General features: G+C 48.1%; 1 protein-coding gene and 1 long non-coding RNA gene across 7 annotated transcripts; one reads left to right on the top strand and one right to left on the bottom strand.

Moving 5' to 3' along the window:
- Nucleotides 1-1,894: 1,894 nt before the first annotated feature.
- Nucleotides 1,895-68,630, bottom strand: LOC139060748 (transforming growth factor-beta-induced protein ig-h3-like). The gene is made up of 11 exons (XM_070539824.1): nt 68,388-68,630; nt 37,715-37,855; nt 29,405-29,533; nt 19,707-19,804; nt 18,861-19,015; nt 17,228-17,383; nt 12,120-12,411; nt 6,961-7,310; nt 3,929-4,198; nt 3,066-3,300; nt 1,895-2,337 (listed from the first exon to the last, which is right to left on the bottom strand). Exons 1-11 carry the CDS (start codon nt 68,615-68,617, stop codon nt 2,075-2,077), a joined length of 2,319 nt encoding a protein of 772 aa, XP_070395925.1. The 5' UTR covers nt 68,618-68,630; the 3' UTR covers nt 1,895-2,074.
- A 2,688-nt stretch (nt 68,631-71,318) lies between these two features.
- On the top strand, nt 71,319-107,126 carry LOC139060749 (uncharacterized). Of its 6 annotated transcripts, none has more exons than XR_011515016.1 (11): nt 71,319-71,615; nt 77,556-77,724; nt 90,831-90,961; nt 91,603-91,650; nt 92,634-92,811; nt 92,887-93,092; nt 93,458-93,519; nt 94,572-94,692; nt 99,034-103,592; nt 104,617-104,676; nt 106,467-107,126. It is a non-coding gene; the product is annotated as an uncharacterized lncRNA (long non-coding RNA). The 6 variants fall into 6 exon arrangements; XR_011515015.1 differs by lacking the exon at nt 92,634-92,811 and adding an exon at nt 94,000-94,059; XR_011515013.1 differs by lacking the exon at nt 92,634-92,811 and having other exon boundaries at nt 99,034-99,435; nt 103,443-103,592.
- The last annotated feature ends 1,050 nt before the right edge of the window (nt 107,127-108,176 follow it).

Consider the following 108,176-nt stretch of genomic DNA (forward strand, 5'->3'; position numbering starts at 1 on the left):
GTTCTCAGTGCGTAACAGCTAATGGCCATGACTCAACTCATAGGCACGTTCAGTCCGGTGTTCCACAAGGCTCCGTCCTGCGGCCTTTATTATTCGTTATCTATATTAATGACTTACCTTCGTACATTTACTTGCAGACGACTGTGTAAAGGCCCTGAGGGTAAATAAATAAATAAATATGTCGGCCCAGCTTTTTCCCTTCTGGTTTGTCCAACGTGGAGTCTTTATCAATTGAAAGCGTTCCGAAGGCTCTGCAGGCAAAATCTGAACAAGCTGAACCAGTAGCTGTAGCTTCTATAGCTGAACCTGTAACTTCGGCAGCGCGCTCATTCAACGCTTTACGCCGAATGAAAACTGATTTGCGGAACCGCATCTTCTCGCTTTGCACGTTCACAAAGAAAGGACTGCCACGCTCAACTTAGAATACGTGATCCAAGAATTTGTCACGAGGACGGCTGAGCGAATGGCCATTTTTGGTCTTTGAGGCGATGAGTAAGGTGCGCATCTGTCACCGTACCTTTGAAATACGGAACTGGCTGCGTGCACTAAGTATGCGTGCGGCCATCTCTCTCTGCTCGTTACCTCTGCCTCGAATTATAGGACACGAGTCCATAAGCAGGCCGTTTAGAACCGTGTGGTGAAGCAACACAGCCTTGAATAAGCTTGAGCGCATCATTCCCTTGCGAGCAATGCATACCACGCTTCGAGCACTGTTTCACAGAGGCGATCGGATTGCGGGTTGTCAGCGCACTCTCGAGCAGAAAATAGACTTTCATCGAGCTTTGCGTGACAAGGAGGACTGATAACCCAAAGTTTTCGCTTGTAAGCCGATGCGCTACTCCATCATTACTTGTATACAGGGTGTTTCACGTAACTTGAACCAAGGATTTTAAACAAGTGGTTAACCGCAGCCATGTGAAATCAACATATGGTTTGTCGTCGTGAAGCACTTCTCAAAATTTTATTTTTTTCATATTCCGCTTAATTAGGTAACAAACGGAGATCAATTCAATTTTTTTAAATATTCGCTCCAGGTCGAGTGCGTTTCCTTACATTGTACAGGGGGCTCAGGAACGACCGATCCAATTCTTTGTGACAACTTACATGCTGCGTGGCGATTCTTTTTCGGAGTTGAAAGAAAGTCTGCGAAACACGAAATCAAAGCGCGCTCATACGCTGTCGTTTACGCTGTCGCATACTGCAGCGCCCTCAAGGCGCTGCGTGGGGCCGATGCCTAGAGCCGCGTCCGCTCGCTTCGCCACGGTCACTGGGCAGATGGCCAGCGATACGAAATGGGGTGCATCAGGTTCATTGAAGAGCCGCACATAAGCTCTGGCACATGTATCGACAGTGACAAGTTGATGCGATGAATGGTTTAACTTTTGTTGAGTGGCGCATATCCAATCGCAGTTGGCCCGATGATTGGTTTCGAATGCAGCTCCCTCATCACAGCATCTGCTCTCGCCTTCAGACCACGGACTACCGAAGGACACGAGATCGCGGGAAAACGGTTACAGAAAGACACCAATAGACGGACGGGCAGCTCAGCAATGGCAATCGCATTAAAATACTTCGACATCCGTGACGTCATAGAGACGAGCCAGCACCGCGGGTTCGGCGCGAAGTGTGCCGGCTCTGCTGTGTGCCCGTAGTGGAACGCTGGCCTTCGGAAGCATCGGTGAGATCGCGAAATTATGTGCCAATCCGTGTCTAATGAGATTCTTACACGTGCGCGTGTAGACCGGGCATGGTGCGAGTTCATACAAGGTTCCAGACTAGAGCGACGCCCTGACGCCCAGACTCGAGTAAGAACGTCGTCTAAACGCGGTACTGCTACCACAGTGCAGTGTTCCAGAATACCTGCAGAGGTAGAGAAAACACAGTAAACCGTGTGTATGACAACAGTAACAAAAAAGGACTTTATTCATAGAAGAAAAAAAAAAGCTACACTCGGTGGGAACATCACACTGAGACCAGAAGATAAATAATGTGCGACAGTGCGCGCCGTCACACGGAGATTATCTGCGCTGCCAGCGCCCAGATTATCGAGCCACACAACTCCGTCCATCCACGCCTAGAGCGAGCGGAAGAACGGGTGCAAGTCGAAGCCAAAGTTGAAGCCGGCGTCCTCGTCGGCGGTGCGCATGCTCAGCACGCGCTCGACGTGGTGCACGAGGCCGTTGCGAGCGGCGCGGTCGGCGCGCGACACGCGGGCGCCGCCGAAGTAGACGTTGCCGCGCAGGCTGCGCTGGGTGGGCACCGCGGTGCCGTCCAGGTTGCGGTACTCGAGCCGGCTCAGGAACCCGCTGTGGCCGACGCCGCTCGTGCACGCCATCTCTGCGGGGATGCGCCACTGTTGGTCAAGCAGCGTTTCTCTTATCGTTTGGTTGTGGGTGGGAATGGTCGCGATGCGCAATGTGCCTGTGCTTGCAAGTAGCCATCCGACCGCGTGCAGCAGCCGTAAATTCGTATAGAGATGTGTCAGTGCCATGCAGATCGTCGTGACTGACATCAAAACTCCGATATACACCCGTACCGCTATACACGTGTCGAGCATGGATTCGACTTTCTGGTGTTTGTGTAGAGGACACATTTATACCGTCCTTGGTCTTTAGTTTCGCCTGTTCATCAACTCAACTTTAATCTTCGTGTAAGTTATCATGTTCGCAATCTTTGGGGTCAGTCTTGGAAACTGCTTCTCCTCTACAGTCCCTCCCCGAATCTCCATTACTGAGGAAACCCTCCCTGTGCGTGGTCGTCGTCATACTAGCGCCCACAGCACCAACTAACCCACCCACTTCTTCCTCATGCGCTTGTTTCATGGAATTTCTTCCGTCCGCTGTATTCAGCTTTAGCTACGATTGTATAACCATTAACAAATTCGGTTGGGGAGAAACTAATGTACTCGCGATGAAACAGTAATGTCAGCTTACGTAATCTTTTTATGGGTTCTTCTGTTCCTACACATATCGGTTCCTAATGTGCCTACGACAACCAAACTGATAGGCATCAGATATATTAACGTGCGTGCAACAAGTTGGAGTATCCGAGCCCGCATATCTCACCGGGCAGGACGTGCTGCTTGACTAAGGCCTGGACCTGTTCGGGCTGCAGAGAATCCAGGGTTCCCCGTGGCAGCCGGGCGAATGCACTGTCCGTCGGCGCCAACACCGTGAAGGGACCAGCGTTGGACCGGAGCTGCTCGGACAGGCCGGACTCGCGGACAAGCCGCGCGAATGTGCTCAGCTCACGGTCAGACTCGATCACCTCCAGCACGTTGCCGGCGGGCGGAGTCAACACCTGAGGTCGGCACAGATGAGGAAAGCGAGGAGGTCAAAATTATTTGATGACGACACCGAAAGAATGTGCTTTACTGTTGCGCGACCGCATCGCGTGGCTGTGATTGCGTGTGAATTGCGTTAATGCATTGTTCGTGACATTTCGGCCGAAGTAGACGAGTGCCGATCGTGCGGGTACAACGAGCAAGAAAAAAAAAATATTGGTTGCGAGAATTGTCGCTTCGGCGCCCTGCTATGCAGACGCATCTCGAAGATGGAAAAGAGAGGAGGGGCTGTCACAAGTGCCAACTCATACGCGCGCGCACAAAAGCGGAAATGGGAAGAAAGAGAAGAACGGGGAAAGGCAGGGAGGTTAACCAGATGGGAAATCCGGTTTGCTACCGTACGCTGTGGAGAGAAAGGGGGAGGGCCGCAACCGGGCGCCAATTTGGCGCCGACGAAAAGGTTTCTTCCGCAAGCTCTAAGCCTCGTAAAAGCAACTCACAGTTTCACTTCTTACAATTTTAAACACTTTCAGCCACTTGAATGTGCACACGTCGCCCAACCCTTGGTAGAACGTGCGCAGTCTACCAAAGGAAACCGCAGCCGGAACCAACGGTGGAGGCAGAATGCACTTAGCGCCAGCAGACCTTGTCGATGACGTAGACGGCTCCCCCGCAGACTGGGCTAGAGGCGCTGAGCAAGCGCGCACACTGCGCCGTCACGGTGGGCCGCTCGAAGGAGAAGAGGCGCGGGAAGATGTTGACGCGGATGGGGCGCTCTTCGCCCAGCGCAGTGCCCACGAGCAGGTTGTTGAAGAAGCCCCGAGGAGACAGCATCTGGCCCGGCACGGTGTGGTAGCGCAGAGTCTCGGCCAGCCGCTCGCTCTTCTTCAGGTCCTCCCACTCGGACAGCGAGATCTGCAGCACGACAACGTTTGGCTCAGCACGGTACGAGCGCCGTCGCTCGACGTGCAGGAGGTGCGCGTCGCATTCAATGCAACCCCGACGGACTGGTTGCATGGCACCGAAGCAGAGTTTGCACGCTCCACGTAAAAAAAAAATGTTGCACCTAACCAAGGGACAAGCAGCAAATGACACCATTTCATTTGCTCTCGCCGAGCACATTTACCCATCCTGCATGCGCTCATTACTCAGTTTACCACTTGGAATCATTTATTTTTATTTTTCTGTTAGCCTATGCGTCTGAGCATTTGTTTCAGTTAATACCTTCCTTTTCGTTTCTCGCCTGCCTGCTGTAGAAATACACCGAATTCCGCCCTAATGCGGTGTAATGAACGGTTGCGTCAAGAGCGTTTAGCAGTTTGAAAACTGGATCTGGTAGCATTCCTATATTATCGTAGACTGGAAGCTCCGGACATCATAATCATCATCATCAGCCTGGATACGCCCACTGCAGGACAAAGGCCTATCCCATACTTCTCCAACTACCACGGTCATGTGCTAATTGTGGTCGTGTTATCCCTGCAAACTTCTTAATCTCATCCGCCCACCTAACTTTCTGCTACCCCTTGCTACGCTTCCCCTCTCTTGGAATCCAGTCCGTAACCCTTAATGACCTAAGCTGCTTATGTGCCATTAACCCCAACTCAACTCAACTCAACCCTTAATGACCCTCGGTTATACTCCCTCCTCATTTCATGCCCTGCCCACGCCCATTTCTTTTTCTTCATTTCAACTAAGATGTCATTAACTCGCATTTGTTCCCTCACCCAATCTGCTCTTTTCTTATCCCTTAACGTTACACCTATCATTCTTTCCATAGCTCGTTGCGTCGTCCTCAATTTAAGCAGAACCCTTTTCGTAAGCCGTCAGGTTTCTGCCCCGTACGTGAGTGTTGGTAAGACACAGCTGTTATACACTTTTTTCTTGAGGGATAATGGCAACTTGCTGTTCATGATCTGAGAATGCCTGCCAAACGCACCCCAGCCCATTCTTATTATTCTAATTATTTCAGTCATGATCCGGATCCGCGGTCACTAACTGCCCTAAGTAAATATATTCCCTTACCCCTTCCAGTGCCTCGCTACCTATCGTAAACTGCTGTTCTCTTCCGAGACTGTTAAACAGTACTTTAGTTTTCTGCAGATTCATTTTTAGACCCACCCTTCTGCTTTGCCTGTTCAGGTCAGCGAGCATTCCAATTGGTCCCCTCAGTTACTAAGCAAGGCAATATCATCGGCGAATCACAAATTATTAAGGCATTCTCCATTAACTCTCATCCCTAATTGTTCCCGATCCAGGTCTCTGAGTATCTCCTGTAAACACGCTGTGAACAGCATTGAAGAGATCGTATCTCCCTGCCTGACGCCCTTCTTTATTAGGATTTTACTTCTGGTTTGCTCGAGCGACTTTAACTGAAGTGCTGTCCGTACGCGTACCTACACCTTCTCTCTCCCTTCTTTCTCTTCCCCTTCTCCCTTCCCCCAGTGTAGGGTAGCCAACCAGACTATTGACTGGTTAACATCCCTGCCTTCCTGTATTCTTCTCTCTCTCTCTCTCTCTCTCTTGTTGCTTTCTTTTTGGAGGACTATGGTGGCTGTGGAGCCGCTATAGATATCTTTCAGTATTTTTACATACGGCTCGTCTACACCCTGATTCCGTAATGCCTGCATGACTGGCGAGGTTTCGACCGAATCAAACGCTTTTTCGTTATCAATGAAAGCTATATACAAGGGTTGGTTATATTCCGCACATTTCTCTATCACCTGATTGATAGTGTGAATATGGTCTATTGTTGAGTAGCCTTTACGGAATCCTGCCTGGTCCTTTGCTTGACAGAAGTCTAAGGGGTTCCTGATTCTATTTGCGATTACCTTAGTAAATAGTTTGTAGGCAACTGACAGTAAGCTGATCGGTCTATAATTTTTCAAGTCCTTGGCGTCCCCTTTCTTATGGATTAGGGTTATGTTAGCGTTCTTCCAAGATTCCGGTATGCTCGAGGTCATCAGGCATTGCGTACACAGGGTGGCCAGTTTTTCTAGAACAATGTGCCCACCATTCTTCAACAAATCTGCTGTTACCTGGTCCTCCCCAGCTGCCTTCCCCCTTTGCATAGCTCCCGAGGCTTTCTTTACTTCTTCTGGCGTTACTTCTGGGATGTGAAATTCCTCTAGACTATTCTCTCTTCCATTATCGTCGTGGGTGCCACTGGTACTGTATGAATCTTCATAGAACTCCTCACACACTTGAACTATCTCATCCATATTGGTAATGATACTGCCGGCTTTGTCTCTTAACGCATACATCTGATTCTTGCCTATTCCTAGTTTCTTCACTGCATTTAGGCTTCCTCCGTTCCTGGGAGCATGCTCAATTCTATCCATATTATACTTGCTTATGTCAACTATCTTAGGCTTGTTGATTAACTTGTAAAGTTGCATCAGAGTTATTCTAGCTGTAGCGTTAGAGGCTTTCAAAATCACAGGCACACATTTATAGTTAAGAGTTATTACAGACAGGCACACATTTATAGTTAAGAAGTGGTACGGAATATAACTTTTCAGGTCGACACCATTCCATCTCATGACAGCAATAGTCCAACAGTAGCACAAGTGGACTGTGCTAAAGCTGAAGGAAAAGAAGATAATCGGAAGAACAACGGATGGCGGGGGCATCATTTATTATGCGCGGGCACGTGACATATTTCGACACCTGCTTACCTCCTTCAGGGCCTCCTCAGATGGCGCGAAGAAGGTGAAGTTATCGAGCGCCTCGAACGACTCGGTCAGGTTGGCCGCCTCGATGAGGTGGACGAGGTCATTCATCTTGGCGTCTCGCAGCGTCTGCACCAGCGGCTTGCTGTCCTGAGACATGAGGATGTGGTCAAGCACGTGCAGCACTCCATTGGTGGCCATCAGGTCGCGCGCGGACAGCGGGCTGCCGTCGGCCAGCAGGCGGTCGCCGTCGCGGGTCAGCGTCACCGGGTCGCCGTTCGCGTTGCGCACCCGCGCCGATCCGGGCACGGCGGTGGTGCAGATCACGTGGTTCAGCAGGTGGCCTCGAAGCAGCTCTGCACGGCGGAAGGCATCGGTGCACAATGTGATCGTAATGCGAGAAACTGCAAACAAATTACTGAGCGCGCGATGTGTCGGAACCTTGCCTCACAAAACTATACTGGTCAATGAGGAAAGAATACTTCACGCCCCCCTACGTCTTCACATCTACACTTCACGTCTCCCACTATAGCGTGCCTCATAATCGGATCGTGGTTTTAGCACGAAAAACCGCGGAACTGAATACCGAACTGCGTTCAATTCTTCGTGCCGTGCACTCAACAAGTTAGTGACAGCACCGAGAAACTAAAATTGGAGGACGCATAGGTTTCACCTTCACGAGTATAAAGCGATGCCATTCAAAGATCCCAGAGTGCTTCTCGCGCTGCCCGGCAACTGCAGCTTATCTGACCCTAATGTTACCGGGAAACCCTGGCGGCGAACGCTATGCACGAAGGCGTGGCAGTTTGGGCGAGTTGGTATGTCATGACTCTTTAGGCTTGTAGCGCAGCTCGGAACGAGCGAACAAGGAAGGTGGAAGGGGTAATGAATAGGAACGGAGAACAAGGTGAGCGCTAACTTCCAACTGATAGCTTATTTCGCGACTCAGAAGGCTATACTTATACACTCAGCGAATCATGTGAGTGTATAAGTATAGCCTTCTGAGTCACGAAATAAACCATCAATTGGAAGTTAACGCTCACCCTGTCCTCCGTTCCTATTTATTACGCCTTCCACCTTCTTTTTACTCATTCTGAGCTGCGCTACAAGCCTAAAAAATGCTATGCACGAAGGCGAACTTTCTGGTAGAAACGCCGCTTCTAGCGTGGGCCGCGATAGATGGATGGATGTTAGGAGCATCCCCTTTGGAACGGGGCGGTGAGTCACGTCACCAAGCTCTTGTTAATCTATTGCCGACTGTCCCACTTATGTCAAAAAAGAAAAAAAGAAAAGGAAGAAAGAAAAGTAAACAAAAAACCACACTGAATTTCCATGACCAGAGTTTACGCCTCCGTTGTTTGTCGTTTCCCTACTTTTCGTTCACCAATCTTCCAGTCACCTCTTACTAATCTCTATTGCTGACATGTTTACTTACCCCTTGCTCTCGCTGAACGTAAGGGCTTCAATGAGGCCAGTGGTGCCTAAATCGATCGCTGTGCAGATATCTTCACATTCTAATAAAACATTATCCACCATTTCCCTAGCGTTACCGCAGCAAGCACACGCTTCTTCCTTCTCATATCTCGCTTTATAAGTGCGTGTTCTACAGCATCCCGATCTCGCTTCTAAGAGCAATGAGCTTCCCTTTCAGTTTTCACAATTTCTTTTCTTTCCTGATTTCATTTCTTCCTCTTGAGTAGTTAGCTACTCATGGCAGGTTTCCTTTCTATTGCCGCCACCCATGAGATTATTTCAGCCTCCCTGACTTTCCGCTTGACGTTCTTTGTTGCTGAGTTGCCCATCCTACAGACCGCATACTTGCTGGTAAGCTTCCTAGTTCTTTTCCTCCACTGTGAATCAATGTTTTTCCTGTTCATATACCTGAACACTCCCACACCCCATTTACTTTCTTCCATATTCCTAAGCCGTTCTTCATACTCAATTTTACTGCGATCATCCCTCACTTGAAAATTAGACCAGCCCATATCACCCTGCGCAGCTTCATTTGTGGTCTTCGTGTGAGCGCCCAATGCGAGGCGACCCACTGACCTTTGGTACCCCGTCGAGTCCTTGTTGTACCCCTGATTTAAAGCAAACAACCTCATTTCCAAAAGTAAGTCCTGGAACCATTAGACCTTTCCACATACCCCGGAGCACCTCCTACCTATTGTATACCCACAGCGCTCTGTGCTTCATTATGGCTGAATTTCTCTTCCCCTTTATTATTGTTTTTTCCTGTGATTGCATACATCTATTGCCTTCGTTTTTCCATATACCAAGGTATCTATATTCTTTTACCCGAGGTATTTCCTGGCCCTGTATTGCCACTCTCTCCACTGTTTTCATTGAACACCTGATTTTTAACGCTAAATTTAAAACCTACATCCTCGCCTTCCTGTCCACAGATATTGTTCACAAAAAGCCAGAAGTTGTACATCCCTTTGCTTTTTAGTTAGCAACACAATTTCGTCCCCATACACTAATCCTGGATGCTGCTGCTCTACTACTGTACCGGCCTGTTTCTATGAGAGATTAAACCCGATATTACTTCCTTCCAGCGCCCTCTCCATCCTCACCATGTACATCACAAACAGCAGTGGGGATAAAGGGCACCCCTTCCTGAGCCCCTTGTTGATATTAACTTTCTCCTCGCCCTTCATCCCCACCCATTCAACGCAAACGGTATTTTGTAGGTAAATCTCTCTCAAAAGCTGTAGACAATCGTTACCTAAGCCTTCCCCTTCCAGAATATCCCACAGAACGTTGCGGTTTACGTTGTCATACGCCCCTGTAATGTCTAAAAAGGCCAAATATAACGGTCTGCTTCCTACTCTGGATATTTCAATACACTGAGTAGGAACAAATAAGTTATCATCCAGACGCCTGCCTATTCTGAAGTTCTCCCAAATTCCATTATACTCTGCTTATGCTTGCAGCTTTAATTTGGTTGCCTGCATTGCTGGCCTGTATATTATCGATGGTCAACGGTCTATACGAGTGAATTCTATCTTTCTTTCTCTTACCTTTAGAAATTAAATTCATTATACTTTGTCGCCAACTGCCTGGTATTCGTCTATCTTTTAAAGTTTTTTCTACTGTTTTCTCCAGAGCTACCTTACTTTTCGGTCTTAGTTTATTAATCAGCCAAACGGGAACCTCGTCTAGCCCTGAGGTTGTGCGCTTAGGAATTTTCTCTTCGGCTTTCTTCCAGTTGAAATTTGTCAAGCACGAGCTCCTTTTCCATCTCGTTCTCTTTCATGCTCTTTCGTTCTTCAAATACAACCTCGTCATTGCTTTGGAAAGATTCGGCTGTTATTTTTCGAATGCAATTTAATGCCCCTTTCCCTTCCAATTTGTTTCCATCTTCGTCTAGGATATATTGTTGTATTGTTTTGCTTCCTGCCTAATAATTTGATGTGGTTCCAAAATACTCTAGGTGCGCCATTCTTTTTCTCACGTATTTCTGACAACCAACGTTCACTTTCACCTTTTATCTTTGCTTGCATCAGTATTTGAACCATATACTTTTTCTGCCGGTATATTTCCCATTTACTGGCTACTTCATCCTGCAGCAACTGCGCCTTCTTTGCCTACCTGTGCTCTCCCGATGCTTTCTGTCGTTCGCCGATCGCTTCTCGTATCTCCTTGTCCCACCAGCTTTTCGGTTTCTTTTTTCCTTTCCAACGAACATGTTTCTCTTTTCGTATTTCTGTCGTTATTACACTTAGAAGCTCACTATATTCCCACTCTTTATTTGGCCATTTGCCAAGTTCTTGCTCGACTCTAGAGACTACCTTTGCTATTTCTTCAGCGTTCAAATTTGGACTGGCCATTTTGCGCTCCTTGCTCTCTTTCCCAACTACATATCCAATTTTCAAAATGATGCGTTTATCGTCACTCCCTATGCTGCTACGCCCTTTATCACCAATGACCATTTCTCTCCACTAATCATAAATTCCTTATGTCATCAGATAGTAATCAATGGTCGATTGCCAGTTTCCCACTTCCCACGTGATCTGCCCTTCACACTTAGGCCCTGTGTTCACGATAACGAGCTTATGTTGCTCACAAAGGTCTAGCATTGACTTCCCGTTGTTGTCGGTATAGTCATCCAGATCCTGCATGTGGATATTCATGTCACCTAATAGGATAATTTCGGCATCATTTCCGGAACCCTTAATACCAGCACTTAGGCATTCCATTAACTCTGGATTCTTCTCTGTACAATTATTTCCGACAAATACGTTACGCCCAGCCAAGTTTTCTTTTCACTCATTGTACTGGATAACCTAAGAGGCTCTCGACATATTGAATTTACTCTTTTCCATTTGGCTTCCTAATGGATGAGCATTCCGACTCCCCCTCCCTTTCTTTCCGACTTAGTTTTGTTGCACCATTCCCAAACATAACTTTCAATCACTGGCGGCTTTTCCTAGTCTCCAAGGTGCGTTTCTGTAACCGCATACACCCCTGTTTGTTCTCTATTTAACTGCTCCTCAATGCGGCGTAGGCGATGCGGCGGAGACGAGCGCCATGTGGAAGTGTTGCAAGGGACCGGGCGCACCTCTTTAGGGCCTTTGGGATTTGCGCGCACCGACACGAGCAAATCTCAGAGGCCATGGCCACTCTAAGAATTTTAGAAACGCTGGAAGGTGCGTTTGTGTTTGAGTTTCCGCGTAACAGAGTCACGTGTTCTCGTATATTCAAATTACAATCCAACTCTATCATGTCTGTAGGTTGTGTGCACGTCGTACTTTGCGATTTGTCTGACGTATTTTGAGAAATTCAATTAGACCGGTAACTCCTTTGCGCTACATAGAGGGCCTGCATGGCTGGGTATGGGCGGTTCGGAATGATTTTTAGCCGAAACGACGGTCGACCAGCAGAATAACAGGAGCAGCAGTCGCAGTGAGGTTGCGACTGTGTTGTGGTAAATCTGCGAACCTTCCGAGGTCACAGCACCGATGCGTGCGTGCGCACCTGGGTCCAGGCACAACTGCGCTTGGGTGCACGCACAGGCCGAGACCTCTGTGAATATCGACAGCCGACAACAACTGTCGAATGGCGGGGGATACCATAACAGTCACCGAGAATTGCGCGCGACTAGAGCGCGTACACTGATCGTCTCTGGTCAACAGAGCAGATGGACGAAGGTGTCGACTCACTGCCGATGCAGGCGTCGCCACTCTTCCACTTGGCAAGCGTGTCCCTGTGCACTTTGGCGAAGGCTTCGTCGCTGGGCGCCAGCAGGGTGTAGTGGCCGCGCGTGTCCTTCAGGGTCTCCTCGAGATCGGCCACGGGCAGCAGGGAGCGCAGCGTGCTGAAGCGAGGGTCCTCGGCCACCACCTGGTAGAGGGTCTGGTTGGGCGAGGGCAGCGTCTCGTCCACCACGTGCACCACGCCGTTGGTCGCCGGGTTGTTCGCGGACACGATGGGCACGCAGTTGGCCGTCAGCAGCTGCGCAGTGCAGCGGGGGATAAGCAGCGCGCCTAAGCATGCGCGCCGGCCCTGGAGTACGCCGGCCGCTCTAAAGACGGTCTCGACCAGCGTCGCCGCGTTCTTTCCTCCGACAACGAGTATATTCTGCAGCGGTCAAGCCAACTCCGTACGTCACAACGCGTGTGGAAGCGTCAAATCCCGATGAATCATGCAGCTAAACCTGAAGGCTGTAGTCACGGTTACTAAGCGCGTTTCTCGATGCTGTATGTATATCAGCCCGTGCACAAGAAGTTTCGTAAAGCGCAAAGAGAAATACCTCGAGCGTTTCTTGTCACAAGCATGCTAAGTCTGCAAATAAGGGGTGCATCCTTGTACGACTACAGCGACTTGTGGGCACATGCGACAAGACCGGGCAGAAAGTAAAACGGTTCTTTGGTGTACAGCGCAGCATGTGACATTTATCTGCCAGTAACATCTTAATGTTTTATCTGCCAGTAACAAAAAATGGCGCCTGCCAATTTCGAGAACGCCGGAATGCCGCGCTGAAATATAGCGCATATTTCTGAAGACAATCACATCGACGAGCGCGCTACAAAACACTTCCACCGACTGGCTACAGCGCAAACAAAAGATGTCCTCAGGGCTGCAGCAGCCAGCACGCTGGCAGACAGTTTATGCATGAAAGACGGCCTGGCTTGGCACATTTCTACATCAAAGACACATAAGGCATGCGGGCGTTCGATCAGTAGGAAAATTGCGGCACAACCCATCTCATGATTAATGTCGACGATAATGTGTTTAGCATTGAACCAATATAGCAACAGCGTATTGTCACCATCGAAGTGAGTCACGTAGGAGGCGTGTACTCCAGCAGGATTCTCTTTCGTGCTCCGACAATGCTGATTATTGGCTTCCCCTTTGACACGGGGCGGCGAGAAATGCTCACCCAGCCTGGTTGGGTTGCTCAGGTATGCTATACGTGTTTTCCAGTGTAGCATGTTAGTATACGCACTTTTTAATCTTTTTTCTTTTCTTCCTCAAAACTGCTCTATCTACTTTGTACCGCTACATATGCCTGTAACAGATCCGATTGTATCAACCTCTTCCCTGCTTTTTTTCTTTTTTCACCAATCCTCAAACGTCTTGCGCTTATCTCTTCTACTGTTTCGTTTTACGCTTCCGTCCACTTTAAATCCAAGCGCTTCTGGGAAAGTGCACGTTAGCTACGGGCCCCACTGGGCGAATCCCTTCGCATTCCATTGTAGGGTGTGCCGAGTGGCCTCCGGATGTTTGCTGCAGCATGCACATGCCTCATCTTGTTGCGAATACTTGCTCCGACATGGATTTGTCCTTAGACAACCAGCTCGATCCTCACATTGCAAGGCATTGCTCTTTGTGTTATCATACGAACATTTTTCTTCTAATTTCTTTCTTTCCATTCTTGTAGTTCTCCGTGGTATTTTTTTTTCATTCTTCCCATCCACTTAACTGTCTCCGTTTCTCTCATTTCTTTTCGATGCCTCCTGGCTTTCAATTCACCCGTTCAAGTACCCTGTACTTTGTTGACAACTTTATTGACCTCTTCCTCCGTTCCGTGTCCGCACCTTTGAGGCACATATTTATGCATTTTAGTCGCCTATTTACTTCGATCCTTGCTCCTGGGTCTTTATTTCGAAACTAATTTTCCTCTGCGCTCCTCTGACTTCAAACGAGGCCTAACCCATGTCACATTGCACTGCCTAATTTGGGGTTTTTCCGTGGGAAACCAACCGACCAACGGATCTTTGGTTAACTAGCGACCCCGGCAATATATCCGATTTTAAGCCCAAAATGGTATTTGCGAGCGTTAGCGTTGGCATCATTAATCCTTTCCAGATTCCACGCACCACCTCAACTTTATTGTGGCTCCAAAGTACTCTATGTTTAATTATTGCTGCACTCCGCTTCCCCTTTATTTTAAGATAATATTCATGGGTTCTTGAGTTATTCTTTCCTTCGTTTATGCATACGCCGAGGTATATAAATTGCTTGATTATGGATATGAATGGCTGTTGAAATAACACCATGTAATTACTCGTCTTTCATAGATTTTTCCCAGGCATTCGACCTTGTTACACACTCAAAAGCTTCTCCATAAATTTCGCGCTATACTTAACAACTCGATCGCTAGCTTCTTGCATAACCGTTGCCAGTATGTTTCGTGTGGTTCCTCAAACTCGTCTGTAGTAAATGAGTCATCCGGAGTTGCCCGGGTTAAAGTGCTGGGGCCACTTTTGTTCTCATTGTACACAAATTATTTTCCGAACCATGTGTCCGCAAAAATCCGCCTTCGTGCAGACGATTGATTGTGTGCTGTATAACGTAACACGAATGTTGACCACCTTTCACTTAACGATCTTTTGCATTATTTTGCAGGTGGTGCGACAAATCGCAAATGAATATAAACTTTGTAGAAACAGTCACTTTATCTTTCAGTAAGCGCATTTCCATTTCTTTGTTTAATTACTCGTTTAATGGCTCTTCCCTTGAATGGGCGTCCGAATACAAGAACGTTGGCCTCAGCTCCACGCTTAACATGTCGTGGTCAAGGCATATTGAACACACATGCAATAAAGCACTAAAGAAAATAGGATATCTAAATCACACATTGCGAAAAGCTCCACGTGAAACAAAATTGTCAACATGTAAATCGCTCATCCGACCCATTCTCGAACCCTTATGAAGTATCTGACATTAAGGCCCTCGAATCAGTTCAAAAGAAAGCAATCCGTTTCATATACCACCGCTATGACTGGAACTTCTCACCCTCACCTCGCCATGTTGCACTAGGTTCTACAACCTCTGTCCGAGCGGCGCGATCGTGAATGCCTTAAACTGTTGCTTAATCTCATTAACACCCCACGCTACTCATTAAAGAATAGCTTTCTGTCTCCTGATAAATTGAAAGCTACTAGGAATAGCCACAAATTCAACCTCGCACAATTTCAACCGCGTACTAACACATTTAAGTATAGCTTCTTTCCTTGTGCAGTTGAAAAATGGAACCTACTATCAGGTGAAACTAGGTCGTTGCCTCTAGAGGAATTTTCGTATAAGTTAGCTTGATTCATGCTGTCTATTATTAGTCGTATCTTATTTTGAAGAAAAAATCACGGGTCCTACAATGTAGAAGTTGATTTGTGCGGGAGAAATGTTTTGATGTCCTGTAGCCAGTGCACAAAACCCCCTCCTGCAATAGCCCAACTTAAAGGGACACTAAAGCGAAACAATAAATCAGTTTAGACTAATGAAGCATTGTTTCAGAACCCTACAGGCAGTCATTTCAAAAAGATAGTTTGATTATTACATGAGAAAATGAAGGTCCAAGTATCAGTATTTGAATTTCGCGCCGAAACCCCACCGCTTCTACGTCAGCGTGACGTCAGGGATTCCAAAATATGTTTTCGCATTTGGGCAGCGTTGGCTGAGTAAAGGTTCCAGAAACTTGCCATGTTCAATATTTGGTTCCTTTAGAACACAATGTAGTCAATCTGTACCGCTATATATAATTAGCAGGCCCTAAAAGGTGCCATAAAAATTGATGACGTCACAGCCACCAGGTGCGGGAACTTCAGTAGACGTCGCCACCCCTATTTCGTTCTTGCGCTTTTTCTGGCTTACCAAACGTGTTATCGTTGTAAGAGGGGTATTGTAGAAAGGTAATTTACTGATGCAGAAGGAATCATTTTTCCCTTTAGTGTCCCTTTAAAGCCCCTCCATCCACGCGCCACCGCCGCTTTCCTAAGTAGCGACAACCTTTATTGTGCGCCGCCTTTTCCCCTCACACCAAATCCGGTTCCGGCATTTCCGGTTCCGGCGTTTCCGCTTCCTGGAGTTGCGCTGCGGGAATTTCTGCTTTGACTGCCGACGGCGAGACGCCAGCATGTGGTTAGCAGAACTGTGGCAGTCACCATGAGGTGAATGAAAAGGCGACAAGCTGTATGGAGGGACTTTAGCCCAACTGGGCTGCAGCATGTACAAACACATAAATTACGGTTGCAGTTAAGCTGCAGTTGCCGGGACGCTGCAACTGTGTGACCAGCCTATACAGTACAGCGCCGGTGCGAAGCTTCAATATATCGCGAAATGAAAACAGTTATAGAGCTGCGATCAAATTTCGCATTAGGGAGTATCGTAATCGCCGATTATTTTTTTTACATATCTGTTATCACTACCTGCCCATAGGTAAGCTACTACAAGCCAGGTCTTATTGCCTTGCCATGTGCCGCTAATTCATGATTGCTCCTTACGCGCCTATGTTTACCTTTTGCCACTTCACACGTCGCCCGGTTAGCGCGCCCCCGCCTTGACCCCGAAGCGCACAACGGTGCCGACTGTCGCTACGACGCCTGCTTGCGGCTCCCAACTGCATGGCGAGCCGGTGCGTGCCAACGCTGAGAAACGCGTCACGCGGACTCTCGCACTTCTTTCCGGACACGCTGCGCCATCTGGTGGCGCTGACGAGTAGTCGGCGCGCGCGGCCTCCGAGAAGCGCGGTGCGTCGGTCCCTTCGAACGCCGAGAATTGTTTCCTCGCTTGCTGCACACTCAGCGGCACATACTCAGCGACCCAAACTGGTCCAACCGCTGCTTTCGAGCCTGTTCCTTCAGCACAGCAGCGCGATGTGCTACCCAGTCACGGACTACACGGTGATCCTGTGTAGGCGGGAAAACGGTTTACACACATAGAGAGAAAGGGACAAACAGACAGACCCCCGAAAAGTGCGTCAAGTACTCTAAGAATGCTAAAGCATTGACGCATGTCCACAGCAGCCACGCATAAGCAATGTGCGCACCTTGGCCGGGTTGTAGAACTCGTTGACGCGAATGCTCGATCGCCCGTCGACGGTCTGCAGAACCATTTCGTCGGCGAGGTCTCCCGTGCGCAGTACACCTTCCACAGTGTGAGCCCGAATGGCAGCCTGCCCATCGTGGGGACTGGACACCTCGTTCTGCAAAGAGAAGAGCGACGTCAAACTTCCCGCAGTCGCCCACATGCGCCTGTAAATCTTGACTTTCCCTCAATTTGTGCGTTGCAGTAGACACGAACCGTGAGGAGCGCATCGTCTTGACACCACAAGATTGAGAAAGTATACAGCCACGACAGAAGCATTCGTATGCTTGAAAATCAAGCCACGGCTACGAAAAGACGCCGCTAGCCGTGGAAGACTAATTTATACCACTCAAGACTTAGTTTGCACCGAAATATGAATGCATTTTCGCGTTTACATTGTCAACATTGTGGGGATTGAGGCGTGAGCCGACGCCATTACGCGGGCATTCAGCTGTTCTTTCGTGCCTACGCCGCTCCCCTCCCGTCGGGACGGTTCCCGGCGGTGGCGCTCCACTCGCGATTGCTTCCTATCCCAATATCTGTGGGCAGGAAGGCAAGAATTTAGGTTGTAAATTTAGTGTCAGGAAATCAGGTGTTATGGTATTCAATGAAAACAGTGAACAGACAGTGGCAATAGAGGGCCAGGAAATACCTGGGGCTAAATGAGATAGATACTTCGGTATATGGAAAAACGAAGGCAATAGATATATGCAAACACAGGAAAAAACAATAATAAAGGGGAAGAGAAATTCAGCCATAATGACGCACAGAGCGCTATGGGTATACAATAGGTAGGAGGTGCTCCGGGGTATGTGGAAAGGTCTAATGGTTCAAGGACTTACTTTTGGAAATGCGGTTGTTTGCTTTAAATCAGGGGTACAATAAGGACTCGACGGGGTACCAAAGGTCAGTGGGTCGCCTCGCATTGGGCGCTCACACGAAGACCACAAATGAAGCTGCGCAGGGTGATATGGGCTGGTCTAATTTTGAAGTGAGGGAAGTTCGCAGTAAAATTGAGTATGAAGAACGGCTGAGGAATATGGAAGAAAGTAAATGGGGTGTGAGAGTGTTCAGGTATCTGCACAGGAAAAACATTGATTCACAGTGGAGGAAAAGAACTAGGAAGCTTACCAGCAAGTACGCGGCCTGTAGGATGAGCAACACAGCAACAACGAACGTAAAGCGGAAAGTCAGAGAGGCTGAAATAATCTCATGGGTGGCGGCAATAGAAAGGAAACCTGCCATGAGTAACTAACTGCTCCTACGAGACGCCACAACATACGTCCGAAGAAGTATGTGTTCCCTGGGCAGCGAGCTATACATGAGCGCCGTACAACTGCGTACGTCGGTATCTGTTAATACTTTCGAGTTTGACTCGAATTTAGTGCAAAAATGTGTAAATGATTCTAGTGAAAGGCGAGAGCTTCTGCATCGGTAAGCGTAAGAAAGGGCAAGTCATAGTGGCGACCACTTTAGGGCAACAGTCTCCCTTCTGTTGTCGCGGCGGTGAGAGTGCATCGACGACACGCACGCTTTCGGCATATTGGCGGTGCGACTTTATCCCTACGTCAGATCGCTCTAGTCGAAGCACTCACAGTGTGTTCGAAGTCCTTGACAGCGATGTTGGTGGGCACGAATACAGTGATGTTGGCCTTGTTCAGCTCATCGGTCATCTTAGACTCCTCGACAAGGTCAACAAACTTCGAGGCGCCGAGGTCCTTCATTGTCGTCACCAGGTCCTTGAGATTCACTGCGGCAAAAAAGTTGCAACGTCATAACACGTATGCATCACCACTATGATGTATTCATCAGCTGCACTAAACATTTCTGCTCGTACTACCACTATAGGCTACATTATTCAAAAGCATTTCTGCGGCTTTATTTCCGGTGTTCAGTGTCTTTTCGTGGTGCAATACATTGTGCATCTTTGACAAGGTTGGTTGTGAATTACCCAGCTTTTCACAAGCGAAAACCGGCTACAGAGGAGATAGCGGACGATCAAAAAGATGCATCCAGGGCCTCGACCACGCAGTTTCGTATACGTCTTGGTGGAGACACCGAGAACCATGGAGCAAGGAAAAAGTTAGGAGAGAGCATTACGTCACGCACAGAGAGGTCACGCAGCCAGCCTAGGCTAGCGAACGCTCCGTGAAGCCCATACACTTATTCAGTGGTGGCCCAACACGTGACCTCTTCTTGCGTCATGATCACGAAGCAAGAATCGAGATTTTCTGAGACGTTTGGTTCCCGGTAGCTATGCCAGTAGTTTTATTCGGTGCGCGCTTATTCAGTTGCCGTTGATCATGTGCCTGCGGAGCGGGAGCACTTTGACGTGCGGTCACGTGCTGGGCCACCAGGTTCAATCGCGTTGCTCCCTCCTAGCGTTTTCCTTCCTCCGTGCCGAGAACAGCCGCGTCGCGAGATTCGTGGACAGCGCGCACCTTGGACGCAGCCCGCGCGTCCATTGCGGCCCCGAGCGAACCCGTGGCAGCAAACGTATTTGTCCGTGATTGTCTTGCTCTCGTTCATCGTTCGAATCCTGCAGGGAAAAAAGAAAAAAAGGCACTCAGCTTAAGTGAACAACTGCGAGTGATTTATTGCGATGACATGGGAAATGTCGCGTCACAGGCTTCTCCGCAAACGACAGATTCTTCAACGAGCAAAGGATGATAACATGAGGTGATATGAACGCACAAACAATCCGGCAATAAAGTACATTGCGTAAACATGCCTAAACAACAGTCAATATAGAAAAAAACAGCACAACAATCAATGTGTAACCCACATAGTATGCTGCGACATAACAATAACGCACAACACAATGCCAGTTTCAGTAAACGGAAGGTTATTAAAGCTTTAAAAGCTAAACGCTGTAATGATGAGATATCCCATGGCGCAAGCAACCTTTCTGCGTTCAAAAGACGATTATCGAGGGTCATCAACATTGCCCTCAACATCGTTGCTGTTCAATCGTAAAACAGCTTCATAGAATATGTTCTGCACTCCCCCACGAAAGGCCACACGTGCGACAAGGCATATACGATTCAAAAAGCTATACACCTGCACTGTGTGTGTGCGCCACTCATGGCCAGCCAGCAGAGATCGGAAACAACTCCACATACGTATTACTGAATGGCCTTTATGTATACTAGTACATTTGAGACGGCTGTACTAGCACATGACGGGAATGGGGCGTTGACGAAATTTATTCGTCAACGTTTTTTTCATTCTGCTGCCATCACTTTTTGTTTTGTTTTTAGCGTTTTCAGGATACCGCGCTAAAGGGCGCAGACGGCAGCCTGCGATCGCTATCAAGAGGACTGAGTGCGATCCACCGATCGCAATTGTCCGGATCCGGATCTTGCAAAACCGCGATGGCAAATGACTGTGCAGCAACACTCGATCTGGATCAATCTCTATTCGGATCGGCCCCAATCGCGATCAGAAGTGTACGTGTGACACCGGCATTACACTGCTACATACTTACACTACCCGCCGTCGTGGGGTAGTTGGCTTTGGCGTTGCGCTACTATGCACAAAGGTCGTGGGATCAAATCCCTGCCACGGCGGCCGCACTTCGATGGGGCGAAGAAGTGCAGACAACGCCCGCGCATTGGGTGCACGTTAAATAACCCCAGGTGGCCAAAATCCCGCTACGGTGTGCCTGATGATCATATCATGGTTTTAACACTTAAAACCTTAAACTTTATATTTTTTCACTTATATTTGGTGGGCCTTATACTGGAGTTGGTGGACCGGGCCAGGGTGGCAGTGAGAGACCACGGATTCCTGGAATGAGGAAGCCGCCCAACGGAGGGCAATGACAAATCTATCTCCCTCTCTCTATAGCTAGTTCATAAATATACGTTCATCTCTCTCTCTCTCTCTTATGCCGTCCATAAGGTGATGAAAGCTGTGTCAGTGTGCCTTCGTTGACTCGAACAATCAAGGACATGTCGTCGCATGTCCTTAATTGTTTGTTTTTTCTTTTACTGATTGTACTTGCAGTATATTTTGACGTCGACACGAAAAGAAAAATAGTAGTTGTTGGTCATCGCCATGTTCGTCATCGTCCTGTCTTTAACGGTGTGACCGTCAATTTCCGATGTGTACCAACAGGCACAATTCAACATAGCACTGTGGCTCCTATACTCTTGGACAAATGTACATCCTTTGGGGTGTATATTTGCCACACAATGATAATCGTCATCTGTCTTGCTTGCGTTTCCTTTCTTGGAAACGCTGTGTTCGCTACGTTCCTGTCCAGAATGCTCTGTCGCGCTGATAGCGCGCATGCCGTTTGTGACTTGAAAGTATGCGTACCGGGCTCGCAGCGTTAAAGAAATGAAATGCGGGCGAGACTGATGACGATTATTGTGTGGCAAGATACGGCCCAGAGGGTGTAATTTTGCTTAGGAGTGTAGCCATACACTGAAACTTCGCTTGTGGAAGCCGCCACCTGGTTATAGACGCACTCCGCCGGGAACAAGTATGTACTTTTTTTTATGCGAAGCATATTACGAGAGCTCAACCCAGCTCCTCAGGCGCGGCGGTGTCGCCTTGAATACCACGTGACACCATGACGTCACGACAGAGGAGAAGTGGCTTTGGCTCAACTCTTGCAAGGTGGGCTGGGTGGGAACCGAACCAGGGTCTCCGGAGTGTGAGACGGAGACGCTACCACTGAGCCACGAGTACGATGCTTCAAAGCGGTACAAAAGCGCCTCTAGTGAATGCGGTGTTGCCTTAGAAACGAGCTGTTTCTAAGGCTCAGGCGTGCGTCGCTTGCTCAGGCGCACATTTCGTTGCCGCGCCGAACGCTGCGTTGCTCGACGCTCACCGCGTCCAATGCGGGGCGTCCAAGGCGAAGCAGAGTAACGCATGGGTTGTTTCTTCGTCTAGCCGAACCAAATATAGCCAAGCAACAGCAGTTCACCAAGCTAAACAGTGGTTCAACAACTAAAATAAAGGCTAGTATGCTTCGCATCCTGGGCTTAACCTTACCTAAGCCACAGCCATTTTTTTCTTCCCGGTGAAAAACGGCCACCGGTGAGCTCGTGGCAACGTGTTTGTGTACGTGGTTGCAGCGTCCTTCGTCAAGCTACGCGAGGCGAAACCTGTACTGGAGCCGGAAAAATAGTCGCAGAGAAATGGGACGCCCGTCGTGCGTACGACACACGTAGCACTGCAAGGTAATTCACGCCCACAGATACGGCGTATAAAATGAACAATCGTGTAAATTACTTCCCCGGGCCCTTTGTTACCGCACGGGGCAAGAATTGCATCTTCAGCGGAATTTTTCGAGCTATGCCGTCTCCAATTTCAGCTCCGTTTCGCAAGAAGCTGGCCGGCTGTTCACAACGCAAGTTGCAATATTTGGCTATTTTCGAATGTAAAAGAGCAAGAAAGTAAGAAATCTAACATTCTTGAGCTGTATACGTCTAGGAAACAAGTAAGTATATACTAAACTTACAGCGCAAGTGAAAATGCTGTAAGTGGGATATCTTATTCATATTATGGTCGTAACTGAAACCCACGTTCGTAAAAACCGTGCATCTTTAGCTTCTTAATGGGAAATTAATTTTTTTTAAGTTCACATATTCATTAGTATGTCACATATATATATTTAGAATCTTCAAGAACTAAGCTTTTCAATGATGTATGCGGCAAATCGAAACAATAAGAGAGCCGCCGCTCAAAAAAGTGCTGACGCCACCTGAAACGTGCCTCGCCACGAAACAGCGCGTCCGACGAGAATCGCCGTCCCGGGATCGAATTGAAGATTTTTGGAAAGTGGAGTGCATCGCTCCGCTATTTATAGATGCGATGACAGACTGGCGAGAGAGATTATTGAGGCTGGCCAGGTATACGCGCCATCTGCCATGCGCGTCACGTCAGTTGCTTGGACGGATAAAGAAATCGGGTATTAGCATTTTCACAATTTCTGCACGTGACTGTGCACGAGCTCTGCCTTCTCACTGCGCGTGTGCAGCCCTCCGCTCCCTGGAGAACCTTTCCTTAAACTCCGCAGCAGTAAGCGAGCGTCTGTCCCGTCCACTGCGTTTCTTCCCGCCCGTATTTCCGCTCACCGGCACTGCGTGATGCGCTTCTAAACCCTACTACTATACGACAGCGGTTGCGGGCAAACTGGATAAGCCTAAATTCAAGGTACGGTACAGTACGTTGCTGCTATAACTGAAAAATAAACACCGTACAAATATGTCAAGCGGACAACTTACGCAGGAAGTGCAGAAGCAGAGCCGCATTAACTAAGGCGCACCGCAGAGTCCAGGCGACACCACGGAAGCGGTCGACCGTCAAGTCAACACCTCTGTGCCCGCCACGATAACTTTGCGGATATATATGGCTTTGCTAGAGGTCGCCGATTTGATCCCGACAGCGGCAGCCGCATTTCGAAGGGGGCAAAATAGAAAACGCACGTGCACTTAGATTTTGGGGCACGTTGAAGGACATCACGGTGTCAAAATTAATCCGGAGTCCGCCACTACGGCCTGCCTCATAATCCGAGTGTAGTTTTGGCACGTACAGCCCCATAACCCAATTCAAGTTTATTACTTCTGCCACAAATGCGATGTGCCATGCGAGTCAACGACAATGCTCAACCCTCTCAGAGATTATGAAATATGACGCACAGCAGCGCCTCAAGTAACACCTCTGTGGGTGTTCTGTGCACTATGCAGACAAACAGCAGTGATGCACGCTAGGTAACGTTTAACATCAACTCGCCGCTCTCGTGTTAGCCTAAACGTTGAAGAAATTAAGCTTTAGCCGTCAACATCACGGCTAATTATCATCAACCAAAGCATACAGCACGGAAAGCTTCCCTTACATCAATTTCCACAGTGCGTGGGATCTGCATTTCTTTTTTTGTGTGTGTACATTTGCTTCTGATGTTTGGCCTAGCGTTTTAAGCTGTGCTTTCGGCAAGTACCCAAGTGCGGCCGTCGTGTCAAGTCTTGTACGCTCCAGAGGTAACTGCCAAAGCTGGCATGCCCTTGTCTAACGGATGACAGCACTTGTTTTCCGGTTGAAGAGCGAGTATTCCTGGATCTCGTTTCAGTCGGCAATTGCAAATTGATGAGCATGCTCATTAGGCTTCTTCGGGCTGCAGAACTAACAAGCGCTTAGGAGAAAGTGTTTCTGGCAGGGAGGTTTGCAGAACGCTTCAAGTGCTCATCTAAGAAAAAGAGTCTTCTCACGGAATATTCGCTATAACAGAGTTGCCAAAGATCTGTCTTTGATGACGATACCGTGTATTCGTAAAGTGGCTGACGTGAAGTGAACGACATATAACGTGGCGGTTCAATATAATGGAACATGTAGTTTATATTTTAACAAAGATTGCTGCAGGACTAGTTCGCTGACTGCAAATTTTCCTTCATAAATAGTAATATTTGCCAGCTCTCTTGAGGCTTGAAGTAAATGCGTCGCGCCCTTTCTCGATTTCAGCACTAGAAGAAACGGCACTTGATCACCTTCGGCGGGCATCTGCAGGTTTCCAATGGATATCAGTCCTCCCTGCGCGTTAACGGAAGATATCAGAACGTGTCTCCTTGCAGTTTGCAAAGTCGAATGGTGTGATCACCGTCGAGCACCAAGCAGCGAATGTCTGCGATCGAACCGAGGTGAAGTGTGAAAAACATCAACGCGGAAACCGTCCCCTCCTCCGAGGCGGATGCACACGAGCCTCCACCAATGGGCGCGCACTCTAGTGTCACGAGCCGGACCGGCCGGTGACAACGCGGATGGCGAAGCTGGCTTCGAACTGGGCCGAACCGCGTCAGTCTGCCCCTCGCCAGAGTGAACTCGCAAACTGTTTGCGGTGGTCTACCATGCCTGGATTATTACTGCGCTCTTACGATGAACCACTCGTGCCGCGTGCGTTCATTCTGAGCCGTGATCTTGCGACGAAGGATTGCAGTGAGCATCGCTGACGCTACGGGACCTGGCGAGACTGCAGTCTTGCAAAAAAAAAAAAAAAAAATCTTGAATGTAAGTGTGAAAGCACAAAACCAAAAAGATATAGCTCTTATACTACTTAAAAAGAAGAGTATTTATTCAAAACGATGAATGAAGCATTTTTTTTTAACTTTCCTGCCTCGATCGTCATCTCGCCCCAGCAGGTTTGCAAGAGTTTTGATAAATGCATAGTTTTTTTTAAGTACTTGTTAAATGGCAACTGACTCATTTTGAGCTCGGGAAACGAGTATTAATTAAATGTGCCGTGTACATGTAAACCAGCGCAAAAGCCGTGCAGAACTCTTCATTTTTTGTCCCTTGCAATGAAGCTAAAAAGCAGACGACGCGCAGCGTGCATTGTATAATGCACGGTTGTTCCTTCTTTTTCGCGATCCGGCATGTACTGTAGCATTCCAATCACGAGAGATCTACAAAACCAGCCATCAAAATACAAAATACTTTAGTTATACCGAGTATTACGCGTTTTGGAAGCACGGTTTTTTGAGCGGGACTATTTCCGCCGCGAAGGCAACCGGCTGTCGCGCTTCGGTCATCTGGGCGGGCCCTCCCCTTTTTTTCTAAACTTGTACCCGACTATAGCCGAAAACCTTGGCACGTTCATTGCGCCTCGGCGACCGTGTTCGGGCGTCAACGCGCGAACAGAGCTCGCACGGCCTCGACACCCAAGGACTCGGCCGGACGCGCTTTCGCACATCTACACCCGTGTCTGAGCTGCGACTGTTCAACTTTCTTGTTGTCGATTTCACAGACGCTCGGGTCGTGCTCAGTCAGAACAGTCACCGGCCGAGTACGCCAGGTCGCGCCCACCCGTGGCACATCTTAAAGAAAGCTGAAACGGTTTTCAATTTCCATGAATTGCTGGGATTGGGAAGAAGAGACCTAATAATTTACGGTTCCGAAATTTTTTTCTTCGTTTTGTTAATATAAGGGGCGGAAATCGCTTTCTAAATCACCCCCGCGGACACGCCCCCATCGCTTCCCGGAGCGCCGGGTGAGGTGGTTGCCAGAGGAGAGAACCGGCGAGAGTGACGTCACTCGCGGGGACCGAGCTGCCGGACCGGCGTGCTGGCATGTGCTGGCATGCCTCTTTCCGTCCTGCGCTTTACTGAACGACGCTACGAGAGATTTGCCGCCGCCCCGCCGCTCACTTTTGTTTTCTTTTGCGATTTTCGTAAACTGTTCTTTCCTTCTGTGCTGCGTGAGTGCCTACAGACAAAGGCGCCCAACATGCCCTCGTTCTGCGCAGCATTCGGCTGCGCGAACACAGGCGGGCGAGACGATGTGGTGTTTCACAGGTTCCCGAAGGACAAGAAGCTTGCAGCGCAGTGCGGTGAGGAGAGATAAGTTCATGCAGACGAAATCAACTGCGCTGTGCTCGGACCATTTCCGCGATAGCCGGATAGCCTTACGACAAATGCGGAGACGCGTTGTTGCTAGCGTTGCTATACTCCGTTTCATACATCAGGTGCAACGTTGTGGAGGCTTGAGATACTTCTTGCAGTGGCTGCGTTCGCACTTTGAAAAAGTTCGGTGTTTCTTGACCTGATTTTTGAGAAAATTTTTCATATATAAGCTCAGTTCTGAATGAAAAAAAAAAATGGCCAGGCTTAGCTTGGTTAAGCCAAGAATGCGTTGCATATTGCGCGAGTTGGGGCCCAGCTTTTCCTCCGGCTGTCGTGACGTCACGTCACGTGGTTGCGCTTAAGGTCAGTGGTGGCTGCCCGGCCGCGCCCAAGGGCTGAACTGAGTGATTGCAATATGCAACGCATAAAAAGAATTTACCCATAGAAACAATCCGTCTACTTATACTAACACTTCTTTTAAATGAATTTTCTTTTCAGCATTTTTTAATTGCAGCCCGTCGCGGCAGCTTCACGTGCAAGCTCGCGCGAGCAAACGCCGCTGGCACGCTGCGAAGCATAGTCGGAAACGCGCGCAGTAATAAATTTTGGTGACCGGACTTCGTGCGTAGCTTCCACAGCGTTGGACCTGAGGTATGAAATGGAGTATAGGCTTGCCTAGTGACATTCGACGTACGGTTGCAGTTATCGTGTTTACCACACGGCGGTGCTAAAACTGCCTAACTGTCAACACTAGCATGGAGCACGCATACCGATTCTTCATTGAGCCACAATCGCAAAGTCGTCGAACCATAGTATGAATATTGCACATATAATACCTCTGGCCAACTCTGGATGTGTATGATAAACAACTTCCATGACTGTACCTCGCAGCACTGCATGTGCGCGCTTTGAAACGCAGCACTTATGTTCGCGATCGTGTATCAACACTCAAAAAACCACGGGACTTTAGACAAGCAGCGGCAAGGTGCTTGACATCGCGGAATTGCACCCGTGTTTACAAACTAATGAGAAGTTAGTGCTTCGGCATTCTTCCAGCAGCAAGTTCCCAGTGACACTTTAGCGCATTTTTTCTCCCGTCAATTGGAACGTGCAGCTACATGAAAAAAAAAAAAACATGCGTACCAGCTAAGATTTCCAACGCGCGAGAAAGTGCTCACATCGCTCTCGCTTTTGGCGCACTCAACATCGTCGTTGCCGCCGTTGCCGCCATCGTTTTCCGTATCGGCTGTCGGTTCGAACATGTACGGCGAAAATACAAGCTGTCCGAGACAGCGAGAACGTTCCATAATGCTTACAACTCAGCTATGAAGCCAAAACAGAACAGCGTGCTACGCTCTGAAACGGCAGCGCCGACCGGCGACTGAAGCGAATGACGTCACAGCGGCCCCGACCAATCGCGGGCAACAGCGGCGTTCGCGCGATACCCTGAGGTGCTGGTGCGCGTTTTCATGAAGAACAGCCGCTTGCGCTTGTTTCCGCCCTTTTTGAACCAGATATTCGTGTTCAGGGGACTCAAAACTGTAGAATGCCGCAGAGAACTCCTTTTTTTCGAAAAGTGTTTCAGCTTCCCTTTAAGTTACGATACAGGCTGTGTTAATAAACGCAGATGAACAGAACTTGTCGCCGCGTTTGGGACTTTGATATAACGGTGGCGGCCAAATGTCTTGCTCGGGCAAAGTCGGATAACTTGTTCCACTGTTTTCTTTCGGCACGACTTGACGTTCCACTCGACGACCTTAGCCGTATATGAGCACGGTGTGTCTTGCATATCGCAGGCAGCGCACTTGTCACGAGCACACCTTCGCAGAGCTTCGCTATCGACGAGGTTCGATAACTGCAGCGTACAATTTTCTCCGGGGTCTCCCAGGCGGCGTTGGATATATGCGCTTGTATGACGGTGGCGCAACGTCTGGCCTGCTCGCGCAGTTCAATATGCACGCGTGCATCGGGAGATCTCGCGCCGCACGATGCCGTGAAAAATATGCGCATATGCAATGTGTCTAAAAGTGTGGCTCTCATGCGGAGCTCGCAGCCTGAATGTCTCGGAGGGCGGAACATCCTGGGAGCCTCTGCGAAGCAAGACACCCAAGAAGAAAACACCTGCGCGCGTTACGGTTGAGGTCCTCGCTAGAAGAGAAAGAAAAGCTGCGTCGGTGCACGCATACTCATCGAGTGCAGCGGAGCGCCTTTTCGCGAACAGTTCTGACGACGCCACCGCGCATCGGTCAAACACGTGGACGAGCTCGCAGTGGCACGTACGGTATATGGCCTACGGAGAGCACAAAGTCAACCCGCCTATCGGTCTGAGAACCACTAAGCAGAGGTCAAAACTACGACGCATTGCGTGGGCGCATATGGGGACGAACAGTGAAGCAGCGCCTTGCTGGTTTACTTTTCGTACCAGCGGCAAGGACGGTACGCATCGGGACGACTTTGTTTGGTACGGACGCATGTTCCATTTCAATCTGCCGATAATAAACTGAACGTGTAGACAACGTCGCTCACAGTACAGAGGGCGCGCTTTGTTCTTCGCTAAATTGTACCGGCATCGCCGCCAACGTTTTCGAGTAATCGCGCAGAATACAAAACACTTACTGAAGCCATGTGCCACGGCCCAGTTGAACAGAAAGAAAACAGCTGCGATATATATAGCATCGCTGAACGCGCGTCCTTTCAAATAGCTACTCGCCGTATACAGCGGAGCACTCAAAACAAACACGAAATTCGTGCGAAGAAATGAGTTTGCTAAGATCTCCTGAGGCGGGAACACTCACTTGGTGGTGCAGATGAAGGCGTCCTCGGTGTCCTGGCACTGCTTGGACTGGAAGTTGAAGGCGAACGGAACCGTGGTATTACCGTCCTTGGAGTCGTCCACCTCCTGTCGGAAGTTGCACACGTTCGGTCTGCACAGGGAGAGAGGACGCCACGGTCAAGGGCCCCGGGGTTATCGGACCAAGCGTCCAACAACGTGATCGGAAATGAGCACAAATTAAGATACGTTGGCACTGAGTCACTTTGCTTGGAAACGAGAGCACGTTGAAGGGGCGAGGCACCAAACGCACGAGAAAAGAAGGGTGGTTAGTAGCCAAAACAGCATCGGGCAGTCAAACGAGATGGTCGGAACAGAGACGTCGCCGCCAGCATCGTTTGTGCAGGCCTCTCCCGGCAGCAGTGGCTGGCGTCAGCTGCCTCCATCACATGTCTGCAAACCTTCCTGCGCTCTTATCTGCCAAAATGCGAAAGAGAGTGCAACTGCCGATACGTCACACAAAGACATCTGTCGAATGTCGAACAGCGTGCCAGAAAGCTCCCATCCGGCAAGTATAGTTGTGACATTCCTGCTCATCGAGCACCGGACCCGAAAGCCGAGCGGTGGTCATCTGATTCGCCGATACAGTATACCGCCATTTGACCACCAGTTGCCTCTAGTGATCACAGCGCATTCCCGAGACTGAAGAAGGCAACAAAAATTAAGAAGGGACACACATTTGATGCTGCGACACGATAGAAAAAAAGAATACAGAAAGCGATATAACTGCGCAATTCACGCATACCATGTTCCAGCAACTATACAAGCGCCATTATAGGCACCGAGCTGCACTCAGTGAATGGAGTTGCAAACTATTGGCGAGCACGGGGAATAGTTTAGCACCCATCCAATTGTGCTGCAAGCGCTCAGTGCCACCGGAAAGTGGCCGCGGGGGCCAGTCTGCCAACCACCACCACAGGCGCGCACCGAGAGGTCGACGGAGCACGCGCGCCAAGGAATTCGCCGTTCTTCGCGGCGAGGGGCCGCTGGCACGCGTGCTTCTTCGGCGTGGCTGCATTCGAGAATGCACCGTTTGCACTTGACGCCGGCTCGGCGAGGCCGTTTCAGTTGCAGACACCACGGTGTCTCCTGCTGGTGTTTCGGCTTTGGCGACGGGCAATTAGTTGCTAACCGCGTAATCAAGTGACCCGACAAGAGAGCCGACAGAATGTTTAGCTGCAACACCGCGCTGCACCGAGAGAGTTGGAAAGCACGTGCAACGTACACTCTTCGGATTCGTCTACACTGTACGACACCTCCTCATTTATATTCGGATCGCCTACGCTTAGCACTAAAGGCCGACAAAAATAAATTACTAGTCTCCGTCAAAAGTGTCGCCTGCCAAAACAGCAGACCAAATCGACCGTGTATACAGCATTCGAGTTTGCAATGGATGCATACTCCAACTATGAACTGAAAATCTATTATCCGCCATATTGCAGCAATGCTTCGACGAAAGACCCATGGGGATTTTTTTAAAAGAGCGGAAACTTGGACTCATTGGTGGATGTTCCTACTTGACGTATACAGTTATATCGCTAACACCGACGAGGAAGAAAAGGGGTGTTTTGAACGCGCTCGCGTTGGGAACTTTTTTTTTTTTTGTCGATATTACCGGGATAATTGTATACGTCAAGGAACCGCACTTTTGAGGTAAAACTCTCCGCAATACGTGAAGCACTGAAACCACCGGTAAAGCATGTAATGCTCTTTTTTTTTCTATCCATGCCGTCCGCTTTCATCTTACCAATTTACACGGTCCTCTTCGCTAAGCTCTAACAAGTTCGCAGATTTCCGCGTAATTGTTTCGGTTCAGCTCGTATAAATTTATTCGGACAAAGCATGCAGCAGCAGTGCGGCAAATGTGCCTACCAGCGATTGCCTAACGAAGCTTGTGTACACGTATATAGCAGGCGGACTCGCAATAAGCGCGTGCTCGTTAAGCGCTGCTACGAGATATTTGACAGCGTAAGTTTTCATCAGGTGCCGTGCTGTAGGCAAAACATCGTTGACTGCTCGGAGTCCCGCTCACGAGCTGGTCATTTGCCGCGGGACGTATCCGTTCGAGAAAAGGAGCCGGTTTACAGCGGCAGCCAGTGGTTGAACGGTTCAACTGTTGGGACATCCACAATGGCCGGACTCACGCGCCCCTTAGTTGCCAAGGTCGCGTCGGACCCGCGCGTGTTGGTCCCACCGGACATCCGCGTTAAAGCCGCGACTGCCATGAAAGGCCGGCGCGTCAGCCTGGCTCCATTCGACGCCAGGACAGCGTGCATGCTGCCGCTCTACACATGGCGGACACGAAAGGCGAAATTAATACCCAACAATCACGCAGGTCGCGCGCATGATGGGCAATAGTAACGTCACTTAGAACGCGAAGGAACTAAAACAAAAGCACCGCCATCCCTTCCAGAACTGGCCCAACAATCTACCCAACAAGGCTGCGAACCTAAATATGTAATATTCAACTATGGCAAAACGCCACACACATTCAATATTCTATCAGACCAATATACCACTTTTTTTATTGCGATAGCAGCTATATGCACACTCCAGGCGCCGTCGCCATCGGCGTTGCCGCGAGGTTCCGTATGAAATCCAAGGGCGATAAAATCGTCGCCGAGCGCTGTACGCTCTATGTGCGAGTGAAAGCGCGCAAGGGTGAGCCAGCGATCGCGGCTCAATCGCGCACGCAAGCAGAGATAGCAAGCAGGAAGCGCGCCGTCTTCCGTCGCGCGCAAGGCTCCGGAGGCAGGGTAAGGAGGAGGGGAGGGGGTTCTACTCTGGGCCGCTGTATCTTGAAAGCCATCTGCGAGGGGGATAGAGTCTGGCCGTACCAGCCGGTACGCTGTGTTTTCGCGGCTTAGTTCGCGTTGATGCGAGACGCAGCACGAAGGTCAATTCGCTCGCTGCTGCTGCCGCGCTTCCCCCCTCCAGCGTTTTGACAGCGAGTTTGCGCGGTCATCGAGTGAGACGTGTACATGTTTCCTTGTGCGCGCGTGACACTATGCTTCTTCATGTAGTTAGTACTACTATGTTTACAAGTTTACACGGCCGATAAAACTACTATCCTTTCTTCGTATACCTGTCCACTAATTGGCTATCGCAATCAATCATCCGGTTTCGGGCGAATCAGACCTTTTTTTTGTGAAATATCCAAAGCAAAGGTAGACATAATTCGCGGGATCATTAATATATTTAATGGTGCTATGGCCGACCTGTCAAGTGTGAGAAAAATTCAGACGTGAGTTCCCATGAAGAGATGATTTGCCTCGTCCCGGAAAAGGATGTTAGGGTAAGCCTGGACTTCGACCTGTCAAGCGTGGGAAAGATTCCAGCGGGCGTTCCCATATCGACACAATTATCCGATTCTCCGGTTCTCCTCTCCCTCAAAAAATCGTCACCTCTTTATGCCCTGAGCAGACACAAAGGAAAGGACGAAGAGGAGAAGTCACGAAGGAGAAGAGCTCGTCGACTTCAAAACCTGACAAAGGCACTGACACTTCCACAAGTTCGCCCAGTTTTTCAAGAAGACATCGACGACCACAAGACCGCGAGGGGTTATATAAGGCCGTCCTGGCCCCCTGTTAATCAGAACCACTCGAGACTCAGATACAATCGCTACCATGTACCAATGAAGTAAATACATATTTTTCTACTTCATTTTTCACCACCACGATGCCCGCCTTCGTCGTCGTTTCCTGATTCTTGCGGTGAAGGCCCACCTCACCCGGTCGAGGTCGTATCAATGGTCATGAACTAAACAGCATTGCTTTAAAGTAGGGGCGGGCGAATACTCGGAGTTTCGAATACTACACACTAAGTAATCGCGCGCGAAAAGGTACAATTCGGTATTTTCGAATATTCGCAAAGAACCAAATGTTTCGCAACAACCGAATAAGTCTGGTTACTGTTCTTCGCCTTCTAAGTCGCGAATTATCGCAAGTCAGGCACCGACAAGACCAATGCACAAACAACAAAGTGGGCAGTGTTCTCGGTCTACGTGACAAAATCTGACTTTGGCTTGTAACGTGTCTTTGGCAGTCTAGCTAGGTATCAGTTTTATCTTTTTAAGATACAACCTGCACCGTTTTTGTCGCAATAGGCTATTTTATGTTTATTTCATTTCCATTTTATTACCTTAAAGACGCTATCGGGGTATTACATAAGCGGCGGTTAACAAGTGGACACAAGAAAAGGCAGTTGTTACATTGAAATACAAGTTTGAACAGTAACTAGAAATTGTGAATGGCATGTGATGGCAGCGACATTGAAGGGTAGGTCATTTCAACCTTTGGCAGCTTGAGGAAAAAATGGAGCTTGAAAAGTTACAGTTCGAGGACGAGAAACTTGAAGTTGATCGCTGGTGCGCTGTGACATGCGTGAAGGTGTTGGCATGACGTAAGGTGGGTGGCATAGCGATTTGTAAAAAAAAATTGTGATAAAGAGAGCGTGGCGATACGACGACGAAAAGCAAGAGATGTCAAGCTATAGATTCTGCCTTTAAGAGGGAAATGCTGATGTTATATAAGTATGAAGAATGGATGAATCTAGTCGCACGATTCTGAACTGACTCCAGTGCATTGATGATATATGTTTCATGAGGGTTCCAGATGGCGGCGGCGTATTCCAGTTGTAGTCTGACAAATTATTTGTATGCGAGTAGTTTGACGTGCTGTGGAGCATTACGAAGAGAGAGAGAGAGACAAAAGGGAAGGAAAGACAGGGAGGTAAGCCAGTGTAAATACCGGCTGGCTACCCTGTGCTGGGAAAAGGGGTAAGGGGAATAAAAGGAGAAGCAAGAGAGCAAAAAAAACCTAGAAAAATGCACACAGTAACGCGATGTTACGCGCAAGAATAGTCAAAGGCGTTCGCACAATTTACATGTCCTTAAGAACTTGAGCAAAGCCCTTAAGGCCTTGAGTGCCGAAACCCATCTGGACCAGCGTCCTAGAACTTTCTCTTCTGTGAAGGGGCGATTGTCCAGTTTTTCGAGCACGGTCACGAGCACTTTTCTTGGCACATTGTAACGTGGACAGTCACAGAGGAGGTGCGCGGTCGCCTCTTCGCAGCCGCAGGTGTCGCAAGCAGGTCTGTCGGCCATTACAATGCGGAAGGAATAGGAGTTCGTGAATGCCACGCCGAGCCATAGGCGGCACAGATGTGTTGCTTACGCTCATGGCAACCCTGGTGGAAGACGGAGCTGCAAAATTGGAATTAATCTGTGAAGACGTGTGTTCGTGAATTCACTGGTGTTCCACAGAGTTAGCGTAAGCTCGCGTGCGAGGGAGCGAAGACTTGTGGCTGCAACTGTTCTTGACAGCGGTATGGGTACAATCTGGGCACCGTCATGGGCCGACCGGGCAGCGTCATCCGCACTGTCATTTCCCGAAATTCCGCAGTGACCCGGTATCCACTGGTAGATGTGTCCCTTGTCGATTGCGTAATGGTGGAGTAGTCGGATGTCTGCGACTAATTGCACATTTGGTCCGTGGTTGAAAGGGGACAGCAGACACTGGAGAGCTGCCTTTGAATCACAAAAGATGGACCATGAATGTGGTGACTTGGGACCTGTAAACTGCAGAGCAGCACGGATAGCTGCGAGTTCTGCAGCCATGGATGATGTAACGTGAGACGTCTTGAATTTGATAGTGACAGAGTGAGCGGGAAGTACCACTGCTCCAGCTGAACATTTAGAGGAGACAGAACCGTCCGTGTAAACGTGGGTGCGTTCGCTGTGTTTTTCATGTAAGAATGAAAGGACGGTTTGTTTGAGGGCGAAAGATGACATCTCCGTTTTAGTTTGATGCCAGGAATAACAAGAAGGGCCTGGAGTGGATGCAGGCACCACAGCGGTAGAGATGGTCGTGCTGCAGGTGTGAAGTTTGACGGTAAACTTCTGTGGTTGGCAGCAATAATTCTGTTAAACGCTGAACGAGGTCGAGCGGCAGGAAGGGAGGCGAGATGATGCGATGGAAGTCGGGCGAAGTGCCTGATGTGCACCCTTAAGGAGTCGACATGAATATACGTATTGATAGGGTGGTCATGCGCGATGGCTATTGTTGCTGCCGTTGATGCACACCTGGGAAGGCCAAGACAAAATCGCAAAGCTTGAGCTTGTATAGATTGGAGGGCCCGGAGGTTGGTCTTGCCGATCCCACCAAGCACAGGTAAGCTGTAGCGTAGGAGACCCAAGAACAGTGCGTTATAGAGTTGGAGCATTGCACTCACAGACGCACCCCGTGACTTTCCTGCAAGAAATCTGAGCACGTCTGTTATCATCACTAGTTTCCTTTTTAGGTAAGAGACGTGAGTACTCCAGGAGAGGTCTCCTAGAAAATTATTACTCCTAGAAAATTATTACTCCTAGAAAACGGTGCGTCTTCTCGTAGGCAATAGGCTGTCCATTAATTCTAACAACGTATTGTCTCATTGTTTTGCGCGTGAAAGCGACCATAGAGCACTTCTGGGAGGACACCTACAAACCTCGTGCTCGAAGATAGCTGGATGTTAGTGTGGCCGCTTTTTGCAGTCTGGCGCGCACCTGTGGACGCATCGCTCTTGATGACCAAATGCATATATCGTCAGCATAGATCGACACATGGACGGATTGTGGAAGGGTATGAGCCAGGTCAATGAGCACGAGGCTAGATAGAGTGGGGCTCAAGACTCCGCCTTGTGGTACTCCGCGGTAGGTGTTGTGCTGTGATGATGCACCATCCTCTGTTTGCAAGGAGCATGACGAAGGTGACGCCTCAGGAACCCTAGGATCTTGTTCGCTGACGAAATTATGTTAGTCGCATGCGCATTCCAGGAAAGGTCGTAGGACAGGGTTACGCCTAAGTACTTATAGGCTAGAACTGATTCCACTGGGACGTTTGCAATTGTGTAGAGAAATAGGATTACGACGGGAGGAAACCGAAATAAATTTGCACTTTTTAGGGTTCAAGGCCATTTGCCAACGGTTGCACCAGTCCTGCACGTTATTAAGGTCATTCTGGAGAGATGCTTGGCCAGAGAAGTTAGTCAAAGTACGATAAATCACACAGTCGTCAGCGAACTTGCGAATAGGACAAGATACATGCAGCGGAAGATCGTTATGTATATTAGGAAAAGAAGCGGTCCTAAGATGGAGCCTTGAGGGACACCTGAAGTGACAGGGAGGCGTTCGGAGGAGAAGTTATTGACAAGGACGAACTGAGAACGATTAGTAAGGAATTCTTTTATCCATCATACTATGTGAGGATCCAAGTTCAATCTGGATAATTTTATTAGCAAGCAGTTATGAAGCACTGTGTCAAAATCTTCAGAGTAGTCTAAAAAGATGGCATCGGTTTGAACGTTGTTATCAAGATTAACGTGCAGATCATAAAGGTAGTTAGCTAGTTGCGTTTCACATGAAAGCCCTTTAGGAAAACCATGTTGAGAAGGGTGAAAGAAGTCTACCGAGTCTAAAAAGCTCGTGATATGCGAGCATATGAAATGTTCCATGATTTTGCAAGGGACACTAGTTAATGAAATGGGGCCGTACTTTAAGGGGGAGTCTTTGTTACTCGTTTTGAATACTGGAATGACCTTTCCCACTTTCCTATCATCGGGTAAGGCACCTGTAGACAATGATTGCGAGGAGAACAGAGTGAAACATGTGCCTATGGCACACAAAGTCCTTCAACAGCATTTTTTTCCTGCTTTTACGAATGTTTGCCCTTTTTTTTCTTTGGCATCCATTTTTTTAAAAGCTAGAAGCCGAGCATTCACTCTTTGTTGAAAAGCTTGTCTGCAACCACGCTCTAAAGTTGTAGAGGGGATATTCGCTTTTTTTTTTTATTAACCATTACTGATGTGTTTGAAACTGATGCTTTGACCCGGATAGTTTTTTTTTCTTTTTTTGCCCTAGTCAGTATACAGGCGTACCTAATTATACCGAAATAAATATGTCTGCTGTAGACATATGCGCCTGCGTTCCATATTTGGATTCGATTCGTATTCGCTAGTATATATTTGCCACCCCTTGGAGATAAATTTTGAGGTCTACGCCGTATTTGCGGAATTGAAGCAGGTTTTCCGAAGTCCTCCAGCGCTATGAATCTTGGATAGCAGACCTTTAGTTTGCCTCAAATCCCCTTTCTCTAATAACCGGTGAGAATCGCCTTCAAAATAACCCGAATCGATATTAAGTAGTATATAGGATGTCAACAACCCTGCAGTTGAGTTATAGAAGCACAGTTAATTCCGCACAGAATGATTGTGCTTCCTTCGACAAAGCACTGCTCACCCTTTCCACCAGGGCTGTCGTGCGGGGAAGCCGAAGAAGCCGTCATCCCTCCACGGCCGCGTCTCCACGATCACGGCGGTGGGCGTCTCTTCGGCGCTACCGCTGCTGCTGTCTGCAGCCGCCGGTGCTCCCTGCCCAATCCTGCACAGTGATAAAAAAAATGTCGAGCAATTTATTCAGCAGTAGCAATCGCAAAATCAGGCGGCAACTTGCCCTCCTCCGCACTCTTAGACAGCTAGATGTAATAACCATCTGCTGAAAGAAAGAAGTTGGGCCTCGAACATCGCAGCAGACAGCCGCAATAACGCTGCGGCGGTTATTGAAGTCCACCGGATTGAATTCAGTCTGCGTGCGTCTCCCTGAACCTGCATTCTGCTCGCCCCACCCATGAACCAAGCAATTTTTTGCTATATATATATATATATATATATATATATATATATATATATGTTCTGTCTAAGAGGGGTAGCGAACCGGTCACTCGGTCTTTGTTAAGACTGCGCGCGCATGGTGAATAGGGCGCAAGCTAGGAAAACAGCACACATACGAAAGACAAGGAAGACGGTGATCGGCAACCATCCTGTACACTTGTCTATGCAGTGCAAGCTTCTTGTTCCGCAAATTTTTACACTGCAGATAAAGAGTGACGTGGATGATGGACGCTTTTTCTCCTCTGCCTCATTTCCGTCCCCATAACTTGTCTTTCTCTGGAAGTATATATATGAAGGCTATGGCGTGGTGGAATTCCATCAGAGGAGCTAACTTCTCCATAATTAAATGCACGCTCTTTTTGCGAACTTCGGGTTTTCATTAGCTCCAGTACAATTGGCAAGAAGTGTGAAATGAGCGGACGATTTAGCCAGAGTAGGCTAGAGCATAATTTCACTACAAACCACCTATATAAATTTAGAGACGGGAAACTACACCTTCCATAGTGCAATGGAAATAAGAGTAGCGGTGGCATTGTGAACTAAAGGTTGCGACCGAAAGATGACGCTGACAAAATCAAAACCAACATCATCATCATCATTACGTAGTGAGCAATATGGCCGCTGCGGTAGCGGGGCTTGTCGCGCTGCTCGCTCGCTGGTTTTGGGCCTCTTGTTACCGCTTTCAGGGCGGTAATCGTGTGTATATATTATTATGTCGCCAGGTGACCGAGAGGCTTCAAATGGCAAAAAAAAAAGAACACTTCAAACAAGTAAGCTTATATTGTTTATTGTCAATGGTGAATGAATCAGTACATGCTCACCACTTTCGCACAGGCCAGGTGGACTTCATGCTGGCAGCCACTGAGCTTACAATATACAGAAACACGGATAGTCATATGTTTAATCCAATTGTACGCTGAAATCGGGTGAAGTTTCCTCATGGTGTTCGGCACGCCGCTAAAGTAGGTAGAACGACGCTTTAGAGAACGATACTTATGCTGAGCTACCCTCGTACTTGAAGTTGCGTACAGTGTAGCTTGACGTGTTTCATCCTACACGTATATTGTCTGCGCTCGACGATTTCAGCTAGATTAAAAAAGAAACTTAAAAAGTGGTCCGCAACGATGTACTGTCAGCAAGATAGGCTGGAGCTGCCATGTCACATCGCTCTCAGAATACATTGGCGAAAGGCACGTAGCGTAGGGGAAAAAAACGTTGTGCTAAATTTTGCAGCATGTGTTGTCTGCTCTCGGCAATTCTGCTGCACATTTAGCGTTCAGGTACGGCAATAAAGGTGGAGAATAACGAAGTGGAGTGCTCGAAGGAAAGCAAGGAACATTATGGAGACAACAGTGCTTACAAGGGCTTCTGCAAATATTGTGTCAATAAACAAGGACACTAAATAAACATTTAAGTAAGCCCAATTTATGCTCACGTATCCTTGTAATATGCAATTTATGGTTTCATGTAGAAAAAACACCTTGGTTTGTGTATTCAAACAAGGCAAAGAGGTTGCAAGGAGATGAACACTTCAACTGAGCAGCAGGGATGAGCAAGGGACACCTGGATCCAACGTTTCAACAAGCAGACATATTTGTGAGGGCCCTGACGAAGACAGGTTCCCACGCTGAGGCTTCCCTTGCTCGTCCACTATACATAGGCTGAATGTTAAATCAAACTTACTCCGAGCATATTTCAAAAACAGTTTTGGGAAAACAGTTTTGGGAAAGTGTTCGGGTTTGTCACCTGCTGTTTGAAGAGACGGAAAAATTGTTTTCAGTTTTAGAAGCGCGGAATAGGCCGAGTGCGTGAACATACCTTTTCTAGCAACCTCTTACGGTGCAGGGCTAGCCTAGCTATTGATCTTATGCAAGCTGTACATGAACCATTTGCAATTAACAAATGTACAATAATGCGCGTATTCATATAATTCTAATCCTAGCACTTGCCATCTCAACAACATTCCCTCAGATTTCATCATGTCATGTAAATATCTTGCTATACACATTACCGGTAACTTCAAGTGGGCCATTTATATAAAGCGCGTCATTAATATTGCTAATAATATGCTCCATTACATACGGCGCAACTTTTCCAAAGCCCCATCTACGTCAAAAGTACTGCTTTACAAGACTAATACGTTCGAAACATTAATATGCATCTGCAATATGGGATCCCAGTCGCGTTAATCTTACCTCAGTAGAACGTAGTAAAAGATAACTCTACTCGTTTCATTCTCTCTAATTATAACCGCACTGCAAGTCTAAAATCGAACCTACCAGTTATTCCACTAGCTAACCGCCGTAAAGTCGCCCGTCTATCACCATTTGTCAAAAATTTTCCATCACACCACACTTCACGACGACTCCGTACTGTAGCCTCAGTACACTTCAAACCGTGTCGATCATTACAGTTACGTAGGAATTGATTCGTGTTACCCGAAGTGCTTCTTTCCATCTTTCATTCCCCATGCATTTAAGGAATGGGGCTACCCTCGCCCAAGTATCGTAGCCATCACCGATAACAAACTTTATTGAAAACATTAGCTAACATTGTATAATCAGGGTAATTATATTAACAGAACTCACTGCACTTGTTTGTTTGCTTAACTCTACTACTTTGTAACCACTTCCCTCTTTAATTCTATATGACTCTGAGGGTATTTTAAATAAAAAGATAAAATTATAAAATGAGGAGTGACCGCCACAGTTGCATTCATCACGAAGTATAATTTCCTGAATATTGAGTTGAGCGCGTTTGATCGTTCTAAAATTCTTTGCATTTCCATCTAACAAATTATTCAACAATAATTATTCAATAACAAATTATTCTATTCATTGTTATGAGGAAGCATGTGGTACCTGGCGGTAATGCCCACCTGATTTCCAAAGAGCAGATGACAGAGTTTCTGCATTAGCAAGCCTATTACATTGTTTCTGTTCTGGCCGTCATGGCTACAATGACTAGAAAGGAAACAACTCGGGACTCAACATGTTACTTCTCTGTTTGTCATAAAACGCGCTTAAGTGCAAATAAGCTCGCGTGTAAAATTTTAGCATTCCCGGTATGATACAAAACTGTAGACTTGCTTTCCTGATAGGGCTCATCCCCGTCTATCTGGTAAACTTGCAAACATTTCATAGTTCAAGAGAAATTGTTGTCATTATGGTGACCGTTGAGCTTCTTATGGCTTGGCGTGGCCAGCTTGCAGACCAATAATGTCTCTTTTGTCACTCTTCCTGAAAAGAGAAATGATGAAGCCATGTCGAACATGCAAACAAAAAATGGTGAAACAAAAGTTACTCCAATAAATGAACAAATCATGGTTCTAGTTGGTGTTCAGAAACATACCTTGCGAGTATTTTGGCCCTTGATGTTACTGCAACTGATGACACATTCACTGTTGGCTTGTGCGCCCAGAGACAATAGAGTCCAAACAAGCGTGAGCAGCGTTTTGGAGGCTGGAGTCGAAAGAAGGAAGACCCTCAGTTACTATGGCGGAAGCGTGAGCGAGCTTGTGATCCATGTATGGCTAAAAACAGTGCACAAAACGCTCCATTTCTTTCAATAGTGTCTTTGTGTGGACTGTGCTTAATGAAGCCTCGATTAGATTACAGTTTCTTCTGCCAGATACTAAGTAATAAACAAAGTCATTTTACTATGTCTTAAGTGCTATTAATCTAACTGTATCACCGGAAGTACATTTGCCACTAATGTGCAGTGAGGTTATCGCAGTTTATAATTTATGCAGAAACAGCCGAACTATTTATCATTTATACTGTGCCCCGTGTTGGGAATTTTAGCAGTGTGACAAAATAACAAGAGCCTCGTTCGAATTGTCTCTGAAGAGCAATAACTTCTTTTGCTTTTCTACTTTTAAGAAATGACAACAGGAATCTGTTTTATCGGCCTCACACGCAAAGAAATTCGAAGTTGAGAATGCGAAGCAATGAATTTTTACTCACCGGTACACACACCCAGAGGCTGCAAGGTTAATCCGCTTTGGCGGGTAGTCTCCAAGTAGGTTGTGCTTGGTTCCAGTGATGAATTTTCGCACTAGCTAGCACGTTTTTTTTTTTAATATCTAGCACACGTAATTACGCGGTCAGACGCGGAAGATCACTAATGACGGAAGCCGTGCAGCCGTTAAATCAGTGAAACGCCACAGCTGATAAATTCACCGTATATAAACACGTTCCATTGGTGGCGGCTATCGAATGTGGAACGAATAAACAGGCTCAGATATTATTATTATGTAATTAAAACGAACTTGCGTTATGCTGCTCAAAGGAAACTTCCACCCCGTTCACAAATATTACCGCCGTACAATTCTAATCGATAAACGCCACGGACTGCAATCGATGCCACTGGGCTGCTGCGTATCACACGTCAGTGAGGTCTCAAAAGCTTTATTCAATAAAAGCACCTATGTTAATAACGTGAGTCCAATAAAACAATGATCTGCTTATTCTGAAAAACAATCGCAAGTGAAGCATGTTTGTCGGTTATTATATGTACATTTACAGACCAAATATTATAGGGTGGACGGATGGATCAATGTTATGAGCGTCCCCTTTGGAACGGGGAAGTGGGTTGCGCCACCAAGCCCTTTTTATTATATTGCCTAATGTCCTACCTATATTATAGAAGAGAAAAAAAGAAAAAGCCCACGATGAATTCCCAAAACCAATCTTTCTGAGCCCCTATTGTGAAGTTTGTTTTTGTACGCCTCCGTTGTCTGTCGTTTCCCTACTTTTCTTGCACCAATCGCCTCTTACTAATCTCTATTGCGGACATGTTTACTTTCGCCCTGCTCTAGCTGAATCTAAGGGCTTCAAGGAGGCCAATAATTCCTAAATCGACAGCTTAGCAGATATCTTCACATTCTAATACAACATGCTCCATCGTTTCCCTGGCTTTACCGCAGCAAGCACACGCTTCTTTCTGTATTTCGCTTTATAAGCGTGTGTTCTAAGGCATCCCGGTCTCGCTTCGAAAAGTAATGAGCTTCTCTTGAGTTATTGTATGTTGTTTCTTTGCCGATTTCGTTTTTTTTTTTCCTCGCGGCAGGTTCATTTTCCATTGCCATCACCCATGACGGCATGCTACTCTGGCGCTACTTCGTAGCGGTCGTCGCCGCAGAGCGGCACTACGCTCCTCACGCTTTCGCCTACCCTCCTCCTCCGCTTCTCTCCTCACGCTCCCTTGGCTAATGCAGTCTTTCATTCGCCGCTGCGCTCCGCGTTCGCTTTTTCCTCCTTCGCTCGGTTACGCGGAGGGCCGACGCGAAACGCAGGAAGCTTCGCTCTAAAGTTTTGCACCCTTTGGGGCGTATCTCGTCCCACAACAACAATCGTCATCTCTCTTAGTAGGATCTTGATGAGGGCTAGCTAGTTCATATTTATAACTCAGGTTAAACAGCGCGAATAAAACAAGGACACGAGGAAACATCTGTCCCATTTGTTTTTTTCTTGGAAACTCTGTGCTCGCTACTTGCTTGTTGAGAATGCTACGTCACGCTGTTAACGCGCATGCTGTTCATGACCTGGAAGTACCGGGCGCACAGTGTTAACGAAAGACAAGCCCCAAGTGATGCAAACCTTTTTGAAGAGTGCATTTAAGGGCGTTTTTCGCAATGTGTTGGAACGGAACGAACAAAAAACGAAAAATAAAAGAAACTATTTTCGACCGGAACAAGACCGTAACCGAAATGTTATTATTTTGTTTCAGAGTGAAGCCAAAATAATTTATCGGTTTTCGGTTCTAGGGGAAAGTAGGCGACCCGAAACAACCGACGTCAGACAACGTCAACATTAGCGCGTATCTCAGGCAGGGATAGCGCGAGCGATAGCCGGTCGAACGCTCCACTAACGTAAGCCTGTAGCTCGGTTGTACTAGTAGATCGGCAACGTAGCAAAACCAAGTGTTTGCGCGCAGCAGAGCTTATCGTTTCGTTATCTACGGGTACAACGCTCTGTTACCAAAGTTTCGTGGTTCGTTTATGTTCGTTTAAGTTGGTTCTATCCGAACAGCGGTCTCGCAGTAGACTCGATGACATGCTGGTTCTTGCAGCACGTCATCGATCACGCTTGTTGCCTAGATTCAAGGCACTGAGCACGATCTCATAATTCACTTATTGAGAAAAAACAATACTATGTTTTTATTATTACTTTGCTTCAAAAGTTTTTGTATGCAAACAAAAACCGCTAGAAGCCGTTACGAATCTTTTTTTTTTTTCTTTTATCGTTCCGGAGCAGAACCGGAACGAAACAAACAATAGCGAAAAACATTTCATTCCGACGGCCTGGTTCTTGGGTGTAAGGGTATGGGTCGGGCCAATTTACAACCTTATTCCCCTGTAAGCGTGTAAATATCTTGCAGTGTTCAAGGAACCGAAAGTGACGTCCCGACCTAAAGACGCTCTTGACGGGCCGCCGCCGCCGGGAAGCGGCAATCAAGCGCTTCCTGGACTGCAAGGACGGCGGGGCGATAGTTTGCGACGCCCCCTCCGGTGCGGGGTGAACAGCGCACGCGTTCGCTGCTTTTGACTCGCGTGCGAACAGTTAAGAGCCAATTTGCCTCGCCCGCCTGGAGTAAGTGGTTCATCTGCGGTGTCGCCATTATGGCGCGCTTGTCGGGTTGATACCAATAAACGACGCCTCAACTGCCAACGTGGACACGAAAACGGGACGTTATACAAGGGTCGGCTTGAGCTAGGGAGTGAGTACTGTCTCGCCGATCAACTGCAAGCGACGACTGCGTGAACTGCATGGTAGAGTACGTGCGTTGTCGCTCTCATTTCAAATTCATTAATCTCAAACCCCACTTTTATTTGAATTCTGTACCGCCAGCAGTACTCACCGCGCCTTTACAGGCTCACAGAGGTGAAAGAGCCAGTGCAGCGTTCAAATCATGTATTGCGCGAATGTAAACGTAAATGCAAGCAGCTATTCCGCCTCACGAGTCCTACGCACACTATAGTCGAACTCGTACCAGGCAAGAGTGCTCGTCGATAGAAAGCAGGCGTGACCCAAAGGTTGGGAAACCAATTGAGTTTCGGGTACAGCAGAGTGCAAATCTGCATGCGCGACATCGCCGACCAGGTAACGTCGGCCGCACGTGAGAGTGAAGTCACGTACACGAGCTACGATGTACGTAAGCAGCGCTCACGAAAGGAATGGCGCAGCGCAATAGAGCAAGCGCGAGACTGGCGACTGCAGCGGTCGTCGTCAGCCCCGCCCCTTTCGCAGATCATTGTTTCAGGGCCCTGCACAATACGGTGTTCAAAGTTTGCAGCTCTCAGCTGACACTAGAAGAGCTCTCAAGAAAAAAAGAAAGGAACGCCAACTCGACGCCGGTGGTCGCGGAACGAACACGGCACTCGTGCATGCAAAACCGCGCCTGCTGTTTTATGCCTGTGCTGACGCACTTCATTCGTTGCTTTACTTAGATCTTTGTGGCCTGACATCTAGCTGCTGCTTTGCTCTTACTGTACCCTTCTTCCCGAAGAGGAAGCAATGACTGAAAGTTGCCCGTCTGCTCCAACACCTCTGTCCAGACTACAGGCGTGATTTTACATCGATGGGTTCCACTGCACAAGCAGCGTGATGGCCGGACGCCCTAGCGCAGCCACCGGTATACGCCGCTACACAGCCTTGGGCGCTGACAGAACAGGCATCGCGCTGTATACCTTACCTGTCAGCCTTGCGCGTGCTTGACGATGGCGCTGATTAGGTATTGTACTAGAATACTGGTATTGGCCTCGAGGACATACCGTGGCGCCATCTGTTGAAATGTCCGTGACGTAGAAAGCGGCATCACATGAAAAGTGTTCCGCATCTCCATCGGTTCAAGTAAGGTTACTTCCGAGTATTTGCATACCTTAAGCGTTGTACGTGTGGTGTCTTGGCTGCAGAATAACCTTCTCTGCAATTCTCTCTCCTTTCATTTGTTATTTCAGAAGCTTAACGCTGTGGCCAAAAGTAGAACCACCGTAAGTATACCTGGTAGCGAAGCTACAGTGTACTAGAATAGGGTGTACTAGAATTGAACTCTTCTAGTACACTGTAAGCGAAGCTTCCATAGAAGCCCATACGTTCCAAACATGGTGGTTCATCGGCGGTTCATGGAGCTTAGCGCCTTCTGTGTGATGAGGGAACACTTCCGGCGGAAAAAAAAATAATGTGACGTCATATCAGTTACAATACACAAGTGACGTCATTTTGTTCTCGAAGGCGTGAAATTTGTTTTCGCGGCCTGCCATTAGAGCTGTATATTCACATGCCCCGCCGTTCGACTTGAGCGTTTCGAGCTTTCAGCGCGGGAACGATGCAGGAAAAGGCCAGCCATATGGGTTGTCGAAATCGCACCCCTGCCCACAACATTCTTTTGAGGCCGACGAAAGCTTTAGGTGTAGAGTGCTGGTCCTATCGTCGGATGCCAAGCCCGTCGGCCAGCGCAGTCGCACAAAAACAACTAAAGTAAACAATTATCTGGCGGTCCCAACACTACTTTTGACTGAACAGATTAAGAACCCGTGTCACCAGATGCAGACAAACATGGACAAGCAAAACAGCACAACGTGTTATCGGGGGTGTATTGTAACAGGTAAACTTTAGGAGCGCGCCTTTGTGCACACTTCAACCAAGAGCTGCATTGCACGGCAAGCGATAGCGGCGTCCACGCCCCCTCTTGCGATGGGCGCTGAAGAAATGTATTTATTGATAATAATTAAATGAAATAAACTTGCATTTACTTGTCACGCGTATATAAAATTGACCAGGAATTTTTTTTTTCTTTGAATGAATCTAACTGCATCTCGCTTTAATTTTTCAATAACGCTTTCTTAATTTCCCAGTCTTTGTTCCCTCCAAACATAGTCACGCTTCAATCGCTGCTCCCATAACCACCCTTGTTGATGTCGGTGACAATTCGTTCTGAATTGCTTTTCGCCCGAAGCTTCGCGACCTATTTGGATCGACCATGGCAGAACTGCATACAAGTGTGCATGTTATTAAGCCTGGCGAGCGAATTGCGAACACGAGCTCTTTGCACCGTCTTGCCAATCGCCACAGTAGAAAGCGGCGGTTGAGTCATGCGCAGGCTCGTCTCTATGGAAGCTTGCTGCTCAGGTGACGCCATCATCTGTTTTTCTAGCAAGACATGTCTCTCGGCCACCACTCTTGACTAGTCGGGAAGAACAAGCCCAATAACAAGTCATCGGTCAAACGCGCAAGACAAAGATCTGCGACTTCCAGTGTGCTGCCTGCGGCGCCGTCGTTTTTGGAGTGCTGCCCGACAGTACACATCAACTAGTCAACAGTGGCGGCTGAGAGACATGTCTTCCTAGAAAAACGTATGATGGCGTCACCTAGCCAGCAAGCTTCCATAGCTTGCTGGTCAGGTGTTCGGTCAAGCCCAGGCCGCCGCCGGAAGCCAGCTAATTCCAGCCGACGGCTAGGGGGGAGGTAGATGGTGAAATGGGGAGCTCCCTCTCACCCTGATCACCCATACTCCCTGACGGGTGCAAATAAAGTGATTTCTCTCTCTATCGGTCTTGCGCGCTAGAACGACCTGCCACGGAGTGCGCAAGCCTTAGGCACCGCTGCACTTAGCCAGTGTTAGGATCGACCTGCGAGGGTAGTGCTACGCAAAACTATCTCAGCCCGCTGCAGGTGCTTCGATCGATCCGCGGTGGTGGCACCCTTCAGAGAACGAGCGAGGATGACAGCGCTGGCCGACCATGAACTTCCTTCGGAGAACTGCGAACTACGGCAGCGTTAATCCACCGCGCGCCTCGTTCGGAGAACCGTCGACGGCAGCAGGGCGGGCCACGTTTGGCGCCCCGTCTATGTTGGTTGATTTGCCGGGTCTTCATGATCTCTCTGCAGTAAGAAGAGCTTCCCTAACAAAAGGTTGCTTTGCGGTACGTGGGCCCCAGGATTCGTCACCGTCTGCTGACACTCGTGGCGGCTACAGGAGCAAGCCAGCTCTGGAATTTAGAGGCGCCGGCTGGGGTCAGGCGGGACCACCTGGCTACGAGGACGCGCTCAACTCGGGTTCTGGGAATCCAAAGTACGTACGTTGTGTGTGAGCCCTCCTCCTCCAAAAAGGCGGGTCAACTTCGATGACGTTTGACGCTACGAATTGGCGGTGAACTGCCGTTTCCCTCACCTAGAGATCTAGAGAGAACGGAGTATTTATAAGCGGCAGTTTCTCGGCTGCAGGGTGTGCTCGTCAGTGTGCGCTGTGATCGTGCTCGTGAGCTGCGTGCTCGTCAGAGTGTTTGGAGCTTGGCGCTCGTATGTTGTATGCTTCGTCTTGCGTGCTCCACGTGGGAGTCACGCTAGACTGTCGAATGTCTCTCCTGTTTAAAATGTAAATATGTAAATAAACTCTGTACGCCTAGTTCCTCCCAAGTTCCTCCCTACGACCTACAACACTCCTACAACTGTATGCCAGCGGCGGGATCGACCTCTCTAACCCTTACACCAAATACACACACGGAAGACAGCCCGACGTTTAGTCTTTAGATGGCGATTCTTACTAACCGTAATGTTCGCCTCGTCTGAAGGTCCCTTTCACACAACCGCTCAGTTCTCAAGACTGAGCTGTCTCCCGTCGGCCCGTGATCTACAATGCGCGGCAAATTCATACATTAAATGCATGAATATACGCGGCTGACGTTTGTCAGACTTCTTAAGACAGGCCTGCCTTCTCATAAGCTTGTCGTTTTGGCTACACGTTTACAGACCAAAAATCGTTAAGTATTTCTGTTGGTCTGTAGAATTCCAGACGGGTTGCTTACAAGCGTTAGTTGGCAAGAAGACACGATCATACGTCCAGGCCGCGTAGAAACAATCTATAGCTTAACATAAAGCGACTGTAGACTTTCTATATATAGATTAAACAGATTGTCTAGAATTACTCGCGCCACCTTGTGCTTCTTTTTCTATAGCGCGTCTCGTATGCTGATTTCGATTAATAAACAAACATGGTGGCAATATAGCAACCAAGATGTCTACTGATTGATGCCTCTGCACTTCCCCATAAATTTCATGCTCGCTTTCTTGATGTTTCAGGTCAGGGAGGCTGCGGTTGTACTACGGGGGGGGGGGGGGGGGGGGGGGGGGGGGGGGGAACGAAAGAAAACAGTGCACAGACAAGTCGGGACAAAGCAGACGGCCAACTTCAGTCGAGCTGTGTCAAACGAACTAGTTTGTAAGCTACGACGCATGTCGTAGCTTATATATGTAGCTTTGTGTCGTTTTGCCGGCGCCCACGTAGGCACAGCGACACAAAAGGCGAGTACAAGAGCCGTAACTGACACCACAGTAATCGGAAGGCCCGTGGATAACCAAACTAAAAGCATTATCGAAGTAGCGGCTATTGTTAAGGAAGCCGATGTTACCAAGGTGCGAGACCGGGCTACTTGGTATTCCATGCTGAAATGACTAGCGCAAGAGGCGACACGGGACACTAAAAAGGCGACAAGGGCAAGCGCAATCCTTGTCACCTTTTTAGTGTCCCGTGTCCGCTCTTGGGCTAGTCACTTCAGGATGTTATCAAGCCTTCCGTCGCTCTCCCGAAAATAAAAACATACAGTCGCAGTATCGCTCGAAAGCCGAAGCATCGATAGCGATAGCAAATTAGTAGACAGTTACGAAGTAAGGAATACTAACTAAATTAGGAAACACGGTGTCAGGCGCGTACAGGCAACAATGAACACATCTCACTCAATAACCGCGGAAACTGTCAAAACGCTGAAGTGAGGAAGCGCGGCAGCAGCACCAAGCGAATTGACCTTCGTGCTGCGCCTCGCATTAATGGGAACGAAGCCGCGATAACACAGCGCACTGGCGGACTCTGTCCCCGTCGCAGATGGCTTTCGAGATACAGTGGCACGGGCGGGCGGGCGCGGCCCCCCGGGCCGCCCGGAGTTAAAGGCGCACGCTACTCCCTACCCTCCCCCCTAAGCCTTGCGCGCGACGGAAGACGGCGCGCTTCCTTCCCGCTTACCTCGCGGGCGCTCCTGTCCACGAGGCTTCAGCGACTTGGTTCGCAGCTAAGTACTCTTTTATCTTTATTAGCTTGCGTTTTGAAGCGTTTTCTTTTGCATGGAGTAGGGGGGTAATTTTTGAGTTCTTCGTGAGAATAGTAAACGTACCGGCTTTGTCTAGGTCTGGCAGCTCCCCCGTTGGGCCTAGGTGGTAGGAGGGACCTATTTGATAGGCTTATTTAATTTTTTCAGCTAGCCCTTCGGATTCTTACATGGGGTAGGGTGTGATAATTCTCTATTTTTGTTTGGGATATCAGTCGAGGTCGGCTTTGCTTGAGTGATTTAGCGAACTTGCTCGTTGACCTTAGGGACGTAGGCCTAGCGATGAAATCAAAGAACGTGAAGGCCGCGGGGGACGGCGAGCAAGTGCAATGCTACGAGTGCCTGCGATGGTGCTTCCTGGGCAAGACTAAATTCCTAAATTTAGCAGACGCGGAAGGGCCTAGCTTCACGTGCAGGTCGTGCGAGGGTGTCCGGGAAGCCGTCCAAAACTGGAAGGGAGTTGGGCGGCTAAGTTCGAAGAGCTTAAGGCTGACCTGAGGGAGGAGCAGGAGAAGCGGGTAGCACTGCAGGCGAAAGTTGACAATTTCATCAAGGTGGAGGCAGCCCAGGCCGCGCAGTTAGTAAGGACCGGGGCCGAGCTTGAGGAAGAGAAAGAAAGGAGCGCCGAACTGGAAAGGCGGCTGATGCGCTTGAGACGCGGGCAGCGGAGAATGTCGGGTCGGGACATCAAGCCGGTGGCAAAAGCCCAGAAAGAAGGGTAGACCCTACAGGCGAAGTGGGATGCAGGCAGGCAGTGCAAGCGGTCGTCGGCTCGCCGCCGGGAAATCGGCTTAGTTATAGTGAAGCAGCGCCACACGCCCCGAGTGAGGCGACGCTGCAGCCACAGGGGTGCCAACGAGCGCGAGGAGAGGAGAGAGAGATTCTTATTGGAAGGAAAAAATTGGGGTAAAGTGCAGCGCAGTAACTGTCTCTCAGATGAGGACACCTCAACCGCGCTGCGCAAGGGGGGGGGGGGGGGAGGGTATTGAAAAGTAGGGTGAAAGATGCGGCGGCGGCCTCCCGAAATGAGCGCGTGGGCAAGTTGGCGGCCTTCGCTTATGTGGCGCGGTGACGCGCCTAGTCGTGGTGAAGCAGAGCTTCCTGTGCGGCGAGAGCCGCGTCGCACATCTGTCGCACGTTGCCGTCGATGGATGGGCACTGGACGAGCAGGGCACGGAGTGCAGCCGCGAGAGCGGCTATGAGCGCGTCCCTGGAGTCGCTACTCGGAGCGGTTTGTGGACCGCGTAACGGCTGAGGAGCGGCCGTCTGCGTGTTGCGGCCTCGCAGGGCGTCACTGTAGGATCGGCCCTGCGGGGTGCGAGATGCGGACGGAGAGGCCGTAAGCGCGGCCGATGTGGCGCCAGCCAGCTCTAACGCTTTCTTGCGCGAAAGGGGCCGCTCGGAAGATGATAGCAACACGGCCGCCTTTCCCTCGCGCTGCCACTCAGGGCAGCTCGGCTCAGTTGTCGAGTGACGGCCGCCGCAATTAATGCACCGTGGCTTCTCTGCGGGGCAGTCTCCAGTGGTATGCGACTCACCGCAGCGGAAGCAGCGGGCGTCGCGGAAACAGGTGGCGCCGACATGGCCGAAAACGCCGCAGCGGTCGCATTGGAGTGGCCGGGGCAGACGAGCACGAACGGCACGCAGCTGTTCGAATAGCCGCACGTTAGCTGGCACAACGTTCCCGGCGAAGGTTACGGTGACGCTTGTGCCACTCCGTGTGGAAGAAAGCACCGCGACGGGCGCCTCAAGGTTGTCTCGGACTGTGCGGGCGTCGAAACAAGAGTCGACCCCATGAATGATGCCTACTCAGGAGTTGTTGTGTAGCGCCTTGGGGCGCACCGCGACGTCACCGATGTCGCACACCTCGAGGAGGGGCGCCAAGTCGGCACCGCGCGTCACGTCAGCAGCCACCACATTTCGGCGGAAATTGACGCGGACGCGCCTCACGCCGGGTACGGCGGACAGCTGGGCGGCGATACGGTCCCGCGAGAGGGCCAGAAAAGTGGCCCTGCGTTCGATGGGTACGTACAGAACCGTCACGTTCGTATCCGGAGTGACACGGCCGTCGACGGGTGGGGCGTGCGGCTCGAAGTCGACGAACCGTCGGTAACGGCGTCTCCTTCGTGCGGCTTGTTTTTGCTGTACCGCTGCCGGCTTGCAGGCTTGGGCATCCTCGGCGGCCGCGAGCAGCAGCGGAGGATTTTTCTGGTTGAGCTCCCTTGATCCCCCAGCAGCTGGGGCAGGGGTGGGCGCTCTCGGCCGGCTCTCGTTGGGCGAGGGGCCGTCAGCTGGGTCGTCGTCCTCGACGGTGGCAGGCACCGCCGCCGAGCGCGAGCCCTCCCCCGCCGCAGGAGCGGTGGGCTCGATGTTGGTGAGTGGGGGCGACGCGCAGGCCGCCGGCGACGACAGTGATGGGGAATCAAGCCGGACAGGACTTGCCTCGGGCGAGGTGGTCGCGTCCGTAAGGGAGGACGTAGTGTCGGCACCAATCATGCTTGCGGTTGGCAAGAAGAAGCTGCCGGCACTCTCGTCGGTGTCGCCGATCGACGGGCAGCTGGCACCGTCGTCGGTGGAGGCAGCCGAAGTGGGGGCCTCTGCGGTGGTGTCCGTTGAAGCGGACGGTGCGGCGTCGTGGCCACTGGAAGTCGTCTTCGGCGCATCAAAAGGAAATGCGCGGAAGGGAGTGTCCAAGAATGATGGGGCGCGCGCGGACGGCGTCGCACTCTCTTGCGAAAGCGGGCATGACGGCGTGGAACCCGTCGAATCAGCCGACAGCGCACGCAGCGTACGTGCCTTCAGCCCGCGCTTCCATCGTAACGCAGGAGGCGATCTGCCGGTGCGTGGTTGCTGTCCACGCGGCTGGCGCTGCCAGGCCCCTCGGTGCTCCGAGTCGTCGTTAAAGCCAGGAACTGACTTCTTCGGTCTCTTCCGATGCTGCTGCTTTGGAGCGTCTCCCATGAGATGGGGCCTCCGTGTAGTAGCGTGGCTCAGGAAATCGTGCCAGCTGCCATGCAAGCCCTGAGAAAGGCTGTCGGGCAGGACAATGAACGCAGTACTGAGAGAAATAAAACGCGAGCTTTCTGAGAATGTTGCAGAGCGCAATTTGGTAGTGGTAGCGGCGGGGCTAAACGATGTCTTGAATGGTGAAGCCGCAAAAGAAGTGGAGAGATTAGCGGAGGTAGTTGACGATTGAAGGGCGATAGCACAGCAAGTTCAGATCGTGGTATGCACATTGCCGGAGGTGCAAGGACGGAACGGAGAAATTGCCAAGGACGTTGTGGCTGTTAATCGTGAGATAGGAAAGCTAGGCCAGGAGAAAGGATTTGAAGTGGCAGACATAAATAGAGAAGTGCTTAGATCAGGCTTTGGCGGAGGCTTTACGCGAGATGGCATCCACTTTAATGGAAGGCTAGGAGCCGAGATCGGCTGGCGCCTGGCAGGTCAGGCAGTAGCTTTTTTAGGGGGCCCACTGCGCCTCAGGGCGTAGGGGTAGATAGAAACAGTGTAGAAAGTGCAACAATAGAGGCTGACGCCAATGACATGGTCACTAGGAGATCCAGGAAGGAAACTAAAAACAATTTAACACCAGGATTGGGTACATAAACATGCAAGGCGGTAGAAAGAGAGCGAAGTGGTTAGAAATACAACAGCAGTTAAAGGACGAAAAAGTAGGTGTATACGCGCTATGCGAAACATATCTCAGGGATCTAGAAGACCCACCGTTTATTGAAGGCTACGTCTGGGAAGGGAGCAATAGAACAACAACGGAGAGGAAGAGAGTAGGAGTAGGTATGCTGATACATCAAGGAACAAATTGGCAAAGAAAGTTAACTTACAAAGAACATGTCTGTGTATCAGGTACAATCGCCGGTAAAGAGACATGGCTAGGAGTAGTTTATTTAGGGACAGGGGCCAAATGCAGGCAAGAGAACAAGGATCTAGTGAAGTGTCTCGATGACGATATAAAGCAGTTTGAAGAAGGTGCCGATATTTGTCGGTTGGGTGACATGAATGGCCACATAGAGGATCTGGATGGCTACACAGATTGTAATGGGAGGTTGATGCTAGACGTCTGTCAGTGACACAACTTAGTTATAGTAAATAGAGAAACTAAGTGTGAGGGGCAAATCACGTGGGAGTCCCGTAACAGACAAACGACCATTGACTACTGCTTAATGTCGCAGGGGTTGTATAGCAAGCTCACAATAATGGAAATAGACGAGGAGGGGAAGTACAGCCTCGGAAGTGATCATAAGCGAATTAGTCTACAGTTGGAAGCCCTGCTCAAAAGAGAAATGCAGGGAAGTCAAAAAGAGTACGCCAAATTAAATGAACAAATAGCGCAAATAGCGGCCGGCATAGAGGAAGCAATAGATAACATCCCAAGGAAAGGTGGGATTATAATCAGAACTACTCATTAGTACAAAAATAGAAGAAATAAAAGGAGTAAACCGTTGGAGAGGAAAGAGGAAGCCACGAAGTTGGTGGAATAAGGAAATTAGGGAGGCCATCGAACAACGACGGTTGGCATCTCGGGAACACAGAGAAGCAAAGAGGGCGCAGGTATATGAAGAGGAAATAGGCCAAAAATAGGAATCTTAACAAAAGAAACAAGTGCAGGTGCTCGTCCAGGCTAAAATAAAGTAGTCCTCTGATCGCTGGCTGGCTGAAGTTCGCGATGCAACTAATCAAGGGGGGTCAAGAAAATTCTGGAACCATATAAGCTGGCTGGGTAAAGCGAATCACAGAAAGCAGGAACAGATTCACGATGCCGAAGGAAATTGTTTAGAGGGAGGTGACGCTGGGAACTACATCGGTTCAGTTATAGCAGAGTCATTTAGGAAAGACGATAGGGTAATCGCCCCAAATGAGGGAGCAACACAGGATAGCATAATAGAAAACAGCTTAGAACTGGCCAATCTTAACTGGAAAAAGGCGAAAGCAAATGTTCCAAAATGCACGTCCGCGGGGATAGACGAAATTCAAATCAAGTTAATTAATGAACTTGGCCCATGAAGCAAGGAAACGCTTATAAAAGCATTGGAGGCAGTCATAACAAATAAGCAAATTCCGCAGAGCTGGAAACAGAGTAATATGAATTTAATTTATAAAGGGAAAGGTGATAAGAAGAACATAAAATCCTTCCGACCAATTACGATAACATCAGTTATATATAGGCTGGCGATGCAGGCGGTGAAATTAAATATGCAGTCATGGGTAGAAAGTAATAATATACTCGGAGAACTTCAGAACGGGTTCAGAAGTGGTAGGCGCTTAGATGATAGCCTGTTCGTGCTTACCCAGTGCATAGAAATAGCTAAGGCGGAAAATAGACCTCTGTATTTAGCCTTCCTGGACATAAGCGGTGCATACGACAACGTGAACAGGGAACTCCTGTGGAACATATTAAAAGACGAAGGTATCGGTCATGAGGTAATTGATTTTCTACAGGAAATATATCGAGAAAATAATGTTGAAATAACATGGGAAGGAATTAAGAGTACGACAACTGTCGAAGTACTCGAAGGATTATGACAAGGTTGTCCCTATCACCGCTGCTGTTCATGCTTTATATGACAAGTATGGAAAGAAGGTTACAACGAAGCAATCTAGGGTATAATCTGTCGTACAGATTAGGCGAAAAGGTTGTTGAGCAACGACTACCGGGGTTAATGTATGCGGACGATATTGTACTGTTAGCAGATAGCCAGGAAGATTTGCAAACTCTGGTTAATTACTGCGGGGACGAAGGAGACAGTTTAGGTTTCAGTTTTAGTGCAGCTAAGTCCGGTGGGATGTTTTTCAGCGATACAACTGATCAGGAGCTTACAATACAAGGCCACGAAATACCCCGAGTGGCCGAATACAAGTATCTCGGGGTATGGATAAACAAAGGTCAGATGTACACGGAAAAGCACGAACAGTCTCTAATAGCAAAAGGGCGAAGAGATGCCGGGATAATGAAACATAAGGCATTGTGGGGTTACAACAGGTATGAGGTACTGAGAGGCATTTGGAAGGGAGTAATGGTGCCGGGGCTTACTTTCGGGAATGCGGTCCAGTGTTTAAGGGCAGAGGTTCAGTCGAGACTAGAAGTAAATCAGAGAGCTGTGGGAAGGTTAGCACTAGGTGCCCACGGGAAAACCACGAACGAAGCAGTACAGGGAGATATGGACTGGGCATCATTCGAAGCACGGGAAGCTCAGAGTAAAATCCTATACGAAAAACGTCTGAGGAAATTGGATGATAACAGGTGGGCAGCTAAGGTGTTTAAATACCTATACAGAAAGAGCGTTGACTCACAATGGCGGAAAAGAACTAGGAAGCTAACCAGTAAGTATGCCAGACAGGAGGACGAAGAAAGACAGAGCATTAAACGACAGGTTAAAAACACGGGAGGTAAAAATTGGATAAATTCAATGGAAAAGAAGCATAGTGTAGAACTATATCGATACTGGAAACAGATCAGGAAGGAAGCGTCTTATGATAGCTCAAGAGGCAGTGCCCTACTCTTTGAAGCTAGCTCAGGATGTCTTAGAACGCGGAGCTATAAAAAGAAATTTAACGAAGAAGAAGACACATGTACTGTGTGTGGTAAATATGTAGAAACAATGGAACACCTCGTACTAAAATGTTATGGTATCAATCCCGATGTCGATGCCGCCACAGTCACGCTTCCTGAGGCCCTAGGGTTCAGAGATAATAACAGTCATGTAAATAAATATGCGGTGGAAATTAGCAAAGGGCGATTGGAGGATTGGTGGCTCAAAAGCAGAGAGGTGACATAAGGTTAAAAGGGTAGGAAGACGTACTTAAAGAAAATCGAGAATTTTAATAACACACAGCACAGTTAAATAAAAATAAAAGGCAAAATAAAAAGCTGAGCATGGTGGCATCACCCCGTTACAAAGGGGACGCTCCTACCTTCCGTCCATCCATACCTCGCGCTTGAGTGCGCGAGATTGAGCACGGCTCACCCTCGCACTTTCTCACTCGTAGATACAGCACAGGGCGCGCGGAGACGATTTTATCGCCCTTATGCGGAACCTCACGGCGACGGCAGAAGTGCGCCTGGGGTGCAGTTGCTCTCGCAACAGAGGAGTTATCGTATTTGGGGCACGAGGAAAGCGGCGCGCCCACTTGGGCCTTTTCGACTGTGTCACGGTCTTGTTAGCAGGGTTTTTTCTCTCTTATCGTTCGTGATTATAAAATTCACATTTGTCCACATGTACGTTCCTCACGGGAAATTAAAAAAAAATCTACGTATCTTATTGTCTTCGTGTGCGCTGTAATTTGCAGTAACACCAGCAAGCCCAGTGTCGAACCTTGTAAGCGCGGCATATAGGCGACAGAGGACACAGCGCGTTCACATTATGAGCGTGTCGAATTGAGATGGCGTGCATGCCCAGCTATGTGTCACTTGCATAATCTCCAGTGCGTTACGCGGGTCCAAGCATCAATATAGTAAAACTACCCCGCATGGGGTGTTTAAGGTAATAAAATGAAATGAAAAATTCCGGCTATGTCCCTGCCGTCTGCACTCGGGATCAGGTAACGTAGAACAGGGTGTTTTTAAACCTTCGTCAGCACTGTGGATGTATTAAGATTCCACCCTGTGAAAGTGGTTGTTCAGCGACGCCGTTGCCGACGTTAGACGAGCACAACCAACGTTAAACAAGTATCCTTAGATGACGTCACATAGGCACCACCACCACAAGCGGCGTACGTCACGCGCACGTGTGCGACAGTGAAGCGTGCATCTTCGTCCTTCTAGGCCTTCCGCCTAGCGCAAGTGCTTTACTGAACTAAATGATTGTTTAAAAGTGAATCGAGTCAGAAAATGCGCGAAGTACGACTTACACACCAGCTGCAGACATGACAGCTTTGGACTGTAATACGGCTATACGAGAAAACATAATTCTGTTACTCGGGAAGTGAAGGACAAAGATATTTTCCAGCTTCCGTTTGAGGTCTTTCTGGGTGGCCGCGGCCGCTAGGTGGCGGGAGTGTTCTTGGACAAAAAACAAATGCGAGGTTTTACGTGCCATAACCCCGGTTTCATTATGAGGCACGCCATAGTGGTAGACTAATTTTGACCACCTGGGGTTCTTTAACGTGCACTTAAATCTAAGTACATGTGTTCTCGCATTTAGCCCCCATCGGAATGTGGCGCGACCTTGTGCTTATCTGCCCAACACCATATCCACTAAAAAAGCATGGCGGGTGTTCTTGTACAGTGCTTGCTATACTGTCAATAACGGTCGCAGCACACGCTGTGTGACAGGTGCAGCAGGCACCAGTGACAGACACATTGCGTGCACCTGTTCGTGAGGCACGCAAGAGCGTATGTGGAAGCGCACCGTACATCGGCATTCTTCGAGGCACTTAGTGCGAATGCGTTAGTGAACTAATTGAATGTCTCGAAGTAAAATAGCACCACCTGGAGCAGCACGTCAGGCGAACAGCCAGGCTAACATCTTCGACATATCATTAAACTTGTATCTCTCTCTCTCTCTCAAAGTAAAATGCGTCAGAAAATTCGTAAAATACGACTTACACCCTGCGGACATGAGAGAATTGGATTGCAATTCGAATGTACAAGAAAACATAACTCTGTTACACGGAAACTCAAACAGAAACCCTTTTCCAACTGCCGTTTTAGGTCTGCCTAAGTGGCCATGGCCACTAGGTGGCGGTAATGTTTGGGTAAGCGCCCCACGAAAAATCCCTACCGACTATAGGCTTTCGCTGCAGGAAAAAAAAAAAGAATTGTGGGTGTTTATGAGCGAAAACGACGATATGATTATGGGGCACGTCCTAGTGGGGCACTCCGGATCAATTTCGACCGCCTGTGGTTCTTTAACGTGCACCACCTGGGCGGTATACACACTGGCGTTCTCGCATTTCGCCCCCATCGAAATGTAGCCGCCGCGGCCGGGACTCGATCCCACACCCTCGGGCAGAGCAGCGCCACACTATAGCCACTACGCCACCACCGTGGGTCTGTGTGTATTGTTTACTAGACGAACCTTTCAAGGCGAAAGCGTGCGTGAGGCCACGGCTCATGAGGACAGTGGTTGCATGGCTGCAATTCAATCTGTGAAGTGCGCAACCCTTGTCGAAAGTATCGAAGCCACTCCGCCAGCAGCAAGATTTCAGGCGGTCACTGTGGCAAGGCTCATAGCACGGCTGTCGCCAAGCACGCTCAAGGGTGACTAGCTGGCATTGTCCATTCCATGACTCCCCCCATGATCCCAAAGCATTATCTGGAACACCAGCGTATTCCGTGGCATACTTGGGGAATCATTCTCTCGAAAGTGGCGGTATACTGTCTACAGATACAAATATATGCACTTACCTGGTTAAATTCAAACATTGCAATGCACTCTCCGAAGTAATCAGTTACTTCACTTAAATCAGGTAAAGGTAATGGTAGAGCATTTAATTATGACGCAATTTGTGACACCCGCAACAGAGAATAACGTATCGCCGAAAAAATAAAAACTCCGTTTGCCTATCTCACTGCTTTTAACATTTACTTGAAGCTATCGCTCAAAGACCGGACCGACAAATGCTGCCGCAATGAGTATCGCCGAGTCCTGCGTCTATTTTCACTATAACGGACGAGTCTTCCTATCAGGCAGAGAGTCCCGTGAAAGAAAGTGACCTTTCGCTTCGTGAACGCGGGTGACGTGCAAGCATGTGGGTGCTATAGCGCACACGACTCTATCCGCCCTCGGTGCGCCTAGACGCCTGCACTGTCCGCATCGCAGATCGTATTCAAGACAGGGGTCGCCCGGCTACGCCATACGCAGCAGCCGCCGTAGTAGAACGCCTCGTTGTGAACATTCACCTACTACCTAAATTACTTAGCATGGTGTGACCGCGCACAAGCAAACATATGAACACTTCACGCTTGATGACTGCGGACACTCGCTGTTAGAACGCTGGCGTAAGGAAACGCGGCAGCAGCAGCGAGCGAAGTGACCTTCGTGCTGTATATCGCTTCAACGAAAACTGAGCGGTGAGAACACAATGCACGCAAAGCTACGAGCCATCGGCCCACATAGACTGTGCCCACAAAGCAGGTCTATTTCAAGGTAAAGGCTGCGCAACCGAAGTACAACGCTCCCCCGTTCCACGGTGACATGCGCGCGACGGAATACGACACGCTTCCTCGCCTTGTGCATGCGAGATTGAGCCGCCATCATCGGCTCACCATCGCACGCTTTCACTCGCAGACACAGCGTACGGCGCGCGAGGACGATGTTACCACGAGGCGAACCCAGTACGTATGCATCGCAAAAACCTGTAGCAAATGCCAGAGGAGAGACATCGAGTGCGCGTCCACCTACCTTCCTCCTCCGCGACGTTTCGCTTCGTTTCTACATTCCCACTTCGCTCAACGGCACCTGCACATTCCTCTAGGTGGCAGTACTTTGCCGCCAATGTTTCTACTGATGGCGTCGTGTTGCACTAGGCTCCGCGTCTAAACGCACAATCCAGGCCTTTTGGTGCGATTGCGAAGTGTCCCGAACCATGAATGTGGCCGTCAACATGTGCTGCCTGTTCGGATTTCGGCAGTGTGTTGTGCCGAACGAGTTGGGTGACAACGAGGCCTAGCACGGCGGCCCCGAAGTAATCAACGCTGTGTAGTCGTGGCTACAGGGACTAGGTGGCGCTGGCTGCACATTGGTGGATTGGAAGATTGGTCAAAGCAGGGAAACGACAAAAAAACGCAGACGTACGCAAAGTTCACAATAGGGGGTCAGAAAATTTGGTTGTGGGCGTTCATCGTGGTTTTTTTCTTTTTGACCTAGGTAGGACAATAAGCAGTATAAAAGCAAGAGCTTGGTGGCGCCACCCAACGCCCCGTTCCAAAGGGGACGCTCATAGCATCCATCCACAATAGTGTTCCTGTATATGCTCCCGCAGGGAGCATATACAGGAACACTATTGCGTGCTGTGTGCTATTGAAACCTGTGTGCTTTACAGGCTGTTTGCAGGAGAGAGAGAGAGAGAGATGCAAATGAAAGAAAGGCAGGGAGGTTGTTTGCGGGAATCTTAAATGAGTGGATAAGCAGGTGGGCAGAGGCAAAGCACTTGCTTACGGAAATGCAGAATGGTTTCCGTCCAAGTCGACGACTGGAGGACAATTTGCTTGTGCTTAGTGCGTGTGTGGCCATTGCCAAGACAGCAGCGCTCCCTCCTATGCTGCTTTCTAGATGTAGAAAAGGCATATGACAATGTACCACACACTGAACTTCTTGACTGCCTCTGCAATGGAAATCCCGGCTATATTACTATCCATAGTGCAGCGCCTGTAGATTGTCATTGCTCACTTTCGGCGTGTACTATCCGCATCTGTGAAGGTTACGAGGGGACTACTAGAGGGATGTCCTTTATCCCCACTGTTATATACTTTGTATGGCCAACCTCGAGCGCAAACTTCTCAGTAGTGGTCTCAGTTTCCAGCTGAAGCTTAGTACAAAGGGCGTGGATGAGAGGTGTGGATTACGTGGTCTCGCCTTTGCTGACAATATTGTGTTGATGGCAGAGTGCCATCAGGACCTACAGGCTTTCATTAACATCTGCCGGGCAGATATAAATCGTCTTGAGCTGCGCTTTAACTGCAATAAAAAAATCTGCAATAATCCCCCTCGAGGGCCCAGACATGGATGCGGGGCGATATAATGCTAGGAGACGAGGTTCTGACCGTGTGCTCGACATACAGCTCCTTGGGAGTACAAATATTAAGTGAACCGGAGCCACCAAGAGGACATCCTCCGCCAGAAGGCACTTCGGGCGCAGTGCCTCCTTCGTCGCGTATGTCTGTGGGGATGCAAGCGGTTTGTGAAGGTTCGCGACCTATGGAAAATCGTTGACGTATACCGGCGCCGACGTTCGCAAACGCTGTGCACCGCCTCTCAGCGCCCGCGCGTGAGTGGCTGGAGCAGCGCCAGCGACAGGTTGGCCGGATAGCTCTCGGCTGCCATGGTGCGGTGGCCAACGAGGCTATACAGGGCGACCTAGGCTGGTCGAGCTTCGAGGCTCGAGAGGCGGTCAGCAAAATCGCATACCGTGGCCGCCTGCTCGACATGCCTCGGGAGCGGTGGGCGCGGCATGTATTGTATTACTTGACAGTGACATGCATGCGCACACCGTGGGTGAGGCGCTTATACACCGCATAGAAAGTAAATACGGCCTGTTTCGCTCCCCTATCGGTGCAAACTCATCGTCGGATTGGGTAAAACGGGCGGGGGAGCGAGTGCGGGATGAAGAAGAAGCACGTTGGATGAGAAATATGGCAGCGACGTCGACGTTGGCTGTGTACCGTTGTCATAAGAACGCTATTGGCATGGTGCACCTGTATGACAATTCCCTCGGGAGTAGGTTGCTCTTTGAAGCAAGAGCCAGTGCACTTCGTATACGCTTGGGCGGCTTCGAAGCATAAACAATGACGCGAGTGATGTGCGGTGTCGGGCGTGCGGAAAGGAGGGCGAAAACACTGAACATGTGGTGCTACGGTGCGAGGGAATTGGGCCATCTGTCGGGCAGGGTTTGCCCCTGGAGGCTGCCCTTGGCTTCGATCAGACTAGTGGAGAGGACGGTGCATGCGGTGTAGACAGAGCCGCAGTCGCGGAGACAAAGAAGCGCCTCGAATGCTGGCTAGCGGCACTTGCGGACGGGCACCGATGACTGCCCATCAGTGTTCTCCCCTTTTCTTTCTTTTTCCTTTTGGCGTTCTCTTTCCTTTTTCCTACCTGCGCTTGCTTTGCTCTAACAGGTAGGCAGCAGAAAGTCATCCTGGCTTAGGCGTGGTTGCCACGTCCACCCGACACAAAGGGTTGGCCGCAACATCATCATCATCATCAAGCGCGCTCCTTCGTACTTTTCCCGGCGCGTGATTCTCTTCACCTCCAGGCGTCTTCCTCCATCGCTTCCTTCGCGGCTTCAAACGTATATTCGCCGGCTTGGAAATGTAAATAAAGCAAGGTCACTGTAAATAGCACTTCAGCACACTAACGACAAACGCGAGGAATAAGAAGGATAGACGACAAACAGCAAGGAACTCGAACAGGAGCGTGCAGCTATACGCATGCGAGTTCCAGCAAGACGATCCGGGCCGAGGCCGCATCGCAGCCGCCTATGCATCGCGTACGGTAGCGCTCAGACAGACAGCCTCACGTGCAGGCTGTCTACGCCGTCCAGTCACGAAGTACTGGTACGCGGAGGTCGTGCAACTCGTTCATTCTGTCTTTTTTTTTGTATCTGCGTGCTTTATACAGCCGACAAGACTTCCCTCGCTATAGCGCAAGTCACTGTACAACCGTCACGCCAACGCGGGTCTGACAGGACGCGACCCATTTTCGTTCGCTGACTGCCGTCAAAGTTCGACACGACTGCATCTGAGCAACGTAAAATTCGTAGACAAAGCAGCGATGGTTGGGAGAGGACCGAGATGACTTGCCCAACTAACATGAACTGCGACTACAGCTATAGCACTAAGAATGTAATGACGATGGGTACATGGCCACGGTGAGTCAGTCAGGTCGCAAGGCAGATTTCAACACCACGAAGCCAAGGTTACTGCGGGGCATAGTGGGAGAAGCTTACATCGTGTTCAGTCACGTTGTATACATTTTCGTACACGACTTTTTTTTTTTTTGTTCTGCCCAATGGTGGCAAGAAAACAAATTGTAGACATTAAACTTTTAGAATGCGCAGAAAGCGTCACTCTACCATCTTGCATTTCTCTTCGAAAGAGTGTGCAGCTCTGAGATAAAGTTACGTAGCTTTGACCCGTTCATCGGCAGTCCATAATTCGTTAGTGATGTGCACAGAATAAGAACGGCGCTTCAGGACACCCTGCTATAAGCGCCTTCTGACGAACTTCTTTCGCGAAATTTTTCCGGCCGGACAAGGTTTCTTGCCGGGGCAGAGCCAGCCGCATGGCGCTGTTCATCTCGCAGCAGCACAAACAAGCTGCAATGCTTGCGCGAGCATACGGGCCGCCTCTTGACAGAATCTGCGTACAACTTCAAACGCCGCTGGCCTACAGACTAACTTCCCTATACAACGAATGGAAAAAAAAAAGGTCGGCATCTCCGGCTGCGCGCATTCGACATTTTCGGCGCATAATTACCCCGCCCATCTAAGTGTACAGGATGGCTAAGCTTTCTCGGCTTCTTTGCCGAGCTCCTCACGGCTACACAGCACGCGTGGTGAGGTTGCAACGCGCGTCAGCATTTGCGCGCTGTGAAAGAGAAGCCCTTGAATAGAAACGCACGTCTACCCATCTGGCTTTTTTTTTTTCATCGCACAAAAAAAGAAACACTCAAGGGCGTGCGAGGCGTACCATGGCACCGCCACTTGAGCTAGCCTCAACGCGTCGCATGTGGAAGATGGATGTTTTAAATGCAGGCTGTTCGCTGCGCGTACTCGATGATAGTGCCGTGCAGCATAGCTGTGTGCCGGTCCAATGCACTGACTCGCAGCGCATACATTTTTCCGAGGCCGCGTCGTCTGCTCTCGACGTGACAGCAAAGTGCTCTCGATGGGCAAAAGCTTTCAACAGGAAGAAATGCCGTGCAGTAAGGGCAGCGCCGTAGAAACGCGATACCGCTTTATTCCCCAAGCTATACGGTCGGCGGCAGCATGCCTTCGAGCTTCCACGCGTTTGCACCGATTTCACACCGAGACACGACGATTAAAGCACGCGAAGGCTCCACCCCTCCTTTATGCAAGATACATCGTGCTGCCATGTCTATGTGTAGCACTGGAGCTGCATTTAATTTTTTCTTTCTCTAAGCCAAAACCACCTTTCTCTGTTACAAGTCATGCCTGCCCTTGCAATCGCGAGAGTCTTCTCTGCGTGCGCCCGAAACTTTGGCAGCGCAGTTCATGGCCACGCAAATGTGCCCACTCATACGTACACACAGATCACACTGATATGCTACCCGCTTCATCTAACACACCGCCCTGTTAGAGCGTAAACACACAGAAGTGAACATCTCTGTAGCGCAAGCCCTACTGCAGGGATATCTCCACCTGAACACTACTAACCCATCCACGTCTTGGCAATGACGTGTGTTCAGACACGTCGTGCTAGAAGGTTGCGAACCGTCATTTATTTTCACAGCGCACTTGTAGGCATCTCTATCCAATATAATTTAACTCTCGCGCGAAAACAACTTCATCGTCCTCTAACGATTACAAGTTCTGTTAATGGCGGAGAAAGAAAGGAGGGGGTACACCAAAAGACTTCTGAGGCGTGGTACCAGCAAGGAGCTTCTCGGAATTTCTCGTGATCTACGAAGGGGCGCGGGAAGGGCCAGAAGAATTAAACGATGTCGCGCAAGTTTGGAAACGTTTCTGTAAACCTTCAATTCCTTACCGAGAAAGAAGAAACAATGCGTGCAGAACTGCAATGTTGACAGGAGCGCGTGCTTCTTGCAGTTGCAGGCACACTAGTTGTCACCTGTAGAAGCCTCGCGTGAGCACAGATTTTTTGTCTAATCCTGTTTGCTCGCCTGTGTGCATATGCTGGTGGCGTTATGTTTGGAGTTAAGGTCTTAAACCGTAAGATTAACGCTACGAAATGCGTCCCTGGTAGCTATGTTTTCCCATGTGCTTGTCAAGCTGAAATAAACGTGTCGGCGTTTGCACGTAGCGCATTGCAAAGGTGAGATGCGGCGGGCGCACAAAAGAAGGTCAGGTGCGGCCGCCGCCACGCGAAAATCAGGCGAGCGGCACGCGTCGCCAGGGCCACCCGACCTGCCGCGGGGCGTGAGCGTTCTCTGAAGTCGCGGAAAACACCGGAGTATTCTCGCGTTGATATTGCGTTTACTTCGCTTTTAAGACCATCACAGAAGGAGCGAACAGGAATTCATAAAATGGTGTAGATCCAGCTGCCCTGGAAAGCTTGAACGACGCTGTCCTTGTCACTGAAGAACGCGTCCTGCAGGATCGACGTGAAATGCCGAGATGATTTCTCGGCAATGAAACATCGGCCAGCTTCCCGCGTCACTCCGCGCCCACCTCGCCGCTCCACTGAGCGCTGGTGGCCGGCGTCCGCGACGCGAAATTGTGCACCCGAAACGCACAACTGCGGCGATTCGGCCGCGGCATCGTAGAAGCGAAACCACGGCCTCGCCGTCGGTGACCTCGAAAGACGGTCTGCAGCGAGCGTGTCGGTCGAGACAGAAGCCCGGCATCAGAGGTAGAAACTATGCAGAGCCCGAAACGTGAAAATAAGCGACCCCTCGCACCGACAGCTCAGTTCGTGAGAAGGACCCGACAGTCCTGCCAGAACGGTCGAACAACAAAACCAACGATGCCGCGCTTCTGCTCGCTTCCCTATTCGAGAGCACCGCGAATGCTCCGTTACTCGCCTGGTATGGCGCGAACTGAGACACCCATAAACACGGTAATACGCTCGATTTATTCGTCGGCCGAAACCTAGAACGTGAACGCACATGCGCCCGGGACCGCGTAGGTATAGGCTTCGTATGGCGTAAAGCGGGCTCCCCTGCAGCTACCGACTTGACATCAGCAAAACAATGCGTGAGCTCAGCTGTGTTGGTTTTTTGCTTATCCGACAAGCTCAGGTCGCGCATCGCGTTGTAACCTCGGTGCTAAATGTGCCGTTCGTGCCATATTAACACTGTAAAATAAATTACACCCTTACAAGTGAGTGGACGCGGGGTGTGAGTACTGCAACTCACAGCCTTTAATACACCCGTGTAATGAAGGGCGAAAATTACTTCACAGTGTAGCAAGCAGCGCGCAAGTAACTACATTTCTCCAACTCGCCCACGTTGTAGCATTTCGCCGGCACAGGCTCTAGAAACACAGCGGCAAAGAACAAAATGCTACAGGAATTCGGAACATCGTCTGCTAATGCGTAAGCAATCTTCGGCTCGGCTGCTATACTTCGCTTTTGCTTACTCATTTAGCTAGCCTATGCTTGTCTACTCATCGCTACGAATAAACTAATATTATAACCACTAACTTTTCTAACGGTTATGCGTGTTAATTTGACCAATTATGCACTTATTTCGCAGATATAAGGCGTCACGGGCGGACGAATTTTGCTGGGGTACTCGCCAAAGAATGCTTACGGTTTAGAAAGCAGAACTTGGCTCCTAAAGAGCGCCACACAGATACTAGTGAACAGCGAATATATTTGTTTTCGCTCCTGCCTAGCCTCACGTACGCAAACTTCCACGCTCAGCGAGCGAATGCCACAAAGAACGGCCGGACTGTGAAAGGGGGGGCGTTCCGCGAACGGCGCGGCCGCGTCGCACGCACGGAAGCCACGCCGGTCCTCGTTGCATTCACCAAGCGACATCCGGGAGACCACCCGGTAACGCCGCCGATGACTGTGGTGCAACAGCTTGCGCGGCACTGCATAGCCGTGACCACCAAACAGAACAATGACTCGGGCCTGGTGCTCTCGCATAACGGCCGAGGGGACTCAGGGCTCAAGATGGCCCGGGAGACCTACGAATTCAGCCTATGTAACTCGCATTCAGCTGGTGCCAGCAAAGCAGCACATAAAGAAGACGTGAATGCGGCGCGCGTTTTCTAGCATCCCGTGTTCCAGTTCAGTGCAGTAAACGGCACAAAAAAAATCGTTCACCGGCTCCTGGTGCGTCTACGGACACGTAGTTGACGCTCGCAGACCACTTGACTATAGTGCACTGGACTACGTATATACTCCGGACGTCTGAATATCATGAGCGCTTACATCAAACGTAGGACGCATTTTGCGAGAGGATGACATTTTTGTCTCCTGTTCGTGGTTTCTTTTCAGGGCGATATAGATGCCCTGTGCGCATCCGCTGTGGGACATTCCTATTTGGGCGGTATGTGGACCACCAGCGCAATTAAGCAGATCGTCACGGTCGCGCGAACCTTTCATCAAACTCTGACTCCGTCGTTGTTAGCGCTGCAAGGTGGGTAGCTGGTCATATTTATAGGCCGCGCGACTAACGTTAGCTGTGTGGTGTCGAAGTTGGAACACACTCCTTTAAGCGCGATCTGCGTCATTTTTATAAGTCAATTAGTTCTATCAAACGCCCGTTGATGATTCTGTGCCTTCCGTGCTGTCTGTGTGCTTCTGCTAGAAGCTTACCTGGGTTGCAGGTAAGGCGTCCAGAAGGCGTTGAAGAATCGTCCTCCCCTCTCCCTGCTGGAACTGTGCTCCTTTTCAGACTCACGCTCGGAAGAGTCTCCCTCTCTCTCGAAAGCTCGCGATGTGTGGGCTGTGCACAGAAGGAGAATGCACACGGCCAAAAGCCACGCTACTTGGTTCCGGCAACGAGCCATGTTCGCGATCCGGACGACGCGGTGACGATCGCTCATCTGGCGCGCCGCCGACCGAGCGGCCGCTTTTCAACTGCCGAGGGGGAGAGGGTGTCGGTAGCCAAGGTCGCGCGCGCGAAACTTCCAGAAGCGGCGGCGTTGACGCGGTTCTTCCGACGCCGCGCCACGCTCTCCTCGTGATCTTCGCTCGCCGCATCATCGTCGTCGTGGCTGCCGGCCAGAGGCCAATGACGCGGCCCGGACGTCTCAGGAAGTCGGGCTGTCTGTCAGTCAGTCGAGGGCTTCCGCCCACGTACGAAGCGATTACAGGACTTGAGGTCACGCCTGAACGGTGGCCCTGTTGTGTAAACTAGTGCGCATGACGTCATCTGCGGCTGCAGTAACGTGCCACGTCACGGCGGACATGCAGTGCGCTCTCGTGGAACGACCCCAACAGTGGCTTCCCTCTGTTTCGAAGGCGAAGGCGCGCCTGCGTGGGCTGTTGTGATATGCCGTATCGGATCAAACCTCGATTCCGCCGTACTTTTTTTTATGCGCGCATTAACCCTGGTTTAACCCTCATTAACCCCCATTTTAACCCTCGCGAGGATTAATGCCTCTTGAACATAATTAATTGATAGGAAAGACAGAGAGGTCGACCTGAGCTAGTGCGCTCTAGTCTGCTACTCTGCACTGGAGAAGAGGGAAGGGGAGTGAAAGTACTGGGATGGATGATGATGATAAGAGAAGTGGTGAGTGCTTATGTACATGAGACAGTTGTCTCGCTAGAGCCGTCTCAGGGCATACAGAAGTATGGAATGCGGGCGAATAAGGATCTTGATTAAATCAATGAAAAAAAGATTTGCGGGTCTAATAAAGTGCAGGAGGGATCGATAATGTGATCCCTGCGTCCGAGCAGTATACTATATAGGTTGTCACCAACGTGCTGCAGGAATTCGTGATGTGCGGCCTGCAACCTAAAGACAATATTGTTACGATATCATCGAGCGATGCTGAAGGGACGAGCCGCCGCGAGAACGACGACGAAGTGGGTCTGTGCCCTTGGCGCGAGCGAGTGTCGGCGTGGCGGTCTGGCTCCAGTGTAGATAGCCTGTATATAGCTTCTTTCATCTGTGTCTTTCCACACGTAGCGATATCATTGCTTAATTCGTACGCGCAATTGCAGCTATGGGAAGATTCAGCTTTAGTGTTTGCTTTGTTTAACGTTTGATAGACGCCACAAATCTAGATAACACTTGTGGTGTCCGCGCGCGCGCTCCAGAAGGATGTACACACATATGGGACATTCGTTTTCTGGTACTCTAGTCACCTGTATTTAGACACACGAAAACAACATGAACAAGGCGCGACTCCTTTAGCCTCAAGCAGAATTAAATAAATTGCGGGATTTTACGTGCCAAAACCACGATATGACTATGAGGCACGGGGGACTCCGGGTTAATTTTGACCATCTGGACTTCTTTAACGTGCACGTGCATAAATCCAACGGGACGAGCATTCACTTTGCCCCCATCGAAATGCGGCCGGCATCGAACCTGCAGCTCGACGCCACCAATCTATACCGCGGCGGGTGGCCAAGCTCACGCAACTGCAAGAACGGAAGCAACCTACTTCTTCAACCCACCGCATCTGAATTTAAATTACGCATGGTCTTGCGAATCCCAACATTCGTTTCTCGTGGTATTTCGAAAGCTGAGTTCACTGAACAGAAGTTTCGAGCCGCAATGGCAGTAACTGTGATAAGCAACTCCAGCATGGGTGACAGCTCGTGCGACCAATAAATTTCCACCGAAATACCTTCCGGCCTGCGCAGAGACACCGGAATGTTTCAAACCGCTGGCGAAACGAGGGCGCGACTGAAGCTGTCGATTCCGGAGGAGGATTGCCGCGCCTTCCTCGCGTCAAGCATGGTGCTGCCGGCGCGCGCAGCCAAACACTGCATCGCGCGGCTCTGTGCGGCCTCCCTGGGCACCGGCGTTCTCTTTTTCGGCGAGAGAAGGCAGCGCGTGCCACAGGCTGCCGTCTGCACGCGCAGATCCGCTCGTGGTGCGCGCGAAGGGCAGGACAAGCCGTTGCCATCGCATCGTTCACGCCGAGCGTGCGAAGGAATTGCCCCGGGTGACAAATCCGTGTCGCCGACGGTGACTGTGCGACTCTTTGAAAAAAATGCCGCAGTAGTTGCTACCAAGTGTCGCGCCATTTGCTACCTTATCATAGCTGCAGTTAGTAGCGATAGAGTTAGAAACATTACTAAAGTAGTCACTGCTACCAATGTGTCTCGGCTATCAACTCCAAACGTATTTAGCCCCACCTGGTACAAATATTCTCGCCTCTGCTGCACATATAGGACCAGCTGTGGCGCATTCCACATTGGGCTCAATATATGCGTAATAGAATGGAAACTTTCAACCCGGTGGTGCTAACTACGTTCAAAAGTGGTAGCCGAGACCCATTAGTGATAGTGACTGGCCTGTTTAGTCAGTAAAAAAAACTGCAGTTATAACAGGGTAGCAAATCTTGTTACATATAGGTAGCAAATACTGCGACTTTTTTTTTTTAAGAGTTCACAAAAGACTACGCCATGGTAGAACCGCCGTAGCAAAGGAAACGGCAGCCTTCATCAGTAGACAAAACAAGCAGGCAAGGACATCGCTGCCTCCGCCAGACTCTTATCACCCTCTCCTGGGTTGGAGGCCTTCCAGCGATCAGCCTGACGAATATTCTCGAAACGGAGCTGGTGCAATGCGATGCCCGGAACCTTTTCTCCCGAATGAATCGCGTCCAAAGACCGCGCTGTGCGAGAAGACCATGCGGAATCGCCAATCGCATAGACTGCTTCTTTTTTTGCCCAGGTCCCTGTTGCCTAGTTGAGCCGAATACAGCGGTCCTCGTGTTTGGCGGTGTCGCCAGGGTGAAATTAAATACCAGAGTCGCTGCACGCATCGTCACACGACGTCAAATCGGCGTCGTCACCCTCGTGGGCTCTACTCGCAATTTTGGCCGCCTTAGAACCGCGGCTCTGAAGAAAAGGCACTGAGTAAGTAAAACGACGTTTGTATGCTAAACTTGCGTTTCAGCTTTACAGCAAGTGCACATGTAAACACCGCTGTACTTAACATCTTAACAAGTGTGCTAAACAGTTTATAACAATAGAGTGCGCAAGTTTTGTTCCAAGTCTGCAGAATCTCTTTAATCTGTAGACTAGTTAATGTCGCGACCACTGCTCGTTAATCTCATGGCCGCCATACGCGGACGCTCGAGGCGTGCCGCCGCCATGAGCTGCTACGCCCGTGGTTTCATTTGCGTCGTCGTACATGCCGCACTGCAAAAACCAGCCGGCACTTAAGCGGCGTCGTTTTCACCATTTTCGAGAAGCCGTTTCTGTCGCCTTGAACGAGGGGAGCCGAGCGGCCGCTTACAAAGTTCGCTCTTGACAACAACGCGATTCTATTCACTGCCGTGTGCAGTGCGTGGCCTTATAAAATGGCGTCATTAGATGGCGCTGCCAAAATAATTACCGTCATCTAGTGCACCTTTTTCTTACGGTGTAGCGCTGTGGTGGTAAGTGGACAGTAAGAATCTAATAGAACTGTTTCGAAACATTTCCAGTGAATGAATTGAATTGCTTGCATAGATCTCTTGGTGATTCAGCGTACTCCATATAGTTCAGTCCTGACTAGCGCTTTATAAGTATAGATGGAGGCCAGATACACTTGGTTACATGAAAAAAGTTACGTACAGTGCACCCGAACATGTGGTTGTAAATGAGGTGTTGAACATGTGAGCATTTCAAAAGATTTTGGATGCAATGTGAACCCTAAAATATTTATATATTTCACGCTGTGCGTAGTATGCATACAGAGGAAGATGCTAGCTAGCTTCCCTGGACATACATAAATTTACACTTATGGAGATTCCATTCACCATGTTTTACTCCAAGAGGAAAAGGATCATATTGAAGGATACTTACGTTATCATCGAAAACCATTTCAATAACAGGCGAAGTTCAACTGAATATGGTGCAAACACTTACAGTCCCGCCTTGTATATATATGGCCACTCGGTAATGGTAAATCATATTTCGGGTCGATAATGCAAACGCGTCGCAATCTCGCACCGCATCACACCAGATGGCACGACGAGCGCCGCGTTTATGAGAATGGGGGAAACAGCTAGGAGAATTGGCTGCAAAGGACGGAAACAAGAAACAGACGGCAAGCAGAAATCGGGAAAGAAAATGTGCACGATTACACAAAGCGTCTCGCTATTTGATGCTCCCTGAGAACAAAAACACAGGAGCAACTGGATGAGTAATGCGGCAGCAAAAGTTCAGAGACGAATCAGCACATCTTAATGCAATGCCCGACATATCCATGCGGCTCGGACCGAGGGGAACGTCCACCTTCCAGATGCGCTGGGATTCAAATCTCGAGGGATCGTCAACTGGTCAGCGATCAAAGAGACGTATTGGTGGAAAAGAAGAGATCCGAGGTCGTTGCAGGTAATTTTACACTATCGAGATAGACAGACGTAATAGTGAATAGAGAGGATATAATATAGATACTGGACTGCAATAAATAGATGTAGCGAAAGCTGATTATAGCTCGAGCAGTCTACTATTTGTCGCCACCTCGTTTAATAGACGAAGCCATCATACATCCAATGCGTCAGAGAGAGACTGCAGCTGCGATAAGTGGCCAGCAGTGCGGCTCTGCGGCATCAGAGTTGCGCGGCATGGATTCCATTCCGGAAAGCGGAAGTGCCTGGTCATTCCACTCGCCGGAATGGCGGACCTCTCTGCCGCTAAATGCTTTCGCGAAAATCGTCTACTACGCGCGCCGCTCACGTGCCTCGTAATAATAAAAAAAAACATATTTTTTAAATCCTTAACGCTACAAATAATATTAAGTGCTATGTCTTCGCGTAAGTATACTAGTATTTTGTCCCTTTGAAACGCGAAACGCATATTTGTGTTCTGCATGACGATCTTTCATGTTTCATATTTACTACAATGTTTTATTCGTAATCATTTATTTTTCTAGCAAATCTCCGTGACTGTCTGTTATCGCGCTTCCTGAATACAAGACAGTGGACGAAAAAAAAAGAAAGAACACGGCGCGTGTTGCGAATAACCATAACCTGGTGCAGAGTAAAAGCAATTGCTATACAGTATTTTTGGCCTGCATCCTCGTGTCATAAACCAAACATGAACTTGCTGAATCGAATAACTTATGACAACTAAGAGTTGCTGTCTTTAAATGCACTGCAACTTTTTAACACGGGAAGGTTTCCAGATTTTCAAAGTCAGTGATTTATTCTGGTGACATTAAAAATGGTACCCGGCTTCTCCACAAGCGATAGATTCTTTAATGAGCAAAGATGGCGACATATGAAGTTATATGAAAGAACAAACGGTCCGACAATACAGCAGGTTTCGTAAACATGTTTAAACAAAAGCAGTCAATATAGAAAACTGCACATTAATCAATATATAACTCAAACTTAATGCTGCGGCATAATAATACACAAAGGCCATACAAAGTTTTAATAAACAGATACAACGTCACTTTCAGTAGAGAAGCTTATTAAAGCTTTCGGAGCTGATCGTTGTATTGATACCTTACATTCCATGGCCCAAGCAACGTTTCTATGCTGAAAGAACGATTATCAAAGGCCATCACGGGCTAACGGATTCACGGGCTAACAAACGCGCCTGCATGACTTGGAACTGAGGCGAATGTTATCGTTCATTCTGTGTGTTCTGTACGTCCTCGTCGAACATTCTATCATCAGAACGCGACACGAGATGTGTTTCAGTAGTTTCTAGAGAGCACGCGTGGTGAAAAGACGCGCGCCATACGCAGCCGGAGTTGATCGCGGTCGATAATATAGTTCGATGAGAGCGTTGACGGCTTAAGCACGGGCTTGTCCTATCGACATATACAGGTCTTGTGAACCTGTGCGAACCTATCTTCGCCTGCTAACCAGACACTCACACCATCCACTGTCAACACTTCCAAGCACCAACCTTGACTGTGCTTTTTCTAAAGCTATTGCATGTCACGCAAGCATTGTACCTGCAAGATTCCAGGCCACCGACATCCCCGTGACACCTCCATGGACATTGCCGAGACCACTAGTGAGGCTTCAGATACCCGGAATTAGGAAGAAATCTCACGTTTCCTCCATTGGCTTGAAGCAGCTCACCCTGTCCCATATATTTACATCATATAGTGGGACTGTACAAGTATATACCGATGGTTCGGTCACGCCATCTGCCACAACGGCCGCATTTGTCATCCCACAACTTGGAATTACTCAACGATTTCGATTAGACCACAAATCGACATCTACGGCTGCAGAACTTGCGGGAATACGAGAGGCTGTCCGTTTTATGAGAACGCAGACACCCCATAAATGGACGATATTGTGCGATGCCAAATCAGCGCTACAGGCACTAAAATACTTTTTAAAGAAAGGACCATGCTATCTGCTCGGGCTGGAAATCGCCGAACTTTGTCACAGTGCCGAGTTAAGTGGCCACGTGATTACCTTTCAATGAATGCCTAGCCATTGTGGTGTCTTTGGTAATGAACTCGCTGACAGTGAGGCAAGATCGGCCTCCTCTTCCTCTGATGAAGTACGGATTGCCTACTCGCGACCTGGCACCAACTCCATGATCAAGGCACTCATGCAGGACCTTACAAAGGCTTACAGAGCCCACTCTGATAATATTCACAGGCGTCTACATACGATTGACCCAGACGGTAAATTCTGTTTGCCCCCGAAGCTTACACGGAGCAAAACATCATTGCTACACAGGATTCGGCTCGGCGTTGCTTTCACCCGTCGCTACGCACACCTCATCGGCCAATCGAACAACCCCGATTGTGTACACTGCCAGATGCCCGAAACACTGCAACACGTACTGTGCGACTGCCCAGCATATATGCTGGAGCGAAGGACGTTAGACAGTTTTCTAGCCAGCGTTGGCAGACAACTACGGTCGGAGGAAGCTATCCTCGGCCCATGGCCCGACACTGCAATTTCAGTGCGTGCAACAAAAGTATTGTTGAAGTTCCTGCAGGACACCAAGCTCGACGAGCGGCTCTAGCGAGGCAACTGTCTCATGTATACATAAGCACTCACCACTTCTCTTATCATCATCATCCATCCCAATACTTTCACTCCCCTTCCCTCTTCCCCAGTGCAGAGTAGCAGACTAGAGCGCACTAGCTCAGGTCGACCTCTCTGTCTTTCCAATCAATAAATTCTATTCATTCATTGACGGCTTATGATGATCGCAACCTCATCGCCGCACCTTTGTCATCAATTCAGCTTGCGTCGCCGTCCGTAGCAGTTCGCATCGACGCAGCGCTGTCGCTTATACACTGGTCGGATCAAGTTCCCTGACACCGGGCTGCGTGGAGACGTTTGCAGGCTTCTTACTAGATATATATATATATATATATATATATATATATATATATATATATATATATATATATATATATATATATATATACGCGCGTGTGTGTGTGTGTGTGTGTGTGTGTGTGTGTGTGTGTGTGTGTGTGTGTGCGCGCGCGCGCGCGCGTGTGTGTGTGTGTGTGTGTGTGTGTGTGTGTGTGTGTGTGTGTGTGTGTGTGTGTGTGTGTGTGTGTGTTTGTGTGTGTGTGTGTGTGTGCGCGCGACAAATTTTGCACGCCGCGATTTCGACGAGGAAAGTGCAAAGACCTATGGCGCAAGGACCTGCTACGGGAAGGTCAAAGTGACGGCTCCACATGTCTGCGGTTTCTCGTTTCCCTCTTTTCCGGTTTTCTGGCTCCTCACGACGCCTGCGCTAACGGCGAGGTTAACCTGTTCGCTATACATTCCAGAAGCGTGCAATCAATACCACCCCTAGCTCTATTTAATATTCCTCTCCGATGCCCCTTTGAGAATGTTTCGTTTCTGAAACCCAGAGCCGACGCACGCGTGACTCATGCAGCCGGGAATGAAATCACACCGGGAAGCGGAACATTCACGGCGCAGCTACTCGAGCGGGCAAGAACGTCGCTAACAGCACTTTCCTGTGACGTCACGCAATCCGAGAGTTGCTCTCTAGTACGTTTCCATGGACAATGGTGCACTCGAAACAAAATACCGCTTTGTCTCCCGCCTAGATAAGAAAAGTATCCGCGGCCTCCTGCAGTGCCGCCGGCAATTGAATCGTTTCCATTCAATCGGCGATCCGCTTACGACACCGGCTTTGTCTTATTCTGTTTTATGCGCTCTTCTTTGTTGTTCTTCCGTCGCTGGTTTGCTATGCTAGCGCAAATCCTTGACTGCATGAATGTTTACTTTCTCTCGAAAAACTTACGCAAACCATTGTAGACCAGATATGCCTAAACAAACATTGTTTTTCTAAAGCAATGATTGGTTAATTTGACAAGTCAGCGTTTCATCGCACTATATAGGATGCACCATGCAGTTACGAGTATAATTTATGACCATACAGAAAGACATTTCAATAGCATAAAACGCCAAATATACCAGAACCGCTAAAAAAAAAACTTCACACATAACTTTAAAGAATGCAGTGTGTTTCTCGCAGCACCACATAGCACAAATTTCCTTTAAATTTGATGACGTCAACCGCGATTTAATAATTGATAGCTCGGATACATAGTCCGGATAATTTAAACATCTTGACTTTATATCTTTCTTTTTTTGCTTTTGATGCTTTGCAGGAACTTTAGGAAGGCTGAAAGAAAGATTCCTTTTCCTCAGAGCGTTATTTGTTGCTGTTGTTGCTCTTTGCTCTTGAAACACGACAGGCCAGATGCTATTCTCATCGTAAACACTTCTCGCCTCTTCATTCTCTGGCCTGTTCATCAATAATAGTTCAAAGATAGAGTATATTCTGTTCCAACATTATGGTTTGCAACCAAATTTGTTGCAACCTTTACTGCATGATTTCTCGTATACCCCACAGATACTGGTGAACACGCTCGATCCCGAACGTGAGGGCCGGGCTTTCCTCGTCCAGCTGGCTGTAAGGTTTCTCTGAAGCACGAAGGCAACGAGGAGCAGACGACACGGGCTGGCCATCCTCGTCCCGGTGCGCCAGGACGGCTCCCACACCGTACGGCGACGCATCTACGGTAAGGACGACAGGCTTGGCCGGATCGAAGTGTGTACCAGCACTGGAGCCTTGGTGATTGGCTACTTCGTGCGCTGGAAAGCCATGTCCTGCTCCTTCTTCCAGACCCACTGCTAACCATCTCGAAGCAGAAGATGAAACGGCTGTAGATGCGCCGACAGGTTCGGCAGGAAACTTCTGTAGAAGTTTATGAGGCCGAGGTAGCTCTGAAGCTCTATCTGGTTCTGAGGTTTAGGCGCCTTGAGCACAGCATCAACTTTGCGGTAGGCCGGGGTCAGGCCGGCCTGGGTAATGGTATGTCCCAGGTACTCAACACCGGGGGCCAGTAAAACAGACTTTTCCAGCTCGAGCTTGAGACCGGCGTCCTCAGTCGTGCCAGGACGTTGTGCAGGTTCTGCAGGTGGTCCTCGTCGTTGTTTCCGGTATCCGGGGTGTTGACGAAGCACACCGCCACGTGCCTCATGCCCCTGAAGAGGTTGCCCATCTCCCACATTAGAGGTTGGACTGCGCAACATTTTGACGAGACACACAGAAGAGAAACACACACCACAGAGCTGTTTTTTTTGTATTCTTTGTCCTCGGAAGTACCGAGTCCGGCCTCCGCTCGGCTGGAACCGGTGCCCAGGCCTGCGCGCAACTACTGCGGATAGTATGCAGGGTGTCTCTTTCTTACCGACTTTATATACACAATACAGAATTTTTTTATAAATAGAATATAATGGCATTTTGCAGAAGAGTTGCTAGGCGAGGTGAACATACTTCGCCGCTAATAACATGTAGTTCGGAAGACTAATTGTAAATAATTTATCAACATTTTAATAGTGCCTTAAGGGCAGTTGTGTAAGTGGCGAATCTGAAGGTAGTGCCATATTTTTCTGCTTGAAAGTCGCACCTAATTCGAGATGCTTATCAGCGGCGATAACAGGCAACACCGATGCCCAGCGCAGAACGCTGTCGCATCGGAACGAACACCGACCCGCGACGACGCGGCGCGCCTATCTGCTACTGCCGCAATTAATGAGGGGAGCATCCACCCGTTCGGAGCCCGCTAAGTGCCGCAGATCACTGAGGGCGGTCGTTTGTCATTTCGAAGCGGGAGCAAGTTGGCCTCTGCCAGCCCCCGATACGCCACGCTATCGCGCGTGCCCGCGGCATGCACGTGCGTGTCGGGTGGCCAGCTTCGCGGCCTGGCCGTCCGTCTCGACTCGAGTGAGCTCCGCTGTTTGGTGATGTTTAAAAGACGGGTGCGCATTAACGCGTCACTGCCTCCAAATACGCCATGCAGACAAGGGTCCCCGATGCACAAATAAAAAAAGTTAATACATTTTTGTTAATTAGAGTTCTGAAGCTCACGTTATTAGCCCCGATGTACATCGGCCTCTCCTCAGAACTTGACTTCAAGAACGCCACGTTCGTTGAACTCATTACATTTTTATTAAAAATCTGCATTGTCTAAAAAAAAAACACTTTGTATATCCCGTATAAGAATAATATTCGGAACAGTTCTCGCTTCCATCGCGTTTTCTTTTGAAATTCCACTGCGTGCTTTTATCCCCTATATACATAGGAAAGAAACAAATGTTCGACAACTTCGCATATAGTGATTCTCGAGTCGAATCGAACAGCAAAATCTATTCGATTCGTGTTTGATATTTATAAAATTCGCACATCCCCTACTTATAATATTTCTACTCATCTCCCAAAGGTGAAACAAGAGGAAAATGTAAGTTATTTTTTTCTCGCCCCAACAAAATTCATTTTAACACGCTTACTTCAACAACCCTCCAAGACGGGTTTATCTCTTTCGTTACATTCGGTTCACATTTAAGCCCCAAAGCTTTGTCAATACCTGTGTAATCACACACCAGAGGGCACTGACAGACGGCCATCGAGTGGCGGGTGGCGGCAATGGAAAAGAAACCTGCCATGAGTAAATATATACTTAAGAGGAAAAAACAAAATCAGGAAAGAAACCATATATAATAACTCAAAGGGAAGCTCATTACTTTTCGAAGCGAGATCAGGATGCCTTAGAACACGCACCTATAAAGCGAGATATAAGAAGGAAGAAGAAGCATGTGCTTGCTGCGGTAAAGCTAGGGAAACGACGGAGCATGTTTTATTAGAATGTGAAGACGTCTACCCAGCGGTCGACTTAGGCACCACTGGCCTCCTTGAAGCCCTTGGGTTCAGAGGGAGCAGTGGTAAAGCAAACATGTCCGCAATAGACATTAGTAAGAGGCGACTGGAGGATTGGTGGAAGAAAAGTAGGGAAAAGACAAAAGACGGAGACGTACAAAAGCACAGTTCGCAATAGGGGATCAGAAAATTTGGGCGTGGTAGTTCATAGTGTTTTTTTGTGTGTGTGTCTTTTTTCATTGTTTAACCTAGGTAGAATGGTAGGCAGTATAGTAGCAAGAGCTTGGTGGCGCAACCCACCGCCCCGTTCCAAAGTGGGCGCTCATAGCATCCATCCGAGTACAGCCGTCCGCTTTTAGCCCCGAGGCACAAAGCGCGCCGTGTGTCCCCTGGGAAGCGCTGGTCGCGGCGCTGCTGCCTCGGCGGCGGCCCGCCGATGGACGGCTACTCGAGACGGCGCGGCGGCCGGTCGATGGGGCCGTGACCTCTCGGGAGGTCACCGGGTCACTGCCGGTCGACCACTTCCGGCTGCAAATCCTGCCGGCGGGGGGGGGACCCATGTGCCCGCTACTGTCTAGTGTAACTCCGCTGCAATGCGCTGCAAACGTGGGAGGGGAAAAGACCGGGATACCGTATGTTCTCGAGTCTAACAACTCAAGGCGCACGCCTTAATTCGAAGAGACGACGGAGAAAAGACAAATGCTTTCATTGCACCTTGCATGCACAAACGTTTTCTGCGCTGTTGCAGCCTGTGGCAGCGTGCAAACCCTTGAACCACTCCGACAGCAGCTGAAAGCTCGAAACCGGACTCGCCGTATGCGCTCCCGCGGCGTCGTCGTCGTGTGCGGCATGGCACTTTGCACATAGTGCATGGTAATTCAACGGTTTGCTTCTCTAAACGAATTGAATTCTGAGGTCGTACGCGCCAAAACCAAGATTTGATTATTTACGAGGCACACCGTAGTGGGGGATTCTGGATTAATTTTGACCACCAGGGGATCTGTAACGTGCCTCGAATGCACGGGACACGGCCGTAAAAAAGAGCATGAAAGAGAACCAGATGGAAAATGGGCTGGCGCTGACAAATTTCAACTGGAAGAAAGCCGAAGAGAAAATGCCTAGGCGCACAGCCACGGGGCTAGACGAGGTTCCGTTAGGCTGATTAATTAACTATAGGACCAAAAAGTAAGGAAGCTCTGTTGAAAGCAGTAGAAAAACCTTTAAAAGATAGACGAATACCAGACAGTTGGTGACAAAGTAGAATGAATTTAATTTGTAAAGGTAAGGGGGAGAAATATAGAATTCACTCGTATAGACCATTGACCATTACATCGGTAATATACAGACTAGCAATGCCGGCAATAAAATTAAAACTGCAAGCATGGACAGAGAATAATGGCATTTTGGGAGAGCTTCAGAATGGCTTCAGAATAGGTAGACGTTTGGATGATAACTCATTTGTTCTTACTCACTGTATTGAAATATCAAAAGTAGAAAGCAGACCGTTATATGTGGCCTTTTTGGACATTACAGGAGCCTATGAAAACGTAGACCACAACATTTTGTGGGATATTCTGGAAGGGGAAGGTTTACGCGACGATTGTCTACAGCTTTTGAGAGAGATTTACCTACAAAATAGCGTTTGCGTTGAATGGGAATGGATAAGGAGCGAGGAGCGAGGAGAAAGTTCATATCAACAAGGGACTGAGGCAGGGGTGCCCTTTATCCCCACTGCTGTTTATGATGTACATGGTGAGGATGGAGGGGCGCTAGTGGGAAGCAATATCGGGCTTAATCTCTCGTGCAAACAGCCGGGTACAGTAGTAGAGTAGCATCTTCCAGGTTTGTTTTATGCGGACGACATTGTGTTGCCAGCTAACAAGCAAAGTGATGTGCAACATCTGTTCTAATTATCTGTAGACCGGAAGGCGAGAATTTAGGTTTGAAATTTAGCGTTAACGAATCAGGTGTTATGGTATTCAATGAAAACAGCGAACAGGCAGTAGAGATACGCGGCCAGAAAATATCTCGTGAGGAATATAAATGCTTTCGTATTTGGAGAAACGAAGGCAATAGATATATGGAAACATAGGAAAAAACTGGCTGTGGCTTAGCTAAGGTTAAGCCCAGGATGCGAAGCATATTTTAACGCGACAGCGTTAAGGAGCTCGTGTCGCAGAAAAGCCGGTGTCGTCGGCGTCGGCTCAGGCGGGCGGCGCTTGCTCAGGCGCACATTTCGTTGTCGCGCCGAACGCTGCGTTGCTCGACGCTCACCGCGTCCGATGCGGGGCGCGTAGTCGCTGCGCCGTAGCAAAGCCACCTAGAAACAGTCTCTGTAGCACGCCGCAGCCTTCGCTTCTCTTTCCAACGAGCAGCTCTGTCTCCAGGAGGCATCTCACCTCGTGACTGTCTAGCAGAGGCAAGCGCAGCTGCTTATATACCGCCGCGACGCCGCGAGCGACGGCGCGAGTTGGAGCCCCGTTTCTCCTCTGTCGTGACGTCACGGTGTCACGTGGTCAGCCTTGAAGGCGACGCCGCGAGCGACGGCGCGAGTTGGAGCCCCGTTTCTCCTCTGTCGTGACGTCACGGTGTCACGTGGTATTGAAGGCGACACCGCCGCGCCTGAGGAGCTGGGTTGAGCTCTAGTAATATGCTTCGCATAAAACAATAACAGTAAAGGGAAAGAGAAATGCGGCCGTACTGAAGCACAGAGCGCTCTGGGGATACAATAGGTACGAGGTGCTCTGGGGTATGTGGAAATGTGTAATGGTTCCAGGACTTAATTTTGGAAATGCGGTTGTGTGCTTTAAATCAGGGGTACAATCAGGAATCGATGGGAACCAAAGGTCAGTGGGTCGCCTCGCATTGGGCGCTCACGGGAAGACTGCAAATGAAGCTGTGCAGGATGATATGGGCTGGACTAGTTTTGAAGTGAGGGAAGCTCACATTAAAATTGATTATGAAGAACGATTGAGGAATATGGAAGAAAGTAGATGGGCTGGGAGACTGTTCAAGTATTTGTACAGGAATAACATTCATTCACACTCACTTATAGAACACTCACTTATAAAGCGAGATATAACAAGGAAGAAGAAGCATATGTGCTTGTTGCGGTAAAGCTAGGGAAACGATGCATCAATTTTATTAGAATGTGAAGATATCTGCCCAGCGGTCGATTTAGGCATATCTGGCCTCCTTGAATTGCCCTTGGGTTCAGCGAGAGCAGGGGGGACGTAAACACGTCCGCAATAGAGATTAGTAAGAGCCGATTGGAAGAAGTAGGGAAGCTACAAACAACGGAGGCATGCAAAAAGAAAGTTCACAATAGGGCTCAGAAAGTTTGGTCATAGGAATTCATCGTGGGCTTTTTCTCCTTTTCTTTTTTTTAGTTCTATAACATAGGTAGGACATTATGCAATATAATAAAAAGGGCTTGGTGGCGCAATCCACCACCCCGTTGCAAAGAGGACGCTTATAGCATCGATCCATATGCACGGCACATGGGTGTGTTTGCATTTCGCCCCCATCGAAATGCGGCCGCCGCGACCGGGTCCCGCGACCTCGTGCTTATCAGCGCAACAGCACAGAAGCCACCGCGGCGGGTTAATTCTGTAAACGCGTTCGCTGCTGCACATCGACGGAACATGCCAGTGCAGCAAAATGAGCGCGCTCAGCGATTCGAACTCGCGCACCTGCGGCGACGCGCGCATGGGCGCCGCTTGCGCGACGAGGTGCTGTCAGCTGCGAACGCGTTTCGCAGTCAGAACGGTCGAGGACGCCGTGTCGTTGTTGTTCCCCGTCGCAGTCGGCGAGTTCAGCGTCGCTCGAATCTGATTACTTTCTCTTCTTTCATCTTTTGAGGGAGGGAGCGCGTAAGGTGATGAAATTGAAGGCGAGCGCTTAGATTGCAAGAAGTTATATATAGGGCAATACTATGAAATCAGTGCAAAACACATTTGCTTAGAAACTCAAAATTAAGCGATATAGGGTATTTAGTAGGCGACGGTAGGCTGGGTTTCTGCTCACCAAGGCTGCGTTTCTTTACATTCGCTTGCTCTCGTCACACACTGTTCCCTCAGTCCTGTACACTTAAAGTCTCGACAACAGCACAGGGCGTGTGTGCGATCCTGCACGAAGCGCGCACATGAGATCATCCTCAGAATACGTGGCATTCACTGGCTACCCATGTTAGACACGGCACCCTCAGTTAATTTCTTTCTTTCTTTGAGAAGCAGAGATCCATAGTGAAACGATTGTATTTTTATGTACTTTACAACATATCCCTGGGTCAGATGCAGCCTAAAATAGATGTTGGCGCGAAATATTCCCTTGCGAAAGGAATTGCCGATTGTCTGTCTCACGTCAGCCGTTGCCAGTTTAATTAACGAGAATGGAGGAAAGCACGAATATTAATGGAGCAACCTCTTTCGTAGTCACCACCTGGAAATGGTAGAAGAAATCTAAACAAAGACTGACCGTCTATCCAGGGGCTGGATTCAGCTTTATGCGCGAAAGTCTTCTGATTACGTCACCGACAAACGTGCTTCACTTTCCGTTCTTCTGGTCGTCGATGCGCAATCGTCTGTGACAAGATGGCGGCGCAAGTATATCCACGCCATTCTCTTGGTGATAAGCGACTTAGCTTTTCCTGTTTGAAAACGTAGCTTCCTATATAGGCTATGTTGCAACGCTCACTTCACCGTTTCTTTTCATCCATCCTAATAAGCGAGTCGAAAGAAATGTAGCCACCGCGCGCATGACCACTCCATGTCACAGTACCCTTTTATTATTATTGTTTTTATTAGATATTCTATCAATTTCGGAAACGACGGAATGAGCCGCGGGGCGCGAGCCGTTTCGGTCATGCGCATCCGAGCCGAGGAGAGCGTCGCACCGCTTCCGGAAACCCTTTGGCGCCGCGGCAGGAATTAACTACACATCTCCAAACGCATACGCGTCGTGCGTAGAGAAAACGATGGTCCCCGCCCATTTCTTATTCTTTAACGCACGCCTCGTAGCCTTGTTTTCTTCTCTGCCGGCATTGGCGCCGACTACGCGATGGTAGCTCCGGGGCCCGAGATCGCTCCGGACTGTTCCGGGGGGGGGGGGGGGGGGGGCTGAGCCTCCTCCCCCTCCTATTAAACACACACACACCTAAAGTGCCATTACAAGTGCTTTGTCACCCACATAATTTGGGGTTTCTTTTGAACTTCCTCGACCTTTTCACTTGAAATTTTACTGGGGCTAATATCTTACTGCATCATCGTTGGCGCGGACGTGCACGGCTTTTAATTCATACTTTCGTTTTATTTCTGCAAATTGTGACAATAGGAGGACACGGGTATTAGAAGAACTAGCGGCGGCTGCCTCATGCGTATTTTCTCACTTCAGCATTGTTTTAAATTTACAGTGTAAACACCAGGCACATACACAATATATATAAATCTACACGTACACAGGACAAAGTTTATTACGTTTTGGAAACAGATAGCATGTTAAAATTATTTCTAAAGGTATGGCTAGGCTACGCCTAGAGAATGAATATGTTTCTGTATGTTCACCACACTTCAAATTGCTTTGCGTGCTTTTTGGACCATGAAATAAAACCTATAGACTTAGCTCATCGGCAGAGTCTTCTATGAATGACGTGTGGAATGCACGTAAATGTTGCGTCTCAGTTTTGCTTTTCTTTCCAGTAAGCAATGGTAATGACTCATGAAAAAAATCATTTCTAATAATTTACAACATTTATTAGGCATGGAAACGTCGTCTCTTGCATGCAAAGGTCGTAAATACATACGCGATGTCCCAATTAACTATAATGCACCAAGATTTAAAAAAGGAGCAGTGCGTTACTCGAAGAAAACCTAGCGCATATTGTTTACAGCACAGTGGAGTAGCTGCCAGTAATTTTTCGTTACTGAGATTTAATCAGACACTTTGATAATTCTCCTAATTATCAAAGTGTCAATGAGGCACCTGAAGGCAATGCCAAGGGCCATAAAATCCTGCAGCAGTTTCAGCGACGTACTAAATCGTACTAATTTTTTTTCGACTGATAAATAAACCCCACAAAAATTTTAAAATACCACATGACTGTGCTCCCACCCGCATCATAAAGCAGCACCCTCGAACAGGCTCCCTCTGAGTTATCCAGAACGAAATATAGGAAATAAAGGAAAACATCGTGATCGAGCTAGTTCCTAATCTGCCGCGCCCCAGCCGAAGTAACACGTCGCGTTTGCCGTTAGTTGGAAACAAGCTGATAGATGTTGTCTTAGCGTAGTTAAAGTGCACGGATTTCTTTTTTCCCGGAAAACCTATTACCACAAAAGAGAATTGACGTCAGTGCAAAGGTTGGAAGGTGCGTTTTGTTTCGTCCCAGTCGCCATGTCTAATCAGCAGAAGGTAAACATGATCCTTGCGTTGGAATCTACAAACAGCAACAAGAGGAAGGCCACAAATATACATATCAGACATCGAAGTGTGGCGGTAGACCAAACACGTAGACTATCATCAGAGATTATGAAAACATGAGACAACCCGGCAGCTTCAAGAAACAGCGGCGGAGGACTCCATCTTTGAGTCCTAGCCCATGCACGGATGTTCTAGCATTTATGGCCTCAAATCCTCATGCTAGAGTGCGGTATGTGGCCGCCCAGGCACCAATTTCCAAGTCATCAGTTTGGAGGATTCTAAACGACGGCCTTTCATCCGTACCACATTAACCAACACCAACGGTTGGAAGACAGGGACCTAAGGAATCGTCTAGATTTCCCAAATTGAGCCTCACAAAAGCCGATGTGTCACCAGACTTTTTGGGCGTTATCATGTGCACAGATGAAGCCAATTTTCACAGAAACGCCTAGGTAAATTTGCATAACGCAAACCATTGGAGGGACTTCAATCCACAGTGGTTAAAGCGCAATCGGCACCAGTACCAGTGATCGCTCAATGTGCGGTTCAGAATTGACACCAGTGCTATAATCAGTCCCATCTTCTTGATCACACGCTGACTGGACAGCGTTACGTGAACGAAATCCTTGAAGGAGTGGTGGACGAGTTTCTCAGCAAAGTCCCGTTGTCACGTCTTCCACTTCAGTGGGATCAGCAAGATGGAGCACCAGCACACAGCAGCAGCCGAGCGCGAAACTGGCTGGATGCGACTTTTCATGTGCAGTAGATTGGAAGGCACGGGCCGTTAAATTGGCTGGCTAGGTCACCTGACATCTCTCCACTCGTATCTTTATTTGAAGTTATGTGAAAGATCGTGCTTACATGATCGAGACGGACGTCAGATTAGCTCAAGACAAGGATAACGGATGTCTGCCGTAGAATTCTCTCTACATGTTGGTCGCTTCCCGGTCTGTTTATTTCGCTTTTATTTTTTGACACGAACCTGTTTTTGCAGCACATATACACTTTCATGAAAAATAAAACGGTTACTTTAATTTGGCTTTGGTCCGATCGAAGCAAGCTCCTGGCGCGAAATATAGCTTCACGCGCACCTTTCGCTGCGGTGCGAGCAATGCCCAGATTTTGAAACATTTCATGCCTGTTCCATAGCTTTTCGCATTTCGTGCGTGGTCAGAGCAGCGCTTTGGCTGCGTCACCAAGGGGCTTTTGTTATCAATGTGATGATAGGTCGGCCTTGAGAGACGGATAATAAGTGTGACGCAGATAGGAAGGAATAGCTGCAAAGCCGTGAAACCTGCTGTTGGCGCTCCTTCCGTATACCATTATCCAGGTGATGTGCTGTCTCTTCAGGTTTGCGACAGACAATTCAGTTGCTTTCAATCAGCTTATTTGAGGGCGCTGCTTTATGATGTGGGTGGGAGCGCAGTCACGCGATATTTTTCATATTTTGTGAGGTTTCTTTACCCGTAAAAAAAAAATTAGTACACGATTAGTGAGTAGCTAAAAAAACCGCAGTTAGATGTCATTGAGGGGCGCCAACAAATGGCTCATTGACACTTTGAAAATTAGGACAGTACTTCTCGAGTTAGATAATTAAACGCAATTACATAATTAAAATCTCAGTAACGAAAGAATTACTGGCGGCTACTCCACTGTACTGGAAAATATGCACTAGGTTTTCTTCGAGTAACGCAAATTTTCTTTTTTAAAGTCTTGGTGCATGGTAGTTATGAACACTATAATTGATAGATGAACACTATAATTCACTCAGTTACCGAAATGAGGCCCAGCCAGGTTCACTCGAAATCAGAATCAACAGCAGTCATGGACTGCAGCGCTCGTACACGGACTCGCAGAAAAAAGAAAAACGAGAGAGAGAGAGAGAGAGAGAGAGAGAGAGAGAGAGATAGACTGCAGTTTCGCCGGTAAGGCGAAGCAGTATTAGTGATAGCCAAGTAGGCGACAATTACATGAAGGAATATTACACCACCGACAGGACTCGGGCTGTGAAATTGAACTGTCTCCTACTACGAGGTCTTATATACGTTCATATAACGCCGTCACTTCAGCACTCAATTCTCCGAGGTCACACCAGTTTCTTCAAGTGCAAGAAATACACACACACACACACACACACACACACACACACACACACACACACATATATATATATATATATATATATATTGCAGAATGCTATAATCCATAGACGGATATATATATATATATATATATATATATATATATATATATATATATATATATATATATATATATATATATATATAGCTCTCCGAACTTGCTTTCCGAACCAGCTTTTCGAACCATATATATGTGGATCGGAAAGCTAGTTGGGCCCCAGCCTCCCCGGGAAAAAATGAAAACTCTCCGCCTATGGATTATAGCATTCTGCAATGTGTGTTCACTGCGCAGAAGGATTGGAACAGGCCGGGCGCGTCTTTTAGATCTCACCCTCTTCCGTTTGTATCGTGCTTATAGAGCAGCAATCAACATTGCCATTGTGTTGTTGTGGTATGGACTGGCGGCATTTAGTAATTTAGTCGTCCGGCACGGCTTCAGGAAGCACGGCGGCTGGCTTCGCTCCTCGCACAAAAGCGGCAAACTTGCGCCGATTGCAGTGGGTAGTGCCTCACTAATTTGTACCGTATGAACAACCCTTGGTGCACTGCACCGCCATCCCACGTAGATTACGAGCCATACGTAGCCATATCGCCCGCCAGACGAAGATGAACCACTTCTGGTCTGATCCCGGTCGCACAGGATCTTCGGCCAGGAGTCTGTGTCGCAGATCTGAGGAAAAATCTGAACAGAGAAAGTCCCCATTGATAAGAGCAACATCAAAAAGAATCGGCACTAGAAAACGCCAGGTGTACTTATTGACACGCCTACTTATCTTTATCGGGCGACCAGGTTTCGCCGCCTAACAAATGTTATCGCACAGCGCGGGACGCGCCTGCATGCATCCGAAGTTTCTGGAAAGTTATTGATGCTTCTATCCGGTTGTCTGTTGTCGCCGAACCTTGTGCTATCAGATTTCATCGCGTGACGCGAATGGTGTAGAACTTTGTGAAAGGCACGCGGGTCCCAACGATTAGTCTGGAACATTCGACGACTGTTGTATAAAAGCCGACGCGCTTGACCCGCTGATCAGATTTTCGACGATCGCCGACTGTGTTCGCCGCTATCGTTGTGCTATAAGTGTAGCCTGTTTTGTGGGCACAGGTTCGCCCAATAAAATTTAGTTTTGTCGTTCACAGTGGTGCTACTGTGTTCTTCAACGTCACCACTACGTGACTGGGCATAGTATCCCTTGCGGCACATTCTCTTCATGTTTCACATGAAGAGAATTCGAGATGGCCTTAGAAGGTGGGTAGTTGAGAACAACACGAGGAGAAATGCGCTAACAGAATTGCTAAGGCTGCTCAAGCATCAAGACAGCCTTCATGCACTTGATATCCCAGGTGACGCGCGTGCACTCCTGAAAACTCCACGACGAGAAAATAGGTACGTTGTAACGGCTTTGAGACCAAGTGAGCATTGTTACTACAGCCTTCCACTGGACTAGTACATTCACTGAGGTTCGTGAAAACGAATCCAGGCATTTTCTATCACAGTCAATGTGGATGGTCTGCCACTTGCAAAAAGTTCCAAGATGCAGCTGTGGTCCATAAAATGCCAGGCTAGCTTTTGTGGGGATGGTCGCACTGTGCCGTTTGTTGGAGCATTTGCAGGGCCATCAAAGCCGCATTCTTCGAGTAATTTCTTGCTACCTTTAGTTCATGAGCTCCACCACTTGATGTCTCATTGTCTTACTGTCACTGACCAACAAATTCAGGTCCAATTGAAGGCAATTGTTTGTGATGTACCTGCACGGTCATTCGTAATGATGGCAAAAGGTCACAGCCGCCATAGTAGTTGTCCAAAATGCATGGTCGAGGGTGCATACAATGAAGGCAAGGTTGTATTCCTTGATCCAAGCTGCTCCCTTCGTACAGATATCAACTTCAGGCAGCAGTATGATATTGGGCATCACAGAGGAACATCCATACTTCTCGAGTGACCTCTTGATTCTGTGCATAATGTGCCACTGGATTACATGCATGTGGTTCTTCTAGGTTCTAGGTTAGGAAGTTGCTCTCCCTCCGGGTTACAGGTCTTTTGCATGTTCGTCTCGGGTCGCTTCAGCGCCACAATTTCCATGAACAAAGCAGTGCCTAGCGGCCTTACATTCCGCGTGAATTTGCACATAAACTCAGGGGCCTTGACGAGTTAGATCGTTGAAAGGCTGTGAAATTCAAACTTTTCTTGGTCTACACCAGACCACTTCTCCTCAGCCGCACTCTTGCAGATGACCTCCATCATAATTTCTTGCTTTTTCATGCCACACTCGCAGTTCTGGTTAATAAGCAGTTATGCATTGATCATACTGACTATGCAGGGGAATTACTGAAGCATTTTGTGGCTGGTTTTGCAAGTTTGTACGGAGAAGAACATATGGTTTTCAATGTTCATTGTTCCTTGCACTTGCAGATGATGTGAAACACAATGGAGCTCTTGAGTGCTTCAGTGGTTTTCCTTTCGAAAAGAATATGAGACAGCTAAAGAAGCACCTTCGTAGGAATGGAAAGCCACTGCAACAACTGGGAAACAAAACAGCAGAGGTAAAATCAAGCACTTCCAAATAGCGCTCCAGAAAAGATATTGAGTCACCTTGTCACTCCCATGAGTGGCCCGCTTCTGCCTTCGTGCTGCCTTCCGTGCTTTTAAACTCTGAGATGTAGCAATTTTGTGCTGAGTTTGGATGAAAAAGACAGTTGCTGCATGCAAGGTGAGCATATAATTCTTAAGAATATTGCCCCCATGAGATCTACAGACGAATCGTGCATTATTGGCCAAGAATTTCTTCACAAGGAAGACATGTATAAACAGCATTTTGAGTCCTCAAGCCTTTAAATTTTGGTTGTCTCAGACCTTTCAGCACTTAAGGTATGGCCCATAAGTAATGTCCAGAAAATGGTCATGCTGCCATGGAAGTGGCAGCACATTCTTATGCCGGAAGGGCATACTGCTAGTGTTTTTCCAAACTTTCTTGTGATTATGGTAGTGTAAGGCCTTGTTTGTGGAGCTGTGTTCATGAGTCTTAGTGCTTTGGCACACAAATCATGGGAGCATCATAATGCTAGTGCATGTGTTTGAATTGGAATCTCTGCAGCTGCTACAAGTTATTCATGAAATCAAGTGACATTCGACAAATAGTGACGAGAATTGCCCTTATCTAGTCAAAACATTGGTTTCCACACAGACAACTGCTTTATGGAAACATTGTGGAGTGATCATTTTCTTCTGTGAGGTAAGTGGCCTCGAAGTCTTTGATAGCTGCAACACGTAGTTGCAAGTTTTCAAAAATGTGTAGATAATGGTACAGTACTGGTCCATAATATGTGCACACTTGGTACGTAACCTAATATAACTGCAAGATACTTCAGCTTTATTGAAAAACTGTAAGGAGTACAATACATCAGGCATACCCGAAGGTCTGTGTTGCGAGCTGTACTCTGCTCAATTAATCATTAAGAGTTTTGTTACAGTGGATCTATGTGAATAGTCTGCATCAATACTTTGAAGCTGAGAGTTGTAAAAAGGCCTGTGTATGCAGCGTGGAAAGTTCAATTCTGATGTAGCGTTTTGATAGCCCAATGCTTTAAGCTGTGCACTAGAGCTTTAGGCTTCGTGCCATGTTCTGGTTTTTATTTGCTGGCTTCTGTTTAACATGAGCATTTTTCTTTGCTCACATATGTATTCCCAGTAGGGTACTGACTATGTGTTCATAACAAGCATTTTTGGTTGGGTACTTTGCATATTCCAAAGGAAAATTGTCTGACAGTGAATGTTAAGTGATCCATTTGTCACAAGGATTTTTTTCTCTGAGTTAATACATGGCCTATATATGGTTGGTGTGTTTCACAATCATTTTAATGTCTGCATTTATGTTCAACTGCTTGAATGTGATGTCCGAGACCGAGTTTAGCATCTTTAGGGCAAGCCTTCTAGTCAGTTGCCAAAATATGTCTAGCTGTAGTTCGTTACGCATCTTAAACATATTGTGTATGCAGTATGGGCTGTTCTTCAGAGAAAGCAAGACAAGGTTTGTCTGAGCTCCTCTAAATAGGAGAAAATCTTACTTTTGCTTGTTCATTTAAAAGTGCACTAATATGTAGAATCCTTGCATGCATATTACTCCCAGATACTAAGGTACAAATATTTTGGCCCATGTATAGAAACCTGATAAAATCTTCGGATGTTGATAGTGCATTTTATTTCTTTCTACTTTAGATGAGCTATGTCATTGTTGACTTTGTGAAGTCTAAAGAAATCGAAGGTGTGTCAGTTTCATGGGTGTTGGATAGGCAGTGCCGCTGGCCTGACCATGTAAAGGCTGAAAAAGCCAACAGAATGGTTCCTCTGCAGGCAGCATGGAAATGCTTTGACATTGCTGCCAAATGACTGTTTGGTAGGTGCATGTTTCAGCAAGCTGGCTAGTCATGCAAAGCATACGAATATTTGTCCTTATTTATCTTTTGTACAGGTACTTATGATCGTGCACGAAAAATCTGAATCGTACCTAGTTCCACTCCGACCTGGGCAGTGACCCCGAAGCGGTTCCAAGGAAGCGATGCCAAAGGCCACCACCGAACTGGACAGACTCTAAATCTAATGCGAGCGGGACAGCATAGGCCACTGCAAGGAGATATCCACTAACCCTCCACGCCATTCCGAAAAATTTTTCACAAGGTAATTTGATGTTATCATTATTGCCTACCAGATCCACCTGTGTTTTTTTCTCTTGTATGGCCTCCTGTGCTTTGCTTATAGCTTTCTGCATTTTTTGCGGTGAAATGCACTGATGTGATGCTTGCATGACAGGCACTTATCCTTCCTAAAATGCTCAAGCTATAATATGTTACCACCAAGTGTAATAGAAGTGGAAACATCTATATCACTATTGTAAAAGCACTATCATAGCTCGATGATTTAGAAAGAATCAGTTCAATTATCAGAGATCTGTAATAGACACAAAATTTTAAAAGCATAGGATCTGACTGTACACTGTACTCACTTGCATATGATGGAATGTGTAGTATGCATGTCATATTTAGGCCTGGCTTCAAGTCAAGTGTCAAGTGGAGCTACCAGCAGGGAGGGAAAATACCAAGAACAGGTATGTTAGCACATATTTTTCTGCCATGCTATGAAGTCACTATTTGTTTGTATTCAAACTATCCTCTCTTTGCACAAAGAAGTCTGGACCCATGGTCTACATAAGGTTGTTTTAAAACTTGTGATTCAAGCTGGGCATAATTTTTCCTGTAGAAGCAAGTGATAATCAATAAACAAAATTAACAACACAATTTTGTACTGATTTAACTTCCTGAATGAGGTGGTTTTAGTATAGATGCCAGATGGTAGAGGCGTATTTGGTATGGAAGCACATGGGAAACAAATAGTAAAGGCAAAGGCATGTCGATTTTGTAAGTACAATTTTATACTCAGTATAATGAGGATACTAGCAGTATTTTTGTACTTTGCTGGCAATTTTTAGCATTGATTTCGACAGATTCACTTTCAGTTCCTCTTCCATATGAAAACTATACAGAAAAAAATGTGTTTTTTTCTTATTGAAGACCTTTTGTAATTTCAGGCTTCCTGTCACCTTCAAATTCATCATGGAGTGAACGTGATAATTACTCTGTTGATGCAGGCAAGCACTACAATAGACTATCTTTTTATTTAGGTCAATATTTAGCTGATCAAAAATATAACTGGAAAGGGCTAGGGTTTCTGAATCGTTTAGTTTCTCTGCACTGTTAGTCAGAGCCAGATCCATGTCACATTGTGGGAACAATTGCAACCATTGCTTATAGGTAATATAAGCAAAGAAGGCAACATTTCAGAAACCAACTCCTTTGCATACAATTTTGACCCTTCAGATTATCCTGTAATGCTATGTTATTACAATTATGCTTTTCAGATCAACCAATGGAAGTGGAAAAGCCACAAAGTGCACCTGCTGAACATAACAGTGACCAGTGCATGCAGATTTAAAATTGTGGCTTTTACAATTCTTTTGCAAATTGACTGTTCATAAGTATAACAATCACTTATTTAGGGGTTATCTCAGAATGGCACAAATACATATATTTCCTTATTGTTGGCTACAGCTAGTGACTTCCAAGGTTACGTATTGTGCAGTTATTATTCTTTCTTTTGCAGATGTTCTCCAGAACGTGCTGCATCTCCTCAACACTATACGCTGCTTAATCAACCCTTCAACTGTCTGCAAGAGCTGCTTGATTTTGACGCAAAGCTGACACGAGAAAGCGCCCGCACTTTAGTATGCTATGGATTGTTTTTTATATTTTTGTACGGCTATATTCAAAAGAACAATGCATAGTTTTAGGCTTTGTTCCAGGCAAGATGTCTAGAATGCTGCTTGCAGTCCAAATGTTTTAATTATTTATGGGGCTGAATTTGCCCATAGCTTTCATTATTTCTACACCTTGCACACTATGTACAAGGGTCTGACACATGCCTTTTTGCTTGGCAGGTGTACGTTGGGGAACCAATCCTATATCCATGCTTAAACTGAACGCTGCACTGATAACAAGCCGCATTCTCTATCAGCTCCCTCTGATATCACCGTCATCGAGTCAATTCGAACGCTTGGAGACAGTGCACAGAAAGGGACTTCGCTTGGCGATGGGAGTTCCAACGGCGGCTTCAAACAAGAAAGTCACTAATGAGGCAGAGTCTCTTCCACTCCGCCTCTTGGCATCTCAGGCCTTGCTGGCGCAGCTTTAAGGCTGGGCGAGTCACGCGCAGGCACGGCGCTTCTCCAGCGGCTAAGAGCAAGAACTTGCTCACATTTCCATGCGGCGCTGAACACCATCCGATTTTTAAGATTGGAATGGCCTAAACGAAGTCGCCTTCACCCGCCGTGGTCTTTTCCGGACGTTACCTGCAGCCTCAATGTATCCCACCTACCGGCGAAACGCACCAATTCAACTGCCGAAGCCAAGTTTATTGTGCTGGACCACTTGAGCACTGTGTTTAAAAGCCATCTACAAGTGTACACAGACGGCTCGGTGTGCGCACAAACAGATAGCTGTGCAGCGGCATTCTGCATACCATCCCTTGATGTGTCATGGTCTGGCCGACTGGATCGCGTAGTTTCCTCTACAACAGTAGAAAACGCCGCAATCACCGCGGCTTTGCGGAAACTACGGGCCTTTTCTGCACGAGATGTCGTGGTGCTGACAGATTCCAAGCCAGCATTGCAGAGATTACCAAGGGTGTAGCCAGGGGCGGGTCTTATGGAGCTTGAGCCCCCCCCCCCCGAAATTTTTTCGTGTTGTCATGCGCCGCCGACCAAAACAACTCCCGGCGCCGGAAACCATGCTCGATTTTGTCTAGAATGTCCTGAATTCATGCTCGAAAAGACATTTTAGACATTTTAGCGCGAACATAGCGAAATCGGGCTGGATTTCGCGGAAACGCCCATATATCGGGAGTCACATACCGTAACGCAAGGAGCCCCACCGAGCACAAAATTTCAAGGGCGTTTTGATGGCGAGCGGGCTCGTCTCGGCATCTCGTGGAGGCCGCGGAATCTACCGAGCGCTTGGATTTCAATTCTGAAACTTTGTGGGTATAAAGTTCTCATAACATTTTGATGCGAAAGGTGCATTGACATTTCCAAAGTCGTGCTTTAGATTTTCGATTCCGGAATTTTGTGGGTTTAATGCTGTTGTAAACATTTGACGCCAAAGGTGCATCGACCTTTCTAAAGTCGCACATCGGGCCATACAACGAGACAAGCCAAATCAACATACTATCAGACAAGTTGACAAAGCACGCAGCGAGGTCCGATGAGACAAAGCGTTGTGGTGGTTCAGTTATGCCATCTGGTCACAGAAAAGAATATGAATTTTTTTTCACCTGCGCCAAAGCATCCATGTCAAGACACTAAAGCCACCATTGTAACTAAGTTCTTATTTATTTTTCTACCTAGACTTTTATTCGCGAGGATACATTAAGCCTCTTTCTCATCTTTTTTTTTTTTGTTCTCGCAACCCGCGGGCTGCAAATCCAGCCAGAGCGCATGCGTTTTTCTCGTGCTGCATCGACAACCGCGCGGCGCACTTGGATGCGCGTTCGTTTTTCTCTGGCCGACTGCGTTTTCACCTGGCAGAGTTTTGGACGCTTTCTGGCTAGCAGACGAGAAAAAGAAACAATGCATAGTCGCTCGCCGCCAGCATTGCGGGGACTCGACGGATTGCGACGCGTTCGCTTGTGTGCGCAAGGGAGAAAAGCGGGGAGGAAGCGCGCCTCCTTCTGTCGCACGCGATACATTTTGGGAGTGGAGGGAGGCGGGGTGCTGTGATCTGTGAATCTGTGGTTGCGCAACCTGTTTATTTGCCTTGTTTGACGCATTATATATAGTGACTTTTTCTTAGGTACGTAGATTCATTGGAGACTTATACGTATATTTAAACATCTTGTTGCGAGGTTTTCTGTATATGCGCAGTGAACTTTGTTTCCAGTGTCAATTTTTGGCCCGAATCATGCTGTATCTTCACATATGTATATTCCATTGTATCTTCGCATTTATAATGTACGAAGGCGAGTCAAATGAAAGTGAGACAACCCGCCCCGCGCAATAATGGTGCGCTTCATTATTTTCGAGGCATGCGAGTAGCACATACGCATCTTATTTACAAGTGATATGCAGAGGTGAGGTTAAAGGTTCTTTAATGTTCTCATACAGTGGGTTGAACAGGGTTACGTGACATAATGGACACTCCAAAACTTGAGCAGCTTGGTGTCGTGAGGTTTTTGACAAATGAAGATGTTTCCCAAAAAGAAATCATTCGCCATATGGCTGCCGTATGCGTTGAACATTGCGTTTCATTGGCCACTGTGAATCATTGTAGCAAACTGTTCAAAGAAGGACATGAAAGTTACAAAGACAATCCATGGCCGGGCCAAAGCCACTGTGCAATCAACCCCAACACAATTGAAAAGGCCGTGGTTGCTCAGTGGCTATGGTGTTGGGCTGCTGAGCACGAGGTCGTGGGATCGAATCCCGGTCACGGCGGCTGCATTTCGATGGAGGCGAAATGCGAAAACACCCGCGTACTTAGATTTAAGTGCACGTCAAAGAACCCCAGATGAGGGTGACGACATTTTGTTTGCAATTGTGACCGAGGATGACTCATGGTGCCGCTACTACTAGCCTGAAACACCACGGCAAAGCTTACAGTGGAAACATTTGAATTCACCACTCCCAAGGAAAACAAAGGCCGTCATTTCTGCCGAAAAAGTGTTGACTTCTTTTTAGATCGTTAGGGGCCATTATTGATCGAATTTTGTAAACCTGGAGATACTCTAAATCGTTTCAGATATTGTGAAAGGTCGGATCGGCTGCGTGTCGCAATCAAGAACAAACGACGTGGAAAATTGAGCATTGGGAACATGTTGCTTCACAACATTGCCCGATCCTACGTCGCTGATGTGGTTAATACAAAACTGGCAAAGTTCAAGTGGGAAACGTTGCAACATTCCTCATGCAGCCCAGACCTGTTTCCTTGCGTCTTCCACATTTGGTAAAATTTGAAAAAGAACTGCTCAAGGGAACCAGATTCGTGTCGGAAGATGACGTGTAGTAATTTACAGATTTTTGAGGCAGCAACCCAAGGAGTTTTATGAGACGGGAATCACGCGACTCGTTAGTAGGACAAGTGTCTAAATACTCATGGTGACTACTTTTAAATAAAGTACCCCGTTTATCATTTATTCGCATTGGCTCACTTTCATTTGACTCGCCCTCGTATATTTTGCAGAACTCCTGCTTTTTTACATGTGCTCTCTGTTGCGACTATAATTTCGGAGCAATTGCTCGCAATGCACGAGCGGTGGCAGCTGCTCCTGCGCAATACATTCTAACAAAGGACAGCGTCATTGAGATTTTCCCCTGGTCGTTGCATATATATATGTACGAAAATGTAACCAAGGTTGTTGAATGATATATATATATATATATATATATATATATATATATATATATATATATATATATATATATATATATATATATATATATATATCCCTCGACTAATTCTGTAAGGAGGAGGCCGAGGGGCAAAGTGAGCCCCCCACGAACGAAATTTCTGGCTACGCCACTGGAGATTACATCGGGGCCTACCTCTAGAGAAACTTACAAGGCAGTCCTGGCACTGATTGACGACCTAACGAGCAAAGGATTTAACATAATGTTTCAGTGGATTCCATCACACGAAGGAATTGATGGAAACGAGGAAGCTGACGCCCTTGCACGCCTAGCGTTGACATGTGTCCCAGAAGTGAAAGCTCCAAAAGCTTTTCAAAACCCTAAGGATGCAATACACCTTCACTTTAGAGAGATGAACAAGAATCCACACGAATCCTGCGTGACACACGTGATTTACACGCGAACAAGCGACGCTTTTATGCCGCATCAGGACCGACTCCGCGTACACCCCAGCTTGGTTATTCAAGACTGGGCTTCGCGCTTCCCCACTCAGTGTTTTCTGTGGTGACATTGGCGACATCGAACATTTCATTTGGTTATGCCCGCAGTTTGACATAGAAAGAAAAGCGATGGTCGACAACCTACAAAAAGCGGTCTCACGCGCAGGACCTTTGAAGACGTCGTTTTCCCCGGAGGGCCCGCGGCATTCAGGAAGAGAGCGCAACGACTGCTGATAGCCTTCCTGCGAGACACGGGGCTCATCGACAGCTGATGACACACCCCTGATCTCAACTCGAAGGAGGATCAGGCGGAACAATTGCCGGCTATGTATGCCAGGCTAACCCCGCCTGCTTCAACATCATCACCACCACCACCACCACCACATGCCTTTTATGATCTGTCTGCAAGTTTGTGAATTTATGCAGCTTGGCAGCAAAGATGCAAACTGGGCGACCAAAAGAATTCGTAGATACTGTTTGACTGATGAGTTTGCTGCACAATTTTCTTGGTTTGGTCGGAAGGGCAAGCATGGCTTTTCAGCCCTAAAGATTGCCAAAGCAGTAGCAGGTATGACAAATACTTATAGTGGTTTGTTGTGCTCTATAATTATTCTTTTTACTTCAGCGACATAAAGCATAAGTTCTACTGGGAACTAATGTCATTGTTGCCATTTTACGATTATTTGCAGTAAAATGCTACAGAGAAGTATTTACAATTTAAAGTCAGTGATTCCTGTTTTTCTTTTTCAGAACTCTCCAAAAGCACAATCAACATTTTGTATAAATAGTGCTACCATTTCTCCTGCAGCACTAGCTAATAAATAGCATATGTCTATCGGAGGTCTAAATCCCTTTTGCAAAGGGTCCCTGAAAGTAACAGGGGAGTTACTTCAAAGAAAATTATTTTGCCTGTGTGTCAAGAAAAATAGCTGCACTGAGTAAACCGTTTGCAGAAGTTGCATGGATGACATGTAGCACTGCACAGTCTCCTTTAATGGTTCATGTAAGTCAAAATGATGGTGCAGCAAAGGGAAATCCCATACTGCATGAAGATTGTTAGCCATGAGTAAAAAAAATATTGGTAAAAATTCACTTCCTCTAGCGCACATCTGCAGGCTTGGAGCGACGCCTGAGGCCGGCAAAGGACGCCGAGAGCGAGTGGGGCTATACTTATCCAGCTACAACCAAATTAGGAAGGCCCACTAAGCTTCAACAAAGACACGTACTCTCTCAACAGAACAGGAATTGGCCTCGCTGGTGCAGTATTCGGCCACTACCTCCCGAATGAGTCCTAGAATGAAGCCATGGTCCTCAGTCCCCAGCAGCTGCGGGGCACCTGACCAAGGCGGCGGTCAGACCTGTAACGCCGCAGAGGGTGCTAAGAATTTTTGGGTCCGGACAGGCCGCCAATGGAAACTGACCTTGTCAACTTTAATTGCCGAACTCTGTCCAGTGAAGCTAGCTTGGCAGGACTCTTTGAGGACTTCTTTCACTGTTTGGGATATCACTGTCCTTAGTGAGATTAGAACTGGTGCGGCTTATACACTGCTGAATAACGGACATGTCCTCTGCTATAGAGGTCTCCCAGATAAGAAGCAATACAGGGTAGGATTCCCAATACATAAGGACATAGTGGTCAACACTGGTGAATTCTACAGCATTAATGAGAGCGTAGCAGTAGTAATTATGCTAAATAGGAGGTATATAGAATAAATATAGTACAAGCCTGCGCTCCAACCACCAGTCAAAATGATGAAGTAGAACAGTTGTATGAAGATGTTGAATTAGCGATGAGAAAAGTGCAAACTAAGTATACTGTAGTCATGGGTGACTTCAATGCAAAAGTGGGGGAAAAGCCGGCAGGTGAACAAGCAATGGGCAACTATGGCATTGATTCTAGGAACACTAGAGAAGAGATGTTGATAGAACTTGCAGAAAAGAATAAGCTACGAATAATGAATAACTTCTTCAGGAAGCGTAGCAACAGAAATTTGACCTGAAAAAGGCCTAATGTAGAAACAAGAAACGAAATAGATTTCATACTTTCTGCCACTCCCAGCATAGTGCAGGATTTAGAAGTGATAGGTAGGGTAAAGTGCAGTGATCATAGGTTAGTGAGCGCTAGGATTCACCTCAATTTGAAGAGAGAAAGAGTAAAATTGGTCACGAAGAAACAGGCCAACCTAGAGGCAGTAAGGGTAAAAGCAGAGGAATTCAGGCTGGTACTTGCAAACAAATATTCAGCCTTAGAACAGAGAGATGAAGATGACATAGAGGTAATGAATGAAACCGTAACTAGGCTGGCTTCAGGGGCAGCAACTGAAGTGGGAGGCAAGGTACCAAGGCAACCAGTAGGCAAGCTCTCCCAAGTAACAAAGGACACAATAAAGAAGCGACAAAGAATGAGTGTCCAACTCAAGAGATAGGATAGAATTCTCGAAACTGTCAAAACTGATCAAAAAGGCGAAAATAAGGGATATTCGAAACTATAATATGAGAAACATGTCCATGCCAAGTGAGAAGGAAACTTGGCATAGGACAAACCAAGATGTATGCACTGTAAGATAAGCAGGATATTATCATATGCAATCTCGCAGATATAGTAAAAGCAGCGGAAGAATTCTATACTGACCTGTACAGTACCCGGAGGAGTCATGCTACCTCAATAAGAAACAATAATGAGCAGGATACAGAAACTCCTCCTATAGTTAGTGATGAGGTCAGAAGGGCCTTGCAACACATGAAATGAGGAAAAGCAGAAGGATAAGATGGAATAATAGTCAATTTAATCAAAGATGGAGGAGACATAATGCTCGGAAAACTCGCGGCTCTTTATAAGAAGTGCCTATTGGCTGCAAGGGTCCCAGAAAGCTGGAAGAATGCAAACATTATACTAATCCACAAAAAAAGGAGACGTTAAAGAATTTAAAAATTATAGGCCCATTAGCTTACTCCCAGTATTATATAAAATATTTACCAAAATAATGTCCAACACAATAAGGGCAACACTGGACTTTAGTCAACCGAGGGAACAGGCTGGCTTCAGGAAGGGATACTCTACAATGGATCACATCCATGACATTATTCAGGTTATCGAGAAATCCACACAGTACAATAAGCATCTCTATATGGCTTTCACATATTACGAAAAGGCATTTGATTCAGTAGAGGTACCAGCAGTCATAGAGGCATTACGTAATCAAGGAGTACAGACCGCTTACGTAACTACGTAATCAAGAAGTACAGACCGCTTACGTAAATATCTTGGAAAATATCTACAGAGGTTCCACAGCTACCTTAATTCTACACAAGATAAGCAATAAGATACCTATAAGGAAAGGGGTCAGAAAGCCAGACACAATCTCTCCAATGCTATTCACTGCTCGCTTGGAAGGAGTGTTCAAGCTATTAAACTGGGAAGGCTTAGGAGTAAGGATCGACGGCGAATATCTCCGCAACCTTCGGTTTGCCGATGACATTGTTCTATTCAGCAACAATGCAGATGAATTACAACAAATGATTGAGGACCTTAACAGAGAGATATGAGAGTGGGGTTGAAGATTAATATGCAGACGACAAAATAATGATAAATAGCCGGGCAAGAGGAAAAGAGTTAAAGATCGCCAGTCAGCCTCTAGAGTGTGTGAAGGAGTTTGTTTACCTAGGTCAATTAATCACAGGGAACCCTGATCATAAGAAAATTTACAGAAGAATAAACATGGGTTGGATCGCATACGGCAGACATTGTCAGCTCCTGACTGGAAGCTTCTACCCGTGCTAACATATGAGGCAGAGACTTGGACATTGACAAAGAAGCTCGCGAACAAGGACTGCGCAAATAACGATGGAACGAAGATTGCTAGGCGTAACGTTAAGAGACAGGAAGAGAGCGGTTTGGATCAGAAAGCAAACGGGTGTAGCCGATATTCTAAATGACATTAAGAGAAAAAGATGGAGCTGGGTAGGCCATGTAATGCATAGGATAGATAACCGGTGGACCATCAGAGTTACAGAATGGGTGCCAAGAGCAGTCGAGGACGGCAGAAAATTAGATGGCGTGATGAAATTAGGAAATTCGCAGGCGCAAGTGAAATCAGATGGCGCAGGACAGGGGTAATTGGAGATTACAGGAAGAGGCCTTTGTCCTGCAGTGGATATAAAATAGGCTAATGATGATGATGACTGACCGCAAGTCTCTTGCTTCCACCATGCATTACTTCCCTGCTAACCACTCAGCTAGACAACTCTGTCATCTTGCTTTCCTCGCCGAATTCGCGACTGACATACGCTATGTCAAAGGCAGTCTCAACAGTGCAACTGACGCTCTGAGCCGCATTGGCATCAATGCCACAATAGGTCTCACTGATGTCTCCTTGTCCTCGCTCATGCTGACACTAGTATCCGAGCTCGAGCTTCCACGCCTCCGGTCTTTTACATCCCCCCATCTGGAGCAGGTGCTCTTTCCCGACCATGGCATCACGCTCTGGTGCGATGTTTCAGCTAGCTGTACTCACATCTATGCCCCTTCTCCTCGTCGAACTGTTTCTAATTTGACGCGCCCGCTCTGCAATCCAGGTGTGCGTTACGTGTGGGCTCGTGTACGTGCCGACGTGCGTGACTGGGTTCGTGCTTGCACAGCTTGCCAGCGTTTCAAGGTGCAATTACACACCAAGCCTCCACAGGGACAATTTCCACTTTTTGGACCTTTGCCACCATCCTAGAGGTGTACGTACTTGCTTGCCTCTATTGATCAGTACACCCGATAGCCTGAAGCAGCTCCGCCTGACATCCCGGTGACCACAGTTGCCCTTACTTGTCTGTCTACCTGCATCAGCCGTTTTAGTGTGCTATCAACGGTGACTACAGACTGCGGCAGACAGTTTCAGCTTGAGAGGTTCAAACTTGCCCCCATTATAAGCGTGCCCATCTGAACGTCTTTGCAAGTGACCACAACCACTTGTCTGCAGTGGGGAGGAGGGGCCACCTGTGGTGCATCTTTCTTCTGGCGCAGTCCTGGTCATCCACATGAGCTAGTGCGAAAATGAGGAGGAGCAAGAGGAATAGACGGCAGGTGCATCTGCAGTTGGGTCTGTCGCAACTGCTGAAATGAAGTCGCAAAGGTTAATTTATTTATTTACTTCAATATACTAGAGGCCAGCATTTAGGCCCTACCAGGAGCGGCATACATAAATAGTCCATACAAGCAAGCAAATGAAAGTACAAGACACCTATGATGATGATGATGTGTGATGTTTTATGGCGCAAGGGCCAGGTTTGGCCAAAGAGCGCCATGACAAGTGGTAATGTTGACGATGTATCATGGAAGATGTGACTTGGCTGTAAACTGGCCTAAAAGTTGTCGCAGTAAAGTGCGTAAAATCTATGTACTATAAAATTATGGCGATGACTAATGACGAATACTATGAACATTAAAATCCATCGTAGAAGAATGATGCAAAATAAAAAATATATAGGGTGGTAAAATTACTTGGAGCACTGCTGCCTCGCCAGATCGAGCCCTTGAAACACAAGGGCCTAGAGGCATGTGCTATACTAAAGAGCTATCGCAGCGGCATCCTCTGAACAGAGGACCCGCTACGAACATGTGGGGCTAAAAACATGCAAGACAACATCTTTCAGAAAACTTAGGACTGCGTTGGTGTCAAATAAAGGTTCTGGCCGAGTAGCATTACGGGATGTAGGGGGATGTGCTGGCGGTATGCTAGGGAAAAATGTTTCCTTCTTTCAGATTCGGCTGCCCGACAGGAGGACGTGGAGGACGGTCAGCCTCTCCCCGCATCTACCACAGGTTGGCGGATTATTTCCAGTGGGTAGAAAGTTATGCGTGCCAAACGTGTGTCCTATTCTGAGGCGACAGAATAGGACATCTGTTCGCCGTGATTTTGTTACGGAGGGCCAAGAACCTAACTGTGGCTTTATTACGTGCAGTTTATTATTTACTTCTGCGTCCCACATACGTTGCCAGTGGTTTCGCAGTTTTCTTCTTAAGAAAGGCTTCAGGTCTGTGACAGGGACCGAAGCAGTAGGACTAACTGCATGCAATGAAATGGATGTGGCCATCTGGTCCGCTAGTACGTTTCCCTCAATGCCCCTATGTCCAGGCACCCAGCATATAATGACATGCTGGTTAGACATATACGCTCTACAGAGAATGGAATAGAGCTCAGTAATTACGGGGTTTCTGTTTACAGTGCGACTTCAAGGCTTTTACGACGCGTAAGGAGTCTGTAAATAAAATTGTTTTTTGAAAATTTGATTTTCTGATGTTTCACAGCCGACAATAGTGCATGGGCCTCAGCCGTAAGTATACTTGTTTCAGGGTGCAGTACACCGGATTCCGAGAAGGATGGGCCAATGGCTGTGTAGGACACCCCGGCATGCGACTTAGAAGCATCTGTGTAAAACTCTGTGCATGAGTGCTTGTACTAGAGCTCCAAGAAGTGCATTTGATGATGATGATATGTGGGGTTTTATGGCGCAAGGGCCACTCATGGCCAAAGAGCGCCAGGCAATGTTTTAATGGAGTCAGTGATGCAAGTAATGATCAATGGCGTCGTGTTTGGCTATAATAACGGAAACTGGCTGTATAGGGGCCTTAAAACAATAGTAAAATTAATATATATCTATTAAAATTGTCACAGTGACTTTTAAGGTGTACTATGAATTTAAAAGATATGTTCTCATGGCGGGATGGAATAAAATATGTAAATGCCAATAGCACTATTGCCTCAAGAGGCCCTTAAGTGCAAGGGCCTGTAGGCACGTGCTCTACAAATTGCTACTATCGCAGAAGCAGCGTCTGGTAAGATGCTGTGCTACGAATCTCTTCGGCCTATAACTTGCAATGAATTAACATCTTCCAGAAAGTTAAAAACTGACTTTCTATGAAAAAATGGGTCAGCACCAAGCAACATTGCAGGATGAAAGGGAATGTTTTGTCGGTAGGCTAGAGGGAAGTGTTTTTTCCTTTCTGTTTCCATTTCTCTACACTCCAGCAAGACATGGAGGACGGTTAGTGTCTTGCCACATCTACAGCATATGGGAGGTTCGCTACCGGTCAAGAGATAAGAGTGCGTGCCATACGTATGACCTATCCGAAGGCGGCAGAAAAGGACCTCGATTCGCCGTATTTTTGTTATCGGTGGGAAATTTCGTAATTGTGGCTCGATCAAATGGAGTTTATTCGAGGTTTCTGTGTCCCACTTGTGTTGCCAATGCCTTCGAAGTTTTTTGCGTAGAAATGGCTTTAAGTCTGAGGCAGGGATACCTACGGAAGAGCTGCCAGCTTTCGTTGCAATGGATGTGGCAATTTCATCTGCAAGCATGTTGCCCTTAATGTCTCTGTGCCCAGGTACCCAACATATTATGACGTGCTGATTAGATGTATATGCTGTGCACAGGAGAGAATATAACTCATTGAGTACAGGACTTGCGTTTCTGGAGTGACATTAGAGATTTTACGACACTAAGGGAGTCTGTGAATATAATAGCCTTTTGCAATTTCATTTTTTTGATATGTTTAACAGCTGTCAGTACTGCATATGCCTCAGCAGTGAATATGCTTGTTTCTGGGTGCAGGACGTTGGAGTCTGAAAATGATGGACCGATGGCTGCATACGAAACGCCGGCATGCGACTTTGAGGCATCTGTGTAAAATTCCTGGCAAGAGTACTTCAACTGAAGTTCAAGAAAGTGCATTTCGATCTGTACCTGGGGAGCGTTCTTCGTTATTTCAACGAACGAAGTATCACACTCAATGAGCTGCCACTGCCACGGCGGACATAGCATGACAGGAGCCATAAGAGGATTTTCAAAAAGTGGAACATCCATTTCTTGACTGAGTTTCCGTACACGCAGTGAGAAGGGTTCTCTAACTGCCGGTCGATTATTAAATAAAGTTGCAGATGTCATGTTGTTTACACTTGCGTAAGAGGGATGCTCACGGTTTGCATTTACCTTCAGAAAATACATAAAACTTGAGTACGACCTCTGAAGATGAAGCGACCACTCATTAGCTTCAACGTAAAGACTCTCCACAGGACTTGTCCTGAAGGCACCGGTCGCCAGGCGGATACCTTGGTGATGGACAGGGTCCAGCATCTTCAATGCACTAGGGCTAGCCGAATGATAAACTATTGCCCCATAATCTAAGCGTGTTCGAATGAGGCTCTTGTAAAGGTTCAGGATGCATTTCTTATCACTACCCCACGTTGTGTGTGAAAAATTTTAAGAATGTTCATGGTTTTTAGGCATTTGTTTCTGAGGTACTTCAGGTGTGAAATAAAGGTTAATTTCGTGTCTAAAATAACGCCTAGAAATTTGTGTTCTGTGCTCACAGGTATGTGCTGTCCCTGAAGTTCGACTTCAGGATTTGCTATGAGACCTCTTTTTTGAGTGAAAAGAAGACAGGTGCTCTTGCTGACATTGAGCGTGAAGCCATTTTCATCAGCCCACTTAGACACCTTGTTTAAACAAAGCTGTACTTGTCGCTCGCAGATAGCGAGATTACATGACTTAAATCCAATCTGAACGTCATCAACATATACTGAATAAAATATACTACGCGGTATTGATGAGCGCAAGGAATTCATTTTTATGATAAAAAGTGTGCAGCTAAGCACGCCACCCTGCGGTACCCCAGTTTCCTGTAGAAATGGTCTCGAGAGGACATTACCAATTCTGACACGGAATGTGCGATTAGATAAATAGCTTTCGATTACATTAAGCATTTTTCCGCGGATGCCCAACTCTGATAAGTGACGTAGAATTCCATACCCCCACGTGGTGTCGTAAGCCTTTTCCATGTCTAAGAATACAGAAAGAAAGAACTGTTTGTGTATGAAAGCGTCCCGAATATATGCTTCAATGCGAACGAGGTGGTCTGTCGTCGATCGGCCTTCCCTAAAACCACACTGATAGGGGTCAAGGAGCTTGTTTGATTCAAGGAAGTGCAAGAGCCTGCGATTTATCATTTTCTCAAAGAGCTTACATAGACAACTTGTGAGTGCTATGGGCCGGTAGCTTGCCACAGAGGACGGATCTTTACCTTGTTTCAAAACAGGGACTACTATCGCCTCTTTCCATGCCAATGGAATGTCTCCTGTTTCCCAGATAGTGTTGAAAATAGACAACAGAGCCATGTGCGTGTCAGGGTGAAGATGTTTTATCATTATGTACATGACTCTGTCGGCTCCTGGCGCCGATTTCGTGCAGCCGTTCAAGGAAGCTTTGAACTCAGCAATGCTAAATGGATGATTGTACTGTTCACTTCCGCTAGCTTTACGGTTC

This window comes from Dermacentor albipictus, chromosome 6 (genome assembly GCF_038994185.2).
Source record: "Dermacentor albipictus isolate Rhodes 1998 colony chromosome 6, USDA_Dalb.pri_finalv2, whole genome shotgun sequence".
NCBI lineage: Eukaryota > Metazoa > Arthropoda > Arachnida > Ixodida > Ixodidae > Dermacentor > Dermacentor albipictus.

Bases quoted from the DNA above. Each gene is read 5' to 3' on its own strand.
- LOC139060748 (XM_070539824.1), bottom strand. From the start codon at position 68,617: ATGAGCGATCGTCACCGCGTCGTCCGGATCGCGAACATGGCTCGTTGC. The intron at 19,805-29,404 runs GTGAGTGTTCCC...TTTTCCCTGCAG, and splicing joins GCCTTCATCTGCACCACCAA to GATTCGAACGATGAACGAGA. The intron at 17,384-18,860 runs GTGAGTGCTTCG...TTCTCTTTGCAG, and splicing joins TCAAGGACTTCGAACACACT to AACGAGGTGTCCAGTCCCCA.